The following is a 144179-nucleotide window of genomic DNA, read 5'->3' on the forward strand; positions in this document are numbered from 1 at the left end:
CCGTATCCTGTCTGTAGCCGGGAAAGGATACGCCATAAGAATCCTTTTGGGAATCTGCAGTTTTTTGTCTGGAGATTCCCAAGCCTTTTCAAAGAACTCGTTCAGCTCATGAGATGGGGGAAAGGTTACCTCAGGTTTCTTTTCCTTATACATGCGCACCCTCGTGTCAGGGACAGAGGGGTCATCTGTGATATGCAACACATCCTTTATTGCAATAATCATATAATGAATACTTTTAGCCAATTTTGGCTGCAACTTTGTATCATCGTAGTCGACACTGGAGTCAGAATCCGTGTCGGTATCAGTGTCTACTACTTGGGATAGTGGGCGCTTTTGAGACCCAGAAGGTCCCTGCGACATAGTGAAAGGCAGGGCTTGACTCCCTGTACATTCCCTGGACTCTGCTTTGTCCAACCTTTTGTGTAATAAATTCACATTTGCATTTAAAACATTCCACATATCCAACCAGTCAGGTGTCGGCATTGCCGACGGAGACACCACACTCATTTGCTCCACCTCCTCCCTAGAAGAGCCTTCCGCTTCAGACATGCCCACACACGCGTACCGACACCCCACACACTCAGGGAATTCTCTAACTGGAGACAGTTCCCCCACAAGGCCCTTTGGAGAGACAGAGAGAGAGTATGCCAGCACACACCCAGCGCCAATGACCCTGGACAAAAATGTATCCAGATAGCGCTTTTATTTAACATAAATATATCACTGCGCCAAATTATGTGCCCCCCCCTTCTTTAAAACCCTCTGTCACCGTGTTCAGCAGAGTAGAGTCGGGGAGCCAGCTTCTCAGCGTGTGCTGTGGAGAAAATGGCGCTGGTGAGTGCTGAGGATCAAGCTCCGCCCCCTCAGCGGCGGGCTTCGGTCCCACTTGATTTAGTTTAAAAACTGGCGGGGAATCTCAAATATACAGTGCAGAGCCTATATATGTACTGTTTTTGCCAGACCAGAGGTTTAAATTGCTGCCCAGGGCGCCCCCCGTGCGCCCTGGACCCGTTTAGTGCCTGCCGTGTGTGTGTTATGTGGGAGCAATGGCGCGCAGCGTTACCGCTGCGTGTTACCTCAGTGAAGATCCGAAGTCTTCTGCCGCCTCTGAAGTCTTCTATCTTCTTAAACTCACCCGGCTTCTATCTACCGGCTCTGTGAGGAGGACGGCGGCGCGGCTCCGGGACGAACTGCTAGGAGAGACCTGCGTTCCAACTCCCTCTGGAGCTAATGGTGTCCAGTAGCCTAAGAAACAGAGCCTAGCATTTAAGTAGGGCTGCTTCTTTCCCCTCAGTCCCTCGATGCAGGGAGCCTGTTGCCAGCAGGCTCCCTGAAAATAAAAAACTCAGGAGAGCTCCCTGTAATGCACCCAGTCTCCTCTGGGCACAGTATCAAACTAAGGTCTGGGAGAGGTTCTTTTTAGTGCCCATGTCTCCTGCGGAGCCCGTCTATTCCCCATGGTCCTTACGGAGTCCCCAGCATCCTCTAGGACGTAAGAGAAATAAATAAATCTGTGTACACCTCTGCCTGATTGACAGGCAGAGGTGTTTGCGGGGTGTCGACGTGGCATTGCCTGGGCCTTGACTCGGCATTGGGCGGAAGTGTCGTTGGAAACAGGGGCAGTTTTGGGGAAGCCGTGTAACATCACACGCGGCGGAAAAATGGCTGCCCTGTGACTGCCTTCCAGCCTGGCTGCGGAGGCAGGGGGGAATCAACAAATTAGTGTTGTGGTCACAATTGACTTGCGATCGCATCGCTGCCGATCGCATTTGCATGCTGGGTGGTCTTGCCCTGTGCTGAGCGGCCCCCAGCATGCGATCGCAGCCAGTTGCAGTTTTGCTATTTTAGCAAAACTGCAACTGAAGCTGAATAAGGTCCATGGGGAGCCATTCCGAGTTGATTGCTCGCTAGCAACTTTTTGCAGCGTTGCGATCAGATAGTCGCCGCCTATGGGGGAGTGTATTTTCGCTTTGCAAGTGTGCGAACGTTTTTGCAGCCGACGGCACAAAAAAGTTTGTTGCAGTTTCTGAGTAGCTCTGGACTTACTCAGCCCTTGCAATCACTTCAGTCTTTTTGGTCCCGGAATTGACGTCAGACACCCGCCCTGCAAACGCTTGGACATGCCTGCGTTTTTCCAACCACTCCCAGAAAACGGTCAGTTGACACCCACAAACGCCTTCTTCCTGTCAATCTCCTTGCGATCGGCTGTGCAAATGGATTCTTCGTTAAATCCATCGCACAGCAATGATCCTCTTTGTACCCGTACGACGCGCCTGCACATTGCAGTGCATACGCAGTTTCGCCGAGTTTTAACCTGATCGCAGCGCTGCAAAAAGTTGCTAGCGAGCGATCAACTCGGAATGACCCCCATAGATTGTAAGCTCTACTGTTGCAGGGACTGATAGGAATGACATTCTCTGTAAAGTGCTGCTGTATAGGAGTGCGTTATATAAATTAGTGTTAAGGAAAAAATATGACATTTGACTTTTGCTTAATGGACTGATAATATTGGGGGTCATTCCGAGTTGTTCGCTCGCAAGCGGATTTTAGTAGATTTGCTCATGCTAAGCCGCCGCCTACTGGGAGTGAATCTTAGCATCTTAAAATTGCGAACGATGTATTTGCAATATTGCGATTACACACCTCGTAGCAGTTTCTGAGTAGCTCCAGACTTACTCGGCATCTGCGATCATTTCAGTGCTTGTCGTTCCTGGTTTGACATCACAAACACACCCAGCGTTCGCCCAGACACTCCCCCGTTTCTCCGGCCACTCCTGCGTTTTTTCCGGAAACGAACGGTAGCGTTTTTTCCCACACGCCCATAAAACGGGCTGTTTCCGCCCAGTAACACCCATTTCCTGTCAATCACATTACGATCGCCAGAACGATGAAAAAGCCGTGAGTAAAATTCCTAACTGCATAGCAAATTTACTTGGCGCAGTCGCAGTGCGGACATTGCGCATGCGCATTAAGCGGAAAATCGCTGCGATGCGAAGATTTTTACCGAGCGAACAACTCGGAATGACCCCCATTGTTCCTTAATAAATATTGTTCCAAATAAACCCAAAAATGTAAATGCAATGAAGGTAAAGTATATAAAAGATAATGTTTCCAGTGTTCGCCAGGTATTACACTACAGCTGGTATTAAATCAACAAATGCTGGGAAAACATGAAAAAAAAAATCCAAATGTGTCGACCGTTGCCGTGTCGGCTATATGAACCTGTCGACCTTAAGCACTGTTGACTGTCTACCGAGACACTCTAGATCTATCATCCGGATACCCAAAAAGCTGAGTTTGCAGTCATTTGAGTAACTGTGACATCACCAGCGGCACCCTTGTATATAAATCAACCACACATTTTTTTCTGAACAGTGAGGCCTCCGGGCTGTCAGTCAGTCAGCGCCTGCTGAGGTAGAGATGTCCCTCCCTTGCTAACATGACAGCCAGCTGGAGAGGAGTGAAAGACTATGCCGGATGTATTGAAGGAAATATAAACACCATAGATATTTCATGTATGTTGTTCGCTTCAGTAATACACAGTCTTTGATGTTAAATTGCGTTTTACTTGCTCTTCAAAACCCATCTTTGTACCAAAAACATTGAAATAAATAGAACAAAAACTCTTGTCTAAGAACCTATATGGCATTTAAATCTTCTCTAGAATATATACGTACACTTTATAGAGATACACCATGTTTGGCAAGGCGACATGCTCCAAAAGATCACATGACAACTCTCTACAGCCTATGGAGATTTTATCAGCCGAGAGGGAAACAGTGGTGCCCGACATCTTGTGACATGGACAAAAAATAAAAATACAGCCTATCCATCAACTAGGAACTCGTGACGTCACTGAGGCACCAAATACCTCATGCCTCAGAGAGGTCTCTAGTCAATGGACAGTTTGCGTTAACCAAAATTGGGGCTGAACCAATTCTCATGTGAATGCAGCCTGTTCTATCTGCCCCCATGTATTGCAAATAGGAGCCCCCCTCTTTACCTCTCTGTGCCAGGTAAGAGGAGACGTCCAAGGGGGGACAAATAGAATTGCTTAAGGGTCACTACGTACCTGTGACTTTAATGCACTGAGTCCAAATTAAAAGTTCTAGTGAACATAAAACTAAAATCTTTTTATCCAAAACCCTCTATATTGTCCCGTCACCCCCTTTACTGCGGTGGCTGTGCTGGGCTTCTTCTGGAGAAACTAGATTACCCTATCACACAAATGTTCAGTCAGGCGTACCGGCCTTCCTTAACCGCAAATCTTCACGTCTACCAGCCAGTATGAGCGTCAGCGAGCGGGGAACGAGGGATTTCTGCTGGAGGTCTCCTCTGTACGCTAGGGCAGAAACTACCGTAGGTTTTTTATCAATAGGGCTTTTAAATAAAACTCTGCGCAGAATAACCTTCATTCAGAGTCAGTCAAACGTCGGCTGAGACTTTTTTCTCCGCAAGTTGCGATTTCCCGCACCGCGCATGCGAGTCTTTTCCCAATCCGCGTATTTTTCTCACTCATATCTGGTGTGCGATTCCCGGTGAGTTGGGGGCTGGAATGGGCGTGCAATTGTGGTTAGTGGGCGCCAATGCGACTGCAGTAGAGTCCAGTTGCAAGGTAAGTGCAAGTGTTCTGGGCGTGCAGTCTCAAATTGAGGCAAACATGGCTGCCCGAAAGTCTCAAATGCAACCTCCGGAATGGGAGCGTGACTTGCGCCAGCTCTGACCCTGACGTAAGTGGAAAGCTGATAGTGATGGCTGCGCAACTGCTAATGATGACTGCGTCTGATTGGTCGCAATGGTTAAGAAACACAGTCATTTATTCAAATGCATGGAAACAGCAGGTGCGGCGCTTAATAAGACACAGCGTGGAGGCGCCTTAACTTACGGTTCTGGACAATATTATTGGCACCCTTCAATTATAAGCCCACTATTCAGAAATAAGTGTAAATGTACCAACTTCGTATCATCAGAATATTTTAGTATTCACTTCCTATCATCAGAATATTTTAGTATTCCTAATATTGTTCAAAGTTATAAATATAAAAAACACAAACTTCCTTTTTAACTTACATGTAGCAATGTCAAAGACCAACTAGAATATCTGACCTGGACAGTACTGAAGGTACCCCACCCTTCCTTAATATGTGTCGGCACACCCTCTGGCACCAAACGTTTCCTGTAGCCATCTATAAGCTTCTTGCATCTGTCTGCTGGTAGTTTCTCCGGGTTGGGTTAGAAATGCCGACGGTCGGGAAGCCGGCAGTCAGAATACCGACAGCAGCATCCTGATAGTGAGAATCCCGTCAGGGTAATTGTAAATATACTTACCTTCCCCCTATGGCTTCCTAACCCTCCCTTCCCGCAGCCTAACCCTAACCCTCCCCGGTGGTGCCTAAACCTACCCCTCTCTTCCCACAGCCTAAAACTAACCCCCCCTCAACGCAGCCTAACCCTCACTTTGCAGCCTAACCCTAACCCTCCCCCCCGCAGCCTAACTCTAACCCTCCCTTCCTGCAGCCTAACCCTAACCCCCCCCCCCCCAGCCTAACCCTTCCTTCCCGCAGCCTAACCCTAACCCTCACACGTAGTGCCTAACCCTAACCTTTCCCCCGCAGCCTAACTCTAACCCTCCCTTCCTGCAGCCTAACCCTAACCCCCCCCCCACCCTAACCCTTCCTTCCCGCAGCCTAACCCTAACCCTCCCACGTGGTGCCTAACCCTAACCCTTCCCCCGCAGCCTAAAACTAATCCTTCCCCCGCAGCCTAAAACTAACCTCCCCCCCCCACCGCAGCCTAACCCTCCCTTCCCGCAGCCTAACCCTAACCTCTCCCCTGTGGTGCCTAAACCTAACCCTACCTTCCCGCAGCCTAATCCTAACCCTACACACCCCACAGCATAACCCTACCCGGGGGTGCCTACACCTAACCCCCCCTCCTCGCAGCCCAAGCCTAGCCCCCTCTCACTGCAGCCTAACCCTAGCCCTCCCTTCCGCAGCCTAACCCTAACCCTCCCCGGTGGTGCCTAACCCTAACACTCCCTTCCCGCAGCCTAACCCTTCCCCCGTAGCCTAAAACTAACCCTTCCCCCGCAGCCTAAAACTAACACCCCCCCTCGCTCCAGCCTAACCCTCCCTTCCCGCAGCCTAACCCTAACCCTCCCTTCCCACAGCCTAACCCTAACCCTCCCCCCGGTGGTGCCTAACCCTAACTCTCCCTTCCCGCAGCCTAACCCTAACCTCTCCCCGGTGGTGCCTAAACCCAACCCTCCCTTCCCGCAGCCTAAGCCTCCCTTCCCGCAGCCTAACCCTAACCTCTGACCGGTGGTGCCTAAACCTAACCCTACCTTCCCGCAGCCTAAACCTAACCCTACACACCCAGCAGTATAACCCTGCCCGGGGGTGCCTACTCCTAACCCCCCCCCCCCTCCCCGCAGCCTAACCCTAACCCTCCCCCCGCAGCCTAACCCTAACCCTCCCCCCGCAGCCTAATCCTAACAATAACCTCCCCCCCTCCCCGCGGCTTACCTCTCTGGCGGCCCGGCAGTCTCGTTCGGGATCCCGGGTGTCGGGATTGTGATCCCAGTAGGGATGCCGGCGCCGACATTCCGAGCAGTGTCTGGATTCCGGCATTGATACTGGCATTCGGATCCCGTTCTCCCGCTCTTCCTTTGCAATCTGTTGAAGCTCTTGCTTGTTTGCAGGATTCCTTTCCCCAATGGCAGATGTCAGATCTTTCCACACATTTTCAATTGGATTGAGATCAAGGGGTAAATTTACAAACGGTCGATGTTAATCAATTTGTTTTAATCAATTTAAATTAATGCTGTATTTCAGGGGTTAACAGGCGTTTTCTTATGTTAGTAAATGTACAATTTAGCCCCTGAAACACAACTTCAATTTAGATCGATTTAAAATAGATTAAAATTGATCTTTAGTAAATTTACCCCTAGGGCTTATTGCTGGTCGGTATAAACCAGTCAGTCTTTTGCTGTTCAACCATTGCTTTGTGCTTTTGGATGTGTGTTTGGGTGTTTATCGCGTGGGAGGACGGATGATCTTTGACCTAAACCTAGGGGGTAATTCAGACCTGATCGCTAGGCTGCGTTTTCGCACAGCGGGCGATCAGGTCTAAACTGCGCATGTGTATGCACCGCAATGCGCAGGCGCGTCACACGGGTACAAAGCGGATCGCCGCTCAGCGATGGGTTTGTGCGAAGAATCCATTCGCACAGGCGTTCGCAAGGAGATTGACAGGAAGAAGTTGTTTGTGGGTGGCAACTGACCGTTTTCAGGGAGTGGTTGGAAAAACGCAGGCGTGTCCAAGCGCTTTCAGGGAGGGGTCATTACGTCAATTCCGGTCCCGGACAGGCTGAAGTGATCTCAGCGGCTGAGTAAGTCCCGGCTACTCAGAGACTGCACAAGATCTGTTCGTACAGCTCTGCTACACAGGCGTTTGCACACTTGCAAAGCGAAAATACCCACCCCTATGGGCGGCAACTATGCGAACGCAGGACTGCAAAAAAACCCTAGCAAGCGAGGTCTGAATTAGCCCCCTAGTTACTCACACATGGTAGCACATTTCTTTCCATATGCCAGAGGCAGCAAAGCAGCCCTATAACATTATGGCTCCTCCACCATGTGTGACCGTAGGCAGGTGGTCTTCTCCTAAGAAGCTTCATTTTGCGGCCTATAAACAAATTGTTGGTCTGCATTGCCAAAGAGTATGTTGGTTTCCACTGTCCACAGAAAATATGACGGATTGTGGTTTTTCCACGGACATGATCCAGAGATGTGCGCACACCCGATGGTTTACGTACATCATCGATGGTGTGAGATCTGCCATGCTGCCCCGTTCCGCAGGATTACACGCACTGCCCCCAGAGCCCCTGCACCGTTTGGGGGATTGGATGGGATAGGAAGCATTCTCAAAAAACGGGGGCGTGTCGGGCAAAGCCAGTGTGTGTGTCTTCCAGCGCAGCGTCACTGACTCCGGCCGCGTGAAAACATCCTAAATAACCTGAGATGAATGCTGATCACGCAGAAGGATCCGATGCTGGGTGTTCGGATGCAGCTGCAGATCACAAAAGCTGGTGGTGGGCGTATTTCTAATGAAGACTCCGCCCGCTGCCTTTACGTATCCCAGCCGCTGTTATTGCTTTATCTCGGGCTGTTCTGTGCAAACATGAACCAAACTGCTGCACTACATTCCCTTCTTCCAGCAGATATAAGGGTGCCGATAATGTTGACCAGAATTGTGTAAGTGTTGAAGTGAAAAATTTAATTTCCGTGACTTTCGTGAGATCAATTCCAATGCCACAAGCCACATGGGTACTTTAACAGATCAGGCTGGGTACTAACTTCAATATATTTCCATTGTGTGCTGTGATTTATAGCATTTTCTGTACTGTCCGTGAAGCCACGCCTCCATTCGCAGCCTGATCTCAGCCAGGTGCAACAATGGGAGGAAGTTGCAGCCAGGGTCAGGGAGTCGCAATCAGGGGAAATGGAGTTGCAGGCAGGGAAGAGGAAGTTGCAGTCAGGGGGAAGGGAGTCGCAGTCAGGGGGAAGGAGTTGCAGGCAGGGGGAAGGAGTCACAGGCGGAGGGGAGGGAGACGCAGCCAGGGAGAAAGAGTTGCAGCTAGGGGGAGGGAGTCGCACCTAGGGAGAGGAAGTCGCAGTCAGGGGAAAGGGAGTCGCAGTCAGGGGGAAGGGAGTCGCAGGCAGGGGGAAGGAGTCGCAGGCAGGGGGGAGGGAGTCCCAGCCAATGAGGAGGGAGCCGCAGCCAGGGGGAGGGAGTCGCAGCCAGTGGGGAGGGAGTCGCGGCCAGGGAGAAAGAGTTGCAGCTAGGGGGAGGGAGTCGCACCTAGGGGGAGGGAGTCGCAGTCAGGGGGAGGAAGTTGCATCCAGGGGAAGGAAGTCACAGTCATGGCGAAAGAGTCACAGCCAGGGGAAGGGACCCGCAGCTAGGGCGGAGGGAGTCGCAGCCAGGGAGAAAGAGTCGCAGCCAGGGGGAGGAAGTCACAGCCATGGAGAAAGAGTCGCAGCCAGGGGGAGGGAGCCGTAGTCAGGGAGAAAGAGTCACAGCCAGGTGGAGAAAAGAGATAGAGTCGCAGATCAAAATTTGCATTTGCACTTGCGTCTGACTCTGAATAAAGATTATGCGGGCACGTTAGGTGGTCTGGGTTTAAAACTAATTTTAAGTTTAGCAAACCTTTCATTTATTGCCTTTGTGTTTGCCACATACACGGTTTGGCACCATGTTGTAGATTACTACAAACTAGCCAGTTACTTTAAAACATTCATCCTAGATGTGATAAAATGCTACAGAAAATTATACAGTATGTACAGTGTTTAAATATCACAGGCAACATGGAGACTGGAGACCCCAAGCAAAATCCCAACCACACTTCTACCACTGAGCATCTTCCCGTCACTCTGAAACCACCTCAGTAGGCCGAGCTGTGATGTGAAATAACAAAGCATACACACAGGTGACCCAGAAAAGTTTGTGCAATGCTAATTCACATATACAGGACAGGAGATTAATATGCCCCCTCCCGTCCATGCATCATCCCGCCCCACGTCATACCCACATGACATCCTCTTCCCCCTAATCCATAGCTACGAATACATTGGCACATGTATATCTCCCACACCTCCCACTTGTAAATGAGGAGCACGTGGAAAGGGGAGGTAAATATGAAGACAAATAAGGGGTTGGGCAATGGAGTGTAACAAAATGTGGATATTCTTAGGCCACGAGACAGGAATATGGGTAGAGGTGGAAAGTCGCGGGTCGGTGGTTGTGGAGTGATGGAGGCTGGAGGACATGGGAAGGCTTCCTGGGCAGAGGCCAAATTTGGGCAGATCAGTTCCTGCTCCCATTTCAAGTCCGTATCGTTTTACAGAGATCGAAGGCTGAAGAGAGCAGTTAATTAGGGCCATTCTTCACATCCTATCCCCTAAATAACTGACCTGCTCCATTCCCGGCAAATTATTGTTTTGAATGGAAAGAGAGACTGGAGTTGAGAGAAGAGAGAGAAGACGGTAACCGTGGAGACTTGGCAAGGAGAGAGGTGGAGAGACTAGCGCTTGCCTCACATTAATAAATATAGAATTAAGGCACCCCCCCTCATAAATATCCAAATTGGGTCTTTCATTTTGAAGAATCCCATCCCCCTCCCAGTCATGGAATGTTGTCCAAGTACTTTCCCCGTGTTCCCCTAACATTATTCCAAAATTGGCAACGTTAAATTCCCTTTACGTTAACATAAAATTAATTTTTCCTTGCATTTTTACGTTTGGATTGGTGACATTTTTCCCCTTAATATTCCTAAGCAGTTGTCTCCTGGAGCGAGACAATTACCCATATGGTCTACATCCTGCTCCGTTCCAGAGGACTCTTCTGTGTCTGTACGACTTTATCCTGCATCTCAGCTGGGACGACCAAACATCTGCCCTAACCTCAACCCTTTATTGAAAATCCTCTGTCAATCCTTGTCCTTCTGTCTCTTCTCACAGGGTTGACCTTTCATCCACCCTTTCCGTATCCTACGACATCATTCACCCACTGCATCTTAGGAAGATTCTCTATAAATTCTATATGTGACTGAAATTCGGCACCATTTTTGGTGGGGATGGACTGTCATTTCTCACTATCTCCAATGTCTATTGTTGCTTTGGCCTCAGGTAAACTCCAATTACTGTCAGTAGAGCCTCTCTCCTTGTTCTCTTCTCCTGGTGGTAGCAAATCTCTCACTTATTTTATGGAATGAATCTGTTCCACAGGCATCAGTCCTTGTGTTAAGGGATACTGTTATAGCCATCTTGTTCTCTCCTCTCTCTCAGTGGTATCCTTCCTCTCGATTTCTCCTGCATGGTTGGGGGTTCCCTGGCCAAGGATGATAGTAAAGGATGGTGGAAGGGTGATCAATGTACACCCCCGGGCTCTTTCCCAGGACGTTCAGTTGAGATGTGAGTGAAAGCCTCAAGCATCAACGCCCGGACTTCATCAGCAAGGTCAGGGACGTCGTCCGAGCATAAACCCCTAGTAGGAACCCCTGGAAGGATCTGCACGGTGCACTTTCCTGAAAGGACAAAGAGGTGATCACGAGAAGGTGAAAATCTACTGACATACATTATACTTTCTCCTACAAACCTCCAGCGCCAGTGGCTGACTTATAGCTCATTAAGGTGACAAACTAAAAGTGCGTATTTAAAGAGCAACAGGCAAAAGGGTGATAGACACAGAGTGGACACTTTATCCGATACAGCTAGCCAAAAGCAAAGTGCTGACCACCACCTGCCCCAAAAACAGGCTGAGCCCATCTCACTGGGACATGGACTCCAATGCGCCCCAGAGTCTCTGCAAATTAGCTGGTGGTGGATCTCTAGTTTGAGAACCGTGTAGAACCCTATCCCACAGTAACTCCACTGGATTTATACTGTAGCTAGTGATAGGTAATAAGCTCTGTAACATCGTGAATGTGGCAATGGCTTATGCACACTATTAAAAGTCCCTTGCCCAACACAGGAGAGGGTACAGTTACAGCTAAACATCAATATGCTACACAAAGCACCCGGCTCAGACGGAATCCACCCATCAGCACAAAGCAGGGTCAGGAAAAAAAAATATTTTTAATTTATTTATTTATTTATTTTTCAAACAAACTTTTTTGGGGGTTAAACTGTTTTGTTTTTTTTGTTTAAACCAGTTTTTTTTTTTTTTTTTGCATTAAGGTTTTAATGGAAACATTTTTTAATCCTGCTTATCATATTAATACTTTTTCGCCCGTTTTTAGGTTGAATTTATATTCGAGCTATTCAATGACCGTGCCATTTTTTACCGACTGGTCGAAAAATCCGTCACTGGCGAAAACCACGTGTATCAGCGAATTCACTGCCGATACACGTGTTTTGGCTAATTCGCGGGTGTTGTCGCCCATTTTTGGCGCAATTTTCACCCATGCCGATTTGAAAAAAAAAAAAAAGATTTGACAAAAAAAAAAAAGTGAAACTGCATGGGCGAAAATGGATAAAAAAATGGGCCAAAACGCCCGCGATTGCATACTTTGTATCAAATTAGTGCCGTTTTTTTCGACCAGTCGAAAAAACGGCACTTAAAAGAATATCCCCCTATGAATAAATACATTCGTTTTTTTAGTATAATCAGCCTTTTTTAAGTTCAGTTAATGGTGGATCACTATTACTTATATTTATGGAATTCCTCATCACTAGATCAGGGCCACAAGATATGGTACTAATCTTATATTTGGTAAATTATAGACTAAGGCCTTCAAATGACATGAAGCAAATCTGAGGAACAGCAAGGAGCATTATCTTGCGGTAACTGCCCAATTGCAGAGGCCTATGAGGCTCACAGTGTTCAGATACCCTTGTTTCATTGTTGCCATAACAACTCACCCATCACTATTACCCTTCCACCATCTGCTACCCTTCCTCGTCAGCCTGCTACAATGCACCCAACATGATGTCTCCATACCCTGGACCTCTCATGAGCATAAAGCCCCAAGATCCGAGACCCATCAGACCTCAGTAAGGTCACTGGTTGCCTTATCCTACCCAAGGTAAGATGGTAAGAGAAAAGGTGAGTGTTGATAAGTTTATCTATGTTACTCTACGCAAAACTCTCAGGGACCCATGGGTGGTGAGAGGAAACTGACTGGGCGGTTTACTATATGAGATGTTCTTGACCACCCAACAAAGAGGCCACCGGGACCAAGTCATCATCAGGTCTTCCTGCTGCCTCCAGGTATCAATGTTCCACATCCCGTCACAATACTTATCAAGCCGCGGCTTTTGTCAGTGGTCTGAAGCAGCAGGATCATGCCACAAGAGGCAACGTGTTTTGGAGGGTACATTATGGTGTACATAGGTAACACTGTCATATACACCCATCACAGGATCTCACCTGTAGTGAACTTTTTGTCATTCTTGCTGTAGAAGTCCTTATAGGAAGACATGATGACAGGAATAACCGGCACCTGAGGAACACAGCAACAGTTTAATGTACCAAAAATAAGGTTAAATCGTGTACTTCAAAAACCAGAAGGCTGCAAATAGTATAAACCACTGATCAGGAAGTGAAGTCAAGTGTAATACGAGACGTAAGAAAACAAGCTAGATGCATCATGAGCCTCGTTCAGGTGCGGTCGCACAGCGGCGATTGTACGTACATCGGCTGATGTTTTCTTAATATCCAATAGCGAGTTAATAGCGATGGGAATCCCACCGAGTAATGAGTCGCCGAGGGAGTGAGAGGAAGACAGCTTTTGGGGTTGGTAACGGGGAGTGGTCAGGTAAACGCAGGCGTGTCATGGCCATTCAGACGCTGTTTTTGGGCATGCAAAAATTAGCAGTTGCAATCTTACTTGCTACTAGAGAGCCCTCTGCGTCCTGGAAAAGCAGCTCAGCCTGCACGTCTACAGAGGCGCTCAGACTCTGCGTGATGACCCGATTTGTGACGATGGTACCGATGCATCAGCAGTTACACGCCATCGTACGGAAATGATTCAACACCAGTGGGCATCCCTATGCTCAGGTTAGCTTCTGCCCAAATTAGCATATAATCGCAACTGCGTACGGCAAAATACTGCAACGGCAGCAGCAAGAACAACCACACCTGAATGAGCCTCAGGATGCGAAAGTCATAGTAAAAGAGAGAAGTTGTCTATAGTCACTAAAATAAAATACAAATGATGCACAATGCAAATCACTATTCCCTAAGGTATGTAGAACAGATACAGTATAGCTTGCAGCAGAAGGGGGGGTAGTGAGACTGAAGCTTCAAAATAGGCCACAAGTTTTACCAAAGTATACGAAGCAGGCACTGGGCAGAGGAGAGGTATTAGAACACAGGGAGACCCATGGGCACTGGAGGGTGGTGGTGGGCTTAGAGAAGATCAGAGGAACCTAGAGTCTACCAGACTGAGGGAATTTACACATATGTTACGTATAACTCATAGGCAAACGCAAGGGGGATGGATTTCTGGTTGCATGGAAACCCCCTCCTCTTGGTAAATGGCTCAAATGATGACAACAATAGCAATGGTATATAATACGATTGCTAAAGCTGCCAACACGTCATGCAGTTTAAGAGACAAAAAAGATCTGCTGCACATGCCAAGTGTAGCAGCTTCTGCTACCAAGTTTGCTGTGTGTGTGGATCTGTGTCCTCAATCAGTGCACTGGACCAGAGAGTAGCTGCCAGGAAGAAGAGACAGAAGCCTTACCATGAGGTGGGAGAATGTGTGCTTAGAAGTACAGTACTGGTTCTATTATGCTTGTACACTTATTTATTATGGTTTGTTTAACCTTTTCTGACCACTTATTTATATTATTTAAATGTTTGATACAGCCTATACTATAGACCAACTAAAGTGTTATTCCATACAATATCCAGTGTATAAAAAGACCGTGGTGTACATTAATGTCCAGGGTTGTTACTAGGCTCTTCTACCACTCCCCCAGACTCCCGCACTTGCTCCAATGTTCTGCAGAGTGGGAGATTGTGGACTGCATTTGGAAACCCCCCCCCCTCTAGAAATCCTGCGTTTGCCACTGTAACTATCCCATATCTGAGTCATCTGCGTGATCAGGGATGGGCAGACTAGACGCTCTGCTCACAAATTCTATAGTTCTGGGTTACTTTGCCAAGAAGAGGAGGGCGGAATCAAATAATAACCAACACAGCGCAATGCAGGCAACTACTCCAGATAGGAAGGAGAAGGTAGATAAGGCTTACATCAGTCCAGTACTGGTAGTTATGTGTTTATAGTACATAGCTGAATGATCCATTGACAGGAGACGTGTAATATCCTCTGTAACAGCCAGGGATAGGACTGAAGTGATGATGTCATCCAGCTAACCTACCAGCAATGATGACATCACTGACTGACTGCCCGCTGCTGTGCAGGGAACTCCTATGTGATGCCTCTGCTGACACTCTAACTGCATTCTAAGGCTGGTACCTGAGCTTGCACGGCCAGGTGAAAGGCTCCTCGCTTGAACGGCAGAAGGGAACCGTTGTGGTTCCGAGTGCCCTCTGGAAATACCCACACCCGCACCTGGCAATGAAGAGAACGAGGAAAAGGAGATTAGTGAGAGACAATATAGACAATGCACAGTAACAGTATTCAGTCCTAGGACCAGACCAGACACTGTCTATCATGCTATGCAGGGCCAGAGTAATGGCTACATGGGCCTCAAGCTGAAAATAATCAAGGCCTATACTGAGAAGGGTGTAAGGTGTGACCAGTGTTGTGTGGGTGTGGCCAGTGCAATGTGGGTGTGACCAGAGCTGTGTGGGTGTGGCCAGTGCAGTCAAGGTGTGGTCAGTGCAGTGTAGGTGTAACCACTGCTGTCTGGGTGTGGCCAGAGCCATGTAGGCTTGTCCAGTGCCATATGGGTGTGGCCAGTCCCAAGTAGGTGTGACCAGTGGTGTATGGGTGTGGCCAGAGCCGTGTAGGTGTGACCAGTGTTGTGTGGGTGTGGCCAGTGTAATGTGGGCATGGCCAGTGTCAAGTAGGTGTGACCAGAGCTGAGTGGGTGTGGCCAGAGCCACGTGAATATGTACACCCCCTAAACTATCCATCCCAACGTCTCCCTAATTACACAAAAATATTAAAATTGCAGAATTGTGTGTGGAAAAAAATAGAAATGCAATTTTAATACTTATGATCTATGGCCGCCTGTGTGGCCTATTTTCAATTGGAGGCCTGGAGCTGTAGCTCCATCCGCCCCACTGTTCCTCTGGCCCTGATGCTATGTCACATCCGATATTTCAGAGGTATGATTCCACCATTTGTCACCTCTGACAAATATACACACCTTTAAGAAACAAATGAACTTGAACTGACAGAACTTCTCCCAGGACATGGTACAAGTGAGACACAAACTGCTCATCGGACTGAATCACCCCCCCCCACGATAGCTCCTCCCATCCCCACGCTATCTCCACCCATCCCCCCCCCCACGCTATCTCCACCCATCCCCCATCACGATGCTCCGGCTCCTTACATCCTCCTTCAGCATGGTTTCCGCAGCCTCCGTCATTACACTGATGGCATCGTCTGTTTTTTTCCGATTGATAAAAATGACGCCAGCCAGCCAGCATGCCAGCCCAACGGTGCCGGCGTACATGAGCTCGCGCTTGGCGATCGGCACACAGCGACCAGGTAGGATCTCCATCATCCCTGGGGGCAGAAGAAACGCAAATAGTTATTTTCATTTTTGCATTTTTGATAGACCCATTTTCCATTGTTATTTACCATTATTACAGAATACATTCCGCCACCAGCGTTACCCAAACACATTAGCGCAACACGCGCCATCATCATTTTCATAGTAATTAAAGCCGCACTAATCAGCAACTTCCCTCGCCTTCCAATACATCGGAGCACTTTGGGGTCTATTCATGACGCAGTGAAAAGTGTGGAGAAGTTGCCCACGACAACCAATCAGCTGCTCTGTATTATTTTCTAGTATGCAAATTCTGAATGTTACTTCAATGCTGATTGGTTGCCAAGGGCAACTTCTCCACTAGCTCACTTCTCCATACTTTTCACTGTTTTATGAATAGACCCCAATGTCCTCTTCCCTGTATATTTCACCATACTCTAAATCAGTGGCCCCCAACCTGTTCCCTTAACAGGGACCCCAAGTGTCAGCGTGCCGTACTCCTGAGAACACCAGGGAGACCGGAGAATGTACTGAGTGTCTGACAATTATGGGCCCTCCAAAGATGGATTCCGAGACCCTATTTCGGGTCCTGTCCCACAAGTTGTATACCTCCACTCTATGGGGGTCATTCCGAGTTGTTCGCTCGGTAAAAATCTTCGCATCGCAGCGATTTTCCGCTTAATGCGCATGCGCAATGTTCGCACTGCGACTGCGCCAAGTAAATTTGCTATGCACTTAGGAATTTTACTCACGGCATTTTCATCGTTCTGGCGATCGTAATGTGATTGACAGGAAATGGGTGTTATTGGGCGGAAGCAGGCCCTTTTATGGGCGTGTGGGGAAAAACGCTACCGTTTCCGGAAAAAACGCAGGAGTGGCCGGAGAAACGGGGGAGTGTCTGGGCGAACGCTGGGTGTGTTTGTGACGTCAAACCAGGAACGACAAGCACTGAAATGATCGCAGATGCCGAGTAAGTCTGGAGCTACTCAGAAACTGCTACGAGGTGTGTAATCGCAATATTGCGAATACATCGTTCGCAATTTTAAGATGCTAAGATACACTCCCAGTAGGCGGCGGCTTAGCGTGTGTAACTCTGCTAAAATCCACTTGCGAGCGAACAACTCGGAATGACCCCCTATATCACTGCCTGGGATCATGTCTACCCATCTACCTGCTACACACACTAAATCTGGCCGTGAAACTAAAAGCCCAGCATGCCCTGCCCCATAGGTGGGAGCTAGCAAAGCATGCTGGGACTTGTAGTTTCACAAAACCTGGAGAGGGATCTGGAGTACAGGCCTGACAAAAACATGCCCTCTCTCTGCTAATCTTTTCATCACTGTGCTCAACGTGACTCACACCACAGTCTTCCCACGCGTTTCTCCCAGACTGCCCTGCACAACCAGACCTTACTCCGCAAACCATCTGTAAGAACCCAGCCAGGGGCATGGAGGGTTTATGTCCATGGGGAGGACCATCAAGTCTTGGAGAGAGATAAAGTACCAGCCAATCAGCTTCTGTCATGTTGCAGTCAGAAATTACAATTAGGAGATGATTGGTTAGTACTGTATCTCTCCAAGGTTTGATACATCCCCCCCCTTCAACTCTGTGTGAGACACACAGGGGTAAATGTACTAAGCCTTGGAGAGATCAAAGGGAGAGAGATAAAGTACCAGCCAATCAGCTCCAACCTGTGCTTTTTCAAACACAGCCTGTAACATGGCAGCTAAGAGCTGATTGGCTGGTACTTTATCTCCATCCACTTTAGCCCTCTCTAAAGCTTAGTACATCTCCCTCACAGTATACTGACTCTGACTCAGCATGGAGGATTGTGTACTAGTAGTCCAGGATAATTAAGGTGCACAGCGGTGTGCTGCATGCAGGGCTCTATATGGCTAGAACTTGTGATCCCCTGCAATAATACAGGCCCTGGTATTAGGCCACAGCGAATTCCAAACATACCATTGGATTATAGCACATTCCTGTGTACAAATCGCTGACAACACTGTCCACAGCTCTACACACTCTCCTAGACACACATCAATAATGACAAACAAAACGTAAAAAAATACCTAAATTAAAGGATGACTATAACAAACAAGAGAATATTTTAGGATTGGGGCAGATGTTGGTAGTAGTTACCCATTAGTGTCAATTATCCTAATTCCTGAGGTGGAATTTAGTTTCTTAAAGTGTATAATGTTGAGATTTTATATGATACTGATATGGAATAATATCTCTCCCCCACTTTATTCACAGGAATACTGCCAGCGTTAGTAAAACACATGTAAAAGAGTCAAATACTACAATACACAGACTCTACCGTCCAAACTTGTGGCAACGCCGGTTCCTACGGCATATGGCTGCATTCCTATGCATACTGGGACAGCCCACAAAATGGCTGCCCACACCAAAATGGTTTGGGGATGGTGATGTGGAAAATGGTTATACTGTGGGAAAGTTTACTTCATTTTATTTGCAGCACAAAGCACTGGCAGCTGGGCAACGCCGTAAGATGGTGGCAGTGCGCTCTGTGCCGGCCCCACCCCCTAAACTAGTGACGTTGTTGTGTCACGCCTAGGGGGCAGGGCTGCCAGCTCTGGGGAGTGGAACACTACCCAGAGAACCCTAAGGACGCTCAAGGTGTATGGCCAACATGATGCCATGATAATGGGCCTATTTTATGTGGAGGCCTGATGATGGGTCTATTTTATGTGGAGGCCTGATGATGGGCCTATTTTATGTGAAGGCCTGATGATGGGCCTATTTTATGTGGAGGCCTGATGATGGGACTATTTTATGTGAAGGCCTGATGATGGGCCTATTTTATGTGAAGGCCTGATGATGGGCCTATTTTATGTGGAGGCCTGATGATGGGTCTATTTTATGTGGAGGCCTGATGATGGGCCTATTTTATGTGGAGGCCTGATGATGGGCCTATTTTAGGTGGAGGCCTGATGATGGGACTATTTTATGTGGAGGCCTGATGATGGGCCTATTTTATGTGGAGGCCTGATGATGGGCCTATTTTATGTGGAGGCCTGATGATGGGCCTATTTTATGTGAAGGCCTGATGATGGGCCTATTTTATGTGGAGGCCTGATGATGGGACTATTTTATGTGGAGGCCTGATAATGGGCCTATTTTATGTGAAGGCCTGATGATGGGCCTATTTTATGTGGAGGCCTGATGATGGGACTATTTTATGTGAAGGCCTGATGATGGGCCTATTTTATGTGGAGGCCTGATGATGGGACTATTTTATGTGAAGGCCTGATGATGGGCCTATTTTATGTGAAGGCCTGATGATGGGCCTATTTTATGTGGAGGCCTGATGATGGGCCTATTTTATGTGGAGGCCTGATGATGGGCCTATTTTATGTGAAGGCCTGATGATGGGCCTATTTTATGTGAAGGCCTGATGATGGGCCTATTTTATGTGGAGGCCTGATGATGGGACTATTTTATGTGGAGGCCTGATGATGGGCCTATTTTATGTGAAGGCCTGATGATGGGCCTATTTTATGTGGAGGCCTGATGATGGGCCTATTTTATGTGGAGGCCTGATGATGGGCCTATTTTATGTGAAGGCCTGATGATGGGCCTATTTTATGTGAAGGCCTGATGATGGGCCTATTTTATGTGGAGGCCTGATGATGGGCCTATTTTATGTGGAGGCCTGATGATGGGCCTATTTTATGTGGAGGCCTGATGATGGGCCTATTTTATGTGGAGGCCTAATGATGGGCCTATTTTATGTGGAGGCCTAATGATGGGCCTATTTTATGTGGAGGCCTGATGATGGGCCTATTTTATGTGAAGGCCTGATGATGGGACTATTTTATGTGGAGGCCTGATGATGGGCCTATTTTATGTGGAGGCCTGATGATGGGCCTATTTTATGTGGAGGCCTGATGATGGGCCTATTTTATGTGGAGGCCTAATGATGGGCCTATTTTATGTGGAGGCCTGATGATGGGCCTATTTTATGTGAAGGCCTGATGATGGGCCTATTTTATGTGGAGGCCTGATAATGGGCCTATTTTATGTGGAGGCCTGATGATGGGCCTATTTTATGTGGAGGCCTGATGATGGGCCTATTTTATGTGAAGGCCTGATGATGGGCCTATGTTATGTGAAGGCCTGATGATGAGCCTAATTTATGTGAAGGCCTGATGATGGGCCTATTTTATGTGAAGGCCCGATGATGGGCCTATTTTATGTGGAGGCCGGGAGCTGTAGTCCCAACTGCCCCTTTGTCCCAACCGCCCCATAGTTAATCAGGTCCTGCACCAACATCACTTACCCAGAAGGTCCAGAGAACTCTGGTGATTTGACACAATGACATATGGCTCCTTAATGTTAAAGTTTTCCCAGCCCCGGACCTCGATCTTGATTCCGTAGAGATATTTAATATGTAGGAGCATGAATCGGAGCACCCTGGAACAGAGACAGGGAGTAAAATGCGCCAGTCAGGAACAGTATCAGACAGCGGGAGAAGGACCAGGGAAAAACGCAATGAACACACATGGTAAAATAACTAGAGATGAGCGGGTTCGGTTTTACTCGGACTTACTCGGGTATTTCGGGTTTTGCTTATTGGCTATCCAAAACGCGTGACATCCGTTATCCAATTAGATGCCGTTTCGAGCCCGGAGTAAATCCGAGTAAAACCGAACCTGTACATCTCTAAAAATAACACAATACTGTGGACAATCTTTGGAAAGTGACAGCAGTCTATTTACAGTGTGGCCTAATAAAATCTGTCTTCACATTTATAGCGTGTTGTTTTATAACGTTCTTTGAGTCACAAAATACCAACACGCCGGCACAAAATAGTACCTAGGGGTCGAATTAACTTTTAACGGTGAGATTTGTCATTGCAGAGACAGGTTTTATAGGCCGTTCCGCAAAACAGAAAGTGCTTAGGGATCAAAACTCACAAGGAATGAGAAGAAAATGCGTTAGATAACCCTGATGGCACAGCAAACGTTACATGCTCAGAAAAAAAAAGAATTTAGGTGGAGATAAAAAAAATAAAAAAAATCCATAAAAATAAACTCTATTATTCTTTATGCTGAGAGTACCAATGTCTTGCAAATGTCATCAGTTTCATTAGTGCATGAGTCCTGTCCCTGCTCTACAGCTGCGGGGTATGACTGGGTTAGTCCGGCTGTTCCAGCAGCCACGTGAGGCTTAGTGTCTGGGCCATACCATTATTCTCTGCTAGGGTTGTTCCAGCAGCCACGTGAGGCTTAGTGTATGGGCCATACCATTATTCTCTGCTAGGGTTGTTCCAGCAGCCACGTGAGGCTTAGTGTATGGGCCATACCATTATTCTCTGCTAGGGCTGTTCCAGCAGCCACGTGAAGCTTAGTGTATGGGCCATACCATTATTCTCTGCTAGGGCTGTTCCGGCAGCCACGTGAGGCTTAGTGTATGGGCCATACCATTATTCTCTGCTAGGGCTGTTCCAGCAGCCACGTGAGGCTTAGTGTATGGGCCATACCATTATTCTCTGCTAGGGCTGTTCCAGCAGCCACGTGAGGCTTAGTGTATGGGCCATACCATTATTCTCTGCTAGGGCTGTTCCAGCAGCCACGTGAGGCTTAGTGTATGGGCCATACCATTATTCTCTGCTAGGGCTGTTCCAGCAGCCACGTGAGGCTTAGTGTATGGGCCATACCATTATTCTCTGCTAGGGCTGTTCCAGCAGCCACGTGAGGCTTAGTGTATGGGCCATACCATTATTCTCTGCTAGGGCTGTTCCAGCAACCACGTGAGGCTTAGTGTATGGGCCATACCATTATTCTCTGCTAGGGCTGTTCCAGCAGCCACGTGAGGCTTAGTGTATGGGCCATACCATTATTCTCTGCTAGGGCTGTTCCAGCAGCCACGTGAGGCTTAGTGTATGGGCCATACCATTATTCTCTGCTAGGGCTGTTCCAGCAGCCACGTGAGGCTTAGTGTATGGGCCATACCATTATTCTCTGCTAGGGCTGTTCCGGCAGCCACATGAGGCTTAGTGTATGGGCCATACCATTATTCTCTGCTAGGGCTGTTCCGGCAGCCACATGAGGCTTAGTGTATGGGCCATACCATTATTCTCTGCTACAACACAGTACAGACTGTGTAGCGGACACCTCGTAAACAAAAAACATAGGGCCTAATTCAGACCTGATCGCTGCTGTGCATTTTCGCACAGCAGCCGATCAGGTCTGACCTGTGCATGCGTCGGCGCCGCAGTACGCCGGCGCATGCCAGACAGCCGACGGCCGTCTCAGCCCTGCGATCGCCTCTGCCTGCTGGGCGGGAGGGGACGGGCCGGCGGCGTTTGGCCGCCATTTTAGGGGCGCGGTCCGACCGTGCGGGGGTGGGCCGCGGCAGCTGTGTGACGTCACACGCAGCCACTGCGACCCGGACAGCGACGAGTAGCTCCCTGCCAGCGCGCAAGAGCTACACATCCCAGCATGCCCTGCATCAGTTCTGGCATGGCCAAATAGCAAAACTGTAGCAGGGCATACTGGGATGTGTAGTTCAACAACAGCTGGAGTGTCAAGGTTAGCCATCACTGTTCTAGAAGGTGCTAAATGAATGATAAGCAGAATCTGACTGGTTGCTATGGGCAGCATCCCATCTTAAATAGAACTCCCATCTTAGTAAATTTACCCCACGGATTTAAGACCATGACACAGACTAGTATTGAGTCAGGATTCATAATACAGACTAATAGACTCTTTGCACCCCTGTGGGGGCTCGTTAGCGCAGGTTAGAATGTTAGGCCCGGCGTGTGAATGGACAATGATACAGTTAAGGAGATTTTTAAGCAACCTCTGGGGATGAGAAATTATTATTCTAACACATCTTCTGAGTTGGATCTAATTTTGTTTTAGATATTTTTCTGAAGGAGTAGCTAAAAATCTGTCTAGTGCTTCATAATGTTTCCTAAGGCTGGAATACACTGGAGAGGTGATCAGAATGACCCCAGCGGACCAGGAGAACATCTTAATACTACGTACCGGCTGTGTCAGAGGGTAACTTCGGAGCAATAGAGTAATAGACATTACAGCGGTATCCGGTCTTTAGCACGACCTCACTTAGGTCTACAGTCATTAGGTCGACCACTATTGGTCGCCACGCATTAGGTCGACATGTTCAGTAGGTTGAACATGGCAAAGGTCGACACGTGAAAAGGTCGACATGAGTTTAAAAGAACCAAAAACATTTTTGAAACTTCTCCTACCTTTACTTTCCACGTGGACTACGATTGGGAATAGTAACCTGTGCCGAACGCAGCGGTAGCGGAGCGAGGCACCTTGCCCCAAGCATGGCGAGCGAAGAGAGCCAAGCGAGGAGACGCGGTGCTCTAATTTGGGTTCCCGGTCACTTTACAAAGAAAACAACCCCCAAAAAATTACAAAAACTCATGTCGACCTTTACCGCATCGACCTGTTTCAGGTGTCGACCTAGTCACTGTTGATCAACAGCTGTCGACCTAACGGCTGTCGACCTAGTTAGGGTCGACCCAATGATCCCCACCCATTACAGCAAAGGCAGGCTGAATATGAAAGAACAGGCCAACACTAGGAGCTATACACTACATTTTGGGACAGTTCTGGTTTATCAGGTGTTAAGAATGGAGGGCATCAGGAAGGTTAGGGTCTGGGGAAAGAAGCTCAGGCAGATGAGGGGTTCATTTGGTAGTACAAATACAAAGGGGCAGATGTATTAACATGGAGAAGGCATAAGGAAGTGATGAACCAGTGATATGTGCAAGGTGATAAAGGCACCAGCCAATCAGATCCAATATGTAAATTAACAGTTAGGATCTGATTGGCTGCTGCCTTTATCACCTTGCACATATCACTGGTTTATCACTTCCTTATGCCTTCTCCAGGTTAATACATCTGCCCCAATGATTGTTGGGAAACACGTTTCACTGTAAAGGGTTGCACTGAACAGCAGATTCACTGCAGCCAATCAAGATGAAGTTTGTCAAAAACTAAAGTTTTAACAGTAATTTCCACTCAGTTTAGAGGGAACACCAGTCAGGCAAGCAGGAAAATCTAATGGACACTAGGGGAACCGGGACACCAGATCACTTACTTCATGTTCTCCACATTGCGCCCCCTCACGGCACAAATAGGAATGGCCAGAATGGCCAAGGTCAGGATCCAGCCATTATAAAACGTCATCTTGCAGAAGTACTTGAAGGAGATGCTCCATTCGTAGAGGAGAGGGAAAGCCACCAGACAGACCACGAGAAGCCACTGTGCCACAGACAGCTCCATTGCACCTTCACAGGGAGAGAGAGAGAGGGCTGAGAGACGGGGGCCGAGGTGGGGACGGGAGCGGTGGCAGAGGGGGGAAGAGACATACTGAACAAGTGGCCCCTATATGTAAACTGTCCTAAGTGTGACAGAGATAGTCAGATGGGCAGGATGTCTCAGAGTGTCCTACGAGACTGCCCTACGAGACTGCCCCTAACCCCTGTGCACATTTCCATTCTTTCTTCATCCCACCCCTATATATAAACACCCTTTCACTTCTCTCCCACATATGTTAATGCAGATTCCATCTGTGTACTGTATGTATGTATGTATGTATGTATGTATGTATGTATGTATATAGCACGCTATAGTGTGTAAGTGCCTTGTACGTATTATAAAATAATAAAATAGGTAATGTAAACCATATTCAGGTAAGCAGTAGAACATTATACATGTACAGTATAGAACACACTTACTGGGCAGCGGAGAGTAAAATCTACACTCATTCTCAGCAGTGTAACCACGCCTGGGCACCACACAGATAAGTTCTTATCTCACCATTAAGTTAGAGAACGATATCTCGTCATCTAGGCCAGGCTGCAGCCCAGCGCGGCTGAGTCACCCCCCTCCCTCCCACTATAACAGACATCAGACGACCGATTAGTGCTGTAATAACTCTAATACTTGCTATATTACTGCAGCCAGTCCCCCAGGACTATCCCCCCCCCCCCCCCTCCCTCCCGTGACCTCTGCCACCAAGGCGCTCAGTCTTTCCTTTGTATTCTGGTGCAAGCTCTTTGTCTGGCACCGTTTCATGACCGCTCCTGGTGCCGACTGCCAGACAGCACTGGGGTCACGTGGAAGATAGATTTTCTCGGTGCAACTTTACGCTTGCCTCTGTCCAAAGCTTTGCCCAGGGGGCCAGATGATAGACAGGTGCATGAAATTATTTCTTCATTGGCATTTAGTCTTTGTACAGATGTGCCCTCTACACTCCTGCCGCAAACAGGCGGCAAACATCCCTTCTCGGTGCGACAGGTCTCATGACTCAGCTTGCGCCAAGCGTCTTATTCGCTCGGATGTCGCACAAACAAACAATGGGATGTGACAAACCGTTTAAGGAGACTGACTGATTCACCTGGTATGTGACACTTGTATATCCGTGTGCGAGTGAGTCTGAATCTGCATACGAAGTGCTACGATGCAGCGGCCTCGGCTTTTATCATGCCAAGTTTCCGTGTGCGTCATCTGCGACTTTGTACATATTTAAAATGAATTCCTGTGCGGTTAAAGTCGCAGCCCGGCGTCTCTGGTACAGACGAAGAGGTGTTTCGCAGCATCTGTGGTGCGAATAGGATGCAAATGTGTAGAAAAAGTCGCTATGCTACACAATAGTTGGCGCTGCTCACTCCTAGCGGGCGCCTCGCGCTGCATGTCGCATTGAGGCCTGGTGTATGGGGACACATCTGTACTTGGAACAGGGAGATATGTGCGGTCCTAACGAAAAAATCTTAGCACCACTACTGTAAACCATTTTGATGAATGTATTTTTGAACGCATTTCATGCAAAGTCAGGTTCACACAATGCATGTATACACCATTATCGCTGCATAATATGAGGGACATGATGCAGGCAGGGACCATCCAGCATTACAAACATTTCCTGTTTATTGCAATCCACAATCCAGAAGGTACAAATTTCCAGAGAAGATTTTCTATATTCACCATCGCCCTGGGGCTCAGTGCCCGCCCCTCATCTGCCAACTGCCAGAGGGCAACCTATCACATCACTCCTGCACCTATCGTTTACTGCCTCATATGGGATTACTGTGCTCACAAGTCAACTGTGGGCGGTGCAAATGGTCAGTAGCGCGTAAAGGGGTTACTAATTACCTGAGCCCAGGTTTGTAGATGGGTCCCAACGGGGTCCGTGGCTGCCACCCCCTCTTACCTATCAGGGGCAGCAGCCTATTTCTCCAGGCCTGCACCTAATGTGTGGGGTAAGGGGCAAGGGGGAGTGATCGCACTGATTGCCCCCCTCAGGATCTGTGACTGGAATCACAATGTTTTTCATACATTTTTGTAGAGGGCATGGCCACACCTGCACAATTAGGCCACATTCCCTGCAGTACCCAGGCCCGGCACTGCTCTCTACATCCCGGCTAAAGGCACTAGCTGAGCAGACTGAAGGGCAGGAGGGGGATGGATACATTAAGGCATGTGAGGAGCATGAAACTAGGCAACACCAGCTTCTGCTGTGTAATCGCAGGTGAATATAATCATACATGCTGTGCAAATTATGTTGGTTCCAAAATTAAAAAATATTTTTTTTTTCAAAAACATTCGCTGGCATTGGGTCTACTTTTCTTCATGCAGCTAACTGGAATATTATAAAATTGAGCCTGAAAATCTTGTCACTTCTCTCCAGGACGTGGCCACACAGGGGGTAAGGCGGGTGAGGGTCTCCCTGGCAACATCGAGGGCAATAAGGTTGATCTACGTAGCTTCCTACCTCTATTATTACCCAGTTTTGTTTTATCGCTGTCGTTTTTGAAAAGCACAATGGAGTTTGCTGCGCTATATAAGAAACAGTTAATAATAACAACAGTCTTGTAGGGATTAAATAAGGCAGATATACTATATAAAAGGTGGTTTATTAGTTGCGGCAGTACCAGTGACGGCCTCCTCTGACATAAGTGTACCAGACAGCCTTCACTGCCTCTAATCACGCAGATTGAGACCGGTAGTCATGTTAATTTAACTTTGCTCAATTTTCAACTGCAATGTTCTTTCCTTTTAATAACATAATGGAGGACTATAAATGCAACTGGAATTTAATATTCAAGATAATTCAATCCATGCTGTAATGGCCACAGTTATTAAATGTCACTAAGGGCTGCGATCATAGGGGGGGAAACGAGGCTGTAGAGGAAGCTCCAGTAACGGATAGGAGTTATATCTTGCAGTATAAGGGACAATGGCCCTCATTCCGAGTTGTTCGCTCTCTAGCTGCTTTTAGCAGCATTGCACACGCTAGGCCGCCGCCCTCTGGGAGTGTATCTTAGCATAGCAGAATAGCGAACGAAAGATTAGCAGAATTATTACTAAATAATTCTTAGCAGTTTCTGAGTAGCTCCAGACCTACTCCTAGACTGCGATCAGCTCAGGCCGTTTAGTTCCTGGTTTGAGGTTACAAACACGCCCTGCGTTCGGCCAGCCACTCCCCCGTTTCTCCAGACACTCCCGCGTTTTTCCCTGACACGCCTGCGTTTTTTTGCAAACGCCGGGAAAACGCTGAGTTGCCGCCCAGAAACGCCCCTTTCCTGTCAATCATTTAACAAACAGCAGTGCGACTGAAAAGCGCCGCAGAAGCCACAGCAAAACTGCTAAGTTTTGTGTTAAATAACTAAGCGCATGCGCCCTCCGTGCCTTGCACATGCGCAATTTGCAACTAATCGCAGCATAGCGAAAATCGGCAACGAGCGAACAACTCGGAATGACCCCCATTGGGGGTAATTCTGAGTTGATCGCAGCAAGAATTTTGTTAGCAGTTGGGCAAAACCATGGGGGTGATTCCGAGTTGTTCGCTCGCTAGCTGCTTTAAGCAGCATTGCACACACTAAGCCGTCGCCCTCTGGGAGTGTATCTTAGCTTAGCAGAATTGCGAACGAAAGATTAGCAGAATTGCGAGTAGAAATTTCTTAGCAGTTTCTGAGTAGCTCCGGACCTACTCACAGATTGCGATCAGCTCAGGCCGTTTCGTTCCTGGTTTGAAGTCACACACACGCCCAGAGTTCGGCCAGCCACTCCCCCGTTTCTCCAGACACTCCCGCGTTTTTCCCTGACACGCCTGCGTTTTTCCGCACACTCCCAGAAAACGGCCAGTTTCCGCCCAGAAACACCCACTTCAACGATGAAAATTCTTCAGTCCAGCTACGTACAAAGACATAATGGGATTTGCGTCCACTTTTGAATGAGACTCTGAGGCTCTGCTGGGTTATTATTCATCAGGCTCGACTAATATTCATGAGTCCAGACTAATATTCATGAGTCCTAATATTCATGAGGCCAGTCTAATATTCATGAGTCCTAATATTCATGAGGCCAGACTAATATTCATGAGGCCAGACTAATATTCATAAGCCCTGACTGATATTCATAAGCCCTGACTAATATGCATGAGCCCCAACTAATATTCATGAGCCATGACTAATATTCATGAGCCATGACTAATATTCATGAGCCCTGACTAATAGACTAATATTCATGAGGCCAGACTAATATTTATGAGCCCCGACTAATATTCATGAGCCCTGCTTAATATTCATGAGGCCAGACTAATATTCATGAGCCCTGAAGCATGACCAGCGAAGTGAGTCCGCGAGGGTCTACGTTTGTTATAATTGTGGTCACATATCATGAAACATAGAAAATGGCACAAAAAAAACTTTAAAAAACTTGTGTTAACCATTTCCATGTTGACCTTTTGACCCTATCGACTAATGCATGTGTTGACTGTATGGGGTTGACCTAATGACTGTCTAATTACTGTAGATCTCATCCACACCCACGGGGGTCATTCCGAGTTGATCGCTCGCTAGCAGTTTTTAGGAGCCGTGCAAACGCTATGCCGCCGCCCACTGGGAGGGTATTTTATCTTAGCAGAAGTGCGGACGAAAGGATCGCAGAGCGGCTACAAAATTATTTTGTGCTGTTTCAGAGTAGCTTCAGACCTACTCAGCGCTTGCGATCACTTCAGACTATTCTTTCTGTTTTGACGTCACAAACCCGCCAAGCGTTCGCGCAGCCACGCCTTTGTTTTTCCTGGCACGCCTGCGAACACTCCCTGAAAACGGTCAGTTGACACCCAGAAACACCCACTTCATGTCAATCACTCTGCGGCCAGCAGTGCGACTGAAATGCTTCGCTAGACCCTGTCCAAAACTACATCGCTCATTGTGCCCGTACGACGCGCATTGTGCCGCATACGCAGAACTGCCATTTTTTAGCCTTATCGCTGCGCTGTGAACAAATGCAGCTAGCGAACAACTCGGAATGACCCCCCCCCCCCCCCAGTTTGATAAACCATCCACTGAGCGGTAAGGACAGACATGAGTGTTTGTCGGGCATTACCCAGGTGAAGCCATCATTATATGCTCTGGCAGATGGCTGGAATAACCACAGCTCCCATGGATAGGACACAAAGTGCGTATCCTAGCTATGGAGGCAGGCTTCAATGACCTCAGCATTTATTCCCTGCAGTTTCCCTGTAACAATAATGCACTCTAGTACAAATCCGCCTCCTCTGCAATACAGGCATAAGTTTTTCTCTGTTTGCTGCTTTCAGGCTAACAACCCCTGACCTAAAAGCTATTGTACTTGTGAAATCTGGCGGAAGAAATGTGAGTTTCTGCCATTAGACTGAGGAAACTGGGGATCGTCAGTCAGGAGGCGCGCCCCTTTGAGGCCACCGAAATACAACCAATAAGAGCCGGTAGCTCTGTGTGACTGAGTCATTACACTTTGACATGCAGCCACGGAATTATGAAGTATTTTACAGCAACAAAGATAAAAGGAAATGAAAACTAGTACAGGTTGAGTATCCCATATCCAAATATTCCGAATTACGGAATATTCCGAAATACGGACTTTTTTGAGTGAGAGTGATATAGTGAAACCTTTGTTTTTTGATGGCTCAATGTACACAAACTTTGTTTAATACACAAAGTTATTAAAAATATTGTATTAAATGTCCTTCAGGCTGTGTGTATAAGGTGTATATGAAACATAAATGAATTGTGTGAATGTACACACACTTTGTTTAATGCACAAAGTTATTAAAAATATTGGCTAAAATTACTTTCAGGCTGTGTGTATAAGGTGTATATGAAACATAAATGCATTCTGTGCTTAGATTTAGGTCCCATCACATGTTATCTCATTATGGTATGCAATTATTCCAAAATACGGAAAAATCCCATATCCAAAATACCTCTGGTCCCAAGCATTTTGGATAAGGGAGACTCAACCTGTATTAAGAACTAAAGACAAAGGCAGAGCTTGTCAACCTCCCAGATACAGTAGCGGTCTCTATGAATGCTCCAAGTCACTCAGGGCCTCATTCACAGTTGGATGCAATCCAAATTTATACCCAGGCCCAATAACGAGAATCTCTGACCATTTAAACTAATAATGATACTGGGGATTGGTAATTCACATTGGGGGTCATTCCGAGTTGATCGTAGCTGTGCTAAATTAATTTAGATCATGAACTCATACATGCGGGGGGACGCCCAGCACAGGGCTGTTCCGCCCCGCATGTCAGTGCCGCCCCCCCCCCCCCCGCAGAAGTGCGAAGGCATCACACAGCGGCGATGCCTTTGCACTTCAAGAGTAGCTCCCGACCAGCGCAGCTTTAGCGTGCTGGCCGGGAGCTACTCATCGTTCCCCGGCCCGCAGTGGCTGCGTGTGACGTCACGCAGCCGCTGCGGGCCACTCCCCGCACAGTCCGGCTACGCCTGCGATGGCCGGACCGCGCCCACGAAACGGCGGCCAAACGCCGCCATTTCACCCCTCCCGCCCATCGACCGCCTCTGCCTGTCAATCAGGCAGAGGCGATCGTAGCGCAGCGACGGGCGGCCATGCGCAGTTCTGACCTGAGCGCTACGCTCCGAAAAACTGCAGCGTGCGATCGGGTCAGAATGACCCGCATTAGTAGTTGCCGCGCGTGTAGGAAACACATTTCACATTTAGGGTCAAAATCAGTTATCTGGAAATCAGGTCATTCGACTTTATTCAATTAGAATTCTGCATCAGGGTAACACGTGTTTCAGTTGGAGAAATTGGGGCTTTAAGGTCACACCTCCAATTTACTAAGCTTTCTTTTTACTTGATTTAAGACTAATCTAAAATCAATCACCATCAATGTTTAGTTTCAGAACTTAGGGTCTAATTCAGACCTGATCGCAAAAGCAAAATGTTTTTCTAATGGTCAAAACATGTGCAGAGAAATGTAACATGTGCAGAGAGAGTTAGATTTGGGTGGGTTATATTGTTTCTGTGCAGGGTAAATACTGGCTGCTTTATTTTTACACTGCAATTTAAATTTCAGTTTGAACAATCCCCACCCAAATCTAACTCTCTCTGCACATGTTACATCTGCCCCCCCTGCAGTGTAACATGGTTTTGCCCATTAGAGAAAAATGTTGCTGCTGTGATCAGGTCTGAATTAGGCCCTTAAAACGTACATTTAATATCAGGGACATTTTTCTTATGTTATTTGCCCCTTCTCTGGGCTGCAGGATGACTTCCCTAACTTTCATGCACTGCACCTAGGGGGTCATTCCGAGTTGTTCGCTCGTTATTTTTTTCGCTACGGAGCGATTAGCCGCAAACTGCGCATGCGCAATGTTCGCAGTGCGCCTGCGGCAAGTAAATTAGCTCAAAAGTTTGGTATTTTACTCACGGCGTAACAAAGTTTTTTCATCGTTCTGCTGATCTTATAGGCCCTACACACTGGCCGATTTGTTAGAAAGATATGAACGATCTCGTTCATAAATGAACGAGAACTCGTTCATATCTTTCAGTGTGGAGGCTCCAGCGGTGAACGATGCGCGGCCCCGCGCTCGTTCATCGCTGGTCCCCCGTCGGCTGTGCACGCAGGCCAATATGGACGATCTCGTCCATATTTGCCTGCACTTCAATGGAGCCGCGTGACGGGGGGGAGTGAAGAAACTTCGCTCGTCGGCCGTATCCGCCGTCGGGCAGCTCGGCGGCGGATCGGCATGTCTGTAGGGCCCATTAGTGTGATTGACAGGAAGTGGGTGTTTCTGGGCGGAAACTGACCGTTTTCTGGGAGTGTGCGGAAAAACGCAGGCGTGTCAGGGAAAAACGCGGGAGTGTCTGGAGAAACTGGGGAGTGGCTGGGCGAACGCTGGGCGTGTTTGTGACGTCAAACCAGGAACGAAACTGACTGAACTGATCGCAGTCTAGGAGTAAGTCTCGAGCTACTCAGAAACTGCTAAGAAATTTCTATTCGCAATTCTGCTAATCTTTCGTTCGCAATTCTGCTAAGCTAAGATACACTCCCAGAGGGCGGCGGGTTAGCGTGTGCAATGCTGCTAAAAGCAGCTAGTGAGCGATCAACTCGGAATCACTCCCTTAGTTTACACACTGCAGAATGAATACACAACATCGGCGCAATGCCCAGAGATTTACCCTTTAATTGCTCAAGGTGTTCTGATGTTTTGGGCAAAGAATCTATCAGGACTTCACAGCACAGAACTCACGGCTAATTTAATATGTCCCTTAAATGTATGGGTATTAAGGGTTGCATTATCACAAATCATGGACACCTGGCATATACAATTCCTGAGAATACCTGGAAAACATCACTGCATAACCCGCACCCACTCTGCCCACTTGCCAAGGCTAATAACTGAGCTGCAGTAAAGTAGGAAGCACCAACTAATTCTTCACAAGATACAAGCAAGTTGAAGGGTGATCCAGAACAGAGGCTTTCTCTAAGTGCTGTTCCTCAGCCAAAGTGACGTAGGAAAACGGCAATTCACAAACCGTTTTATGATCAATTTAAGAGTTTATAACATAGAGGAGGAGTTTATTCCCAGTTTAAAGAATAGTCAAGTTTACCCTGCATCCACCGTCACATCCATACTCTGCCTTGTCTCATGCAATATATAAGGCCACCTTTCAGTAGAAAAATAAGCAAATATTAAAGATTTTCCTCGTGACCCGGAGACTTCAGTTGACCTTTACGATCCAGTTAGTTGGACAAGTCATCTTCCTGCAATCCCTACTGTCTATACTGTAACTATGCAGCACTACTATTACTACTGCTACGGCTAGTAATGTTACCTTTTTACATTGTTGTAACAATGTTGTAGTCCTCTGCAAAACTGTTACCCCTTTCAGCTATAAAAAGGAGCAGAAAAGGAAGAGAAATGTTTGCTATTCATCTTCCCATGAACTGAAACATAAGAATTTATACAGAAACATTTGAGACTCCTTTGGATTAGGGGGAGGGATTTATCAAACAGCTGTTACCCATACCAACCAATCAGATTGTATCTATTTTCTGCAATGTACAGAACAGATGATTGCTGGTGTCTGATTGGGTACAATGGGTAACACCTCCACCTTTGATCTCTAGGTTTGATAAATCTCACCCTATATTTAGATACTAAGCGAGTCCAGCATAGGGTCAGTCCTCTCTCCCCAGCCTCAGTATTACCAGGGGTGATTTGTAAGACGCCCACGGTGCTATCACAGCCCTGGAAAGTGGTGCAAACAGAGCATACATAAGGCGGGACTAAATGAGAATGGAAAAAAAAAAAGGTAATGAGGGTCCTGCTCGTGAGAGCTTACAATCTACTGGGAGAATGGCACAGCAGGGGCAAAACTAACTAGTGTGGCTTAGAGAGGAGATGGAGTGAAAAAGTATATAGAGAGATAAAATACCACCAATCAGCTCTTAACTGCCATGTTACAGGATGTGTTTGGCAATTGAGCTGTTCCAGTGCTGGTAGTACATGTAGTGGTAGGGTAAGCGTTTCTAAAGACACGTTGGTTCTGGGTCAGAGAATACTCGTAGGTGAGATTTGTTTATCAGAGGGGGTGAGGAGGAGGTAGAATGTAAGTATAGAACGGTATAAGGAAGAATATTGTTATTTTGAGGTGAGGTTTGACATGTATGGGGGGGGAGGGTGAATAGTTTGGGCTTGATTCTGGAAGGTTTGGAGGCTAGCGTATGCAACTCATGTGGAATGCACATAGCAATGAAGAATGTATGGTTAGGTGAGGAAAATGGCAGATAAGCGGAGGCTGCAGAAGTCAAGGCGAGATGTGATGGGAATGGTTGAGCTTTGGTAAGAACATGGTGTATTTTTATTTTATACATTTTTGCCAGTGAAGGCGTTAGTACGTACATGGAACCAGACTGGGTGTGAGTAAAGCGCAGGGTGGAGTGTAGTGTGACACCATGGCACCTGAGGAGAGGAATGGTGTTACAGACAGGAGGGTAGGTAGCGTTGGGTCATCCACGAGCATACAGCAGAAAGACAGTCGGTCACACAAGAGAGCACAGAAGGGTCAGTATAGCAGAATTGGGTTTCAGTTTAGAGGCAGTTCTGGAGGCCAAAGTAGAGGATCAGTTCATGAAGAGCAGCGTTGTACAGTGAGACAAGCAGGGGGCTGAGAATGGAGCCTTGTGGGACCCCATGAGATAGTGGAAGTGAGGGGGGGGATCAGTGATGTGCCAGAGGAAGACACTGAAAGAGCAGTAGGACAGATAGGAAGGGAACCTGGAAAGAAGAGTGTCATGGAGATCAATGGAGTAAAGATTGTGCTGGACTACAGGAAATCAGGAGAAGCGGAGAGGTCCTAAACGATGACTATGGAGAAGTGACCTGTCAACTTTGCTGTAAATACATCAGGGAACACTTTGTGGGGGCATGCTCGGATGAATGTTGGGGGGCTTATGCCGGATTGCAGATATTCAATAAAAGAGCGAGAGAATGGACAGAGGGTGGATCGGGGAGAGTGTGTGGGGTCGACATAAGAGCCCTGTCAGCCGGTGCAGATCTAGAATTTGACGTAATTTGCTAAATGATGGGATGTGATGCTGATGGCAGAGAAGCGAGCCTTTATGTCACTGACTTACCTGTCACAGCGCTAGCCAATGGAGAAGCAGCTTTGACGACATTTGATGACATCACACGGTGCTCTGCAGAATACCTGTGGAGGACAATAAATAAATAAACCGGTTATAATAAAAGACAAGAGTCCTATATATAGACTGAACCATAAACAGACAGGAAGTAAGACCTGTATTATACATGGTACCAGCAACACTGATGCCATACATGAATACAATTATACATGTATCTGAGCTGTCTTCCGTTGTGAATAGTATACTATAAATGAATGCACCCCATATGCATCGCTGCTCACCAGCAAAGGCTTACCGAAACACAGACAACAAAAGAAATTCATGGGACTTTAAAAAAAATTCTCTGCCACCGGTTACGTCCTTTACACGGTGCTACCGGCGAAATGCCAACACGGTTACTGCAAGCCGGTACAAACCGTGTATAATACATTCAGTGACACAGAGGAATACCTTCACATAGGCCTGACTATTACAACTGGTTATGATTCTATATGGAGTTGGGTAAGAAATTCCAGCAGTCAGATAGCCGACAGTGGGATCCCAACGGGAAGAATCCTGGTGGGACACCCTATTGAGAACGCCGGGATCCCGTGCGGCGGTATCTTAACAGCTTCCCCCTACCCCTCCTGCAGCCTAGCCCTAACCTCCTCCCTCCTGAAGCCTAACCCTAACTGCCCCCTCTGCTACCTAACCCTAACCCCCCCCTCCAGAGCAGCCTAACCCTAACCTACCCCACCCCCACAGCCTAACCCCAATCGTCTCACTGTACTTACCCTGGTATTAATCTGCATCCCTTCAATGTGGTTTACTGCATATGTGCCTCATATTGTAATATTTGGCTGAGCTACCGAAATAAGGACAAGGACAAAATGATGCTGTCAAGGCTGAACTCTGCTAAAAATAATAATTCGTGCCTCTAGTGGGAGTGCATAGGGGGCACCAAAAACCTTTGTAAGAACGCAACTGGGCAGCCCTGACCCACAGGCCTCAGAATCATTAGTTCTATCTATCCCTGAAGACATTAGCCGGAGAGAAATAACATTCTGCACAGAGAGGCTCATTCGGGTGCGGTCGAAAAGCGGCTATTGTGCGCACGTCGGCTGATGTCTTCTTACTGCCCATGCGTCTGAGCCACACTGCGCACACGCAGCGAGTGAATTGCGATGGCGGTCACACCGAGGAATTACTAGCAAAGTCAGTGACAGGAAGACAGCGTTTGGGGGTGGTAACATGGAGTGGTTGGCCTGCGCAGGCGTGTCATGGCCGTTCAGACGCTGCTGTCTGGGCGTGCATAAATTAGCAGTTGCGATCTTACTTGCTACTGGAGAACCCTCTTCGTCCCGGGAGAGAGGCGCGCTATGACCCGATCTGTGACGATGGTACCGATGTATCAGCAATTATACTCTGTTGGATGGAAATGTGCGACTGCAGAGGGCGTCCCTATGATTGGGTTAGCTTCTGCTCATATTGGCAAATAACTGCAATTGCGTATGGCAAAAGATAACAATGGCAGCAGCAAGAACAACCACACCTGACTGCATCTATGACGCCTTGCGGTTTCCTGTCACTACTTACGATCCCTCTAATACCCCTCTGCACGTGAGACTGATAATCTGGCAAAAATCAACAAAAATCATTAATAACAGGCACTGCAGCAGTAACATCCAGTACCGGGCTCTCAGGCGCCCATCCCACCTATACTTGTGACTCCCAGTGGTATGCCCCCACCATGTATCAAACCTAAAGAGCAAAAGCACAAAAAATGCCCATAGCAACCAATCAGATTTAAGCTATCATTTATTGGGGTGGTGGTGTTGAAGGAGAGGCGCCAAAATTAAATTCAAACTTGCCCACCCTGCGTGAAATCATTCTGGCGCCCCTGGATATACTTATGTCTATACCATGCATGTTTAAATTGCTCTACTATCTTAGCCTCTACCACCTCTGATGGGAGGCTATTCCACTTGTCCACTACCCTTTCTGTGAAGTAATTTTTCCTCAAATTTCCCCTGAACCTCCCCCCCTCCAGTCTCAGTGCATGTCCTCGTGTCCTATTGCTTCTCTTCATTTGGAGAATGTTTCCCTCCTGGACTTTGTTAAAACTCTTGATATATTTGAAAGTTTCTATCATGTCCCCCCTTTCCCTTCTCTGCTCCAAACTACACATATTGAGATTTCTTAGTCTTTCTGGGTATGCTTTGTGATGTAGGCCATGCACCATTTTAGTTGCCCTTCTTTGTACAGTCTGTAATGTATTAATATCCTTTTGAAGATATGGCCTCCAGAATTGAACACAGTATTCTAGATGAGGCCGTACCAATGACCTATACAATGGCATTATTACTTCTTTCTGCTGCTGATTCCTCTCCCAATGCAGCCAAGCATCTGACTTGCCTTCCTCATTGCTTTGTTACATTGCTTACCAGCCTTTAAGTCATCTGAAATAGTGACTCCTAGATCCCTTTCCTCCTCAGTAGTTTCCAGTATAGTACCATTAATACTGTATTTAGCTTTAGGATTTTTGAGACCCAAGTGCATGATTTTGCATTTTTTGGCATTAAACTGTAATTGCCAGACTCTTGACCATTCCTCTAGTCTACCTAGATCCTCAGTAATTTGTTTTACCCCACCTGGTGTGTCTACCCTGTTGCATATCTTTGTGTCATCTGCAAAAAGGCATACTTTCCCTTTAATGCCATTTGCAATGTCACCAATAAGGATATTAAAAAGCACTGGTCCAAGTACAGATCCCTGGGGTACTCCACTGGTAACATTTCCCTCCTGTGAATGCACTCCATCTACCACAACTCTCTGTTTTCTATCCTGCAACCAAGATCTTATCCATTCAATAATCCTAGTATCCAATCCCAAACTTCCAAGTTTATTTAGCAGTCTGCGATGTGGAACAGTATCAAAAGCCTTATTAAAGTCTAGATAAGCTACATCCACGGCTCCACCTTTATCCATCACTTTAGTCACACAGTCAAAAAAGTCAATAAGATTTGTTTTACATGATCTCCCCCTCAGTGAATCCATGCTGTTTGGGATCCTGTAAATTGCTGGATTTGAGATAATCTACAACTCTTTCTTTTAAGAGTGTTTCCATCAATTTCACTACTACTGATGTAAGACTCACTGGTCTGTAGTTGTTTGCCTCTTCCTTGCTTCCACTTTTGTGCAGTGGGACTACGTTCGCTCTTTTCCAGTCCTCTGGAATTACTCCTGTAGCTAATGACTGGTTGAATAATTCTGTCAATGGTGCTACCAGCACCTCTTTAAGTTATATTAGTATCCTTGGATGTATCCCATCTGGCCCCATAGATTTGTCCACTTTCAGCTTTGAGAGTTCTGTTAGGACCGTCTCCTCTGTAAATGTACTTGTTTCATTTTCCTGTATATCCCTGCTTCTTAACTGTGGCCCCTTTCCCTCTCTTTCAGTAGTGAATACTGAGCAAAAATAATCATTAAGATGATCTGCTATTACATTGTCTCCCTCAACAAGACTCCCAGTGTCTGTCTTTAGTTTTATAATTCCGTCTTTTGTTTTTCTCCTTTCGCTTATATACCTAAAAAAAAGTGTTGCCTCCTTCATCCACAGACTGGGCCATTTTCTCCTCAGCTTGTGCCTTTGCACATCTGATTACCTTCTTAATGTCCTTCTGTCTAACAAGATATAGCTCTTAGTCTTCATTATTTTGTGTCTGCTTATATTTCCTAAAAGCCATCTTTTTTGCTTTCACAATATTTGCTACTTCTTTCGCAAACCACACTGGCTTCCTTTTCCTTTTGATACAAAGGTCTGTTGCCTTTAATATTGCACTTTTTAATGTTTTCCACCTCTCCTGCACTGCTTCCAAGTTCCTCCACTCTGCCAAAGAATCGCTTAGCTGCCCATACACCAAAGGATTTATCTTCCAATCTGGCTGGTTGGAACAAAAATCTGGTAATGGATGGGGGCAAATGACATGGATGGGAGCAAATGACAGTTGACCATTTCAAATGGTGAACTGTCATTTGCTCTCATCCATTACTAGATTTTCGTTCCAACCAGCCAGATTGTAAGATAAATCTTTAGGTGTATGGGCACCTGAACACATTTTCCCATCCCTACAAAATCAGCCTTCCTAAAATCGAACACCTTTGTTTTTGTATGGGATTAGTCAGTCTCTGTCTTTATGCTGAACCATACTGCTTGATGATCACTGGATCCCAGGTTTTCACCCACTTCTACGTCCGATATTCTGTCTCCATTTGAAAGTATTAAGTCTAATATTGTGTCTTTCCGAGTGGGCTCCCTCACCAATTGGTGGAGGGATGCTCCCTGAAGGGAATTATAAATGTCCCTACTTCTAGCGGAACTAGCAGCAGACACCTCCCAGTTTACATTAGGAAGATTAATGTCTCCCATGATTATTACCTCTCCTTTTAATGCCATTTTAGTTATGTCCTGCAATAGGTTCTTGTCCAGTTCTTCTTCCTGTCCTGGTGGCCTATATATCACTCCAATACAAAGAATCGACTTCTCCCCTGTTTCTATGGTCACCCAAAGGGCCTCAGTTTTTTCTTCAATACTTTGTATTAAGGTAGTATTTATGCTTTTTTTACATACATTGCTACCCCTCCTCCGATTTTTCCCATTCTGTCCTTCCTAAATAAAGTATATCCCTTCTTGTATAGAAAACAAAACCACATAAAGTTCAGATTAAAATAAATAAATAAATTACAGGTTGTAATGTAACAAAATAGGTAAAAAGCCAAGGGGGGGTGAATACTTTAGCAAGGCACTGTACCATGCATTTCCCCTTTTTATCCCCTGAGGGGTACATTTACTAAGCAGTGATAAGAGTGGAGAAGTGAGCCAGTGAAGAGGTTGCCCATGGCAACCAATCAGCACTGAAGTAACATCTATAATTTGCATACTATAAAATGATACAGAGCTGCTGATTGGTTGATTGGGAAATTTCTCCACTGGCTCACTTCTCTGCTCTTATCACTGCTTAGTAAATGCCCCCCTAAGTCTCTTCTATGCACTGCACTTTGCTAAACTTAAACCACAGTAGTTTCTCACCCAAATGCATCATGCCACTCTACAATATACAAGCCTGTGCTCATCACATACCATCCACTTCCCATGAACAGCCTCTGACGATCTCACAACTTGCTACTTTGAGATACAGAATCTGGGATCCCCCTAATATAGTAGATGCTCACTCATGGACCCAGGAGCTCAGGTCATGGAGCGAGTGCGCAAAACAAACTCCCTAGACTGTGCCAATAATCCAACCAATCCCAGGACTCCCCAGCGCCTCTGCCGGAAACGGTGCCTTAACACTGCTTTCTCCCACTGGAGCTGAGGAGAGCCTACTCTGCATTCCCAGGGCATGCTGGGAGTATTAGTTTCACAGTCAGAGATCCTCGGGTTGCCAACCACTGATGTAGGCCAACTGCTTACAAACATATGAGTGCGAGTGATTTCCATGGCTGAACCCAGTGCTGCAGCTTGCGGTCTCCTCAGCTAATAACACATTTCTGAAGAAGAAACAAACAAGGGTTTCCCGTGTTTGGGCCACACCGCGTACAAGTACAGGATGCACTGTGTCCCTGCTGGCAGTATTACTCAATTACTGACGGCACAGAACAGGTGTCACCCCTACTGGACTTTCTCATGGAGACAATGTTCTGCAGGCAGCGTAATGTCGCTCGGAACATTGCATTATGGTCTTACCGTTCTGTCTGTCTGATCATACCAGTCTCGTTACATGACTGTGTTTGTGCTTTATTGCAAAGTGCTACGGACTGCTGTATGCTGGAACTACATAACTAACCGTTAATAAGCAAAAAGGAAAAAGACAATCTCCTGCCTACAACTTCGTTTCAGTCATTTTTACCAGCACAAATTTCTCCTTTTTCCCTCATATTTTTCCTCATCACTGATCTCTTTGTCTTCTCTCAGTTTCACCAGTTATCCCCCCCTCACCCACACACTCAGCCATCGACGGCAGATCCCTTTCTCATCACACCCCCTCTCCCTCCTGACTGTCGCAGCTGCTGACGTCTTTCCCAATCCAGATCATCAACCTATTTACTTCTCCACGACCACAAAGGATGCCAGGCATCCCAACAAGTGTCCGTCACACAGCGTCTGACAGGCGGGCTGGGGCCTTAGTACTGGTTCACAGAGAGTACAGCAGACGGCGTGACAGCTAGGGTTTAAACAGGGACCCCATGAGACAGTGATATGGGAACAGGATTCAGCCATGATTACAGCACGGATCCACCGCACTATGGCTTGTTATCAGCATAGGGAAGAACTGAGAGGATGATTAACCCCTGTCTCTCACTTTTATATCACCATACCCCTCATCGTCCACTTCTCTAGTACCCAACCAGAGCTATGGTGCCCACAGCGACCGGTGGAATCTAGTGCACCAGGGCGGTTGTCTACTCTGCAGAGTCTTTCAGGGGCAACAGCTCTGCACAAATGCAAAACTGTAAGAGGGGCATCTCAGGCCTATCTAGTTCTCTGGCTCCATATTGTAATGCTTTCCGATTTCATCCAAACCTCACCTGTCAAGTGACAAGCTGTGACATCACACACAGCCGTCGCGATGGGAAAAATGGCGACGGGCCTCCTAAGCTGTGCTGGCAGGAGGCTTCCTTAGTTTCTGCTAACAAGCAGAAATTGCGATGCGTTCGCAATTTCTGCTTGTTCAACGGGGGGAGGCTCCGGTCAGCATGCTGGGCGGCATTGCCCAGCGATGGGCGCCCCCCACCATGCGCGCCAAAAGATTGCAAATTCTGCTAATTAGCAGAATTTGCAGTCCTTACTGAATTAGGCCCAATGACCTGTTTCGGCAGTCTACCTCTGACTATCTTGTGTGCACATAACAGTTGTCATTGTATGGAGACACCTGAACCTTTAAATCTGCCAGTAAAAATGTAAAAACACACTTCAAACTTATGGGGCTATTCATGGAGCAGTGAAAACTGTGGAGAAACAGACCAGTGGAGAAGTTGCCCATGGCAACCAATCAGCATCTTCCTTACATTTTATAGAATGTACTTGATAAAGGTTTCCTTCAAACCTGATTGGTTGCCATGGGCAACTTCTTCACTGGTCCTTTTCTTCACTCTTTTCATTGCTTAATGAACTACTATTCCCAAGGAGTATTACTCAAACGAGTATATATTTTTAATCAATTTTTTCAAGCTATGTACAAAAAAACTGCACCGTTTATCCTTTAGGATAGGCTCTTAAGGCAAGTTGTGACACTCTCTCTGGAAGTGGTGAAACCACAGGACATGACGGGGAACTACACCTAAACCACTCTTCAGGCCACAGCGAAACTGACACAAAGTGCAGCCTAAACGCTCTGTACAATATTATGGACTACCATAGACAAGTACATACTAACCTTGGGGTGGGAAAAATGCGTCCCAGCCCCTCCCACCAGCTCGCAATGACAAGCAGCCCGAGGGGCTGAGCTGCTTGTCATTGCTCTGCAGTACCTCCCAGCTTCCGGCGCCCCTGCTGCTGCTGCACGGTGCCTGCCACACTGTCAGCTTGCCGTGTAGACTCCTCCTCCCGCCTTCAGACTGTCCAGAGTCCCCAGTGACAATGGCAGTGTGCAGCCGAAAAGGGGGGGAGCTACGCGGATATGAGGGGATGGGTCTACATGGGACCTTAGGGGGCGGAGCTACACGGGACAAGAGACAGACTGCTACATATCCATCTTTCCGGCCACTGCCAGACACAGACCAGTAAGTTGATGGAAAAAGTGAGTGAAAGAAAGTGTATGTGTGTGTGTATCTGAGAGTGTGTGTGTGTTAGTGTGTGTGGGCAGTGGCATCAGACTGTTTTTAGGTTGGGGGGGGGAGATCTTTAGCGCTCGCTGTACCACCCCCAAACACCCCCCTCCCACTATGTGTTCTGTCACTGACTCCCCCCCCCCGTGTTCTGTCACCTTGTCAACCCCCCGTGTTCAGTCACCGTGTCACCCCCCGTGTACTGTCACTGTGTCACACCCCCCTGTGTTCGGTCACCGTGTCACACACCCCTGTATTCTGTCACTGTGTCACCCCCACCGTGTTCTGTCACCGTGTCACACCCCCTGTGTTCTGTCACCGTGTCACATCCCCGTGTTCTGTCACCGTTTCACACTCCCACCGTGTTCTGTCACCATGTCACCCGCACCGTGTTCTGTCACCATGTCACCCCCCCCGTGTTCTGTCACCTTGTCACCCCCACCGTGTTTTGTCACTGTGTCACCCCCACCGTGTTCTGTCACCGTGTCACACCCCCGTGTTCTGTCACTGTGTCACACCTTTCCCCGAGGGCCATAAGACACAGGTTAACTTGCTTGCTGCGCGATGATTATCCCAAATAAAATGTTAATGTATAAAAGGGGACTCTACCTGCTGTAATATGTAAAAAGGGACTCTACCAGCTGTAATGTGTAAAAGGATGCTCTACCTTCCGTACTGTGTAAAAAGGGGCTCTACCTTCCGTACTGTGTAAAAAGGGGCTCTACCTGCCGTAATGTGTAAAAGGGGGCTCTACCTTCCATACTGTGTAAAAAGAGGACTCTACCTTCCATACTGTGTAAAAAGGAGATCTACCTGCCGTGATGTGTCAAAGGGAGCTCTACCTGCCGTGATGTGTAAAAGGGCGCTTTACCTGCCGCGATGTGTAAAAGGGCGCTCTACCTGCTGTAATGTGTAAAAGGGGACTCTACCTGGCGTAATGTGTGACAGGGACTCTACCTGGCGTAATGTGTGTAAGTGGCACTACTGTGTGGCGTAATTTGAATAATGGAGACTATTGTGCAGCCTAATATGAATCTGTATTATTTTTTGTCCGTGCCCCTTCCACATGAAGCCACGTCCCTATATTTTTGGCACGTGGGGGGATTTACTGTTTTGTGTGCGGCCCTCGAATACTGACAGGAAAGTGTCAAGTGGTCCCTCAGCTGAAATAATTGCCCACCCCTGTACTAACCTGTTTCTGAGTGTACAAGCCCTAAAGCTCAGACCTTGTAACTAATCTGCTCTCTGTATCACTGTATGTACTTCTGGCTAAGGTGACAGATGCAGCCGTGTAGCAGCTAAGGGCTTGCAGAAGCAAAAACAATACGTATGGTGCTTCCTGTGAGGCAGGTAATTGCTGCTACAGTCATTTAGGATTTTTTTTTTCACTGCACTCTATGCACACGGAAAAAGGAGAGAAGCAGAAGGCATTAATAGAGCTCTGATCCCTATGGTAATACCTGCTCCGTGCAAACACACTATAATGCAATGGAAGTCACATAAGGTACGCAACGTCCGTCTACTGAAATTCTCAGGGCATAAAACACACGACTCGCACCAGGAATAAAACATGGCATCTGTAAAGATTATATCGTTCAACTCACTCACCATCGCATGATTTTTCCAGTCTGTGCGTAACCCAGGACCTACTCCTACAGCGCAATACAAACAGGCTGTTCGGATCTGGAGCGGACGTCACACACCCTCCCTGAAAACGCCTGCGTTTTACCTGACCAACCCCAAACGTCCTGTTCCTGTCAATCAACTCAATTCACTAACATGGACACTTAAGATCACATGACCATGCATTATTTCCCAACGACCTCAAACCTCAGGCCTGATCTATTTCCTGCTGTGACCAAAACCTCATCACAAAGCTACAGGTGTATCACTCCACAGGCTAATGGAAAAATGCGGTAAAAACACCATTTTCAGGGTTTTACAGCATTTTCCATATGTACTAAAGCCCCGACACCGGGGCTCCGTTGTTATAGCTGGTGTTACCCTATAGAAGCCTATTGGCTTCTTTCTGCATTGATGCTGTCAGAGGGATCTGATCGGATCCCTCCCAGCACCCCTCAAAGCTGCCACGTCACTGCGCATGCGCCAGATGGGACTCCCGGGTTATAAAACCCAGAACTCCAGGGACTGGCGGCCAACGCAAAGGGCAGCTCTTATCGGGAGAGCTGCCCTTTGCGGTACTAACTGTATATGTTAGTACACATGGGATTAGTATCGGCTGCGATATGTGTCATACACCAGAGGTTGCTACATCCTGCCACACAAGTGTTAACAACACCAGCTGTCACAGAGACACTGCTCACATGGAAGCAGCACATCACTACCTCACTGTGACACAAATGTCTGACTGAAAAAAATCCAAAAATATCAAATCTACCCCATAACTCCAATGATTTCACATCAGACCTCATCACACATAACTCATCAAACATAACTTATACAATGATGATCTATTCAAAGAATGTGACCAGGACTTCCCTGAGCAGCCGCTGCACAATCAGCAAATAGCCAGTGTTTTATTCACTTATGCCAGGGATGGGAACCTTCGGCACTCCAGCTGTATTTTTAATGAATAAATAAATATTTGACTGTATAAGTCAAACTAAACAGCCTATTCTGAGCTATTGTTTCCTCTGATTCTGTATTATTTCCACATGGAACAATTTTCTCACAACGAGGACCATTGTAAAAGATAGATATACCGCTCTTAGGTGTGTGGCGACGCTATGACATGCACACACCTTGGTTGGTTGAATGTATATATATATATATATATATATATATACACATTAAACCAATTATAATATGGCATGGTATTATGACAGAAAACTCACCAGCATGTTTGTGCACCTTACATCACACGACAATGTCTTATTTCCCTATGAAGGGATAGTTCCATCTGTCACATGACCGTCTGTAACCAACAGCATCACTCCCAGCGAGACTACTGACAGCAGTACATCCCCGCCTCACTGACAGCAGCACATCCCCGCCTCACTGACAGCAGCACATCCCTATCTCACTGACTGAAGCACATCCCTATCTCACTGACTGAAGCACATCCCTATCTCACTGACTGCAGCACATCCCTGCCTCAATGACAGCAGCACATCCCCGCCTCACTGACAGCAGCACATCCCCACCTCACTGACAGCAGCACATCCCTATCTCACTGACTGCAGCACATCCCTGCCTCACTGACAGCAGCTCATCCCTGCCTCAATGACAGCAGCACATCCCCATCTCACTGACAGCAGAACACTACCGCCTCATTGACAGCAGAACACTACCGCCTCATTGACAGCAGCACATCCCCGCCTCACTGACAGCAGCACACCCCCACCTGACAGAGCAGCACATCCCCGCCTCACTGACAGCAGCACATCACTCCCTTACTGACAACAGCACATCCCCGCCTCACTAACAGCAGCACATCCCCGCCGACCTGACAGCAGCACATCCCCACCTCACTAAAAGCAGCACATCCCCGCCTCACTGACAGCAGCACATCCCCGCCTCACTGACAGCAGCACATCCCCGCCTCACTGACAGCAGCGCATCACCGCCTCACTGGCAGCAGCGCATCCCCGCCTCACTGACAGCAGTACATCCCCGCCTCACTGACAGCAGCGCATCACCGCCTCACTGACAGCAGCGCATCCCCGCCTCACTGACAGCAGCACATCACCGCCTCAGTGACAGCAGCACATCCCTACCTCAAATCAGACGACAACGTATTTTCTCTTATGTCCTAGAGGATGCTGGGGACTCTGTGAGGACCATGGGGTATAGACGGGCTCCGCAGGAGACATGGGCACTCTAAGACTTTAGATGGGTGTGAACTGGCTCCTCCCTGTATGCCCCTCCTCCAGACCTCAGTTAGATCCTGTTCCCAGAGGAGACTGGTTGCACACTAGGGGAGCTCTACTGAGTTTCTCTAGAAAAGACTTTTGTTAGGTTGTTTATTTTCAGGGAGCACTGCTGGCAACAGGCTCCCTGCATCGTGGGACTGAGGGGAGAGAAGCAGCCCCAATTTCCTGGACTGATGGGCTCTGCTTCTTAGGCTACTGGACACCATTAGCTCCAGAGGGTCGGAACACAGGTGTCGTCCTCGCTGTTCGTCCCGGAGCCGCGCCGCCGTCCTCCTCACAGAGACGGAAGATAGAAGCCGGGTAAGTATATGAAGTAAGAAGACGTCAAAGGCGGCAGAAGACTTCAGTTCTTCAGAGAGGTACCGCGCAGCGGTCGCGCTGCTCGCCATTGCTCCCACACACACACAAGGCACAGCAAGGGTGCAGGGGGGGCGCCCTGGGCAGCAAGAATTACCTCACATAAAACTGGCACCATTATTAGATACTGCAGAGGCAGTATATTATAAAAACCCTGCCAGTATAAACAAATGAGCGGGACCAAAGCCCGCCGTCGAGGGGGCGGGGCTTGATCCTCCAGCACTAACCAGCGCCATTTTCTCCACAGCATGCTGCAGAGAAGCTGCTCCCGGACTCTCCCCTGCTGAACAAGTAACAGGGGACAAAAAACGAGGGGGGGGGCACATTTATTTGATGCAAAATATATATATATAAAAAGCGCTGTATAGGCTGAGACTTTGTTTTCAGTATCCAGTAGCGCTGGGTGTGTGCTGGCATACTCTCTCTCTGTCTCTCCAAAGGGCCTTATTGGAGGGCTGTCCCCATATTCATATATCCCACTGTGTGTGGGGGTGTCAGTACGTATGTGTCGACATGTCTGAAGCGGAAGGCTTGTCAAGGGAGGATGCAGAGCAGATGGTGGTGGTGTCTCCGTCGGCACAGCCGACACCTGATTGGTTGGATATGTGGAATGTTTTAAATGCTAATGTGACCTTATTACATAAGAGATTGGACAAAGCAGAGTCCAAGGGAAAGAGTCAATCCATGGTTTTGGCTGTGTCACAAGACCCCTCAGGGTCCCATAAACGTTCCTTTCCCCAGATTGCAGACACTGATACCGACACGGATTCCGACTCCAGTGTCGACTATGATGATGTAAGGTTACACCCAAGGGTGGCCAAGAGTATTCAATATATGATTATTGCAATAAAAGATGTTTTGCATATCACAGAGGACCCCGCTGTCCCTGACAAGAGGGTCTGCATGTTTAAGGAAAAGAAACCTGAGGTAACGTTTCCCCCATCTCATGAGCTGAACGCTTTATTTGAAAAGGCTTGGGAAACTCCAGACAAGAGACTGCAGGTTCCCAAGAGAATTATTATGGCGTATCCTTTCCCCTCAAAGGATAGGTTATGGTGGGAATCCTCGCCCATGGTAGACAAGGCCTTAACGCGCTTGTCCAAAAAGGTTGCACTACCGTCCCCGGCAGCCCTCAGGGATCCTGTGGACCGCAGGCAGGAATCTACCTTAAAATCAATTTATGCGCATACGGGTGCCCTGCTCAGACCGGCAGTAGCGTCGGCATGGGTGGGTAGCGCAACTGCAGCATGGGCAGATAACTTGTCATCTGACATTGACACCCTAGATAAAGATAGTATTTTGTTGACCTTGAGTCACATTAAGGACGCAGCGTTGTATATGAGAGACGCTGCGAGAGATATTGGGCTGTTGGGTTCAAAAGCCAATGCCATGGCAGTTTCTGCTAGAAGGTCCCTGTGGACCCATCAATGGACAGGTGATGCTGATTCAAAGAGACATATGGAGGCTTTACCTTACAAAGGTGAAGTTTTATTTGGGGAGGGCCTCGCGGACCTGGTTTCCACAGCTACCGCGGGTAAGTCTTCTTTTTTGCCTTATGTTCCCCCACAGCAAAAGAAAACACCTCAATACCAGATGCAGTCCTTTCGGTCGCATAAGTTCAAAAAGGGTCGGGGCTCTTCCATCCTCACCAGGGGTAGAGGTAGAGGGAAAAGAACACCAGCTACGGCTAGTTCCCAGGAACAGAAATCCTCCCCGGCCTCTGCAAAATCCACCGCATGACGCTGGGGCTCCGCTGAGGGAGTCCGCACCGGTGGGGGCACGTCTTCGGCTCTTCAGCCAAGTCTGGGTTTAGTCGGATTTGGATCCTTGGGTGGTCGAAATTGTATCCCAGGGCTACAAACTGGAGTTTGAAGAGGTGCCTCCACGCCGATTTTTCAAATCGGCCTTGCCAGCTTCTCCCCCAGAGAGGGAAATAAGTTCAGCTGCCATACAAAAGCTGTGTCAATAGCAGGTGATTATACCTAGTGCAACAGGGGAAAGGGTTTTATTCAAACCTATTTGTGGTTCCGAAGCCGGATGGCTCAGTCAGGCTAATTCTGAAAAAATCCCTGAACCGATAATTGAAATGGTTCAAATTCAAGATGGAATCTCTCCGGGCAGTGATCTCCAGCCTGGAAGGGGGGGATTTTATGGTGTCACTGGACATAAAGGATGCATACCTTCATGTCCCCATATATCCGCCTCATCAAGCGTACCTGAGATTCGCTGTACAGGATTGTCATTACCAGTTTCAGACGTTGCCGTTTGGGCTTTCCACGGCCCGAGAATTTTCACCAAGGTAATGGCGGAGATGATGGTGCTCCTGCGAAAGCGAGGAGTCACAATTATCCCATACTTGGACGATCTCCTGATAAAGGCAAGATCAAGAGATCAGTTACTGAAAAGCGTGTCTCTCTCCCTGAGAGTACTACAACAACACGGCTGGATTCTAAATCTGCCAAAGTCGCAGTTGGTCCCGACAACTCGGCTGGCGTTTTTGGGCATGGCTCTGGACACGGAAAAAAAGAGGGTTTTCTCCCAATGGAAAAAGCCCAGGAGCTCCAGAACATGGTCAAGGACCTGCTAAAACCAAAAAGAGTGTCAGTTCGTCAATGTACTCGAGTATTGGGGAAGATGGTGGCGGCCTACGAGGCCATTCAGTTCGGCAGGTTCCATGCGAGAACTTTTCAGTGGGACCTTCTGGCCAAGTGGTCAGGGTCCCATCTACAAATGCATCGGAGGATAAGCCTGTCCCCCAGGGCCAGGGTATCTCTCCTGTGGTGGCTTCGGAGTGCTCACCTTCTAGAGGGTCGCAGGTTCGGCATTCAAGATTGGGTTCTTGTGACCACGGACGCGAGCCTCCGAGGATGGGGAGCAGTCACGCAAGGGAAAAATTTTCAGGGAATATGGTCAAGCCAGGAGGCTTGTCTACACATCAATGTGCTGGAATTAAGGGCCATATACAACGGCCTACAACAAGCGGAGACCCTTCTTCGCAACCTACCCGTTCTGATTCAGTCAGACAACGTCACGGCAGTGGCGCATGTAAGGAGCAGAGCAGCAATGGCAGAAGCCACCAGGAATCTTCGCTGGGCGGAAAATCATGTAAGCGCTCTGTCAGCAGTCTTCATTCCAGGAGTAGACAACTGGGAAGCAGGCTTCCTCAGCAGACACGATCTCCATCCAGGAGAGTGGGGACTTCATCAAGAAGTCTTTGCAGAGGTAACAAGTCGTTGGGGACTTCCTCAAATAGACATGATGGCGTCATGCCTCAACAAAAAGCTTTGGACGTATTGTTCCAGGTCGAGGGACCCTCAGGCAGTGGCGGTGGACGCCCTAGTGACACCGTGGGTGTTTCAGTCGGTCTATGTGTTTCCTCCACTGCCACTCATCTCAAAAATATTCAGAATCATAAGACGAACAAGAGTGCAGACAATACTCATTGTTCCAGATTGGCCTCGAATGGCCTGGTATTCAGATCTTCAAGAAATGCTCACAGAAGATCCGTGGCCTCTTCCTCCCAGGGAGGACTTGTTACAACAGGGGCCCTGTGTGTTTCAGGACTTACCGCAGTTATGTTTGACGGCATGGCGGTTGAACACCAAATCCTAGCTAGGAAAGGTATTCAGTGGGAAGTCATCCCTACTCTAATCAGAGCTAGGAGGTAACGGCGAAGCATTATCACCGTATCTGGAGAAAATATGTATCTTGGTGTGAAGCTAAGAATGCTCCTACGGAAGATTTTCAGCTGGGTCGTTTTCTCCACTTTCTACAGACAGGAGTGGATATGGGCCTTAAGTTAGGCTCCGTTAAGGTGCAGATTTCGGCCTTATCTATATTCTTTCAGAAGGAATTGGCTTCTCTCCCAGAGGTCCAGACTTTTGAAAAGGAAGTGCTGCACATCCAACCTCCTTTTGTGCCCCCAGTGACACCGTGGGACTCTTCAAACGGTTGAACTAAAATTTCTCACTTGGAAAGTGGTCATGTTGTTGGCCTTGGCATCTGCGAGGAGGGTGTCCGAATTGTCGGCTTTGTCTCACAAGAGCCCCTATCTGATTTTCCATGAGGATCGAGCAGAGTTGAGGACTCGTCCTCAATTTCTAGCTAAGGTGGTGTCGTCGTTTCATATGAACCAACCTATTGTGGTGCCTGTAGCTACGGGTGACTTGGAGGATTCCAAGTCCCTTGACGTAGTCAGGGCCTTAAAGATTTATGTAGCCAGGACGGCTCGGGTTAGGAAAACAGAGGCACTGTTTGTCCTGTATGCAGCCAACAAAGTTGGTGCTCCTGCTTCTAAGCAGACTATTGCTCGCTGGATCTGTAACACGATTCAGCAGGCTCATTCTACGGCTGGATTGCCGTTACCAGATTCTGTAAAGGCCCATTCCACTAGGAAGGTGGGCTCTTCTTGGGAGGCTGCCTGAGACGTCTCGGCATTACAGCTTTGCCGAGCAGCTACTTGGTCGGGTTCAAACACTTTTGCTAAATTCTACAAGTTTGATACCCTAGCTGATGAGGACCTCCTGTTTGCTCAATCGGTGCTGCAGAGTCATCCGCACTCTCCCGCCCGGTCTGGAGCTTTGGTATAATCCCCATGGTCCTTACGGAGTCCCCAGTATCCTCTAGGACGTAAGAGAAAATAAGATTTTAAACCTACCGGTAAATCTTTTTCTCCTAGTCCGTAGAGGATGCCGGGCGCCCGTCCCAGTGCGGACTTTTTCTGCAAGGCTTGTATAAAGTTGTTGCTTACATAAGGGTTATGTTACAGTTGAGATCAGTCTCTGGCTGATGCTGTTTTGTTCATGCTGTTAACTGGTTTGGTATATACCATATTGTACGGTGTGTATGGTGTGGGCTGGTATGTATCTCGCCCTTAGTTTAACAAATATCCTTTCCTCGTACTGTCCGTCTCCTCTGGGCACAGTTCTCTAACTGAGGTCTGGAGGAGGGGCATAGAGGGAGGAGCCAGTTCACACCCATCTAAAGTCTTAGAGTGCCCATATCTCCTGCGGAGCCCGTCTATACCCCATGGTCCTTACGGAGTCCCCAGCATCCTCTACGGACTAGGAGAAAAAGATTTACCGGTAGGTTAAAAATCTTATTATTTCCCTATGACAGGCCAGTTCAAACTGTCACATGACCATCTTTAACCAACAGCATCACTCCCAGAGAGTCTACTGACAGCAGCACATCCCCGCCTCACTGACAGCAGCACAACCCTGCCTCACTGACAGCAGTTCATCCCTGCCTCACTGACAGCAGCACATCCCTGCCTCACTGACAGCAGTTCATCCCTGCCTCACTGACAGCAGCGCATCACCACCTCACTAACAGCAGCAAATCCCCGCCTCACTGACAGAGCAGCACAACCCCACCTCACTGACAGCAGCACATCCACGCATCACTGACAGCAGCAAAACCCCACATCACTGACAGCAGCACATCCCCACCTCACTGACAGAGCAGAACACCGCCTCACTAACATCAGCACATCACTCCCTTACTGACAGCAGCACATCACCACCTCACTGGCAGCAGCACATCACCGCCTCACTGACAGCAGCACATCACTGCCTCGCTGGCAGCAGCACATTACCGTCTCACTGGCAGCAGCACATCCCGGCTCACTGGCAGCAGCGCAGCCCCGCCTCACTGACAGCAGCACATCCCCGCCTCACTGACAGCAGCACATCCCCGCCTCACTGACTGCAGCACATTCCCACCTCACTGACAGCAGCACATCCCCGCCTCACTGACAGCAGCACATCCCCGCCTCGCTGACAGCAGCGCATCCCCGCCTCGCTGACAGCAGCACATCCCTGCCTCGCTGACAGCAGCACATCCCTACCTCAAATCACACGACAATGTATTATTTCCCTATGGCAGGCCAGTTCAAACTGTCACATGACCATCTTTAACCAACAGCATCACTCCCAGCGAGACTACTGACAGCAGCACATCCTCGCCTCACTGACAGCAGCTCATCCCCGCCTCACTGACAGCAGCTCATCCCCGCCTCACTTACAGCAGCACATCCCTACCTCACTGACGTCAGCACATCCCCGCATCACTGACAGCAGCACATCCCCTGCCTCACTGACAGCAGCACATCACGGCCTCACTGACAGCAACACATCCCTGCCTCACTGACAGTAGCGCATCCCTACCTCAAATCACACAACAATGTATCATTTCCCTATGACAGGACAGTTCCAACTGTCACATGACCATCTTTAACCAACAGCATCACTCCAAGCGAGACTACTGACAGCAGTACATCCCCTGCCTCACTGTCAGCAGCACATCACGGCCTCACAGACAGCAGCGCATCCCCGCCTCACTGACAGCAGCGCATCACCGCCTCACTGACAGCAGCGCATCCCCGCCTCACTGACAGCAGCGCATCCTCGCCTCACTGACAGCAGCACATCCCTACCTCACTGACGTCAGCACAACCCAGCCTCACTGACAGCAGCGCATCTCTGCCTCACTGACAGCAGTACATGCCCGCCCCACTGACAGCAGTACATCCCCACCTCACTGACATCAGCTTATCCCCACCTCACTGACAGCAGCACATCCCTGCCCCACTGACTGCAGCACATCCCCGCCTTACTGACTGCAGCACATCACTGCCTCACTGACAGAAATGCATCCCCGCCTCACTGACAGCAGCACATCCCCACCTCACTACAGCAGCACATCCCCGCCTCACTGACAGCAATGCATCCCCGCCTCACTGACAGCAGCTCATCCCCGCCTCACTGACAGCAGCACATCCCCGCCTCACTGATAGCAGAATATCCCCGCCTCACTGACAGCAGCACATCCCCGCCTCACTGACTGCAGCGCATCCCCGCCTCGCTGACAGCAGCACATCCCTGCCTCGCTGGCAGCAGCACATCCCTACCTCAAATCACACGACAATGTATTATTTCCCTATGGCAGGCCAGTTCAAACTGTCACATGACCATCTTTAACCAACAGCATCACTCCCAGAGAGTCTACTGACAGCAGCACATCCCTGCCTCACTGACAGCAGCACATCCCCGCCTCACTGACAGCAGCACAACCCTGCCTCACTGACACCAGCATATCGCCGCCTCATGAACAGCAGTTCATCCCTGCCTCACTGACAGCAGCGCATCACCGCCTCACTAACAGCAGCACAACACCGCCTCACTGACAGCAGCACATCCCGCCTCACTGACAGCAGCACATCACTGCCTCACTGCAAGAAGCACATCCCCGCCTCACTGACAGCAGCACATCCCTACCTCAAGTCACACGACAATGTATAATTTCCCTATGGCAGGATAGTTCCAATTGTCACATGACCATCTTTAACCAACAGCATCACTCCCAGCAAGACTACTAACAGCAGTACATCCCCGCCTCACTGACAGCAGTACATCTCCGCCTCACTGACAGCAGTACATCCCCGCCTCACTGACAGCAGCACATCCCCGCCTCACTGACAGCAGCACATCCCCGCCTCACTGACAGCAGCGCATCCCCGCCTCACCGACAGCAGCGCATCCCCACCTCACCGACAGTAGCGCATCACTGCCTCACCGACAGCAGCACATCCCTACCTCAAATCGCACGACAATGTATTATTTCCCTATGACAAGACAGTTCCAACTGTCACATGACTATCTTTAACCAACAGCATCACTCCCAGCTAGACTACGGACAGCAGCACATCACGGCCTCACTGACAGCAGCACATCCCCGCCTCACTGACAGCAGCGCATCCCCGCCTCACTGACAGCAGCACATCCCTGCCTCACTGACAGCAGCGCATCCCCGCCTCACTGACAGCAGCGCATCCCTGCCTCACTGACAGCAGCGCATCCCTGCCTCACTGACAGCAGCACATCCCACCTCACTGACAGCAGCACATCCCCGCCTCACTGACAACAGCGCATCCCCGCCTCACTGACAGCAGCGCACCCCGCCTCACTGACAGCAGCGCATCCCCACCTCACTGACAGCAGAACATCCACGCCTCACTGACAGCATCGCATCCCGGCCTCACTGACAGTAGCGCATCCCTACCTCAAATCACACGACAACGTATTATTTCCCTATGACAGGACAGTTCCAACTGTCACATGACCATCTTTAACCAACAGCATCACTCCCAGCGAGACTACTGACAGCAGCACATCCCCGCCTCACTGACAGCAGTACATCCCTGCCTCACTGACAGCAGCACATCCCCGCCTCACTGACAGCAGCACATCCCCGCCTCACTGACAGCAGCGCATCCCTGCCTCACCGACAGCAGCGCATCCCCACCTCACCGACAGTAGCGCATCACTGCCTCACCGACAGCAGCACATCCCTACCTCAAATCGCACGACAATGTATTATTTCCCTATGACAAGACAGTTCCAACTGTCACATGACTATCTTTAACCAACAGCATCACTCCCAGCTAGACTACGGACAGCAGCACATCACGGCCTCACTGACAGCAGCACATCCTGCCTCACTGACAGCATCACATCCCCGCCTCACTGACAGCAGCGCATCCCTGCCTCACTGACAGCAGCGCATCCCTGCCTCACTGACAGCAGCACATCCCACCTCACTGACAGCAGCACATCCCCGCCTCACTGACAACAGCGCATCCCCGCCTCACTGACAGCAGCGCACCCCGCCTCACTGACAGCAGCGCATCCCCACCTCACTGACAGCAGAACATCCACGCCTCACTGACAGCATCGCATCCCCGCCTCACTGACAGTAGCGCATCCCTACCTCAAATCACACGACAACGTATTATTTCCCTATGACAGGACAGTTCCAACTGTCACATGACCATCTTTAACCAACAGCATCACTCCCAGCGAGACTACTGACAGCAGCACATCCTCGCCTCACTGACAGCAGCACATCCCCGCCTCACTGACAGCAGCTCATCCCCGCCTCACTTACAGCAGCACATCCCTACCTCACTGACGTCAGCACATCCCCGCATCACTGACAGCAGCACATCCCCTGCCTCACTGACAGCAGCACATCACGGCCTCACTGACAGCAGCACATCCCTGCCTTACTGACAGTAGCGCATCCCTACCTCAAATCACACGACAATGTATCATTTCCCTATGATAGGACAGTTCCAACTGTCACATGACCATCTTTAACCAACAGCATCACTCCAAGCGAGACTACTGACAGCAGTACATCCCCTGCCTCACTGTCAGCAGCACATCACGGCCTCACAGACAGCAGCGCATCCCCGCCTCACTGACAGCAGCGCATCACCGCCTCACTGACAGCAGCGCATCCCCGCCTGACAGCAGCGCATCCTCGCCTCACTGACAGCAGCACATCCCTACCTCACTGACGTCAGCACATCCCAGCCTCACTGACAGCAGCACATCTCTGCCTCACTGACAGCAGTACATCCCCGCCCCACTGACAGCAGTACATCCCCACCTCACTGACAGCAGCTTATCCCCACCTCACTGACAGCAGCACATCACCGCCCCACTGACTGCAGCACATCCCCGCCTTACTGACTGCAGCACATCCCCGCCTCACTGACAGCAATGCATCCCCGCCTCACTGACAGCAGCACATCCCCGCCTCACATACAGCAGCACATCCCCGCCTCACTGACAGCAGCACATCCCCGCCTCACTGACAGCAGCACATTCCTGACTCACTGACAGCAGCACATCCCTGCCTCACTGACAGCAGCACATCCCCGCCTCACTGACAGCAGCACATCCCCGCCTCACTGACAGCAGCACATTCCTGACTCACTGACAGCAGCACATCCCTGCCTCACTGACAGCAGCACATCCCTGCCTCACTGACAGCAGCACATCTCTGCCTCACTGACAGCAGCACATCCCCGCCCCACTGACAGCAGTACATCCCCACCTCACTGACAGCAGCTTATCCCCACCTCACTGACAGCAGCACATCACCGCCCCACTGACTGCAGCACATCCCCGCCTTACTGACTGCAGCACATCCCCGCCTCACTGACAGCAATGCATCCCCGCCTCACTGACAGCAGCACATCCCCGCCTCACTGACAGCAGCACATCCCCGCCTCACTGACAGCAGCACATCCCCGCCTCACTGACAGCAGCACATTCCTGGCTCACTGACAGCAGCACATCCCTGCCTCACTGACAGCAGCACATCCCCGCCTCACTGACAGACATGCACATTTCTGTCAGAAATTTTTTAGCTGTCTTATTGACTTACACTGTTATCCAGTTACATGTTTATTCTTTAAAAAGAATTCAAATTAAACTGCCTATTTTGAACTATTTCTTCCTCCTATTCTGTATCTGTTCCACCCTATTTCATTACAACAAGGACCATTTTATAAGATACTGTAGATATATCATTTATGGGTGTGCGGTCGTGTTCTGATATACATACGACGTGGGTGGTTGAGCATACACTATGGTGTGCGTATATATAGGGTTAGGGCTAGGGCGAAGCATGGAGAGTATATGCAGATGGACATTTTAGGGTTGGAGTTGGGCTCTTCGTGTCATAAGGCCCTGTGCCCATCATGTCAAAATGTCACCAAGCGTGAGTCAGCGATGAGGGAGGGGCTCAAATGCAGCAAACTGTATCATATTGGCTCCGCCCCCTTCACACGGACCAGCAATTCCCGGTATTATTTCCCCATCCTGCCCACTTGGGATGCAGGCCATCCATCCATTCCTCTAAAGTCCCCCATCCACTAGTGAGACTTATCTGAACTGAAAGTCGGATCCGATTTCCCCCCCGACCTTCCTGGCAGCTTTCCCGGGAGTCCTGCTATTACGATTTGCAACTTGAGTGGTCTTTTTTCATCTGATATATTGCATCTGATATATCGCATGCAGCTAGGTTTGTGGATGGGTGTGTCCAGGTACCAGTCAAGTGACTCCTCCGCGTTATCACCTGCGATAGGATCGCAGGTGTACAAATGCGCGCCTCGGCTCGGAGTCAGAGGAAAATGACATGCGATGTGTCACTTTTCATACGATCCATCAATTCGAAAGCTCGGAATCAGATGAAAAGTGGCCATATAGCACTAGTGGATGGGGGCCTTAAGGGTCCGGGGAACTACAAGAAAAATCTGAAGTCTTATGAACACGTTATATTGATGTAAATATCTAGTAAGCCTGTCATGTGGTAGCAACTGAGGGCCTACTGCAGACCTGACTGCACATCTACGTTCAGTCACACTGACATGCGGGGGGACGCCCAGCACCGGGCTAGTCCGCCCCGCATGTCAGTCCCTGCCCCGTCTTACAAGTACAAAAGCATCGCCGCTTTTGTACTGGAGGAGTAGCTCCCCACCAGCGCAGCTCCTGCGCGCTGGCAGGGAGCTACCCGTCGCTGTGCTGGTCGCAGCGGCTGCGTGTGACGTCATGCAGCTGCCGCGGCCCACCCCACGCACACGGTCCGGGCATGCCTGCGTTGCACGGAGCGCGCCCCTAAAATGGCGGCCAAACGCCGGCGGTCTGTCCCCTCCCGTCCAGCGTACGCCTCTGCCTGTCATTCAGCGATCAGGTCTGAATTAGCCCCAGAATGCACAAAAGCAGGCAGACATGGCAAAGAGGTTCAGCTGTTGCTCAGACCGAAAACACCAGATTGGTTAAAGATTGTGACCAAGGTGATTGGTCTGTGGAATAATTTGATCATGAAAAAACTGCTGATCTCCTGTGATTTTCATGTAAAACATTCTCTAGAGTTTACAGAGAGTTGTGTGCAAAACCATGGGGGTAATTCAGAGTTGATCGCAGCAGCAAATTTGTTAGCAGTTGGGAAAAACCATGTGCACTGCAGGGGAGGCAGATATAACATTTGCAGAGAGAGTTAGATTTGGGTGTGGTGTGTTCAAACTGAAATCTAAGTTGCAGTGTAAAAATAAAGCAGCCAGTATTTACCCTGCACAGAAACAAAATAACCCACCCAAATCTAACTCTCTCTGCACATGTTATATCTGCCTCCCCTGCAGTGCACATGGTTTTACCCAACTGCTAACAAATTTGATGCTGCGATCAACTCGGAATTACCCCCCATGTTCTGTGGGCAGAAAAGCACCTTGCAAATGAGAGAGGTCAGAGGAGAATGGACAGACTGGTTCTAGCTGACAGGAAGGTAACAGTAATAGCCGGCATCACAACAGAGGAATGCAGAGGAGCACACACAGGACCTCCAACCTTGCAGAGTATGGACTACAGCAGCAGAAGTCCACACCAGGTCCCACTCCTGTCAGGGGTCTGAGGCTGCAGTGGGCACAGGCTCACCAACATCGGACAGATGAAGATCGCAAAATGTTTCCTGGTCATAATTTGGAATAAACAAAATGAATCCCTGGATCCATCCTGCCTTGTGTCAACAGTTAAGGCTGGTGGTGGTATAATGGTGTGGGGTGTGGGGAATGGGGTTGGGTATGATATGTCGACAGTCAATGCTGACATTCGTTGTGTCGACATGACAATGTCGACGTGGTTATACTGGCGACTTTTACGTAGACAGCAATGAAATGTTGACATGTTAGAATGTGGTCTAGCAGTCACTTACCTGCTCCTGACGGTCCCAATTTTAACCCCCCCATCCCATTTCAACCCCCCCAGCCCAATTTTAACCCCCCCCCCCCAGCCCATCCTTAGGAGTAAATTGAGTTCTATTTCAGATGGGATGTTATCCATAGCAGCCAATCAGATTCCATTTCTCATTTATCTAGAATATAATCCCATTAATCTGATTGATTGGTTGCTACGGGCAACATCCAATCTTAAAAAGAACTCCCATTTTAGTAAATTTACCCTTAAGGCCTGTTAACATTTGACAATGTCAACACTATTACTGTCGAAATCGCTGTGTTGTCATTTTGCATGTCGATATTGTCATTTTCGACCTTTTGACTACATCCGCTGCCACCAGGGACCAGAGTCTCTTCGAAGGAATGTTTCCAGCAACATGTTGCATCTGTGCCACAAAGAATTCCATCTGCTCAGGGAGGCAAAGGGCTTGTCCTACCCACAGCAAGAAACGTGTGACAGAGATTTTCCTCTGTGAACAAAATACAAACACATCGAACCTGGGGAATTGTGTTTCATCACGCCAGTGACAGAATGGGCTGGTAAGTGCGCAGACACCTAACATAAGGGCAGGACCCATAGGCACGCAATAAAAGTGACATCACTGGATCCTAGCGCTCTCATAGGCCGTATTCTCATGAATATTGATGTCAACAAACAAAATGGCCGCCCACGCTGTGAGCAGGACATGGGTGCACTTGAAATAAACCTTTTGATATTTTAGTCCTAAATTTCTGCATTTAATACATTCATTAAACTCAGACTGGTGTCACATCGCAATAGTAACATGAATGCAGGTATATGTAACAGTTTCCACAGTCCGCCCATTCACATCCATAAATAACAGTGCATGTCTCTTGTATAAACAGAGATGCCTTTTATGAGGTGCATTTACATTAATGCATAGCTCCTCCTAGAAGATACACACAATATACAAACTGGTTTACAATGAAGGCATATCACAGGACGATATTTATTTACGAAACACTAGAATACACACACACACACACACACACACACACACACATATATACACACACACACGCGCGTGCGTGTGTGTGTACATATATAGAAATTATTATAATAAACCAAGCAGTAACCTGTGCTACAGGCTACATTTCTTACATTTCTGTTTTCTTACACCCCTAGGCACCTGTACGCAAACTGCAGGACAGCCTGCCTCATATAGTGAATATGGACTAGGCTCAACAAGTCATAAAGCAAATCACTTTACAGACGTTTAAAACACATAACACCCTGCACAGCACACACACACACACACACACACACACACACACACACACACACACACACACAAACCCTCGAACAATCCTGTACATCCAACATGAATACACTGAGTACACAACAGAAGGATATTGCTAAACATGTGCTTGCAAATGAAAAGAAACAGGAAAAGGTTGGGTGTAAGGTAAATACACAGTTACTGTAGCAAGTAAGGCATTGATGCAAAGCAGAAGACATTTGACAGCTCATTTAGTGCCATGTACGAGATTAAATTCTGAATGAAATCAGGTTTTTGTTACGCCAATTGTGGTTATGTGCTGAAACTACTGACCAGTCTATACAACATACACTGTAATATATAATATGTATGTATGTGTCAATTCACAATGACTAACCTGTATACAGAAGGTTTCAGTCAGGCTCCAGTCTTCCTGTTGTGCTTCAGCAAAGTCTGGGATGGAAGAAGAGAGAGGATTGGAGAGGGAGAACCAGCCCCTGACACATTGTCTACTCTCCTCCTACAGATACAGATGCAGTGATGTGTGATTCTCCTGACTAGGGATGTGCTGAACGTTACCCAGCCACACACGCTCTCTGTAACTGATTATTCCTCTTCCTCTGTATGTCCCTTCACTTCCTCCACTGCCCCTCCTCCAATACACTGTATGCCTTCCTCACTGTGACAGCTTCCTCTTCTGTATATAGGGTCTTCACTCTCTAATCATACAATGTGCCCAGGATCTTCATTCTCTCTGACTGTACAGTGTGCTCAGGGTCTCCATTCTCTCTAATCGTACAGTGTGCCCAGGGTCTCCATTCTCTCTAATCGTACAGTGTGCTCAGGGTCTCCATTCTCTCTAATCGTACAGTGTGCCCAGGGTCTCCATTCACTCTAATCGTACAGTGTGCCCAGGGTCTCCATTCTCTCTAATCGTACAGTGTGCCCAGGGTCTCCATTCTCTCTAATCGTACAGTGTGCCCAGGGTCTCCATTCTCTCTAATCGTACAGTGTGCCCAGGGTCTCCATTCTCTCTAATCGTACAGTGTGCCCAGGATCTTCATTCTCTCTGACTGTACAGTGTGCCCAGGATCTCCATTCTCTCTAATGATACCGTGTGTCAAAGGTCTACACTCTCTCATGGTACCGTGTGTCCATGGTGTTCACTCTCTCTTCAATCTCTAATTGTACTGCATGTCCGGGGTCTTCACTCTCCAATGGTACTTTTCTAGTAATACCGCGTGTCAAAGGTCGTCACTGTCTAATAGTACCGTGTGTCCATGGTCTTCATTCTCTAATGGTACCAAATGTCAAGGGTCTTCATTCTCTAATGGTACCACCTGTCAAAGGTCTTGACTTCCTAATGGTACCACATGTCCAGAGTCTTCCCTCTCTAATGGTACTGTGTGTCCAGGGTCTTCAATCTCTAATAGTACCATGTCCAGGGTCCTCATTCTCTAATGGTACCACGTGTCTACGGTCTTCATTCCCTAATTGTTCCATGTGTCCAGAGTCTTCACTCTCTAATGATACTATGTGTCCATGATTTTCACTCTGTAATGGTACTGTATATCCAGTGTATTCACTCTCTAATGGTATTGTATGTCCAAGGTCTTCACTCTCTAATGCAGTGGTTCTCAAACTCGTTCCTCAGGACCCCACATGGTTCACGTTTTCCATGTCACCCAGCAGCTGCACTGTGTATCACCAACTGTCACATTTTAAAAATCTACAGGTGACCTGCAAAACATGAACCGTGTGGGGTCCTGGGGACCGAGTTTGAGAACCTGTGCTCTAATGGTACCTTGTGTCCAGAGTCTTCACTCTCTAATGGTACCTTGTGTCCAGGGTCTTCACTCTCTAATGGTACCGCGTGTCCAGGGTCTTCACTCTCTAATGGTAATGTGTGTACCGGTCTTCAGTTTCTAATGGTACCGCGTGTCCAGGGTCTTCACTCTCTAATGATACTTTGTGTCCATGATTTTCACTCTGTAATGGTACTGTATGTCCAGGGTCTTCACTCTCTAATGGTAATGTGTGTCCAGGGTCTTCACTCTCTAATGGTACCATGTATCCAGGGTTTTCACTCTCTAATGGTACTGTATGTCCAGGGTCTTCACTCTCTAATAGCACTTTGTGTCCAGGGTCTTCACTCTAATGGTACCATGTGTCTATGGTCTTCACTCTAATGGTACCATGTGTCCATGGTCTCCACTCTGTAATGGTACCGTGTGTCCACGATCTTCGGGCTCTAATGGTACTTTGTATCCAAGGTCTCACTCTCTAATGGAACTTTGTATCCAGGGTCATAGGCTTCATCCACCCCCTGCAGTCTCCTCACTGGTGGTATCATGTGTCCAGGGTCTTCACTTTCTAAAGGTACCACTTTCCTCACTGTCCATCTTATCGGCAGGTAAGTCTGTGGCTGCATCTCCTACCTCCACCATAAAGTTCTACATAGACTTTTCCAAAGTGACTCCCATCTTACTCTCATTAGTGTCTCCTTATATCGCTCTTCATGCACTCCCATTCCCCTCCCGCATGAACCCCCCTCTCACACCCTCCAAGTGATGTAATGCTCAATCCTGTTGCAATTCAAGAGTCATAAATAACCCAGTACTAACTGGTAAAGTGGGGATGACACCCAAAAGGAGCTGGAGGGTATTCCAAGTCCAGCAGCTGCAGGCAGCCCAGGGGGGCCTGGCGAAAAACAGATGGAGGGGGGAGATTTATGAAACAGAGAAGGCGGGGGGGGGGTTACAGCGGAAGGGAGTAGATAAAGAAGAGGAGGAAATCAGGGGATAATAGAGGAGGGGGGTTAGATTTATGAGTGTAAATGTGGGGAGAGGGGGCAATATGCACAGTGTATGTGGGGATGTAGATGAAGAAGAGGAAATGGAGGAGGGGGAGTAACAGAGGGGATGGGGAGAGATCTATAAGTGAGGGGAAATGATGAAAAGGAGGATGCAATAGATGCAGAGTGTATAGAGGGGTGATGCACAGCAGCAGGCACCAGGTGCTATGCCAGGAGATGGAGGTGGCAGAATGACAGCAGGGAGAGGAGGGAAGGGGGTAGGGGAAGGAGGGGGGGGGATACACTGATAACGCTGCGGGAGAGAGATGCAGAAGCTGGCTGGATGGAGACGAGGGTGAGGGTGATCACAGAGGGGGCGACCCCTGCACAGTGGAGGAGATGGGAGCAGTGAGGGAGCCTTAGATGCCCACTTCAGCCTGCAGCAGATGTAGCGGTACAGCAGCCAGGGAGGCGGGGAGGAGCCGGGCACAGCAGCAGCATTGTGGGCAATGTAGTCCTCACCCTCCTCTCCGGGCTCCGGGCTCTGCTGCAAAGCATCATGGTCGCTGCTGCTGCCTGGTATCTGCTGCTGCTCTCCTCCTAACCTAATCCGTCCGCCGGGGCTGTAATCCAGGCAGTCCCGATCTTTACCAGTGCATCTCTAATGCTCTGTCATCTGATCAACCCATCATCCCTCCTGTCGCCGGGGCTGTAATCCTTGCACTGTAATCCTGGCAGTCCCGATCTTTACCTGTGCGTTTTCTTTCCGTCTGTGGTACTCTGGTCCCATTAACCCTTTAACCAGGACTTTAATGTAATCCCTGCAGACTGATCTGTGATCTGACCCATCTCTGCCCAATAACTCAGATCTCAATCTATAATCCACGCATTGTAGCAGTCCCTGTTTTTGGAGATGCATCATTGATTTTCAACAAGATGCACTGTAATCACAATAGTCCAGATTTTTTTTTTTTGGGTGAAATTGCATTGAATTAAATCCAGATTCGTATTTGAGTTTTGCGCAGCTGTGGTTGGGGGTTGCTGTGTTTCATCTGCCTCTGTCCTGGCTCTGGTTGGGGGTTGCTGTGTTTCATCTGCCTCTGTCCTGGCTCTGGTTGGAGGTTGCTGTTTCCCTTCTGCCCCTGTCCTGGTTCCGGATGGGGGTTGCTGTGCTCCATCTGCTCCTGTCCTGGCTCTGGTTGGGGGTTGCTGTTTCCCTTCTGCCCCTGTCCTGGTTTCGGATGGGGGTTGCTGTGCTCCATCTGCTCCTGTCCTGGCTCTGGTTGGGGATTGCTGTGCTCCATCTGCTCCTGTCCTGGCTCTGGTTGAGGTTGCTGTTCCCCTTCTCCTCCTGTCCTGGTTCCGGTTGGGGGTTTCTGAGCTCCCTCTGCTCCTGTCCTGGTTCTTTTTGGGGGTTGCTGTGCTCCTTCTCCTCCTGTCCTGGTTCCGGTTGGGGGTTGCTGAGCTCCTTCTCCTCCTGTCCTGGTTCCGGTTGGGGGTTGCTGAGCTCCCTCTGCTCCTGTCCTGGCTTTGGTTGGGGGTTGCTGTGCTCCATCTGCCCCTGTCCTGGCTTTGGTTGGGGGTAGCTCGGTTCCCTCTGCTCCTGTCCTGATTCCGGTTGGGGGTTGCGGAGTTCCCTCTGCTCCTGTCCTGGCTTTGGTTGGGGGTTGCTGTGCTCCATCTGCCCCTGTCCTGGCTTTGGTTGGGGGTAGCTCGGTTCTCTCTGCCCCTGTCCTGGCTCTGGTTGGAGGTTGCTGTTCCCCTTCTGCTTCTGTCTTGGCTCTGGTTGGGGATTGCTGTGCTCCATCTGCCCCTGTCCTGGCTCTGGTTGGGGGTTGCTGTGCTCCATCTGCCCCTGTCCTGGCTCTGGTTGGGAGTTGCTGAGCTTCATCTGCCCCATCCTGGCCCTGGTTGGGGGTTGCTGTTCCCCTTCTGCTCCTGTCCTGGCTCTGGTTGTTAGAACGCCATTGGGGCGCGGTCCGGATGACGCAAGCGTGTCCGGACCGTTGCGGGGGGCAGGCCGCAGCAGCTGCGTGATGTCACACGCAGCCGCTGAGATTCGAGATCAGTTTCTCAGACATGCGAAGGGACGCCCAGCACAGGAGCTGTGCTGGCAGGGAGCTACTCGCCGGGTGCAAAAGAATTGCCGCCATGCAATGCTTTTGCACCTGTGCAGGGGGGACAGAGCCAGACATGCGGGCGGGCGGACTAGCCCTGTGCTGGGCATCCCTCCGCATGTCTGAGAAACTGATCGTAGATGTGCTAAATTTAGCACATCTACGATCAGATCTGAATTACTCCCTGTGTTCCCTCTGCTCCTGGTGCTGGTTGGGGGTAGCTGTTTTCCCTCTGCTCCTGGTACTGGTTGGGGGCAGCTGTGCTCCCTCTGGTTCTGGTTGGGGATAGTTGTGTTCCCTCTGGTTCTGGTTGGGGTTAGCTGTGTTCCCTCTGGTTCTGGTTGGGGGTAGCGGTGTTCCCTCTGCTCCTGGTTCTGGTTGGTGGTAGCTGTGTTCCCTCTCGTTGGGGGTAGCGGTATTCCCTCTGCTCCTGGTTCTGGTTGGTGGTAGCTGTGTTCCCTCTGGTTCTGGTTGGGGTAGCGGTATTCCCTCTGGTTCTGGTTGGGGGTTGTTGTGTTCCCTCTGGTTCTGGTTGGGAGTTGCTGTGTTCCCTCTGGTTCTGGTTGGGGGTAGCGGTGTTCCCACTGCTCCTGGTTCTGGTTGGGGGTAGCTGTATTCCCTCTGGTTCTGGTTAAGGGTAGCTGTGTTCCCTCTGGTTCTGGTTGGTGGTAGCTGTGTTCCCTCTGGTTCTGGTTGGTGGTAGCGGTATTCCCTCTGGTTCTGGTTGGGGGTTGTTGTGTTCCCTCTGGTTCTGGTTGGGAGTTGCTGTGTTCCCTCTGGTTCTGGTTGGGGGTAGCGGTGTTCCCTCTGCTCCTGGTTCTGGTTGGGGGTAGCTGTATTCCCTCTGGTTCTGGTTGGGGGTAGCTGTGTTCCCTCTGGTTCTGGTTGGGGGTAGCTGTGTTCCCTCTGGTTCTGGTTGGGGGTAGCTGTGTTCCCTCTGGTTCTGGTTAGGGGTAGCTGTGTTCCTTCTGCTTCTGGTTGGGGTAGCTGTGTTCCTTCTGGTTCTGGTTGGGGGTAGTGGTGTTCACTCTGGTTCTGGTTGGGGTTAGCTGTGTTCCCTCTGCTCCTGGTTCGGGGTAGCTGTGTTCTCTCTAGTTCTGGTTGGGGTAGCTGTGTTCCCTCTGGTTCTGGTTGGGGGTAGCTGTGTTCCCTCTGGTTCTGGTTAGGAGTGGTTGTTGTGTTCCCTCTGGTTCTGGTTGGGGGTAGCTGTGTTCCTTCTGGTTGGGGTAGCTGTGTTCCTTCTGGTTCTGGTTGGGGGTAGTGGTGTTCACTCTGGTTCTGGTTGGGGGTAGCGGTGTTCCCTCTGCTCCTGGTTCTGGTTGGTGGTAGCTGTGTTCCCTCTCGTTGGGGGTAGCGGTATTCCCTCTGCTCCTGGTTCTGGTTGGTGGTAGCTGTGTTCCCTCTGGTTCTGGTTGGGGGTAGCGGTATTCCCTCTGGTTCTGGTTGGGGGTTGTTGTGTTCCCTCTGGTTCTGGTTGGGAGTTGCTGTGTTCCCTCTGGTTCTGGTTGGGGGTAGCGGTGTTCCCACTGCTCCTGGTTCTGGTTGGGGGTAGCTGTATTCCCTCTGGTTCTGGTTAAGGGTAGCTGTGTTCCCTCTGGTTCTGGTTGGTGGTAGCTGTGTTCCCTCTGGTTCTGGTTGATGGTAGCGGTATTCCCTCTGGTTCTGGTTGGGGGTTGTTGTGTTCCCTCTGGTTCTGGTTGGAAGTTGCTGTGTTCCCTCTGGTTCTGGTTGGGGGTAGCGGTGTTCCCTCTGCTCCTGGTTCTGGTTGGGGGTAGCTGTATTCCCTCTGGTTCTGGTTGGGGGTAGCTGTGTTCCCTCTGGTTCTGGTTAGCTGTGTTCCCTCTGGTTCTGGTTGGGGGTAGCTGTGTTCCCTCTGGTTCTGGTTAGGGGTAGCTGTGTTCCTTCTGCTTCTGGTTGGGGTAGCTGTGTTCCTTCTGGTTCTGGTTGGGGGTAGTGGTGTTCACTCTGGTTCTGGTTGGGGGTAGCTGTGTTCCCTCTGCTCCTGGTTCGGGGTAGCTGTGTTCTCTCTAGTTCTGGTTGGGGTAGCTGTGTTCCCTCTGGTTCTGGTTGGGGGTAGCTGTTTTCCCTCTGGTTCTGGTTAGGGGTTGTTGTGTTCCCTCTGGTTCTGGTTGGGGGTAGCTGTGTTCCCTCTGGTTCTGGTTGGGGGTAGCTGTGTTCCCTCTGGTTCTGGTTAGGGGTAGCTGTGTTCCTTCTGGTTCTGGTTGGGGGTAGCGGTGTTCCTTCTGGTTCTGGTTGGGGGTAGTGGTGTTCACTCTGGTTCTGGTTGTGGGTAGCTGTGTTCCCTCTGCTCCTGGTTGGGGGTAGCTGTGTTCCCTCTGCTCCTTGTTCTGGTTGGGGGTTGCTGTGCTCCCTCTGCTCCTGGTTTGGGTTGGGGGTAGTTGTGTTCCTTCTGGTTCTGGTTGGGGATTGCTGTGCTCCCTCTGCCCCTGGTTCTGGTTGGGGGTAGTTGTGTTCCTTCTGCTCCTGGTTCTGGTTGGGGGTTGCTGTGTTCCTTCTGCTCCTGGTTCTGGTTGGAGGTTGCTGTGTTTCCTCTGGTTCTGGTTGGGGGTAGCTGTGTTTCCTCTGGTTCTGGTTGGGGGTAGCTGTGTTCCCTCTGCTCCTGGTTCTTGTTGGGGATAGTTGTGTTCTCTCTGGTTCTGGTTGGGGATAGCTGTGTTCCCTCTGCTCCTGGTTCTGGTTGGGGCTAGTTGTGTTCCTTCTGGTTCTGGTTGGGAGTAGCTGTGTTCCCTCTGCTCCTTGTTCTGGTTGGGGGTAGTTGTGTTCCCTTTGCTCCTGGTTCTGGTTGGGGGTAGCTGTGTTCCCTCTGCTCCTGGCTCTAGCTGTGTGAGATATTCTGAGGCAGGTCTCAATGTGATTTGATATTTCTAGCATTACAATGTCATGTGTGAACACATACCAATCAAAGGTCGCCATGCCTAATTAGCACCTGCCACCCTGCTGGCCAATACAAAGTCACAGATACACAGGTAGCTGTCAAGGGGCCTACACACTGGTCGAAGCATCCACACTGAAAGATATGAACGATTTATCATTCATTTATGAACGACATCGTTCATATCTTTCAAATATATCGACCAGTGTGTAGGCCCCTTAAATGTGTAATGGAGCCAGGACCATCCAAGTCATCGTTGTGTGTTGTTATGGGGTGTGGATCATAGGATTGACCACACTTAGGTAGACCACTATTGGTCAACAGTGACTAGGTCGACACGGTCATTAGGTCAACATGAACAAGGTCGACATGGAAAAAGGTTAACCTGAGTTTTTTTTTGTTTTTTGGTGTCGTTTTCTTCGTAAAGTGACCAGGAACCCCAATTAGTGCGCAATGTCCCCTCGCATGGCGAGCGAGCTTCGGGCAAGGTGCCTCTCTATGCTCTGCACAGGTTACTATTCCCAATCGTAATCCACGTGGATCGTAAATTATTAAAAAGTTTAAAAAAAATAAAAAAATGTGAAAAACTCATGTCGACCTTTTTCCATGTTGACCTAGTACATGTCGACCTAGAGACCGGATAACGTTGTTATGCTGTCACATTACTCAGTCCTATAACTATAAGTATCATCTAATAACTGTTACATATCACAGACTCCAATAACTGGTACATATGTACTGTATTATGCAGACTCCAATAACTCGTACATATCACAGAGTCCAATAACTGGTACATATTTACTATATTATACAGATTCCAATAACTGGTACATATGTACTGTATTATACAGAATCCAATAACTGGTACATATTTACTATATTATACAGATTCCAATAACTGGTACATATGTACTGTATTATACAGACTCCAATAACTGGTACATATGTACTGTATTATACAGACTCCAATAACTGGTACATATGTATTGTATTATACAGACTCCAATAACTGGTACATATGTACTGTATTATACAGACTCCAATAACTGGTACATATGTACTGTATTATGCAGACTCCAATAACTGGTATATATGTACTGTATTATGCAGACTCCAATAACTGGTACATATGTACTGTATTATACAGACTCCAATAACTGGTACATATGTACTGTATTATACAGACTCCAATAACTGGTACATATGCACTGTATTATACAGACTCCAATAACTGGTACATATCTACTGTATTATACAGACTCCAATAACTGGTACATATGTACTGTATTATGCAGACTCCAATAACTGGTATATATGTACTGTATTATGCAGACTCCAATAACTGGTACATATGTACTGTATTATACAGACTCCAATAACTGGTACATATGTACTGTATTATACAGACTCCAATAACTGGTACATATGTACTGTATTATACATACTCCAATAACTGGTACAAATGTATTGTATTGGTACATATGTATTGTATTATACAGACTCCAATAACTGGTACATATGTATTGTATTATACAGACTCCAATAACTGGTACATATGTACTGTATTATACAGACTCCAATAACTGGTACATATGTACTGTATTATACAGACTCCAATAACTGGTACATATGTACTGTATTATACAGACTCCAATAACTGGTACATATGTACTGTATTATACAGACTCCAATAACTGGTACATATGTACTGTATTATACATACTCCAATAACTGGTACATATGTATTGTATTGGTACATATGTATTGTATTATACAGACTCCAATAACTGGTACATATGTATTGTATTATACAGACTCCAATAACTGGTACATATGTACTGTATTATACAGACTCCAATAACTGGTACATATGTACTGTATTATACAGACTCCAATAACTGGTACATATGTACTGTATTATACAGACTCCAATATCTGGTACATATGTACTGTATTATACAGACTCCAATAACTGGTACATATGCACTGTATTATACAGACTCCAATAACTGGTACATATGTACTGTATTATGCAGACTCCAATAACTGGTACATATGTACTGTATTATACAGACTCCAGTAACTGGTACATATGTACTGTATTATACAGACTCCAATAACTGGTACATATGTACTGTATTATACAGACTCCAATAACTGGTACATATGTACTGTATTATACAGACTCCAATAACTGGTACATATGTACTGTATTATGCAGACTCCAATAACTGGTACATATGTACTGTATTATACAGACTCCAATAACTTGTACATATGTACTGTATTATACAGACTCCAATAACTGGTACATATGTACTTTATTAACTGTTACATATGTCACGCAGACCCCAATAACTTGTGTATCAGAATCAGCTTTATTGGCCAGGTGTGCTCACATACACTAGGAATTTTTTGCGGTACAGTACATCACCAAGCAGCAACATGAAGGGGGAATACATAGCATAAGAAGGGGGAAAAACGTAGCATACATTACAAACATTACACGTATGAGTTCATACTGCATATTGCAACTGTACGATAGACTCGACATATTAGACATATTATACGTTAGACTTTTTATATATTGTTCAGCTGGTGGACAGCTAGTGGGAAGAAGCTTTTAATGGATCTGGTCGACTTCGCTGGAATGGACCTGTAGCGTCTGCGTGATGGAAGCGGTTCAAACAGTTTGTGACCTGGGTGCTGCATATCTGCCACGATTTTCTCTGCTCGCTTCCTGACCCTTGACTGGTATAATTTCTGGACGGGAGGGAGGTCAGCCCCAACAATCTTTTCAGCTGTCCTCACCACCCTTTGCAGCCTCCGTCTGTCACTCTCATTGGCAGCTCCATACCAGACTGTGATCGAGGAACATAGGACTGATTCTACGATCGATGTGTAGATGATGAGCAGCAGCTTCTGCGGGATGTTGATTTTCCTGAGTTGCCTCAGAAAGAACATCCGCTGCTGGTGCTTATGTTGGGTCCCCATTTGAGGTCTTGGGAAATTTTTGACCCTAGGAATTTGAAGGAGTCGACCCACGAAACTACGCTGTCGGCTATTACGAGTGGTTGCATGGCATTGGGTTTCCTTCTGAAGTCCACCACCATCTCAACTGTTTTGAGGGGATTTAGGTCAAGGTTGTTCCTGCCGCACTACTGCGTTATCCGTTCCACTTCGCGTCTGTATGCAGATTTGTCTTCGTCCTTGATTAAGCCGATGACGGTGGCGTTGTCTGCAAATTTGATATTTTACTGATTGCTCGGCCGAGGTGTAGTCGGCATATAGAGAGAAGAGCAGTGGGGGAGAGGACACTTCCTTGAGGGACCCCCGTGCTGATCGTGCGCACACTAGACGTGAATGACCCGGCTTTCACCACGTGTTTCCTTGCTGTTGTGAAGTCAACGATCCAGAAGCATGTTGATTGTGGGACCCCTAAGAAGGGAAGTTTGGCTTGCAGGATACTGGAGACGATTGTGTTGAATGCCGAATTGAAGTCGACAAATAGGACACTCGCATAAGAGCCCGGTCGGTCTAGGTGCTGTAGGATGTAGTGCAGCCCCAAGTTAACTGCGTCCTCGACACTCCTGTTCGCTCGGTATGCAAACTGCAAGGGGTCTAGGTGGGTCTTAGTCGCTTCTCTCAGGTGGTTCAGCACCAACCGTACTCCAATGTAAAGTACTGCCACATACAGGTCGTGTAGCTTACGCACAGCCATTTTAGACTATGGGCTACTTTCCACACAGTTTACCGGGAGAGTGATCCGTAGGCTTTCTCCCTCGCAATGGCGGCTCGCACATACATTATGTAATGACCACGCGTGGGCAGTGGCATGGCCCCTGTCCCTGGATGTGTTATTTAATGCCTTCTGACAATACATCATTTCTTATTGTGGTGATAATAAATCATAATTATCTGGTCTAACGCCCGTTAATTAGTAAATAAACCTCTGTAAATATCAGACCGACCTCAATAACTGTTATGTTTGTGTCTGGTGGTATGGCTTAGTCTACACAATTAGCACACATTCATTTATCACTGACATATCCCAGTTATGTAACATCATACTGGTCTACTCTCCCAGAAGCTGCAGGAGACTCACAATTGTTCAGGTAGTCTCCCGCACCCCAGAAGAGTAGGTAGAACTCCCACTTCCCGCCCCCATCCTAGTGCAGCGTGCAGGATGGGGAGATAATCACTGGAATCACAGCGCCGAATGGAGTGGGTGGGGCTTAATGACATAAATTGCATCATTTTAGCCCCGCTGATGATGTGAGAGCCTGGCCCTGCCCCCAAAGTTGCCAACAGTGTCTCCTCACACGGGAGCCTGACACGGGAGCTTCCTGGGCGTGACCCTCCTCAGGCCCCTAGGCGCCACTGTTTCCAACCCGGCATATTGCCGAGTTGGTGACGTCAGCGGCATACCCTCCAACTGTACCTTTTTGGGCGGTACAGTACCGTTTTTTTAAGGTCTGTACCGGCCAAAAAGGGCTTTGTACCGATTTTTTACTCACTGCATCTCCATTGAAAGTATAGGAAAGGGGGGCGTGGCCACGCCCCCTTTCCTTGTTTGTACCGGTTTTTACGTGTACAATGTTAGAGGGTATGCAGCGGTGACGGCGCTTGGAAATCACATGATCACCAAGCACCGCCCATCCATACAGTTTGAGCAGGAAATGGGTCACATCGCCCCGGCTTCCCGTTTACGCATCACAGCTTGTCGGGTTGTGTAAATTATTATTATAATTTGGGGGAGTTTTATCACAGTTTGGAAAGAGATAAAGTGGCGAGAGATGAAGTACCAGCCAATCCGGTCCCAACTATCATTCTACAGGCTGTGTTTGAAAAATGACAGCTAGCAGCTGATTGGTTGGTACATTCTCTCTCCGAGATTTGATACATCTCCCCATTTGTTTACTAACAGAACGTGTTCATTGTCATTTTCAACACGTCTTAATAAAGTTGTGTTAAACATATTAAAAAAAAAAGCAAGCTTGCCAGCTCCACGTCTTTATTTATGATTATGTAAACACGAGGCGGAACACTCACTTGACAGGCAGCCGTCCCTCCCACTCGATGCCGGTTTTTGCTTCAGGCCCGCCAATCAGCACCGGCCTGTAGAGATCCACACCTGATTGCATCATGCGGCGAAGGCGGGACTAGCTGGTCCAATGAATAGCGTCAACTGGTGACGGAAAGGCATTGTGCCCAATAGTCTGCCAGGTCGGACTTTCGGCTTGCCCAGTCGACCACCCCCCCCACCCCTTTGACCTCTCCCGTGACGCTCCGCCCATTGGCCTGCTAGGTTCCGGTCTCTCGGTTGCCATGGCGGCGGCTGCTGGCAGCCCCGGTGTGGCCTATGAATGCAATATCTGCCTGGAGACCGCACGGGAGCCGGTGGTCAGTGTGTGCGGCCACTTATACTGGTAGGTGCGCTTGCCTGTAGTATACATGCATACAGCTCTATAGCTAGGTCTCTGCATTTATATAGCGCGCACATATTCCGCAGCGCATGACGGAGAATATTTTTGTACCCGGGGAGAACATACAAACTCCATTTATGATATTGGTGGGAAATTAAACCCAGGACCCCAACGCTCAGAGGCAGCAATGCTCACCACTACCCCGACCATGCCACCCCGTATTGGTCCCAGTTCCATTACCGGTGCATCTCTCACGTCAACAGTACCTGCAGACAGAGGCGCCTAGTTATGGGTGAGGTACAGAAGAGCTTCAGTGTTTAGGTTGACATGAATTAGGCCGGCAGGTACAAAAAGGTCGACGCAAGTTTTTTTCAGGTTTTTGGGTCAAATCTTGTATGTTTAGTAATAAGAAGTGACCGCCATCAGTGAAAAAGTAAACCCTTGCGGCATTTTGTGCTGCGCTCACAGCAGGTTACTGTTCCCAGTCGTACTCCACGTGAATAGTAAATCAAGCAAATAACATATGTTGACTGTGTGTCGACCATCGTCATGTCGAGCTTATTTACCTATCGATCCTTCATCTGTCAGCCTTTTTGTACCTGTGGACCACATGGTGACGCCCTAGTGACTGTTTAGCATCCGGACACCTCTGATTATATAGAGCAATGCACTTTTTTATTAAGTTTTTGGGCCGTACGCACCCCAGCAGGCCGTCCCATACCAGTCATTGTAATATATCTTCCCGCAGACCATTAGGCATCCCTGGCAGATGCGCACGTACGTTTGTAGGTCGGAAAATGCAATGGCGGCCACTGTGAGAGTTTGTCCAAAGAGTTAAAGTGTAACAAATGTTTTAGCGACAGCGCCATCCTGAATCCCGGCAGCGAGTCCCCACACAGGTTCTCTGCGCTTGCCATGCTTCGGCCCAGTGGCGAGTTTAGCTCGCCACAGGTTATATTCCCACTTGGGTGTTGGAATACTGGGCTGCGGTCGGTATTTCGACCGCCGGCATTTTATCGGCTGTTGGGATCCCGACATCCGATATATTAACTGCATCCCTGCCTATGGCATAGTACTGTATTGTATATACTTACAGTGTTCATTCTTGTTTTACAGCTGGCCTTGTCTTCATCAGGTATGTCTGTATATTATATGTTAATTATTACCTATAGTATTTTATTATACACCGCTGTTGGCGAGCGGGGAAGCAGATTTCTAGCATCTGAGTGCTTTCATGGTGTACATGGCGCCTAAATAAAGGGCACAATAGTTTATGGTACCTTTCTCAGTTCCTGCCGGATATTACTGGGTACTGGACACCTTTATTACATTCCATGTGTGTTCCTAGCCTGTTATAATCATCTGCCGTATATATGGTTTTAATTCATATTGCCATCTGTTTTCTTATGTTTTCTCTTGAGTCCTAGTGGATACTGGGGAACTGTACTTAGTACCATGGGGTATAGATCGGGTCCACTGGAGCCTGGTACTTTAAAAACCTTTAATGTATGTGTGTGCTGGCTCCTCCCTTCTATGCCCCTCCTACCAGACTCAGTTTAGAAAAATGTGCCCAAGGAGCCGGGTGCATTTCTCTGGAGCTCCAGAGAGTTTCCTTTTATTTCTCTTACGTCCTAGAGGATAAGGGGGTCCATTTAGTACCATGAGGTATAGACGGGTCCACTAGGAGCCTTCGCCACTTTAAGAAATCAATAGTGTGTGCTGGCTCCTCCCTTTATGCCCCTCCTACCAGACTCAGTTTAGAAAATGTGCCCGGAGGAGCCGGTCACGCTTAGGGTAGCTCCTGAAGAGTTTTTTCTGTATTTATTTTCTGTTTGTTATTTTCAGACAGGGCTGGTTGGCACCAGCCTGTCTGCTTCGTGGCACTTAGGGGGAGGCACGGACCAACCTTTTGAAGGGTTAATGGCCCTGTTCCCTGCTGACAGGACACTGAGCTCCTGAAGGAACCACTTGCAAGCCCCACCACGGCGAGCGTACATTCCCACAGCACGCCGCCACCCTAACAGAGCCAGAAGTGAAAAGAGTGGTGAGTACTATGCCGGCGTCCCGGTTAGCGGATCGCCGGCTATTGTGGCGGCACAAGGGTAGGAGCGCAGCTCTGTGTACAGGCTGTCTCTCCAGGCTCAGATCAGCATTGCTGTATTGCTATGAGGGGCGAGCTGAGCCGTTTTTAAACAAATACCCACACTGGCATAGCGCTTACAGGGGCTCTGACACACTGCTAAGCACCAAAATCACCTCAGCCAGTATAAAAAAACTGGGAAGACCGCGTGCCATTGAGGGGGTGGGGCTTCACTATGAACGGATCCAGCAGCGCCATTTTCCTTCTGCGGCTTACACAGACAGACTGGCAGGGAAGCGCAGCTCCTGCATAATGACTCCAGATTACCTCAGCGGTACCAGGGTGTCATAGCAAGGTGGGGGAGCAATATTAGAATACTTAGCCCCTATTAAGGGTACTTAGTTTGCGACCCAGCTGAGCTTTGCATTAGCTATAAGAGCGCTGTGTGACTGGCTCCATCATACTCTGTGTCTCCCTAGGGGGCTCTGTGTGGGGTAACTGTGCTTTTAACCTTTCTCCTGTGTGGGTGTGTTCTTTCACATTTTACAATGTCAAAGGAGTGTGTCTCCTGCACGGCAGAGTGTTTCTTACCCAGGGGGATCACTGCCATGTACTCAGGATAGTACACATTCTCCGGCTGGTGGGTCTAAACCAGTATGGTTGGATTCATTAAAAGGGATGATCTCAAATATTTCGCATAAATTGTCCCAAAATGAGAAAGAGATGCAATACTTAAGACAGTCTGTGGATGACCTGATGAATAGAGATTCAGTGGCCATTCCGACGTCTCAGACCCCTATCATTTGTCCACAAAAGCGTACACTGGCCCAAATCCTGCAGGCTGACACTGATGATGATGTATCAGACGCAGAGGAGATTGAGGTGGACTCGGTAGGGGGGATGCAGCTCTGTCACAAGGAATACAGGCCCTGATAGAAGCTACTAGAGACGTCCTGCACATTCCTGACACAGTGACAGAGTAAGATGAGGAATCTTATTTTAATGTAAGAGAGAAATCCTCTGCTCCTTTCCTGCATCTAAGGAATTGAGAAGCAGATTTATTAACCTGGAGAAGGCATAAGGAAGTGATAAACCAGTGATATGTGCAAGGTGATAAAGGCACCAGCCAATCAGATCCTAACTGTTAATTTACATAATGGAGCTGATTGGCTGGTGCCTTTATCACCTTGCACATATCACTGGTTTATCACTTCCTTATGCCTTCTCTAGGTTAATACATCTGCCCCCCTGTTTGAAGAAACTTGGGTTAATTCGGACAAGAAGTTTCAGATCCCTAAAATGTTACTCACATCCTTCCCTTTTCCTCAGGATGATAGGAAAAAATGGGAAAACCCACCGATTGTTGACGCATCGGTATCTAGATTGTCACATAAGATAGTCTTGCCTGTCCCAGGGGCAGCCTCCTTAAAGGACACGGCTGACCGCAAGATTGAGACCACTCTCAAATCTCTGTACACAGCGTCGGGGGTGACCCAAAGACCCACTATAGCTTGTGCATGGATCACTAGGGCCATTGCAAAATGGTCAGGCAACCTAATTGAGGGATTAGATTCCTTATCCTGAGGGGAGATAGTTTTACTCCTACAGCATATACAGGACTCTGCAAATTTTATGGTGGAGGCCATAAAAGAGAGAGGCTTGCTCCATGCACGCACCACGGCCATGGCAGTGTCAGCACGCAGGGGCTTATGGCTACGTCGGTGGACTGCGGATACGGATTCCAGAAAGGGTGTGGAAAGCCTACCATTCACAGGTGAGGCCCTGTTTGGAGATTTACTGGATACGTGGTGATAATGCTGATTTATATACAGGGATGAAAGCTATACCTTAAATACACTTTACCATGGAGCCGCTGCGGCCGCTATACTTAATACACCCTCTACGTACTCTTTACGCTATTAGCGTAGAGAGTCCCGTACTGTGTACGGACTTTGCGCACAAACGCCGCGCTGACGGTACAAAGTACACACAGCGCGTACACACCCAGAGATACACCGCAAACCCTTAACAGCTATGCAATGCGATAATAATACACTTTAAACCAAAGCAGGGAAAGGAAGACACGACACCAGATTGTAATTAAACTGCTGGGTTCCGACACCACAGCATATTATTACTGAAAGGGGGTTACAATATATACAATACAATAAAATACAACAATAATGGCTACAGTCAATGGTACATACGTGATTGGATTCGCAGCGCTACCCAGTCTGGTCCTCAGTCATCTGATAGATAACTTTGTGAGTCTTGTGTCTGACCAGGCCTGCAGCAGGCTCTCTTTATACAATTCTTCCAAAACCTACACAATGGATACTGTAATCTCTTTGTCCATTGGACACAGGGATGGTCATTTACAGTACAGGAGAGGTCATAGGTCAGTTTGAATAGGTGGGCGATGTCTGTTCCAACTGCCCTTGTGGGTGGTCTCCTCTGCATTCTGAATATATCGCACCCACAAACGCGCGGTCCAATCGCACAGTGTATAGGTACTTGTTACCTATCTGCCGTACGACCACGGGTCAATGTACAAACTGTGACCCTCAGCCCGGAGCGTAATACAAAAACCTTTTTACTTCTATACTTTGCAATACTTATGCACTATCACGCTCCTTTTCAAATCACCTCACGATTTGCGTATTAAACTTATACTAACGTGAGTCAGCCGCCTCACGCCACCAAGCCTCCACTCACTTGATGTACCACATGACGGGAACCCGATTTCCCGAGGTTCAAATATCCACTCACTCCTACGTTCGCTCACTCAAATACACATTGCTTTTCTGTACAGAAAATTTGGATTCATTCAGGTTGGCAGCTTTACCCCAGAGGCAATTTAAAAAAAAAAATGTTTTTATACTAATCTGCTTTAGAAACCGGGCAGTTTTGTGCTATTGTAGCGTGGCTACTGTCCCACCTTTAAACTAAATGAACTATCGTGTGGTTTTATTATGCGCACACAACCCTACGCAAGCTTGCGTAATTACGCAACCGTGCGTACCTCTATGCCACGTGTGCGGCCTTGCGCCACGTGCACATTTTTGTACGCTGTCCTCACGTTCCGTACCACGTGTACCAATGTGCGTACGCAAAAAAACAAATCACACAACTTCTATAAATGTGAGCAGTACTAACTATAATTGCTCACTTAACACAACAGTTTCTTTCTGTATAAACCTTTACAACCAGGCCAGACTGCGTTTGTGCTTTACACTTACCTCCTTAAACATTTATTTTAGTTTTAACTATATAGCAACAAAATGTAACCGGTTTCACACAGATCTAAATGAATCTAACAATTTGAGTCTTATGGCAACAAGGTGAGAGGGTATACAAATGGTATGGGTGCCTTTTGTTGTGTACGCTTTTGACGCCAAAAAAAATTCACAGATTTTTAAATAGCTCTTTTCCTGTTTACTTTACGGGTTCTACCAGCATCTCTACAAACCATACAGAGCAGACGTCATCTAATCAGCACATAAGTAGGGTTTTTAGTGTATCCACTGACCAAGAAAAGGTTACGTAGGATACTTTCTGTCCACCCTTTTGGTGTTAGATTAAGTCTGCTGTGACCTGTTAGGCTGTGAGTATGTGGAATCCCTGACGGAGCTCCCAATTGATAATGCTGATTTATATACAGGGATGAAAGCTATACCTTAAACACACTTTAAATACACTTTACCATGGAGCCGCTGCGGCCGCTATACTTAATACACCCTCTACGTACTCTTTACACTAGTAGCGTAAAGAGTCCCGTACTGTGTACGGACTTTGCGCACAAACGCTGCGCTGACGGTACAAAGTACACACAGCGCGTACACACACAGAGATACACCGCAAACCATTAACAGCTATGCAATGCGATAATAATACACTTTAAACCTTAGTAGGGAAAGGAAGACACGACACCAGATTGTAATTAAACTGCTGGGTTCCAACACCACAGCATATTATTACTGAAAGGGGGTTACAATATATACAATACAATACAATAGAATAATGGCTACAGTCAATGGTACATACATGATTGGATTCGCCGCGCTACCCAGTCTGGTCCTCAGTCATCTGATAACTTTGTGAGTCTTGTGTCTGACCAGGCCTGCAGCAGGCTCTCTTTATACAATTCTTCCAAAACCTAACACAATGGATACTGTAATCTCTTTGTCCATTGGACACAGGGATGGTCATTTACAGTACAGGAGAGGTCATAGGTCGGTTTGAATAGGTGGGCGATGTCTGTTCCAACTGCTCTTGTGGGTGGTCTCCTCTGCATTCCCGCCGCATACATAATGTACAGTAAATACAGTTTATATCTATATTCTGCTCCTGCACATAACTATCCGCAGGAACATGCGATCTGTTGCAGACCAACACCGGAATGTTACCCTTAAAATACCCTACAGCTGGATACTAAACACCACCTTATAACCTTGTTCTGTCCCCTCCTATCCTGTAAAGGTGAATCCCTTTGTTCTGTTACCATTTAAACTGCTGTAACTTACTGATGTGGTGCAGGGAGACTATGTGTACATTGTGCACTATTTGGATTAAATATGTAATGTGTTTTGATAGCTTTCCATGCGTTCACAAACTCTACCGTAAATACCCATACCACGCGCTAGTGCGCAGGCCCGCGGGAGCGACCATACGCAAATTGCGGATATGTGCACGCACGGCAGAATAAGTACGCGCACGGAGGCCATCTGAGTGTAGTTTGTACTTGATGTATGTGTACTGCAATATTTTTCGACTCTGACAGTGGATATCCAAGGCTACGGCGGGTAAGTCCGCAGCCCCCCCAGCTAGGAAGACCTACTCTGCTCCAACTCTGTAGTCCTTTCAGGCAGCAAAATTTAAAAGTAAAACCAAAGGTTCTTCTACAGCCTTCAAAGGCAATAGAGGTAAACCCAGAAAACCAGCAACTGCAGGTTCACAGGAACAGAACTCTGGTTCTGTTTACTCAAAGCCTACAGCATGACTGTGGACCTCACTGCCTGGAAGCCAGGCAGGTGGGAGCCCGATTGAGAGATTTTAGTCACATATGGGCGACATCATGCAAGGATCCCTGGGTCAAAGAGCTAATCACCCAGGGGTACGGACTGGAGTTTCAGGAACTCCCACCTCACAGATTCTTCAAATCAGGCTTACCAGCTTCTTAGGAGGCAGGTATAATTTTACAGGAAGCAATTCAAAAACTGGTACAGACTCGGGTCGTTGTTCCAGTTCCACCTCAGCTACAGAACAAAGGTTATTATTCCAACCTGTTTATGGTACCGAAACCGGACTGTTCGGTAAGACCCATTTTAAACCTCAAGTCACTGAACCCGTATTTACGGGTGTTCAAATTTAAGATGGAGTCTCTGAGAGCAGTGATCTCAGGTCTGGAGGAGGGGGAATTCTTGGTGTCTCTGGATATCAAGGATGCGTACCTTCATATCCCAATCTGGCGGCCTCATCATGCTTATCTTAAGGTTTGCATTACAGGACTGTCACAACCAGTTCCAGGCCCTGCCATTTGGCCTCTCCACGGCACTGAGGGTGTTCACCAAAGTAATGGCAGAGATGATGTTCCTCCTCCGCAAACAGGGAGTGAACATAATCCCATACCTGGACGATCTGCTGATAAAAGCACCATCCAGGGAGCACTCTCAACTCGACTACTCCTTTTCTCGTAGTCCGTAGAGGATACTGGGCTCACACCCAGTGCTTTGTGTGTTCCTGCACTGTTACTTGGTTAAGTATTGTTGTTGGTTCAGCTGTTCCTGTTCAAGTTTGGTTAGCATGGCTTTCCTCTTGCTTGTGTGTGCTGGTTCGAATCTCACCACTGTCCTTTAGATCCTTCTCTCAAGGTATGTCCATCTCCTCGGGCACAGTTTCTAGACTGAGTCTGGTAGGAGGGGCATAGAGGGAGGAGCCAGCGCACACTATTGATTTCTTAAAATGCCCAAGGCTCCTAGCGGACCTGTCTATACCCCATGGTACTAAATTGACCCCAGTATCCTCTACGGACTACGAGAAAAGGATTTACCGGTAGGTAATTAAAATCCTATGTTTTTATTTTAGTTATTTATTTTCAGGTTGCACTGGTTGGCAACCAGTCTACCTGCTTCATGGGACTTAAAGGGGGGACCGAACCAACCTCCTGAGGGTTAATGGTTCATAATCCTAGCTGAAATGACACTGAGCTGCTGTTTCACACACCAGACTGTGTGCCCGCGCCACTGTGCCAATGCCAGCAGCTAGCCTCCACCCTCTAACAGATGCCGAAGAGTTGCAGGTGCAGTGAGTGTTAACACCGGGGTTCCGGTTAGCGGGTCCCCGGTGCGGTTTGGCGGCATGTCACGCTGCAGTCACCGGCCGCTAGCTGCTGTGCCCGCCGCGGACTATGTCTAAACAAGGCTTTATGCTCCACACTGTCAGTAGGCTTTGTATGTACTTGTGTTTTATCACTTCAGCCAGTATAAAACTATATGTGGGACCGCGCGCCATTACGGGGGCGGGGCTTCCCGGAGAGCGGTAACAGAGGCGGGAAGGTGCCATCTCCTGCTGCTGTGGATCACAAGGCCGCATGCATGCTGCTCCTCCATGGACCCACGCTGATAGTCATTTTGTACTGGTACCAGGTGGTCATAGCAGGGGGGGAGCACATCAGTGGTAGCGCCGCTGCACATAAGTAAGATTATACACATACTTTTACACACTGCGCTGCTGTGTTTTGTGTGCTGCTCTCCATTTCTCTGTGTCATTCCAGGGGCTCCCTAGGGTCTGTGTGGAGGTGTTTTCAGTGGGTTTTTGCTGCATTTTCATTGTGTACAATATGTCTGTGGACATGGTTATGTGTACTGCTTGTAACTTTACCTCTTCTTCTGCGGGGTCCCTCATCTGTGAACAGTGCTCACTATCTCCACAGGGACACAGTTCTCAAGCACCTGACTGGCTAAATACTTTTAAAAGCATGATTCACACTGTGAACTAGCTGCAGCTAGGAAGGAGAGACAGGTGTTAAAACAGTCTGTTGATTGTATGGCTAAACAGCAGATACCAGAAAGGCTTCTCAGCACCCTCTGTTGGTTTCACACAAACGCTCACTACCACAGGTGCGCCAGTCTGATTCTGACCAACCTGATGATGATGATGCTATGGATGAGGATAGCTTTCTCTCCTCCGGGGTGGAGGCCCTCATTTATGCTGGAAGAGAGGTGCTTCACATACCGGATCAGGAGGCAGAACCAAATGAAGAGTTGTACTTTAATGTAAAACCCAAAACCTCAGCCAGCTTTCTCCTCCCAGCTGATGACAGGAAGGTATGGGACAACCCGCCGTCAGTCGATACTTCTGTGTCCAGACTGTCTAAAAAAATTGGTACTGCTGGTACAAGGGGCTATATCCCTAAAAGACCCGGCTGACCATAAGATTGAGACCACTCTCAAGGCGATATATATGGCAACGGGTGTAGCAGAGCGCCCCACTATAGTTTGTGGGTTTTCAATGGAGTAGTCAAGTGGTCTGATAATGTTATTAATGGATTAGACACTCTGCCCCGGGATGAGGTTATTACTCTGTTGCAACACTTACAGGATGCTGCAAATTTTATGAGCGAAGATATAAAAGAATTGTGTAAGATAAATGGCCGCACTACTGCTATGGTGGTTTCGGCCCGCAGAACTCGGTGGTTACGTCAATGGTCAGCGGATGCCGATTCAAAAAAGGGTGTAGAAAATCTTCCCTTTACAGGTGATGCCTTGTTTGGAGCTAAGTTAAATAAATGGATCTCTCAGGCAACGGCGGGTAAGTTTACCTATCTACCATCGGCTGCGCCACCTGCCAGACGTTCTTACTCAGGATCCTCCTTGCAGTCCTTTTGTGTGGCAAGGTTAAGAGGCAGAGGGGTCTCCACTACTCCTAGAGGATCTCGTGGTAAGTCCCGTAAACCTGCAGCTTTCCTGGACCAGACCACCGTATCCCCTGCCACTAAGCCTTCCGCGTGACGGTTGGTCCCAGCAACAAGGCGACTTTCAGGTAGGTGCTCGCCTTCAACACTTCGCCCATGTGTGGGCGAAATCCTGCCAGGATCCTTGGGTGAGGGACCTCATTTCCCAGGGATGCCAGTTGGAATTTCAAGCACTTCCTCCACACAGATTTTTCAAGTCGGGCTTATCGGCTTCACCCACAGCAAAAGTTACCTTGCAAGAGGCTATTCAAAAGCTTTTGCAGACGGGAGTGGTAGTTTAGATGGTTCGGTGCGACCCATCTTGAAGCTGAAGTCTCTAAACCCGTATCTACGGGTGTTCAAATTCAAGATGTAATCCCTGTGGGCAGTGGTGTCCGGTCTGGAGGAGGGGGAATTCCTGGTATCTCTAGATGTCAAGGATGCTTACCTGCACATTCCCATGTGGCCCCTCATCAGACTTACCTCAGGTTCGCAATATTGGACAACCATTTCCAGTTTCAGGCCTTACCCTTTGGCCTCTCCACAGCTCTGAGGGTCTTCACAAAGTTCATGGTGGAGATGATGCTGCAACTATGCATGCTGGGAGTCAACATAGTCCCCTACTTGGACGATCTGATAAAGGCTACGTCCAGGGAACATCTACTGCACAGCATCGATCTGACGACTCGCCTACTTACGGATCATGGGCGGATCTTACATTTATAGAAAACCCACCTGGGACTGGCCCAACGACTTCAGTTCCTGGGAATGATACTGGATACAGTGTCTCAAAAGGTGTCTCTTCCGATGGACGAGGCCTTGACTATCCAGGCTCAGAGCTCCGTCCTCGCAGGCTATCAGTACACCTTTTCATACGCTTGCTCGGCAGGATGGTAGCTGCTTACGAGGCAGTCCAATACGGCAAGTTTCATGCCCACCCATTTCAGCTGGATCTGCTGGACAAATGGTCAGGGTCTCACCTTCACATGCATCAGGAAGTGACCTTGTCTCCAAAAGCCCAGATTTCTCTATTGTGGTGGCTACAAGTCCCTCACCTAGTAGAAGGCATGAGTTTCAATATCCACTCGTGGATTCTACTGACAACAGATGCCAGCCTCCAAGGTTGGGGGGCTGTAACCCAAGGAGCCCAGTTCCAGGGTATATGGCCAAGTCAGGAATCTGCTCTGCCGGTAAACATCCTGGAATTTAGGGCAATTTACAATGCGCTTCTACAGGCTTCCCATCTCCTGAGGGATCAAGCGATCCAGGTTCAATCGGACAACGCCACAGCGGTGGCATACATAAATCGACAAGGAGGAACAAAAAGCAGAGCGGCAATGCGAGAAGTGTCAAAGATACTCCTCTGGGCGGAGGCCAACGCAAAGGCGATCTAAGCCATATTCATTCCAGGAGTGGACAACTGGGGAGCAGACTTCCTCAGCAGGCACGACCTCCATCCGGGGGAATGGAGCCTACATCCTTGGGTGTTTCAACAGTTAATTCACCTTTGGGGCTGTCCGCAGATAGATCTGATGGCTTCTCATCTCAACAAGAAGCTACGCCGTTACTGTTTTCCCGAATGAGGGATCCGTAGGCTGTAGCAGTGTATGCGCTGACTACACCATGGACGTACCAGTTTGTGTATCTGTTCCCTCCATTACCGCTAATCCCAAGAGTTCTAAAAAGACTAAGAAGGGAGGGCGTTCAAGCAGTTCTGATCTTCCCGGATTGGCCTCGACGGGTGTGGTACTCGGACCTCCTAACCATGGCTCTGGAGGATCCCAGGCCTCTGCCGCTTCAAAAGGATCTTTTTCAGCAAGGTCCGTTTGTCTATCCAGACTTACCGTGGCTACGTTTCATGGCTTGGAAGTTGAGAGGGAGATTCTAGCCAGAAAAGGTCTTCCCTCCAGGGTAATTTCCACTATGGTCCAGGCCAGGAAGATGGTTATGTCAAAACATTACTAACAGACCACATTTACCGGCCCTGGTGCTGAAAAGCCGTAACTTGCCAACTTACCCATATTGTCGGATAGGACTGTGATGCTTGGACTGAGAGCAGGATCATACAGTATGACTGCAGTGACTGTGCAGTATTAAGCAATTTGCCCTTGGTATAACATTTCCCAATCAATTTGATGATGTAACACACTGCCACTTTATTCAGGAGAGACCAACATTGTAGCAATATAACACTTTGTTACACTGTGTAATCCGCGAGGACTGAAAGCTCACAGCAGACATCTTGTTTAATAGTATCCAGCAGGCTAAGGTTACATAGTTGTTGAGGTTGAAAAAAGACAGATGTCCATCGGGTTCAACCTGGATAATAAATGTTGTTGAGTTGTTGTGGGGTTTTTTTGTTTGTTTTTTATAATCTTAATTAAATGCTGTATCCTTGCTGTCCTGCACCTGTGGTTATGTATGGGTTTGCATATGCTCATCTATAATGCGTGCTGTGTTTTTCAGTGGTTGGAGACGAGGCCGGAGCGCCAGGAATGTCCAGTGTGTAAGGCCTGCATCAGTCGAGACAATGTGATCCCAATATATGGCAGAGGGGGCACTAACCAGCAAGACCCCAGGTGACACAAACAGGAGGAGCTGTGTGTCTGTCCGTCCCCCTGCAGAGTGACACAGTGATACAGACAGAAGGGAACTGTGTGTCTGTCCCTCCCCCTGCAGGGTGACACAGTGATACAGACAGAAGGGAACTGTGTGTCTGTCCCTCCCCCTGCAGGGTGACACAGTGAAGGGAGCTATGGGTCTGTCCCTCCCCCTGCAGGGTGACACAGTGAAGGGAGCTATGGGTCTGTCCCTCCCCCTGCAGGGTGACACAGTGAAGGGAGCTATGGGTCTGTACCTCCCCCTGCAGGGTGACACAGTGATACAGACAGAAGGGAGCTGTGTCTGTCCCTCCCCCTGCAGGGGGACACAGTGATACAGACAGAAGGGAACTGTGTGTCTGTCCCTCCCCCTGCAGGGTGACACAGTGATACAGACAGAAGGGAGCTGTGTGTCTGTCCCTCCCCCTGCAGGGGGACACAGTGATATAGACAGAAGGGAGCTATGGGTCTGTCCCTCCCCCGCAGGGTGACACAGTGATACAGACAGAAGGGAGCTGTGCGCCTGTCCCTCCCCATGCAGAGTGACATAGTAACACAGAAGGGAACTGTGTGTCTGTCCCTCCCCCTGCAGGGTGACACAGTGATATAGACAGAAGGGAGCTATGGGTCTGTTCCTCCCCCTGCAGGGTGACATAGTGATACAGATAGAAGGGAGCTGTGTGTCTGCCCCTCCGCCTGCAGGGTGATACAGTGATATAGACAGGGCCGGCTCTACCATTAGGCAGCTTTAGGCGGCTGCCTAGGGGCGCCGGCCCTTGGAGGGTGCCACTAAATTAATCTAGCAAAAAACTGAAGGATGTCTCTGTATGCTGCCTCCTCCTTTTACACTGTGGTGGCTGCTGATGTGGGTCTAATCAGGTGCAGCCGCCACTATCAGGCTGTACCACATAATGCCTCAGCGCTTCCTCTGTGCCGATATGAGTAACATCAAGTCATGTGAAGGCACATAGGAGGTGGATGGAAGTATAGCTCCCGAGGGGCGCCCCCACAGCCGCTCCTCATAGCCTTGAGGAGCACCAGGTTGAAGCTTTGCCTAGGGTGCATAGAGACCTTGCACCGGCCCTGGATATAGACAGAAGGGAGCTGTGTGGTTGTCCCTTGTAAATAAGGCTGACAGAACCTGAATTCTTACCCTAGCTACCTATACAGAGAGTCTTAATGTCCTATTTACGTTCCTGTCATCTTTAGTGTACAACTCTTCTTTTCCAGGTTGAAGACCCCACCGCGACCCCAGGGACAGAGGCCTGAACCAGAGAACAGAGCAGGAGGGGTAGGCTTGTGTCACATTACAGGGAATCTTCCTTTTGCTACAAGACCTTTGTTTCTCTTTACTGAACAGTAAGGCTATGTTACATTATGTGCAGAGAGCATGTATTCTCTGCCTGCCCAGTTATACATTGCAGAACCATAAATATTCTATTGTATTGCATTGTAGGTATACAGTATAGGTGTGAATCTGATATATAGTATGTGTACAGTGGCCAATCCCGGGAATCAGGCTTGAAAAATGATCAATTCCGGGATTCATGGGATACCTGGAATTGGTTTCTTTTCAATGTATTCCCCATCCTGCCTTAAGGAACCCAGCCCAGCCCACATAAGGATCGGGTGTGGTATGCAAGGGTCTCTAGGTCGACAGGTCAAAAGGTTGACATGAGTTTTTGAATGGGGGGTTTTGTGTCGTTTTCTCCGTACAGTGATCGGGAAGCCCAATTAGTGCAATCGCATGGCGAGTGAACTTCGGGCAGGGTTACTATTCCCAATCGTAGTCCGCGTGGATCGTTCAGTATGAAAAAGGTCAAAAAAAAGAAAAAAATTGTGAAACACTCGTGTCGACCTGTCAACCTACAACATGTCTACTTAGTTACTGTCAACCTAGAGACCGGTTCCCTATAAAATCAGATCATTCACCCTAATCTGAGAGGGAGGGTGGGTCACATGCTGAGAGGAGGTGAGATGCGGGGCAGTGCGGTCCGGCCAGCGTGACCTCTGACTTCACGCCATGCGCACAGTTGGGGGCAGGGGGAGCCGGGAAAAATCTGAGCCTCCTGAGGAAGCTCAACGCTGTTCAGCATAGAAAAAAGTAAGGTGGCGGCCAATCCCGAAATCCCCGGGATAGGAAGCTCCAATCCCGGGATTGAATCCCAGCCAATTTTAGGCCAAGATACCGCCGATTCCACTCCCGGGATTGGCCACCATAAGTATGTGCCTTTTAAGCTACACATACTATTTAATCTACATGTCCCTAGAAGTGACCCAGTAACCTAGTACCTTGCTGCATTCCCTTGAATGTTGGGTGTAGGGATGAGTACAGATTGACATAGGGATCAGTGATTCTGGCCACAGTTTTCATACACTAAGCTGCTATGTGCAGAAAGAGAGCGGTAAATGTGAAATATACTCTGATATTTAAGCTGTGAAGTGTAGTGCATCCTTGTGGCCTGTAGGTGGTAGTGTTGTATGTAACGCCTATGGCTGGGTAATTTATACCTGTGTGACCGGAGAACATTTCACCTGTAACTGTGTACTGCGCAGAATGTCGCGTATGGGGCTTTCCCCTGTAAAGCATGCTGTCTGGAGCTTGTCACAACACACAAGCCGCAACCAGGCGCTAATATATAACTAGTTTCAATTAATATATTACTAATTGTTAATTTCCAAGCTGCAAAAAGAACTACTGACTTGGGGTCTTCAAGTCAGAATAATTAGCACAGGTGACCCCTGTGCTGATTCCCAAAGCTATTCTAACAATTAACTCTTTGCGCTATATGATATGGTATGGCTGATGTTCAAATCACCAAACAATAAATTCCATATATTTCATATGTTTTAATACACATAAAAAACTAGACCGGTCTAAGATATCTTAACAATATAAGAACATTAATATACTCAGTATTATCAAATACTATTAAAAATAACACAAGGAGGTGGAACCAAGCTGATCTGTGCACAGTTCTCAAACGGACAAATGATTAACTGTGTTTCAGTCCGTATAATACATTTGTTATAATACGCAACAATGTGCTTCTAGAACCCATACAGGAATACACTTTCCTTAAAAGTTTTTGTGAAAGCAATGTTCCGTGTTGTATTGCCCATCAGCAGAGACAGAAAAGTGACATGAGAGTATGCTCCTATTCGGAGCCTTACGTGTGGTTTCCGTCAATGTAGTATAACACAAGGTGGAGTCCCAATGGTAAATACAGCGGTCCCGATTTCAGGGGTTTCAGCGCCTGCAATGACGCCCGCTCGTGACGAGGATGTACAGCCACGGGGAACAACGAGACCGCACCGCTCCAGTGCTGCTTGCAAGCGCTCAGGTCCCGGTCTCTCTCCTCTTAATCGGTGTCCAGCTGATGTTAATGGCAATTGCCAGAAATAAAGATGGGTTCAAAGACACTATGAGGGTCCAATGTCCACACCTCTGACGCGTTTCGCTCCTTTGACAGAAGCTTTATCCAAGAATCTGGATAAAGCTTCTGTCAAAGGAGCGAAACGCGTCATAAGTGTGGACATTGGACCCTCATAGTGTCTTTGAACCCATCTTTATTTCTGGCAATTGCCATTAACATCAGCTGGACACCGATTAAGAGGAGAGAGACCGGGACCTGAGTGGTGCGGTCTCGTTGTTGCCCGTGGCTGGACATCCTCGTCACGAGCGGGCGTCATTGCAGGCGCTGGATCCCCTGAAATCGGGACCGCTGTATTTACCATTGGGAATCCACCTTGTGTTATACTACATTGACGGAAACCACACGTAAGGCTCCGAATAGGAGCATACTCTCATGTCACTTTTCTGTCTCTGCTGATGGGCAATAAAACACGGAACATTGCTTTCACAAAAACTTTTAAGGAAAGTGTATTCCTGTATGGGTTCTAGAAGCACATTGTTGCGCATTATAACAAATGTATTATACGGACTGAAACACAGTTAATCATTTGTCCGTTTGAGAACTGTGCACAGATCAGCTTGGTTCCACCTCCTTGTGTTATTTTTAATAGTATTTGATAATACTGAGTGTCTGTGCGCTGTGACACTGATGTGGATACATTGTCCTCTAACTACTTTATACCTCTTTACTCCTGATTTGTACGCAGGGGGTCCCCGGGTTCACGGACACTGGCTTCCACATGTCTTTTGGCATCGGAGCTTTCCCTTTTGGCTTTTTTACTACAGTCTTTAACACCAATGACTTCCAGTCAGCACCACGAGCAGGTAAGTTTCCCCTTGGCTCAACTAAACGATCCCCCTATAATAACTTAGCCCCCTGATAATAGGCTTATATCCACTGGTTTATTCCCTCATACATGGAAACTACATAAAATGCCCAATAATGGTCTTTAACGGACGCCCGTCCAGTAACTGAGCCCCTCATACATCATTCACTGTATTCTCCAGACAGCCACAGATAACCGGCCGTGTGCTATTGTGCTGTGTACTCTCTGGCGGGCTGTAATCAGGTTGCTCTATGATCCCAGTGTAGAGTGGGGTAACTGAGGATGCAGAACCTCCATGCTCCCTCCACTGTATACCATGTAAATAACATGTCAGGTGACTCGGGGAGATTTATCAACGCTTGGAGAGGGATAAAGTACCAACCAATCAGCTCCTGTCATTTTTGCACACACAGCTTGTAACATGAAAGCTAGGAGCTGATTGGTTGGTACTTTATCTCTCTCTCCAAGCTTTGATACATCTCCCCCCTCACTGTTACATAGGGACCTTATTCCCACTCCCTGCTTATTTATCCCGTGCTGCTGTGTACTGGGATATGGTGTAAGTGCTGTGTAGATTGTTACCATTGATCCGCTCTAGCTGTGGGCATTACTATTACATCATATGAACGGTGTAACCGGCTTGTCACTGCCAGAGGCGACACCGGTATATATGCCTGTGTGTTTCTGTAGTTATGCGACATCAGTGTTACTCGTATAGTGACAGTAGCTGATCCTGCTGTCTGTTCCAGCCACTTGATGGCGCTATTTAGCCATGCTGAGAATAATGTGACAATTAGTTTGATGCTGCATCATCATTTCTTATGTAAGGTAATTAGAGTCTGTTACAGAATACTGCTAGTATCTCATTTATTAAGGGGTATATTCAATAAGACTCTGGTCCATTCCGACATGCAGTTGTCGGAATGGACCCGACAACCCCTATTCAAAAGAGCGGCCAAATCCGACTGCCGGATTTGGCCGTTCCCGGTTTCCTGACGTGCTGCTGCTGTCAGCGCTGCGGGTGCGCTGACAGCGGCAGAGGGAGCTGTCAGCGGTGCCGGGGGTATGGAGATGTCTGCGGCGGTGGGGGGAGCTGTCAGCGGCGCCGGAGGTGAGCAGACATCTGCGGCGGTGGGGGGAGCAGCGGAGGAGATGGAGTGGACGTGGGGAGGAGAGGAGGAGACGGGGGAGCAGCAGCTGCAGCAGCAGAGGCTCACGGCGGCGTCCGCCCGGCTCCAGCAAGCGGGACCTCGCTTGCTGGAGCCGGGTGGACACTGCCGCTGGGTTCCTGCTCTCCTCACTGCTCCCCCTGTCTCCTGGTCTCAGCTGCCTCATCTCAAAGTCGGATTGAGATTGTTGGAAACGGGGCTAAAACCTGTCGGGTTTGGCCCCCGCTTCCGACAATGCACGCTGAGCGGCGGCTGAAGCCGCCGATCAGCGTGCATTCCGACAAGTTGGGTTTCCCAACTTGTCGGAAAAAACGGGGCCGTAATGAATAGGTCGGAACCCCTTCCGACCTAAAACTGACGGAAGCTGCCGTCTTTCCAACAAAACGGCAGCTTCTGACAGTTATTGAATATACCCCAATGTGTACCTGTGGTGCAGGTTTGAAACATTTTCTCTTCACAGACGAGTTTTCTGGGGCACTTTCATTTAATCACACACAGAAGGTTGAGCGCAGCATTTCCTATATCTCTATTGTAACCATAAGGCAGGTCACCTTGAGTGCAGCAGCTCGCCGAAACAACCCACGCTCAGTGCGCAGGAACCAAAACTCCATTGTATAATGTAGCGGAGATGCCTAAAGATGGCAGGTTGATGTCACAGGACGTTTTGTTGGAGTACAGTGAGCATGCTCACTACCAGTACCTGGTCACCTATATTCCTCCTGAATAGCTCTCTCCTCACTAACACATCACTCACATTCTGATATACTCTGTGCTGCTGTGAGCCCTGCTCCTAACACTATATAACTCACAGTCTGTGGCTTCCTGCTGCCTCCTTTCCCCTCCTCACATCATGTCACATGCAGTCCTGTCCTCACTGACACGTCACTCATCTCCTGATATACTCTGTGCTGCTGGGGGACCCTGCTCCTCCCACTATATAACTCTCAGTCTGTAGCTTCCTTCTGCCTCCATTCCTCTCCTCACATCATGTCACTGCCCCTGTCACATGCAGCCCTGTCCTCACTGACACATCACTCATCTCCTGATATACTCTGTGCTGCTGGGGGACCCTGCTCCTCCCACTATATAACCCTCAGTCTGTGGCTTCCTGCTGCCCCCATTCCCCTCCTCGCATCACGTCACTGCCCCTGTCTCATGCAGCCCTGTCCTCACTGACACATCACTCATCTCCTGATATACTCTGTGCTGCTGGGGACCCTGCTCCTCCCACTATATAACCCTCAGTCTGTGGCTTCTTGCTGCCTCCATTCCCCTCCTCACATCATGTCACTGCCCCTGTCTCCTGCAGTCCTGTCCTCACTGACACATCACCCATCTCCTGATATACTCTGTGCTGCTGGGGGGCCCTGCTCCTCCCACTATATAACCCTCAGTCTGTGGCTTCCTGCTGCCTCCATTCCCCTCCTCACATCATGTCACTGCCCCTGTCTCATGCAGCCCTGTCCTCACTGACACATCACTCATCTCCTGATATACTCTGTGCTGCTGGGGACCCTGATCCTCCCAATATATAACCCTCAGTCTGTGGCTTCTTGCTGCCTCCATTCCCCTCCTCACATCATGTCACTGCCCCTGTCTCATGCAGTCCTGTCCTCACTGACACATCACTCATCTCCTGATACACTCTGTGCTGCTGGGGGACCCTGCTTCTGCCACTATATAACCCTCAGTCTGTGGCTTCCTGCTGCCTCCTTTCCCCTCCTCACATCATGTCACTGCCCCTGTCACATGTAATCCTGTTCTCACTAACACATCACTCATATCCTGATATACTCTGTGCTGCTGGGGGACCCTGCTCCTCCCATTATATAACCCTCAGTCTGTGGCTTCTTGCTGCCTCCATTCCCCTCCTCACATCATGTCACTGCCCCTGTCACATGTAATCCTGTTCTCACTAACGCATCACTCATCTCCTGATATACTCTGTGCTGCTGGGGACCCTGCTCCTCCCATTATATAACTCTCAGTCTGTGGCTTCCTGCTGCCTCCATTCCCCTCCTCACATCATGTCACTGCCCCTGTCACATACAGCCCTGACCTCACTGACACATCACTCATCTCCTGATATACTCTGTGCTGCTGGGGACCCTGCTCCTCCCATTATATAACTCTGTCTGTGGCTTCCTTCTGCCTCCATTCCTCTCCTCACATCATGTCACTGCCCCTGTCACATGCAACCCTGTCCTCACTGACACATCACTCATCTCCTGATATACTCTGTGCTGCTGGGGACCCTGCTCCTGCCACTATATAACTCTCAGTCTGTGGCTTCCTGCTGCCCCCATTCCCCTCCTCACATCATGTCACTGCCCCTGTCACATGCAGCCCTGTCCTCACTGACACATCACCCATCTCCTGATATACTCTGTGCTGCTGGGGACCCTGCTCCTGCCACTATATAACTCTCAGTCTGTGGCTTCCTGCTGCCCCCATTCCCCTCCTCACATCATATCACTGCCCCTGTCACATGCAGCCCTGTCCTCACTGACACATCACCCATCTCCTGATATACTCTGTGCTGCTGGGGACCCTGCTCCTCCCACTATATAACCCTCAGTCTGTGGCTTCCTGCTGCCTTCATTCCCCTCCTCACATCATATCACTGCCCCTGTCACATGCAGCCCTGTCCTCACTGGCACATCACTCATCTCCTGATATACTCTGTGCTGCTGGGGACCCTGCTCCTGCCACTATACAACTCTCAGTCTGTGGCTTCCTGCTGCCTCCATTCCCCTCCTCACATCATGTCACTGCCCCTGTCACATGCAGCCCTGTCCTCACTGACACATCACTCATCTCCTGATATACTCTGTGCTGCTGGGGACCCTGCTCCTGCCACTATACAACTCTCAGTCTGTGGCTTCCTGCTGCCTCCATTCCCCTCCTCACATCATGTCACTGCCCCTGTCACATGCAGCCCTGTCCTCACTGACACATCACTCATCTCCTGATATACTCTGTGCTGCTGGGGACCCTGCTCCTGCCACTATATAACTCTCAGTCTGTGGCTTCCTTCTGCCTCCATTCCTCTCCTCACATCATGTCACTGCCCCTGTCACATGCAGCCCTGTCCTCACTGGCACATCACTCATCTCCTGATATACTCTGTGCTGCTGGGGGACCCTGCTTCTGCCACTATATAACCCTCAGTCTGTGGCTTCCTGCTGCCTCCATTCCCCTCCTCACATCATAACACTGCCCCTGTCACATGCAGCCCTGTCCTGACTGACACATCACTCATCTCCTGATATACTCTGTGCTGCTGGGGACCCTGCTCCTGCCACTATACAACTCTAAGTCTGTGGCTTCCTGCTGCCTCCATTCCCCTCCTCACATCATGTCACTGCCCCTGTCACATGCAGCCCTGTCCTCACTGGCACATCACTCATCTCCTGATATACTCTGTGCTGCTGGGGACCCTGCTCCTGCCACTATATAACCCTCAGTCTGTGGCTTCCTGCTGCCTCCATTCCCCTCCTCACATCATAACACTGCCCCTGTCACATGCAGCCCTGTCCTGACTGACACATCACTCATCTCCTGATATACTCTGTGCTGCTGGGGACCCTGCTCCTGCCACTATATAACTCTCAGTCTGTGGCTTCCTTCTGCCTCCATTCCTCTCCTCACATCATGTCACTGCCCCTGTCACATGCACCCCTGTCCTCACTGACACATCACTCATCTCCTGATATACTCTGTGCTGCTGGGGGACCCTGCTTCTGCCACTATATAACCCTCAGTCTGTGGCTTCCTGCTGCCTCCATTCCCCTCCTCACATCATGTCACTGCCCCTGTCACATGCACCCCTGTCCTCACTGACACATCACTCACCTCCTGATATACTCTGTGCTGCTGGGGGACCCTGCTCCTTCCACTATATAACTCTCAGTCTGTGGCTTCCTGCTGCCTCCATTCCCCTCCTCACATCATGTCACTGCCCCTGTCACATGCAGCCCTGTCCTCACTGACACATCACCCATCTCCTGATATACTCTGTGCTGCTGGGGACCCTGCTCCTGCCACTATATAACCCTCAGTCTGTGGCTTCCTGCTGCCTCCATTCCCCTCCTCACATCATGTCACTGCCCCTGTCACATGCACCCCTGTCCTCACTGACACATCACTCACCTCCTGATATACTCTGTGCTGCTGGGGGACCCTGCTCCTTCCACTATATAACTCTGTCTGTGACTTCCTGCTGCCTCCATTCCCCTCCTCACATCATGTCACTGCCCCTTTCACATGCAGCCCTGTCCTCACTGACATATCACTCACCTCCTGATATACTCTGTGCTGCTGGGGACCCTGCTCCTCCCACTATATAACCCTCAGTCTGTGGCTTCCTGCTGCCTTCATTCCCCTCCTCACATCATATCACTGCCCCTGTCACATGCAGCCCTGTCCTCACTGGCACATCACTCATCTCCTGATATACTCTGTGCTGCTGGGGACCCTGCTCCTCCCACTATATAACCCTCAGTCTGTGGCTTCCTGCTGCCTCCATTCCCCTCCTCACATCATGTCACTGCCCCTGTCACATGCAGCCCTGTCCTCATCTCCTGATATACTCTGTGCTGCTGGGGACCCTGCTCCTGCCACTATACAACTCTCAGTCTGTGGCTTCCTGCTGCCTCCATTCCCCTCCTCACATCATGTCACTGCCCCTGTCACATGCAGCCCTGTCCTCACTGACACATCACTCATCTCCTGATATACTCTGTGCTGCTGGGGACCCTGCTCCTGCCACTATATAACTCTCAGTCTGTGGCTTCCTTCTGCCTCCATTCCTCTCCTCACATCATGTCACTGCCCCTGTCACATGCAGCCCTGTCCTCACTGGCACATCACTCATCTCCTGATATACTCTGTGCTGCTGGGGGACCCTGCTTCTGCCACTATATAACCCTCAGTCTGTGGCTTCCTGCTGCCTCCATTCCCCTCCTCACATCATAACACTGCCCCTGTCACATGCAGCCCTGTCCTGACTGACACATCACTCATCTCCTGATATACTCTGTGCTGCTGGGGACCCTGCTCCTGCCACTATACAACTCTCAGTCTGTGGCTTCCTGCTGCCTCCATTCCCCTCCTCACATCATGTCACTGCCCCTGTCACATGCAGCCCTGTCCTCACTGGCACATCACTCATCTCCTGATATACTCTGTGCTGCTGGGGACCCTGCTCCTGCCACTATATAACCCTCAGTCTGTGGCTTCCTGCTGCCTCCATTCCCCTCCTCACATCATAACACTGCCCCTGTCACATGCAGCCCTGTCCTGACTGACACATCACTCATCTCCTGATATACTCTGTGCTGCTGGGGACCCTGCTCCTGCCACTATATAACTCTCAGTCTGTGGCTTCCTTCTGCCTCCATTCCTCTCCTCACATCATGTCACTGCCCCTGTCACATGCACCCCTGTCCTCACTGACACATCACTCATCTCCTGATATACTCTGTGCTGCTGGGGGACCCTGCTTCTGCCACTATATAACCCTCAGTCTGTGGCTACCTGCTGCCTCCATTCCCCTCCTCACATCATGTCACTGCCCCTGTCACATGCACCCCTGTCCTCACTGACACATCACTCACCTCCTGATATACTCTGTGCTGCTGGGGGACCCTGCTCCTTCCACTATATAACTCTCAGTCTGTGGCTTCCTGCTGCCTCCATTCCCCTCCTCACATCATGTCACTGCCCCTGTCACATGCAGCCCTGTCCTCACTGACACATCACCCATCTCCTGATATACTCTGTGCTGCTGGGGACCCTGCTCCTGCCACTATATAACCCTCAGTCTGTGGCTTCCTGCTGCCTCCATTCCCCTCCTCACATCATGTCACTGCCCCTGTCACATGCACCCCTGTCCTCACTGACACATCACTCACCTCCTGATATACTCTGTGCTGCTGGGGGACCCTGCTCCTTCCACTATATAACTCTGTCTGTGACTTCCTGCTGCCTCCATTCCCCTCCTCACATCATGTCACTGCCCCTTTCACATGCAGCCCTGTCCTCACTGACATATCACTCACCTCCTGATATACCCTATGAGATAATAATGAATACAGTAAATGTTCTGACTTGTGTTCGGGGCTAGCACGCTGCATTTGTGTCTGACCTTTTGTACAACTTTCTTGTTTACATTTTTTTTTATTGCATTCTCTTCCTTCCTCTTTATATTTTAGACACTGGGCTCCCCCAAGGCAGGATGTTCGGATTATTTGACTCTCTCTTTCTCATCATTGCTGCCTTCTTCTTCCTCTGGTTAATCAGCGTGTGAGGCTCTGGTGCTGCTCGTCCACTGGGGGTCTTTACTCTTAAAACTTCAGCCACCGGAGAGTCTGCAGTGGGCCGCGCCTCATCCTGTCCTGTCAAACACTCCTCTTTTTTTAATATCATTAATATACATTACTCCAAATTCATTGTCATTTTTTCTACGGGCACTTTATGTAAATCCACTCCGGTGCCGCGTCACGTCTGTAACCGTTAAACTTTTTCTACATTTGTAATTCTCCTCGTTTTCCTTTTGCACACTGTAAAATGCTCCTTGGTGACAGCTGAGGAAATCTGGAACTACCATATATAGAGATGTAACGTTCTAAATCTTGGATATGACCGAATTGGTTTCTCTGTAATCTTTCAGATCTCTTCTATAAAATTTCATTGTACAACGTCTCAGGTCGCTGCAAAATGTCACTCTTCGCTAAGGTCCAAGGCGTCGACTAATGGGAAAATAAAATGGTCATTTAAAGGGAGGCCAGATGGATATATTCTCTGGGAAAAATTGGATATATTCCCCAAAGCTGTCATAGTTTTCCATGGCTTAAGAAAAGAACCAGTGTTCCTGTATGACATACTGTAGACTGTTTTGTGCAGTACCCATTTGTGTTGGCAGGAGGCGCTGCTGGTCCTAGTAAAATACACAAATTGGCGGCAGACCTTTACATAAACGCATCCTTCCTTTTGACGCACAGTGAAGGGTCAACAATGTGGTGGCAGCAAATATTTTATCGGATGATCTTCCTGTGAATACAAGTGATGGTTTGTTAGTAAATGATGTCTGCATGCTGGTTTTTCCAGCAATTCCTGGAGAGACTAACTGTGAGGCATTGCTATAAGCTACTGAATAAAAAGAATACATAGGGGAAGATTTATCAAAGCGTGGAGAGAGATAAAGTGTCAACCAATCGGCTCCAAGTTACAGGCTGTGTTTGAAAAATAACAGGAGCTGATTGGTTGGTGCTTTAGCTCTCTCCATGTTTGATACTTCTCCCCAATATTTTCTTAAACTGTGTCCGGTTCCGCCGAGAGAAGCTGCAACCGCCTCCGGTAGAATGCAGTGTCCCTCAACGCCACTACGAGAGGTCAAAAATATAACTGCTTGGACGTGATCAGGACTGAAAGAAAACTGTGGATCCATTTATATCGGACTTCGTAAGGGCTGTATTCAGTCAGTGACACTCAATATAAACAAAAAAGATAATTATATATAGGCAAAATTTATATTGGTAAGGCATGGTACATTTTCCTTATGAAAACGTGATGTCATCTGGTGACCTGGCTGCTACAGTTACAGTCTCACCGCACATGTGATATAAAAGTGCTGAGCAAAAAGCAGCGGCTTCCTTTCTGCTTAAGGTTTATATTACAGTCACCATCCATTTGCATGTTATCCATCTGGTGCTGTTTGAGAAGCTTGGCGTCGGCAGTGATCTTCTCCGACGATAGGCAGCTAGGTCCATGTGACGATGTCTATTTTCTGCTCTGACGTGAAGCGGCCGAGAGAATGACAGTCTTGTGTCTTAGATCTGGGGTTTCCTCTCCTCTGACCTCACAGGCTCTCAGGAGTGCTCAATTCTAACACTATCCCTCCCCCAAAATAATTGTCCCAGAGGACAGCTCTCTCCACCTTCACTCCTGGATATCACACTGGAGCAGTCTTAATGATTCAAGATCATCAAGCAAAGTATAATTATTGCTGAAGGCTTCGCGTATTGTACAGTCAATAAAATGTAACCGATTCACAAGCTTTTGTGTATTTTTGTAACTTTTTTTTTTTCTACTGTTCAACTTTTGTAGAACTAAAAGTCTCAGAATGTCCTTCCAGCACTTACTATATACCCTCTAAAAAAACAAAAATCCAGAACGGGTTATAGGTCTAGCGGTTTATTTCTTAACATATAGCACCAGTATACTGTCGCTTTACAATTGGGTACAAACACAATACTAAACCAAAACTGCGCATTACCAGTCAGGCAAAGAGGTACCGAAATGTCTGTTCTCTTTTTGAAGGGGAAGCAGTGAAAAGAGTGGAGAAGTGGACCAGTAACTTTTCCATCGGCACACTTCTTCACTCTTTTCACTGTTGGACACCACAACCCCCTTGTTATAAACGTGTAAAGATTAATATATTTCTAATATTATGCAGATTCCTAAATAAATACTACATTAATTAAACAGGGAAATAGGGATTATGTCTACCCTCGCAGTGACGTCAAGGAACAGGAAGGTGAAATGGTCTGATTTTCATATCCTCCATGTTGCCCGGTGCTGCGGGTTAGGACACCAGGGCTGACAGAATGGTACTCCCTCTGCTCTGCTCTGCCAGTTGAAGCAAGGAAGGTTGGCAGATAAAAAAAAAAAAATCCTATGTGGGTGAACATGTCTTTTAAAGTAGATCTGTCACAACTACCAAGTGCAGGCAGCCATTTTGATGGCTTACAGTCCAGGCCTGGCCATCCTGTGGCTCTCCAGCTACACATCCCAGCATGCCCTGCCACCGTTTTAGCATTCCCTAATAGCAAACTGTGGCATGGCATGCTAGGACTTGTAGTTTCACAACAGCTGGAGAGCCACAGGTTGGCCAGGCCTTGTTTACACTATAGCTTCAAGAACTCTTTAGGAACATCATGGAGGCATACAGCCCAGAAAATGGCCGCTAGAGGAATCTGTAGCCTCAGTTGTATTGGTCACAAAGGAGTGTTAATTTTGTCGATTACATTTTTGACTAAAAAAAGTAACCATCGATTAAAATTTGACTAAAATTAAAACAGATTCACTGAGTAAACCTTGACTAAAGCAAAAAAAAAAAAAACGCATCTAAAACTAAATGTCAAAATTAGCACTGGAAGTAGTTTTTTTTTTTTAAAGAACAATTGTGTGTTCTACATATTTGCAAAAAAATAAATATGACCGGCTGTGACGGAAATAGGATTGTGTATTGCACTTGTTTGTTTTAATGAACTTAAGGCATTTTAAGGCATTCATTTGTTTATGATATATGGGAGCACTACGGTAAGTCATACTCAGTATGTAACACATTCTCAGCCTATTGAGACAAGATTACTAAACACATAGTTAAAGGTATGCAAACCTCTCATTGGAATTTTAGAGAAATGTTCTTCAGCACAATGCATTGCAGTGTCATTACACGGTAAGACTAAAACATTGGCTACAATTAGACTAAAATGAAAACAGATCCATTGACTAAATCTAGACTAAAACAAAGCAAAAATAAAAACTAAATGTGACTTTAAACCAGGGAATGGGAAACCTTTGGCCCTCCAGGTGTTGTTGAACTACACATCCCAGCATGCCCTGCAACTGTTTTAGCATGACCAAATTGCAAAACTGTTGCAAGGCATGCTGGTATGTGTAGTTTAGCAACAGCTGGAGGCCCAAAGGTTCCCCATCCCCTGCTTTAAACCAACTACAATTTTAAGTAAGTGACTAAAACTAAATTTAAAATCCTTGTCCAAATTAACACTGTCAAGAAGTGCCTTAGTGATATCACTAGTTCTCGTGTGAATTCATAGGCAATGTTCTCATGCTACATCCCACAAAATTGGCTTTATCTGTGCATAAACAAAAGGTGCACTGATAGTAACTAATGTGAGGTAGCTCTACATTGATGGTGGCCATTTTGTGGAAGACCAGACTATATAATAGTGTAGCCTAGGGCAGGTGACATCCTGGAGGCACAATATGAATTAATGAGTGCCAATGTCATGAGTGTCATTTTGTCACACAAAAAAAAGGTGCACCCTCTGCATTTTGTCAGCTTTGTGATGTTGACTTGGCATAAATAAAAGGGCACCAAATGCCGTCAGTCAGGTCACCTGGCCGTTATCTGTAGTGTAATAATAATGATACTAAAGATTACACTATAAGGCATTCAGCCTGATTCAGAGATATACATTTCTGTATGCAGTGGCTGTGCTAAAATATGCCAGCTTCTGTGATCTGATGGCTGTGTCCAAAGATGCAGCATCGGATCCACTGTACGAACATCGAGCCGCCATTGGATAGCTGAGTAACCCTAAGGTAGGCATGTCCAAACTGCGGCCCTCCAGCTGTTGAGAAACTACACATCCCAGCATGCCCTGACACAGCTTTAGCATTCTCTGACAGCAAATCGGTGTCAGGGCATGCTGGGATAGGTAGTTTCACAACAGCTGGAGGGCCGCAGTTTGGACATGCCTGCAAGGTGAAGGGCCAGTGGAAATGCATCCAAGGCCAGAAAATGGTAGTGACCCAACCCCATTTTCTGCAACGTTCCCCATCGCCAAACGGCTGCAGACTGTCACTCACCCCACGTTTGCAGCCACACTGCGACCGACATCACAGGACCTGACCTGCAGTGCGGTTCCTGAGCTTTGTAAATCTCCAAATCAGACCCGTTATGTGGTTTCTCAAATTGGGGTGGTCATTTACTCAAGTGTTTTACACCACCCTTGTGAAGCAAATCCTCAAAGCTTAAAACAACTTTAGTAAATAACCCCCAGATTGGGCCTTATTTTGAGTCGTGTGGTCCCAGCAAATCCATGTTGTGTTACTGAGGGTATTAATGTGTGAAGACAGATTTAGATTTGTAATGAAGTTGTGCATTTACAAAATACAGTGCAATCGAAAGTATTCACAGCGCTTCACTTTTTCCACATTTTGTTATGTTACAGCCTTATTCCAAAATGGAATAAATTAATTTTTTCCCTCAAAATTCTACACACAATACCCCATAATGACAATGTGAAAAAAGTATTTTTTTTAGATTTTTGCAAATTTATTTAAAATAAAAAAACTAAGATATCACATGTACATAAGTATTCACAGCCTTTGCTATGAAGCTCAGGTGTATCCTCTTTCCACTGATCATCCTTGAGATGTTCCTACAGCTTAATTGGAGTCCACCTGTGGTAAATTCAGTTGATTGGACATGATTTGGAAAGGCACACACGTGTCTATATAAGGTCCCACACTTGACAGTGCATGTCTGCGCACAAACCAAGCATGAAGTCAAAGGAATTGTCTGTAGACCTCTGAGACAGGATTGTCTCGAGGCACAAATCTGGGGAAGGGTACAGAATAATATCTGCTGCTTTGAAGGTCACAATGAGCACAATGGCCTCCATTATCCATAAATGGAAGAAGTTCGGAACCACCAGGACTCTTCCTAGAGCTGGCCGGCCATCTAAACTGAGCGATCAGGGGAGAAGGGCCCTAGTCAGGGGGAGGTGGTCACTCTGTCAGAGCTACAGCATTCCTCTGTGGCGAGAGGAGAACCTTCCAGAAGGACAACCATGTCTGTAGCAAACCACCAATCACGCCTGTATGGTAGAGTGGCCATGCGGAAGCCACTCCTTAGTAAAAAGCACATGGCAGCCCGCCTGGAGTTTGCCAAAATGCACCAGAAGGACTCTCAGACCATGAGAAACAAAATTTTCTGGTCTGACAAGATAACGATTGAACTCTTTGGCATGAATGCCAGGCGTCATGGCTGGAGGAAACCAGGCACTGCTCATCACCAGGCCAATACCATCCCTACAGTGAAGCATGGTGGTGGCAGCATCATACTGTGGGGATGTTTTTCAGTGGCAGGAACTGGGAGACTAGTCAGGATAGAGGGAAAGATGAATGCAGCAATGTACAGAGACATCCTGGATGAAAACCTGCCCCAGAGCGCTCTTGACCTCAGACTGGGGTGACGGCTCATCTTTCAACAGGACAATGACCCTAAGCACATAGCCAAGATATCAAAGGAGTGGCTTCATGACAACTCTGTGAATGTCCTTGAGCAGAGCAGCAACTAGGGGGGGGGGGGGCTAGGGGGGCACGCGACCTGGGCGCGGAAAAGGAGAGGGCGCCGGCGCGAGGCAGTAAGCGGGAACTACCACTGGTAGTGCAGGACGGCGCAGGGTTGAAGAGGTGCCGTCCCGCTCAGCTGCGCTAGGATGCTTCCCGGCGTAGAGGCTAAAGCAGCTTCACGGAAAGTAACAAAGCCGTCGCCTCTACCAGCGCTGTGTGTGTGACTGACAGCACGCTTCGGAAATGGAGAGGAGGGGGCCCTGACGGACACAGCAGATCAGCACTAAAAGTAAGTAGGGAGAGGCGGGCAGCTATATACAGTATTTGCTGGCGTATAAGACTACTTTTTTGCCCTGAAAAACATGCCTCCAAGTGGGGGGGTCGTCTTATACGCCGGGTGCACTTCAGTTGGGATAGACATAGCTGCCATAGTGGCCTTCCGATACTCGCCCGGTGCCCATAGTGGCCTCCCGATGCCCGCCCACCTCATTCTACTCACCATCCAGTATCGCGCGGTATCCAGTGCGGCCGCGGCGGGTCACTAGTGCCAATTACAGGGAGATGCAGGGACTGGCCGGAGGCGCTGCGGTCGCGTTGTGGCCGTACAATGGTGACAATGACAGGTACTGTAATGGCACTAATACTAATGGCACTCATGTGAAACCGGTAACAATAAATGCACACGGGTATACTTTTATACATTTTACAACTTTCTCCTCGCCCCCTCCCCCCTTCCTATGCATACCTTGATAAATACTCCCTATCCAAAACTCTTATCAGGTCATAATATACAGTATGTCACAAATCTGATGTTCTTTTACGTTTTATTTGGTGTGTGGAAGGGGGTAGTCTTATACGGCGAGTATAACTATATTTTGAGTGGAAATGTTGGGGGTCGTCTTATACGCCCAGTCGTCTTATACGCCGGCAAATACGGTATGTACAATATGTGTGTGTGCAGTGTACTTTAACCTAATGTGTGTGAGCAGTGCAGTGTAACCCTGTGTGTATGTGTGCTTGAACAGTTCAGTGTAACCCTGTGTGTATGTGTGTTGGAGCAGTGCAGTGTAACTGTGTGTGTGTGTGTGCTTGAACAGTTCAGTGTAACCCTGTGTGTATGTGTGTTGGAGCAGTGCAGTGTAACCCTGTGTGTGAGTGTGTGCTTGAACAGTTCAGTGTAACCCTGTGTGTATGTGTGTTGGAGCAGTGCAGTGTAACCGTGTGTGTGTGTGTGTGTGTGTGTGTGTGTGTGTGTGTGTGTGTGTGTGTGTTGGAGCAGTGCAGTGTAACCCTATGTGTGTGTGCATGTGTTGGAGCAGTGCAGTGTAACCCTGTGTGTGTATGTTGAAGCAGTGCAGTGTAACCCTGTGTGTGTGTGTGTTGGAGCAGTGAAATGTAACCGTGTGTGTGTGTGTGTGTGTGTGTGTGTGTGTGTGCTGGAGCAGTTCAGTGTAACCCTGTGTGTATGTGTGTTGGAGCAGTGCAGTGTAACCCTGTGTGTATATGTGTGTTGGAGCAGTGCAGTGTAACTGTGTGTGTGTGTGTGTGTGTGTGTGTGTGTGTGTGTGTGTGTGTGTGTGTGTGTTGGAGCAGTGCAGTGTAACCCTGTGTGTGTATGTGTGTTGGAGCAGTGAAGTGTAAGTGTGTGTGTGTGTGTGTGTGTGTGTGTGTGTGTGTGTGTTGGAGCAGTGCAGTGTAACCCTGTGTGTATATGTGTGTTGGAGCAGTGCAGTGTAACTGTGTGTGTGTGTGTGTGTGTGTGTGTGTTGGAGCAGTGCAGTGTAAGTGTGTGTGTGTGTGTGTGTGCGTGTGTGTGTGTGTGTGTGCATGTGTTGGAGCAGTGCAATGTAACCCTGTGTGTATGTGTGTTGGAGCAGTTCAGTGTAACCCTGTGTGTATGTGTGTTGGAGCAGTGCAGTGTAACCCTGTGTGTGTATGTGTGTTGGAGCAGTGCAGTGTAACCGTGTGTGTGTGTGTGTGTGTGTGTGTGCAGTGCAGTGCAGTGTAACCCTGTGTGTATGTGTGTTGGAGCAGTGCAGTGTAACCCTTTGTGTGTGTGCATGTTGTCAAAGTCAGAAAAATATCCCCATACACACTGCCATATTTGCACCGCACACTGGTCCGCGCTGCGCATGCGTACGCTCTCCCGTGAAGGCGCATACCCGCAATAGCGTGCACCCGCGGGCGCACGGTATGCGTATTTACGGTAGAGTTTATGTAATCGTAGCGTGCGACTCATTCGTTACATATTTTCAGTAAAAATGTGGTTTGTAGATCATGGTCCCTTTGATAGATTCTGAAAGTTTGGTTAACATAGAATGTCCCTGAGCTGAGGAATCCCTCTTTGTATCGTAGGAAGGGTCTAACAGGAGTCATGCAGTAGTGTTTGGTACCCATCGGAAGAGTATTTAAATAGCAATATTCCGGTGTTGGTTTGGAGCGTATTAATCGCTCGTGCGGATAGTTATGGACATAAGAAGTTTATGTCCATTTCTACTATTTACTCATACTCAGGTATGCGGCGGGAAACCTAGTTCCCCACCCACCTGAGCTGTTTGAAATCGTCACAGCCCACCTGTATGAATCAACCTATGACCTTTTGTTATGATACAGGGCCGAATTCCGACGTCCAATGGACAATGGGATTGTAGGGACTATGAGATTGCATTGTGTGTGGAGCATAAATAGGCAGGCCGACCACATCCAGCTCTGACTCTTCAACGGTTCTCATTGCTGAAAATCGGGTGCTGGATGTCCAGGCGCATGCGATCGTTTCCCCTTGTGCGTAAGTTTCTCTCCGTAATCATTGTCTTACTGTGAGCCAATTTCTCTCATCTCTCTCCATTTCTCTCTCTCTCTCTCTCCTTTCTCTTTTCTCTCACATCTCCCCTAGACTAGTATTGTATTATATTAGATAGTATTGTATTTTGGTTAGGAAGTCTCTGTTATATTGTAGTGTATCATTTGTACTGTGATTCTCTTTTACAAGTATATTAGATATAATACAGTTAATAGGCTTTGGACCCTAAACCAGTATCCGTGTATTTCCTATAGTGTTAAGTGTTCACTTGAGCGTCGGTGACGCTCAAGCAGCTTTGTAGTTAGTCAGGTTACACAAGGTTGCACTTACACCCTGTATTCACATTAAGGTATTCTGTGTATTTCATTGGTATAAGGTTTAGACATAAAGGTATAGCGTTGTGAGCGTCTGCGCCGCTGGTGATCTCCTCGTGGTCTCGAGCGTCCGCTACGCCATAGCGAATCATTACTCTAGTCATAGCCCTTAACGTGCTGTCCTGTGATCGCTGGGCCGTGAGCGAACATGACGCTTGAGCGTCTCGCCTACGGCGGAGCGATCGTTACGCAACCAGCGTACCATTACGGTACTTCTTAAGTAAACAGCGTACAGTGTTCTTAGCTTCATAAAGGGTTGTTTATACGACAAGGGAATTTAGCATTGTCAATGTGTTGGAGCAGTGCAGTGTAACTGTGTGTGTGTGTGTGTGTGTGTGTGCGTGTGCGTGTGTTGGAGAAGTGCAGTGTAACCCTGTGTGCATGTGTTGGAGCAGTGCAGTGTAACTGTGTGTGTGTGTGTGTGTGTGTGTGCGTGTGCGTGTGTTGGAGAAGTGCAGTGTAACCCTGTGTGCATGTGTTGGAGCAGTGCAGTGTAACCCTGTGTGTGTGTACTGGAGCAGTGCAGCGTAACCCGGTGTTGTGTGTGTATGCTGGAGAACCCAGGGGTGCGTACTTCATTTGTATGTATAGGAGGGGTGTATTTAATCACAGTATATTGGGGTATGTGTATATACAGGGGCACGTATATATGTTAATTTTGGTAGTATGTGTATATTCAAGGTCTGTGTAGATATGTACTGTACTGTGTATTATTGATGGTGTGTACATGTATGGAAGGATGTATTTCTGTATAACGGGGCGGTGGGGAGGGGGGCGGGCGCCAAATGACTGTCTTGCCCCGGGTGACAGAGACCCTAGTTTCGGCCCTGCCTTGAGTGGCCCAGCCAGAACCCAGACTTGAATCCAATTGAACATCTCTGGAGAGATCTGATGGAGCTTGAGAGGTGCTGCAAAGAGGAATGGGCGAAACTGCCCAAAGATAGGTGTGCCAAGCTTGTGGCATCATATTAAAAAAGACTTGAGGCTGTAATTGCTGCCAAAAGTGCATCAACAAAGTATTGAGCAAAGGCTGTGAGTACATAAATAGAATTTCCATGCCTTACGTGGTGACATTGTTTGTCCACGTGAGAATCACTCTTACTGGGTTAACGAGGCCCATAATATGTATCTTGCCCAAATTAAACCTACAAGAGGTGATGTTATGCAGGTTCCTTATTTGTAAAAAAACATTATATATATATATATATATATATATATATATATATATATATATACACATACACACACTGCTCAAAAAGATAAAGGGAACACTGAAATAACACATCCTAGATCTGAATGAATGAAATATTCTTCTTAAATACTTTGTTCTTTACATAGCTGAATGTGCTGACAACAAAATCACACAAAAATTATCAATGGAAATCAAATTTATTAACCCATGGAGGTCTGGATTTGGAGTCACACTCAAAATTAAAGTGGAAAAACACACTACAGGCTGATCCAACTTTGATGTAATGTCCTTAAAACAAGTCAAAATGAGGCTCAGTAGTGTGTGTGGCCTCCACGTGCCTGCATGACCTCCCTACAATGCCTGGGCATGCTCCTGATGAGGTGGCGGATGGTCTACTGAGGGATCTCCTCCCAGACCTGGACTAAAGCATTCGCCAACTCCTGGACAGTCTGTGGTGCAACGTGGCGTTGGTGGATGGAGCGAGACATGTCCCAGATGTGCTCAATTGGATTCAGGTCTGGGGAACGGGCGGGCCAGTCCATAGCATCAATGCCTTCGTCTTGCAGGAACTGCTGACACACTCCAGCCACATGAGGTCTAGCATTGTCTTGCATTAGGAGGAACCCAGGGCCAACCGCGCCAGCATATGGTCTCACAAGGGGTTTGAGGATCTCATCTCGGTACCTAATGGCAGTCAGGCTACAGCACATGTAGGGCTGTGCGGCCCCCCAAAGAAATGCCACCCCACACCATTACTGACCCACTGCCAAACCGGTCATGTTCTCCTTGGCGTCTCCAGACTCTGTCACGTCTGTCACGTGTTCAGTGAGTACCTGCTTTCATCTGTGAAGAGCACAGGGCGCCAGTGGCGAATTTGCCAATCTTGGTGTTCTCTGGCAAATGCCAAACGTCCTGCACGGTGTTGGGCTGTAAGCGCAACCCCCACCTGTGGACGTCGGGCCCTCATGGAGTCTGTTTCTGATCGTTTGAGTAGACACATGCACATTTGTGGCTTGCTGGAGGTCATTTTGCAGGGCTCTGGCAGTGCTCCTCCTGTTCCTCCTTGCACAAAGGCGGAGGTAGCGGTCCTGCTGCTGGGTTGTTGCCCTCCTACGGCCTCCTCCACGTCTCCTGATGTACTGGCCTGTGTCCTGGTAGCGCCTCCATGCTCTGGACACTACTCTGACAGACACAGCAAACCTTCTTGCCACTCACAGCTCGCATTGATGTGCCATCCTGGATGAGCTGCACTACCAGAGCCACTTGTTTGGGTTGTAGACTCCGTCTCATGCTACCACTAGAGTGAAAGCATCGCCAGCTTTCAAAAGTGACCAGAACATCAGCCAGAAACTTAAGCATAGGAGCTGAGAAGTGGTCTGTGGTCACCACCTGCAGAACAACTCCTTTATTGGGGGTGTCTTGCTAATTGCCTATAATTTCCACCTGTTGTCTATTCCATTTGCACAACAGCATGTGAAATTGATTGTCAATCAGTGTTGCTTCCTAAGTGGACAGTTTGATTTCCCAGAAGTGTGATTGACTTGGAGTTACATTGTGTTGTTTAAGTGTTCCCTTTATTTTTTTGAGCAGTGTATATATACACCGAACTCGACTTAAATTTGCCAGTTTACTAATATTTTTGCAGGTTATTATTTAGATGCACATATTTCAGTATGCCACCAGATGGCAGTACTGAGTCTGTCTCCTCTGTGATGAGACAACGTCCTGTTGGGGGAGGGGGGTTGGTGTGCGTCTGACGTGTGTTTTTGTATCTATACTTCCTGTGTGTATGTTCTACTAGTATGTCCTGCCCTATTACATACATCCAAACATGTCAGATATGTAACCTCTAATAATAAATTGTGCTAAAATCCCATCTGATGTATTTTATTTGGGTGGTTAAACTGCTTTATTATGTAGAAAATGTTATTATACCTTTAAGTTATTTTTAGGATACAGACCCTCATTCAGCTTGGATCTCTGTATTTAAAAAACGTGAATCGTATGATTATTGGAAGACTGCGCATGCGCTGCGGGTGCGCAAAAGCCGCATTGCGAACACTGTGCGATCGCAAGCCTCAGTGAAATGCGATTCAGGGTGTGTAACTGACATCAGCTGCGATTGCTTGCGATTTAAAACATGGCGCTGTTGCGACTCATCTGCATTATTCTGAGTATGCATGTGTCAACCGTAACTGTCGATGGTACTCGAGTTGCGATCAGTGGGCGTCTTTTCACACTTATGGGCGGCACGTCACATGCAATTTTTCGCAGTAGCAGTTTTGAAACTATACCAATTTCAATAGGGACCCATGCTGAATCTCCCCCATAGTGCTGACATTGGGTGCCCAGATGATGCCTGAGCAGAAGAGAGAGCTCTATTAAAAGTGGTTTTCCACCATTAACAGACTTTAATTTGTTTTATACACACCCTCCTGCAAGTTTGCTCTCTTTCTGTGCCTTGCAGTAGGGTTGCTATAATATCCCTGTCAAGAACACATGACTGACGCAGGTTCTGTGGCTGATTAAAAACAGTTGACATGGAGACTCGGGGCCGAATGTAATAACGCCCGAGTTCAGTGGGCATACGGGATGCCAGCTGAACGCGAACGTTATTGTAAAGGGGCAATCACATGGCATGGTTCAGGTCTAAGTGCTCCCCAGTGCCTAACACTAATCCCCTTAGTTCCTGACTTCAGACTGTAGGAAAGAAAGTGCCTTCTGCCGGCATCGGATCACCATCGGACACGATAGTCACAGCCATCTGCGTAAGCCAAAGATTACTCAGACTGGCCATCAGAACCCCTCAGCCAGGTCCAGAACGTCTGCCTCTGACAACTCAGACCCCGGCCCCGGCACGCCTATAATATGGGGGAGACCAGGGGTTAAAGTGGTGGGGAACGAGGTGGAACTGAGTTCCACCACCTGTAACGGTAGGGGTAACTAGTTCCACCACCTCCATTTCCCTACACAGTAATTCCAACAGAAAAACCTGCCCCATCACCTACATTAATAGATGATGCAGGTGACGCTAGTGTTACTGATGAGATGCAGCCTCTCCCCCTTCCTCAGGTCCGGATGGTTACATTGTCCTCCATTTACAGCCCACCCCTCCTGGTACTCACACACGCTGGGGTAAATTTACTAAGCTGGGAGTTCTATTTAAGATGGGATGTTGTCCATAGCAACCTATCAGATTCTACTTCTCATTTATCTAGCACCTTCTAGATGATATGTAATACCTGGAATATGATTGGTTGCTATGGACAACATCCCATCTTAAATAGAACTCCCATAGGGTTACCACCTCATCCCTTTAATTCTGGACACATATTAATTACACAGGTTCTGTGGTTGGCTGACTTCAACACTCCATTTCACCTGGTTTTAATCAGCCACAGAACCTGTGTAATTAATATGTGTCCAGAATTAAAGGGATGAGGTGGTAACCCTAAACTCCCATCTTAGTACATTTACTCCGCTGTGTCTGTTGGACAGCATTCACCCCCTCCTCAGGTCCCAGTTGATTAGTTTCCGGCTTATCATATGTGATGTCATTCTGTCACCTCTGTTGCAGTGAAGATGAGCTATGAAAAGGAGCAGGCTCTGTGCATCTTGAAGACAAGATGAGAGGGGGTGGAGAGACAAGAGAGGTGGGGATGCTCTGGAGGGGTACAGGGCATGGAGCTGCTGGAGTGACAGAGGCAGAGATGTGAATAAGGGGCACACTGTGGGCATTATGTGTATACTGTAAGTGGAACTACTGTGGTCATTATGCGTAAGGGGCACTACTATTATGGGCATTGTGTGTAAGGGGCACTACTATTGTGGGCATTGTGTGTAAGGGGCACTACTACTGTGGGCATTGTGTATATAAACGACACTACTACTGTCGGCATTATGTGTATAAGTGGCACTACTGTGGTCATTATGTGTAAGGGGCACTACTATTATGGGCATTGTGTGTAAGGGGCACTACTATTATGGGCATTGTGTGTAAGGGGCACTACTATTGTGGGCATTGTGTGTAAGGGGCACTACTACTGTGGGCATTGTGTATATAAGCGACACTACTACTGTCGGCATTATGTGTATAAGTGGCACTACTGTGGTCATTATGTGTAAGGGGCACTACTATTGTGGGCATTGTGTGTAAGGGGCACTACTGTTGTGGGCATTCTGTATACAAGTGGCGCTACTACTGTGGGCATTATGTGTATAAGTGGCACTACTGTGGTCATTATGTGTACTATTGTGGTCATTGTGTGTAAGGGGCACTACTGCTGTGGGCATTCTGTATACAAGTGGCGCTACTATTGTCGGCATTATGTGTATAAGTGGCACTACTGTGGTCATTATGTGTAAGGGGCACTACTATTGTGGTCATTGTGTGTAAGGGGCACTACTGCTGTGGGCATTCTGTATACAAGTGGCGCTACTACTGTGGGCATTATGTGTATAAGTGGCGCTACTACTGTGGGCATTATGTGTATAAGTGGCACTACTGTGGTCATTATGTGTACTATTGTGGGCATTGTGTGTAAGGGGCACTACTTGTAGGCATTCTGTATATAAGCGACACTACTACTGTCGGCATTATGTGTATAAGTGGCACTACTGTGGTCATTATGTGTCAGGGGCACTACTATTGTGGGCATTGTGTGTAAGGGGCACTACTACTGTGGGCATTCTGTATACAAGCGGCGCTACTACTGTGGGCATTATGTGTATAAGTGGCACTACTGTGGTCATTATGTGTAAGGGGCACAACAACTGTGGGCATTATGTGTAAGGGGCACTACTACTGTGGGAATTGTGTATAAGGGGCACTGCTGTGGGCATTTTAACTAAGGGGCATCACTGTGTGGCATAACATGTATAGAGGGTACCATGTGAATATAGGGCACTACTGAGTGATGTAACCTGAATAAGGGGCATTACTATGTGGTGTAATATGAATCAGGGGGTACTATTATGTGACCATGCTGCTTCTTTGTGAAATCAATGTCCCCTTTTTAAAGTATGGGAAGTAGGGCACTAATTTTTAGTTTGGAGGGGGGTGCCAAAAACATTAGCACTGGGGTAGGTGGCGGGGTAAATGATTTCTTCCACCACCTCTCCAGGTCCACTTTAAGCTCTGGGGGAGACACCCCGTTTTGCAGAATGGTCTCGGTCGCTGCCCCACCACCCAAATGTCACTGCTGCGGCTGAGGTAGGACTGTGAGAAATTGTGCAGGACGGGTCCTACAAATGCGCAGTTCCGCCACCTAAACCATTGCGATTGCGTACAAATTAAGAATCAGACCCATAACTTTCAATAGTTCAAAATTAAAGAGGTAAATTATATAGTACAGGAAGTTTTGTTTAAAAATACTATTGCTGATTTATGCATGTATTCCGTATTTAATTTATACAAATTCAGTATGTAAATATGTGTACCATATTTAGAAATAGGACATATATTTATTAAAATGTAAATGTTCAGCATTACCATGTAGACAAATTGTAATTTATGGTAATAAATGTTATACGCACATAGCTGGATGCATATATTTAGGTTTAATGCACCAATCCACAAAGCTATGCGTTTTTCACTGAGGTGGATGAGTACCTGGGAGGAAGTAATTGTCAGGTCATGTAAGGAATACGAAGAAGGGCCACCTCATGAAGGTCAGGGTGTAATGCGGCTGTATCACTGATGCATTCCCTGACACTGCATATCACTTCCCACTCTCAGATAGAAGTGTCGGTGACACTGCTATTTTCTGCTAATTAGACTAATTAACATGCCTAATTAAAATGCAATTAGAGGGCCAGCGATGACAAACTTGCGGAATAATTAGTATTCATTAGAAAGCTGTTCCGTGCCAGAAAAAGAGGTCCCCTTAGAGCTATAGATAGGAGAGGTCCCAGGTGTGTTATATGGAGAGCAGATTTCCTCCGTCATGTATAGAGAAAGTATTACATATAAGTAGTGCGAGACACTATCATCACAGGAGTAATGGAGACTGGTGTTAAGGCCGACACATTGCCATATACGGTGCAGAGGCCTCACCCGTGGATTACGCTCCCACAGCAGGCGGTCACAGCTGGTCTGACCAAGGAACACTACCTTTGCTAGTGACATTTATTAAAAAAAAAAAAACCTGCCGTAACCTATAGCAACTAATCAGATCCTAATTAGTTTTTATATCAACGTTCCGCAAATGATAACTTGTCTGATTCCTATGGGCTACGTCCAGAGGAGCCAGCTCTGCGGGAGGAACATAGGAGCCTTTAGATGACACCTATGAGTACAGTACCTTTTTCCTATGCACCAGGTGCATCATAAATGTTCCCTGTGGTCTGGCCCGGGTTCAGTATGCTAGTCAAGATAGTCACAATGTCAACATGAGAATGTTGATATAGTTGTAATGTCAACATCGATGTTATGTTGACATTGTTACAGTGCCGACATGCAGGTATTCTTCTTTTTCAGTCCCTAACCCTAACGGCACCCCTAAGCCTCCTGGAAATACTGACCCCATGACACTGTTAGTTACAGTACCTGTGACGCTCCATTTGTTATTTAACCCCTTCGCTGTTAGATCATGGCAGGGCATGCTGGGATGTGTAGTTTTGCAGCATCTGGAGTTTGTCTAACCCTAGACCAGCCAACATCTAAACTGCATGCATATGACCAGCTCCTAGATAAACTGACATTTTCTCTATATACTGTATGCAGAACACCTCACAAAATGGCTGCTGCCCTGTGTCGAACTGATGTCACCATTTCCGAAATAACAAATAGTAGGCTGCATGCCCATTAATATGGACTCAATCTCTAGAATGGCTTCACACCTCATTGAGATCATTAGTTCTTGCTGCATTATATATGCAGTATCACAGTATCACAGAGGATTAGGCTTCCCATACCATCCCTTTAAACCGGGATGCACATGGATTACACAGGTTCTATGTCTGATTAAAACCAGGTGAACCTGTGTAATTCATGAGTGTCCCGATTTAAAGGGATGGTATGGGAAAATGATTTACCTCACAAAATGGCTGCAGCCACTGTTATACATCCATGAGTAGCGCACTTTCATGGAATAGGTAGCCTAGTACAGTTATGCTGTACTGAAAGCAAATTAATCTTTTTTGGCCTATTCACACAACACCAGAGCCAGATTATAGGTGGGAACGCCAGCCCTGGGGTTCAGCACCCTGTGAAAGGTAGCTGCAAAGTGGGCTGGGGGTGAGCACACAGACCGATAGAAGGCTACTTATTGGTCCATGCACCCCTAGCAACCCCTCACGCTACTCACTAATACCCCTTTTCCACTAGCTCCTTAAAACACGGGTAAATGCATGGGGGCGCGCATTTACCTGTGATTTTCCCTAGTGGAAAAGGGTCCCCCTGCAAATTCCCTGATCAAGTAATACGGGAATCCTACCCAGGTAGCTTGCCGGGTTGAACACGTGTTCAACCCGGTAAGCTGTGTAGTGTGAACGGGAGCCGTGTCGAGGCAACACGGCCTCCCGTTCACAGTGTATGGGAGGGCGGCGCTTGGAGATCATGTGATCTCCCAGCACCACCCCTGCCTCATCACTAGCAGCATCACCAACTCGGCAATATGCCGGGTTGGTGAGTGCCGTGGGAAAGGGGGCTGTAGCACGGGTCGCAGCCGTGTCAGGGGACACGGCTGCGGCCCGTGCTACAGTGGAAAAGGGGTATAAGCGGGGCTCCTCCTGCAGCAACTGGGCAAATGGGTATCCGGATGATAGATAATGTCTAGTTAGACAGTCAGTAGCCAGACACCATATGTTAGAGAGACATTAGGTCAGTGATGGCTAACCTTGACACTTCAGCTGTTGTTGAACTACACATCCCAGCATGCCCTGCATCAGTTTTGCTATTTGGCCATGCTAAAACTGAAGCAAGGCATGCTGGGATGTGTAGTTCAACAACAGCTGGAGTGTCAAGGTTATCCATCACTGCATTAGGTCGATGGGGTTCAAATGTCGACATGAAAACGTAAGACAGTACAAAAGGTCGACAGAGTCAATAGGTCTACATGAAAATGGTGAACACAAAAAAAGGTAGTTTTTAAAAATAAATGTACATGTTTCTCTGACGTCCTAGTGGATGCTGGGAACTCCGTAAGGACCATGGGGAATAGCGGGCTCCGCAGGAGACTGGGCACTCTAAAAGAAAGATTAGGTACTATCTGGTGTGCACTGGCTCCTCCCTCTATGCCCCTCCTCCAGACCTCAGTTAGAATCTGTGCCCGGCCCGAGCTGGTTGCACACTAGGGGCTCTCCTGAGCTCCTAGAAAAGAAAGTATTTGTTAGGTTTTTTATTTTCAGTGAGATCTGCTGGCAACAGACTCACTGCTACGAGGGACTAAGGGGAGAAGAAGCGAACCTACCTGCTTGCAGCTAGCTTGGGCTTCTTAGGATACTGGACACCATTAGCTCCAGAGGGATCGAACACAGGCCCAGCCTCGGTCGCCTGGTCCCGGAGCCGCGCCGCCGTCCCCCTTACAGAGCCAGAAGCAAGAAGAACGTCCTGGAAATCGGCGGCTGAAGACTTCGGTCTTCATTAAGGTAGCGCACAGCACTGCAGCTGTGCGCCATTGCTCCCTATGCACACCACATACTCCGGTCACTGATGGGTGCAGGGCGCTGGGGGGGGGGGCGCCCTGGGCTGCAATTAGAGTACCTTAACTTTGGCAAACAACACATAATATAGCCTAATAAGCTATATATGTGTAAAAATCCCCTGCCATAATACAATTATAAGAGCGGGAGAAGTCAGCCGAAAAAGGGGCGGGGCTATCTCCCTCAGCACACTGGCGCCATTTTCTCTTCACAGTGCAGCTGGAAGACAGCTCCCCAGGCTCTCCCCTGCAGTTTCCAGGCTCAAATGGTTAAAAAGAGAGGGGGGGCACTAAATTTAGGCGCAAACTGTATATAAAAAGCAGCTATAGGGATAAATCACTTTCTATTAGTGTAAATCCCTGATTAAATAGCGCTGTGGTGTGTGCTGGTATACTCTCTCTCTGTCTCCCCAAAGGACTTTGTGGGGTCCTGTCCTCAGTCAGAGCATTTCCTGTGTGTGTGCGGTGTGTTGGTACGGCTGTGTCGACTTGTTTGATGAGGAGGCTTATGTGGAGGCGGAGCAGGTGCCGATAAATGTGATGTCACCCCCTGCGGGGCCGACACCAGAGTGGGTGGATATGTGGAAGGTATTAACCGACAGTGTCAACTCCTTACATAAAAGGCTGGATGACGTAACAGCCATGGGACAGCCGGCTTCTCAGCCCGCGCCTGCCCAGGCGTCTCAAAGGCCATCAGGGGCTCAAAAACGTCCGCTACCTCAGATGGCAGACACAGATGTTGACACAGTGTCTGACTCCAGTGTCGACGAGGTTGAGACATATACACAATCCACTAGGGGCATCCGTTGCATGATTTCGGCAATGAAAAATGTGTTACACATTTCTGACATTAACCCAAGTACCACTAAAAAGGGGTTTTATGTTTGGGGAGAAAAAGCAGCCAGTGTTTTGTTCCCCCTTCAGATGAATTGAATGAAGTGTGTGAAGAAGCGTGGGTTTCCCCCGATAAGAAACTGGTAATTTCTAAAAAGTTACTGATGGCGTACCCTTTACCGCCAGAGGATAGGTCACGTTGGGAGATATCCCCTAGGGTGGATAAGGCACTCACACGTTTGTCAAAAAAGGTGGCACTGCCGTCTCAGAATACGGCCACCTTGAAGGAGCCTACTGATAGAAAGCAGGAGGAAATCCTGAAGTCTGTATATACCCACTCAGGTACTATACTGAGACATGCAATTGCCTCAGCATGGAGGTGTAGTGCTGCTGCAGCGTGGTCTGATACCCTGTCAGATAATAGTGTTACCCTCGACAGGGATACTATTTTGCTAACCATAGAGCATATTAAAGACGTCGTCTTATATATGAGGGATGCACAGAGGGATATTTGCCAGCTGGCATCCAGAATTAATGCAATGTCCATTTCTGCCAGGAGGGTATTATGGACCCGGCAGTGGACAGGTGATGCTGATTCTAAAAGGCACAGATTCTGCCTTATAAGGGTGAGGAATTGTTTGGGGATGGTCTCTCGGACCTCGTATCCACAGCAACAGCTGGGAAGTCAAAATTTTTACCTCAGGTTCCCTCACAGCCTAAGAAAGCACCGTATTATCAGGTACAGTCCTTTCGGCCTCAGAAAAGCAAGCGGGTCAAAGGCGCTTCCTTTCTGCCAGAGGCAAGGGAAGAAGGAAAAAGGCTGCACCAGACAGCCAGTTCCCAAGATCAAAAATCTTCCCTCGCTTCCTCTAAGTCCACTGCATGACGCTGGGGCTCCACAGGCTGAGCCAGGTGCGGTGGGGACGCGTCTCCGGAACTTTAGCGACCAGTGGGCTTGCTCACAGATGGATCCCTGGGTTCTGCAAGTAGTATCACAGGGATACAAGCAGGAGTTCGAGGCGACTCCCCCTCGCCGTTACCTCAAATCAGCCTTGCCTGCTGCCCTCAGAGAAAGGGAGGTAGTACTGGCGGCAATTCACAAGCTGTATCTTCAGCAGGTGATAATCAAGGTACCCCTCCTTCAACAGGGACGGGGTTACTATTCCACAATGTTGTGGTACCGAAACCAGACGGTTCGGTGAGACCCATTCTAAATTTAAAATCCTTGAACATTTATATAAAAAAGTTCAAGTTCAAAGTACCTCAAGGGTGTGGTACAGGACTGTCATTACCAATTCCAGACGTTGCCGTCTGGTCTGTCCACGGCACCGTGGGTATTTACCAAGGTAATGGCCGAAATGATGATGCTCCTCCGAAAGAAGGGAGTCATGATTATTCCGTACTTGGACGATCTCCTTATAAAGGCGAGGTCCAAAGAGCAGTTGCTAGTCGGCGTGGCACTATCTCAGGAAGTGCTGCATCAGCACGGCTGGATTCTGAATATCCCAAAGTCGCAGCTGATTCCTGCAACGCGTCTGCTGTTCTTGGGCATGATTCTGGACACAGATCAGAAGAAGATATTTCTCCCGGAGGAGAAGGCCCAGGAATTATCATCTCTGGTCAGGGTTCTCCTGAAACCAAAGCAGGTGTTGGTGCATCACTGCACGCGAGTCCTGGGAAAGATGGTAGCTTCTTACGAAGCAAGTCCCTTCGGCAGATTCCGTGCAAGGATCTTCCAGTGGGATCTGTTGGACTAGTGGTCCGGATCGCATCTCCAGATGCATCGGTTAATCACCCTGTCCCCGAGGGCCAGGGTGTCTCTGCTGTGGTGGCTGCAGAGTGCTCATCTGCTTGAAGGCCGCAGATTCGGCATACAGGACTGTGTCCTGGTGACCACGGATGCAAGCCTCCGAGGTTGGGGGGCAGTCACCCAGGGAAGAAACTTCCAAGGACAATGGTCAAGCCAGGAAACTTCCCTACACTTTAATATTCTGGAACTAAGGGACATTTACAACGCCCTGAGTCAAGCAGAACCCCTGCTTCAAAACCAACCGGTTCTGATTCAGTCAGACAACATCACAGCGGTCGCCCATGTAAACCGCCAGGGCGGCACAAGAAGCAGGGTGGCAATGGCAGAAGCCACAAGGATTCTTTGATGGCGGAGAATCACGTGATAGCACTGTCAGCAGTGTTCATTCCGGGAGTGGACAACTGGGAAGCAGATTTCCTCAGCAGGCATGACCTCCACCCGGGAGAGTGGGGACTTCATCCAGAAGTCTTCCAGCTGATTGTGAACCATTGGGAACGGCCACAGGTGGACATGATGGCGTCCCGCCTCAACAAAAAGGCTTTGCGCCAGGTCAAGGGATCCTCAGGCGATAGCTATGGACGCTCTAGTGACACCGTGGGTGTACCAGTCGGTTTATGTGTTCCCTCCTCTTCCTCTCATACCCAAGGTACTGAGAATAATAAGAAGGAGAGGAGTAAGAACTATACTCATTGTTCCGGATTGGCCAAGAAGAGCTTGGTACCCAGAACTTCAAGAAATGATCTCAGAGGACCCTTGGCCTCTGCCGCTCAGACAGGATCTGCTACTGCAGGGGCCCTGTCTGTTCCAAGACTTACCGCGGCTGCGTTTGATGGCATGGCGGTTGAACACCGGATCCTAAAGGAAAAGGGCATTCCGGAGGAAGTCATTCCTACGCTAATTAAAGCTAGGAAGGATGTGACCGCAAAACATTATCACCGCATATGGCGAAAATATGTTGCTTGGTGTGAGGCCTGGAAGGCCCCAACGGAGGAATTTCAGCTGGGTCGATTTCTGCACTTCCTACAGTCAGGGGTGACTATGGGCCTCAAATTGGGTTCCATTAAGGTCCAGATTTTGGCTCTGTCGATTTTCTTCCAAAACGAACTGGCTTCACTGCCTGAAGTTCAGACTTTTGTTAAAGGAGTGCTGCATATTCAGCCGGGATCCGGACTGAAAGTCGACAGTAACTAGGTCGACAATGTCTAGGTCGACCACTATTGGTCGACAGTAACTAGGTCGACAGGGTGTCTAGGTCGACAGGGTCTTTAGGTCGACATGTTCTAGGTCGACAGGTCAAAAGGTCGACATGAGTTTTTCACAATTTTTTTCTTTTTTTGAACCTTTTCATACTTAACGATCCACGTGGACTACGATTGGAACGGTAATCTGTGCCGAGCGAAGCGGTAGCGGAGCGAAGGCACCATGCCCGAAGCATGGCGAGCGAAGCGGTGCACTAATTGGGGTTCCCGGTCACTCTACGAAGAAAACGACACCAAAATAACATGAAAAACTCATGTCGACCTTTTGACCTATCGACCTAGAACATGTCGACCTAAAGACCCTGTCGACCTAGACACCCTGTTGACCTAGTTACTGTCGACCAATAGTGGTCGACCTAGACATTGTCGACCTAGTTACTGTCGACTTTCAATACCACACCCATTCAGCCCCCTTTTGTGCCTCCAGTGGCACCTTGGGATCTCAACGTGGTGTTGGATTTCCTAAAGTCGCATTGGTTGAGCCACTTAAAACCGTGGAGCAAAAATATTTCACGCGGAAAGTGGTCATGCTATTGGCCTTAGCTTCGGCCAGGCGTGTATCAGAATTGGCGGTTTTGTCATGTAAAATCTGATCTTCCATATGGACAGGGCAGAATTGAGGACTCGTCCCCAATTTCTTCCTAGGGTGGTATCATCGTTTCCTTTGAACCAGCCTATTGTGGTGCCTGCGGCTACTAGGGACTTGGAGGATTCCAAGTTGCTGGACGTAGTCCGGGCTTTGAAAATGTATGTTTCCAGAAAGGCGGGAGTCAGAAAGTCTGACTCGCTGTTTATTCTGTATGCAGCCAACAAGGTTGGCGCTCCTGCTTCGAAGCAGACTATTGTTCGCTGGATCTATAGCACGATTCAGCTGGTTCACTCTGCGGCTGGATTGCCGCATCCAAAATGGTGAAAGCCCATTCCACAAGGAAGATGGGCTCTTCTTGGGCGGCTGCCCGAGGGGTCTCGGTTTTACAGCTTTGCCGAGCTGCTACTTTGTCGGGGTCAAACAAGTTTGCTAAGTTCTACAAGTTTGATACCCTGGCTGAGGAGGACCTTGAGTTTGCTCATGCGGTGCTGCAGAGTCATCCGCACTCTCCCGCCCGTTTGGGAGCTTTGGTATAATCCCCATGGTCCTTACGGAGTTCCCAGCATCCACTAGGACGTCAGAGAAAATAAGAATTTACTCACCGGTAATTCTATTTCTCGTAGTCCGTAATGGATGCTGGGCGCCCGTCCCAAGTGCGGACTCTCTGCAATACATGTATATAGTTATTGCTTAACTAAAGGGTTATTGTTATGAGCCATCTGTTACTGAGGCTCAGTTGTTAACCATACCCAGTTAACAGTATGAACATCACAAGTTGTACGGTGTGATTGGTGTGGCTGGTATGAGTCTTACCCTGGATTCCAAATCCTTTCCTTGTTGTGTCAGCTCTTCCGGGCACAGTTTCCTTAACTGAGGTCTGGAGGAGGGGCATAGAGGGAGGAGCCAGTGCACACCAGATAGTACCTAATCTTTCTTTTAGAGTGCCCAGTCTCCTACGGAGCCCGTCTATTCCCCATGGTCCTTACGGAGTTCCCAGCATCCACTACGGACTACGAGAAATAGAATTACCGGTGAGTAAATTCTTATTATTAGCTCCATCTCCTCCTTAGGGGAGCCTTTTACCTCAGGCATGTCGACACACACGTACCGACACACCACACACACAGGGGATGCTCTATTTAAAGACAGTTCCCCCACAAGGCCCTTTGGAGAGACAGAGAGAGAGTATGCCAGCACACACCCCAGCGCTATATGACCCAGGAATCACACAGTAACTTAGTGTTAACCCAGTAGCTGCTGTATATATTGTTTTTACGCCAAATTTATGTGCCCCCCCTCTCTTTTCACCCTCTTCTATCGTACTTCTGCAGGGGAGAGCCTGGGGAGCTTCCTCTCAGCGGAGCTGTGGAGAGAAAATGGCGCTGGTGAGTGCTGAGGAAGAAGCCCCGCCCCCTCAGCGGCGGGCTTCTGTCCCGCGATTTTCTGTTAAATAATGGTGGGGGCTCATGCATATATACAGTGCCCAGCTGTATATATGCTCTATTATGCCAGGAGGTGCTCAATTGCTGCCCAGGGTGCCCTGCACCCTACAGTGACCGGAGTGTGTGGGTTTAATGTGGGAGCAATGGCGCACAGCTGCAGTGCTGTGCGCTACCTCATATGAAGACAGGAGTCTTCTGCCGCCGATTTTGAAGTCTTCTTGCTACTCTCGCCAACTTCTGTCTTCTGGCTCTGCGAGGGGGACGGTGGCGCGGCTCCGGGATCGGACGACCAAGGGTGAGTTCCTGTGTTCGATCCCTCTGGAGCTAATGGTGTCCAGTAGCCTAAGAAGCGCAACTTAGTTGCAGTTAGTAGGTTTGCTTCTCTCCCCTCAGTCCCACGTAGCAGAGAGTCTGTTGCCAGCAGATCTCTCTGAAAATAAAAAATCCTAATAAAATACTTTCTTATTAGCAAGCTCAGGAGAGCTCACTAAAGTGCACCCAGCTCTGTCCGGGCACAGATTCTAACTGAGGTCTGGAGGAGGGACATAGAGGGAGGAGCCAGTGCACACCAGTAGTCCTAATTCTTTCTTAGAGTGCCCTGTCTCCTGCGGAGCCCGTCTATTCCCCATGGTCCTTACGGAGTCCCCAGCATCCACTAGGACGTTAGAGAAAAGGGCCATACTGCGTCTTACACATGCAGCCCACATTAAGCGCAAAGCAACAAGATTTTCCCCTGATGGTGCTGCGGCATGAAAGTGGATGAAGTGAAAGCCCATTGTAGGCCACTTTGCCCCCAGAACAGCCTTAGTTCTTCGTGGCATGCATACAAGGTGCAGGAAACATTCCTTACAGACTCTGGCGCATGGTGACATAACGGCGTCACGCAGTTCCTGCAGATTTGTCAGCAGGGTGTTATGCTGCGAATCTCCCACCACATCCATTAAGTGCTCTATAGTACTGAGGTCTGGTGACACTGGCGGCCATTGGTGTACACTGACCTCATTGTCACGCTCCAGCCTGAGATGGCATGTGAAAGGGTGAAAAGAGAGGTGGGGGCACATAAATTTAGGCGCAGAATTTGTATATACATCAGCTACTGGGTAAACACTGAGTTGTAGTGTAATCCCTGGGTTATATAGCGCTGGGGTGTGTGCTGGCATACGCTCTCTCTGTCTCTCCAAAGGGCCTTGTGGGGGAACTGTCCTCAAATAGAGCATCCCCTGTGTGTGTGGTGTGTCGGTACGCGTGTGTCGACATGTCTGAGGTAAAAGGCTCCTCTAAGGAGGTGATAGAGCGGATATGTGTGTGAGAGGGTGTCTCCGTCTACAACGCCGACACCTGTTTGGATATGTGTAAGTGCTAAGGTGAATTTATTGCACAAAAGATTAGAGAACAGACAGGAAATCTACCCATGTCTGTCCCTATGGCGCAGAGACCTTCAGAGTCTCACAATGCTCACTATCCAAAATAATAGACACTGATATCGACACGGAGTTTGACTCCAGTGTCGACTACGATAATGCAAAGTTACAGCCAAAATGGCAGAAAAGTATTCAATATATGATTATTGTAATAAAGATGATTTGCATATCACCGATGACTCATCTGTCCCTGACACAAGGGTACACATTTTAAGGGGAAGAAAGCTGAGGTAAATTTCCCTCCTCTCATGAGGAAAAAGAGCGGGAATCTCCAGACAAGAGACTGCAGCTTCCCACAAAGAATTCTCAGGCAGTATCCTTTCCCCACTAGGGCCAGGATGTGATGGGAATCTTCCCCTAGGGTGTCACGTTTGCCCAAAAGGTAGCCCTAGCTATTCTCAGGGATCCTGCAGATAGCGTGCACATTTTGGTACACTATTCAGACCGGCGATTGTGTCGGCATGGGTTTATAGCGCTGTGGCGGCGTGGACAGGTACCTTAGCATAAATTGAGACCCTAGTATGTATATGTGTATATATATATATATATATATATATATATATATATACACACACACACACACACACACACACACACACACACACACAGGTTGAGTATCCCATATCCAAATATTCCGAAATACGGAATATTCCGAAATTCAGACTTTTTTGAGTGAGAGTGAAATAGTGAAACCTTTGTTTTCTGTTGGCTCAATGTACACAAACTTTCTTTAACACACAAAGTTATTAAAAATATTGTAATAAATGACCTTCAGGCTGTGTGTATAAGGTATATATGACACATAAATGAATTGTGTGAATGTAGACACACTTTGTTTATTGTACAAAGTTATAAAAAATATTGGCTAAAATGACCTTCAGGCTGTGTGTATTAGGTGTATATGAAACATAAATGCATTCTGTGCTTAGACTTAGGTCCCATCACCATGATATCTCATTATGGTATGCAATTATTCCAAAATATGGAAAAATCTCATATCCAAAATACCTCTGGTCCCAAGCATTTTGGATAAGGGATACTCAACCTGTATATATATGTATATATAGAGATATATTAAAGATGCTGTCTTAAGAGATATATATCATTAAACATGCCCAAAGAGACATGAGTATACTGGGTCCCAGAGGCAAAGCTATGTCGATTTCTGCTTGACGTATCCTGTAAAATATGCAATGGACAGATGATGCCAACTTAAGTGGCATATGGAAGGCTGAGGATTGTGTGGAGAAAGGTTCTCGGACCTGGTCTCCACAGCTATAGCTGGTAATTCTGATATTTTGCCTTGTATTCCTGCACAGCCTAGGAAAGCATGTCATTATCAAATGCAGCCTTTCGAACAAAGAAACAAAGTCCGAGGTACGTCCTTTCTTGCCAGAGGCGGGGGCAGAGGAAACCAGCTGCACAACACAGCTAGTTCCCAGGAACAGAAGTCCTCCCCGGCCTCTACGAAAATCCACCGCAGGTCGCTGGGGCTCCACATGCGGAGCTAGGCCCGGTGGGGGCACGCTTTCGTAAGTTCAGCCACAAGTGGGTTCACTCCCTGTTAGATCCCTGGGCAATAGATATTGTGTCTCAGGGATACAAGTTGGACTTTGAGAAGATGCCTCCTCACTGACGGCCCTGCTGGCTTCCCCCCCCCGGGAGGGAAACAGGGTTAACTGCAATTCACAAATTGTATCTTCAACAGGTGGTGGTCAAGGTTCCCCTCCAACAAGGAGGGGGTTATTATTCGACCATGTTGTAGTCCCAAAACCAGATGATTCGGTCAGACCCATATTGAATTAAAATCCCTGAACATATACTTGAAAAGTTCAAGTTCAAGATGGAATCGCTCAGAGCGGTCATCGCAAGGGAGGGGGATTTTATGGTGTCTCTGGACATAAAGGATGCATACCTTTCATGTACCCATTTATCCACCTCATCAGGAGTACCTCAGATTTGTGGTACAGGATTGTCATTACCAATTCCAGACGTTGCCGTTTTGTCTATCCACGGCACCGAGAGTATTTACCAAGGTAATGGCAGTAATGATGGTGCTCCTGCGAAAGCAAGGAGTCACAATTATCCCATACTTGGACGATCTCCTCATAAAGGCGAGGTCCAGAGAGCAGTTGCTGATTAGTGTAGCACGCTCTCGGGAAGTGTTACAACAGCACGGCTGGATTCTGAATATTCCAAAGTCGTAGCTGATTCCTACGACGCGTCTGCCCTTCCTGGGCATGATTCTGGACGCAGACCAGAAGAAGGTTTTTCTCCCGACGGAGAAGGTTCAGGAACTCATAACACTGGTCAGTGACCTCTTAAAACCAAAACAGGTGTCGGTGCATCACTGCACGAGAGTCCTGGGAAAGATGGTGGCGTCATACGAGGCCATTCCCTTCGGCAGGTTCCATGCGAGGACCTTTTCAATGGGATCTGTTGGACAAGTGGTCCGGATCGCATCTACAGATGCATCGGCTGATCACCATATCCCCCAGGGCCAGGGTGTCTCTTCTGTGGTGGCTGCAGAGTACTCACCTTCTCGAGGGCCGCAGGTTCGGCATTCAGGACTGGGTCCTGGTGACCATGGATGCAAGCCTTCGAGGGTGGGGGGCAGTCACTCAGGGAAGAAGTTTCCAAGGGCTGTGGTCAAGTCAGGAGACTTGCCTTCACATCAATATCCTGGAACTAAGGGCCATATACAACACCCTAAGTCAAGTGGAGACCCTGCTTCGCAACCAATCAGTGCTGATTCAATCAGACAACATCACCGAGTGGCTCATGTACTCCGCCAAGGCGGAACAAGGAGCAGGGTGGCGATGGCGGAAGCCACCAGAATTCTTCGATGGGCGGAGAATCACGTACGAGCACTGTCAACAGTGTTCATTCCGGGAGTGGACAACTGGGAAGCAGACTTCCTCAGCAGGCACGACCTCCACCCGGGAGAGTGGGGACTTCATCAAGAAGTCTTCGCGCAGATTGTAGGTCGGTGGGAACTGCCACAGGTGGATATGATGGCATCCCGACTCAACAAAAAGCTACAGAGGTATTGCGCCAGGTCAAGAGACCCTCAGGCGATAGCTGTAGACGCACTGGTGACACCGTGGATGTTCCAGTCGGTTTATGTGTTTCCTCCTCTTCCTCTCATACCCAAGGTGCTGAGAATCATAAGAAAAAGAGGAGTGAGAACAATACTCATTGTTCCGGATTGGCCAAGAAGGACTTGGTATCCAGAGCTGCAAGAAATGCTCACAGAGGACCCATGGCCTCTGCCTCTAAGGCAGGATCTGTTGCAGCAGGGACCTTGTCTGTTCCAAGACTTACCGCGGCTGCGTTTGACGGCATGGCGGTTGAACGCCGGATCCTAGTAGAAAAAGGGATTCCGGATGAGGTTATTCCTACGCTAATAAAGGCTAGGAAGGACGTGACGGCTAAACATTATCACCGTATACGGCGAAAATATGTTGCTTGGTGTGAGGCCAGGAATGCCCCTACAGAGGAATTCCAGCTGGGCCGTTTCCTTCACTTCCTACAGTCGGGAGTGACTTTGGGCCTAAAATTGGGGTCCATTAAGGTCCAGATTTTGGCCCTATCCATTTTCTTTCAAAAAGATCTAGCTTCTCTAACTGAAGTTCAGACGTCTGTAAAGGGAGGGCTGCATATTCAGCCCCCGTTTGTGCCTCCAGTGGCACCTTGGGATCTTTACGTGGTGTTGAGTTTCCTGAAATCACACTGGTTTGAGCCACTTAAAACCGTGGAGTTAAAATATCTCACGTGGACGGTGGTCACGCTATTAGCCTTGGCTTCGGCTAGGCGTGTGTCAGAATTGGCGGCTTTGTCACATAAAAGCCCCTATTTGATTTTCCATATGGACAGGGCAGAATTGCGGACTCGTCCGCAATTTCTGCCAAATGTGGTGTCATCTTTTCATATGAACCAACCTATTGTGGTGCCTGTGGCTACTCGTGACTTGGAGGATTCCGAGTTACTGGATATAGTCAGGGCTTTGAAGGTTTATGTAGCCAGAACGGCTAGAATCAGGAAAACTGAGTCGCTGTTTATCCTGTATGCATCCAACAAGCTGGGTGCTCCTGCTTCAAAGCAAACTATTGCTCGCTGGATCTGTAACACGATTCAGCAGGCTCATTCTACGGCTGGATTGCCGTTTCCAAAATCAGTAAAAGCCCACTCCACAAGGAAGGTGGGCTCTTCTTGGGCGGCTGCCCGAGGGGTCTCGGCATTACAGCTTTGCCGAGCGGCTACTTGGTCAGGTTCAAACACTTTTGCAAAGTTCTACAAGTTTGATACCCTGGCTGAGGAGGACCTTGTGTTTGCTCATTCGGTGCTGCAGAGTCATCCGCACTCTCCCACCCGTTTGGGAGCTTTGGTATAATCCCCATGGTCCTTACGGAGTCCCCAGCATCCACTAGAACATTAGAGAAAATAAGATTTTACTTACCGATAAATCTATTTCTCGTAGTCCGTAGTGGATGCTGGGCGCCCGTCCCAAGTGCGGACTTCTTCTGCAATACTTGTATATAGTTATTGCTTAAAATAAGATTTTACTTACCGATAAATCTATTTCTCGTAGTCCGTAGTGGATGCTGGGACTCCGTCAGGACCATGGGGAATAGCGGCTCCGCAGGAGACAGGGCACAAAATTTAAAAGTTTGACCACTAGGTGGTGTGTACTGGCTCCTCCCCCTATGACCCTCCTCCAAGCCTCAGTTAGGATACTGTGCCCGGACGAGCGTACACAATAAGGAAGGATTTTGAATCCCGGGTAAGACTCATACCAGCCACACCAATCACACCGTACAACTTGTGATCTGAACCCAGTTAACAGTATGACAAACGTAGGAGCCTCTGAACAGACGGCTCACAACAATAACAACCCGATTTATTTGTAACAATAACTATGTACAAGTATTGCAGACAATCCGCACTTGGGATGGGCGCCCAGCATCCACTACGGACTACGAGAAATAGATTTATCGGTAAGTAAAATCTTATTTTCTCTGACGTCCTAGTGGATGCTGGGACTCCGTCAGGACCATGGGGATTATACCAAAGCTCCCAAACGGGCGGGAGAGTGCGGATGACTCTGCAGCACCGAATGAGAGAACTCCAGGTCCTCCTCAGTCAGGGTGTGCCCCTGACCAAGTAGCAGCTCGGCAAAGTTGTAAAGCCGAGACCCCTCGGGCAGCCGCCCAAGATGAGCCCACCTTCCTTGTGGAATGGGCCTTGACAGATTTAGGCTGTGGCAGGCCTGCCACAGAATGTGCAAGTTGAATTGTGCTACAAATCCAACGAGCAATCGTCTGCTTAGAAGCAGGAGCACCCAGCTTGTTGGGTGCATACAGTATAAACAGCGAGTCAGATTTTCTGACTCCAGCCGTCCTTGAAATATATATTTTCAATGCTCTGACAACGTCCAGCAACTTGGAATCCTCCAAATCGCTAGTAGCCGCAGGCACCACAATAGGCTGGTTCAGGTGAAACGCTGAAACCACCTTAGGCAGAAAGTGAGGACGAGTCCGCAGTTCTGCCCTGTCCGAATGGAAAATCAGATATGGGCTTTTATACGATAAAGCCGCCAATTCTGACACTCTCCTGGCTGAAGCCAGGGCCAGTAGCATGGTTACTTTCCATGTAAGATATTTCAAATCCACCGATTTGAGTGGCTCAAACCAATGGGATTTGAGAAAATCCAAAACTACATTAAGATCCCACGGTGCCACTGGGGGCACAATCGGGGGCTGTATATGTAGTACTCCTTTTACAAAAGTCTGGACTTCAGGAACTGAAGCCAATTCTTTCTGGAAGAAAATTGACAGGGCCGAAATTTGAACCTTAATGGACCCTAATTTGAGGCCCATAGACAATCCTGTTTGCAGGAAATGTAGGAATCGACCCAGTTGAAATTCCTCCGTCGGGGCCTTCCTGGCCTCACACCACGCAACATATTTTCTCCCAATGCGGTGATAATGTTGTGCAGTCACCTCCTTCCTGGCTTTTACCATGGTAGGGATGACCTCTTCCGGAATGCCTTTTTCCCTTAGGATTCGGCGTTCAACCGCCATGCCGTCAAACGCAGCCGCGGTAAGTCTTGGAATAGACACGGTCCCTGCTGAAGCAGGTCCCGTCTTAGAGGTAGAGGCCACGGGTCTTTCGTGAGCATCTCCTGAAGTTCCGGGTACCAAGTTCTTCTTGGCCAATCCGGAGCCACGAGTATCGTTCTTACTCCCCTTTGCCGTATAATTCTCAGTACTTTTGGTATGAGAGGCAGAGGAGGAAACACATACACTGACTGGTACACCCATGGTGTTACCAGAGCGTCTACAGCTATTGCCTGAGGGTCTCTTGACCTGGCGCAATACCTGTCCAGTTTTTTGTTGAGGCGGGACGCCATCATGTCCACCATTGGTCTTTCCCAATGGACCACAATCATGTGGAAGACTTCTGGATGAAGTCCCCACTCTCCCGGGTGCAGATCGTGTCTGCTGAGGAAGTCTGCTTCCCAGTTGTCCACTCCCGGGATGAACACAGCTGACAGTGCTAACACATGATTTTCTGCCCAGCGGAGAATCCTTGCAGCTTCTGCCATTGCCCTCCTGCTTCTTGTGCCGCCCTGTCTGTTTACGTCGGCGACTGCCGTGATGTTGTCCGACTGAATCAACACCGGCTGACCCTGAAGCAGAGGTTTTGCCAGGCTTAGAGCATTGTAGATTGTTCTTAGCTCCAGTATATTTATGTGAAGAGACGTCTCCAGGCTTGACCACACGCCCTGGAAGTTTCTTCCCTGTGTGACCGCTCCCCAGCCTCTCAGGCTGGCATCCGTGGTCACTAGGACCCAGTTCTGTATGCCGAATCTGCGGCCCTCTAACAGATGAGCGCTCTGCAACCACCATAGCAGAGACACTCTTGTCCTTGTGGACAATTTTATCCACTGATGCATCTGCAGATGCGATCCGGACCATTTGTCCAGCAGATCCCACTGAAAAGTTTGTGCATGGAATCTGCCGAATGGAATCGCTTCGTAAGAAGCTACCATTTTTCCCAGGACTCTTGTGCATTGATGCACAGATACTTTTCCTGGTTTTAGGAGGTTCCTGACTAGATCGGATAACTCTCTGGCTTTCTCCTCCGGAAGAAATACCTTTTTCTGAACAGTGTCCAGAATCATCCCTAGGAACAACAGACGTGTCGTCGGGATCAGTTGGGATTTTGGAAAATTCAGAATCCACCCGTGTTGTTGGAGCACTACTTGGGTTAGTGCTACTCCGACCTCCAGCTGTTCTCTGGATCTTGCCCTTATCAGGAGATCGTCCAAGTAAGGGATAATTAAGACGCCTTCTCTTCGAAGAAGGATCATCATTTCGGCCATTACCTTGGTAAAGACCCTGGGTGCCGTGGACAATCCAAACGGCAGCGTCTGAAACTGATAATGACAGTTTTGGACCACGAACCTGAGGTAACCTCGGTGTAGGAGGGGTACCTTGACTATCACCTGCTGAGAATACAGCTTGTGAATGGCCTCCAATACCGTCGCCCTGTCGGAGGGAGACGTTGGCAAAGCAGACTTTAGGAAACGGCGAGGAGGGGACTTCTCGAATTCCAACCTGTAACCCTGAGATACTACCTGCAGGATCCAGGGGTCCACCTGCGAGTGAGCCCACTGTGCGCTGAAATGTTTGAGGCGACCCCCCACCGCCCCTGAGTCTGCTTGTAAGGTCCCAGCGTCATTCTGACGCCTTTGTAGAAGCCGGGGAGGGCTTCTGCTCCTGGGAAGGAGCTGCTTGTTGCAGTCTCTTACCCTTTCCTTTGCCTCGGGGCAAATAGGAATGTCCTTTTGCTCGTTTGTTCTTATAGGAACGAAAGGACTGCGGCTGAAAAACCTGCGTCTTTTTCTGCTGGGAGGTGACCTGGGGTAAAAAGGTGGATTTTCCGGCCGTTGCCGTGGCCACCAGATCCGATAGACCGACCCCAAATAATTCCTCCCCCTTAAACGGCAATACTTCCATATGTCGCTTGGAATCCGCATCACCTGACCACTGGCGCGTCCATAAACTTCTTCTGGCAGATATGGACATCGCACTTACTCTTGATGCCAGAGTGCAAATATCTCTCTGTGCATCTCGCATATAAAGAAATGCATCCTTTAACTGCTCTATAGTCAGTAAAATACTGTCCCTATCCAGGGTATCAATATTTTCAGACAGTGACTCCGACCAAGCCACGCCAGCACTGCACATCCAGGCTGAGGCGATTGCTGGTCTCAGTATAACACCCGTATGTGTGTATATACTTTTTAATGTATTCTCCAGCCTCCTATCAGCTGGATCCTTGAGGGCAGCCGTATCAGGAGACGGTAACGCCACTTGCTTTGATAAGCGTGTGAGCGCCTTATCCACCCTAGGAGGTGTTTCCCAGCGCGCCCTGACCTCTGGCGGGAAAGGGTATAATGCCAATAACTTCTTTGAAATTAGCAGTTTTCTATCTGGGGTAACCCACGCTTCATCACACACTTCATTCAGTTCCTCTGATTCAGGAAAAACTATCAGTAGTTTTTTCACACCCCACATAATACCCCTTTTTGTGGTACTTGCAGTATCAGAGATATGCAAAGCCTCCTTCATTGCCGTGATCATATAACGTGTGGCCCTACTGGAAAATACGTTTGTTTCTTCACCGTCGACACTGGATTCAGTGTCAGTGTCTGGGTCTGTGTCGACCGACTGAGGTAAAGGGCGTTTTACAGCCCCTGACGGTGTCTGAGACGCCTGGACAGGTACTAACTGGTTTGCCGGCTGTCTCATGTCGTCAACCGACTTTTGTAGCGTGCTGACACTATCCCGTAATTCCATAAACAAAGCCATCCATTCTGGTGTCGACTCCCTAGGGGGTGACATCACCATTACAGGCAATTGCTCCGCCTCCACGCCAACATCGTCCTCATACATGTCGACACACACGTACCGACACACAGCAGACACACAGGGAATGCTCTGATAGAAGACAGGACCCCACTAGCCCTTTGGGGAGACAGAGGGAGAGTTTGCCAGCACACACCCAAGCGCTATAAATATATATAGGGACAACCTTAATAAGTGTGTTCCCTTTATAGCAGCTCAAATATTATAAATATCGCCAATAAGTGCCCCCCCTCTCTGTTTTTACCCTGTTTCTGTAGTGCAGTGCAGGGGAGAGTCCTGGGAGCCCTCCTCGCAGCGGAGCTGGGCAGGAAAATGGCGCTGTGTGCTGAGGAGAATAGGCCCCGCCCCCTTTTCGGCGGGCTTCTTCTCCCGTTTTTTTTGGAACCTGGCAGGGGTTAAATACATCCATATAGCCCCAGGGGCTATATGTGATATATTTTAGCCAGAATAGGTATATTACATTGCTGCCCAGGGCGCCCCCCCCAGCGCCCTGCACCCTCAGTGACCGCTGGTGTGAAGTGTGCGGAGAGCAATGGCGTACAGCTGCAGTGCTGTGCGCTACCTCATGAAGATTGAGACGTCTTCTGCCGCCGGTTTCTGGACCTCTTCTCTATTCTGCATCTGCAAGGGGGTCGGCGGCGCGGCTCCGGTGACCCATCCAGGCTGTACCTGTGATCGTCCCTCTGGAGCTAGTGTCCAGTAGCCTAAGAAGCAAATCCATCCTGCACGCAGGTGAGTTCACTTCTTCTCCCCTAAGTCCCTCGTTGCAGTGAGCCTGTTGCCAGCAGGACTCACTGAAAATAAAAAACCTAACAAACTTTTTCTAAGCAGCTCTTTAGGAGAGCCACCTAGATTGCACCCTGCTCGGACGGGCACAAAAACCTAACTGAGGCTTGGAGGAGGGTCATAGGGGGAGGAGCCAGTACACACCACCTAGTGGTCAAACTTTAAAATTTTGTGCCCTGTCTCCTGCGGAGCCGCTATTCCCCATGGTCCTGACGGAGTCCCAGCATCCACTAGGACGTCAGAGAAATAAGGGTTATGTTATGGTTGCATCAGGTTGTCTGATGCTCTGTTGTTGTTCATACTGTTTACTGGGTAAGTTATCACAAGTTATACGGTGTGATTGGTGTGGCTGGTATGAGTCTTACCCTGGATTCCAAAATCCTTTCCTTGTACTGTCGGCATGGTTTCCTTAACTGAGGTCTGGAGGAGGGACATAGAGGGAGGAGCCAGTGCACACCAGTAGTCCTAATTCTTTCTTAGAGTGCCCTGTCTCCTGCGGAGCCTGTCTATTCCCCATGGTCCTTACGGAGTCCCCAGCATCCACTACGGACTACGAGAAATAGATTTACCGGTAAGTAAAATCTTATTTTTACTGCCTGTTGGACCAGAGCGGCGACTGCACCACCAAGGTAACTAATTCTCAGCGCTGGGACCAGCGAAACAATGGTTCTGAAAATAACTGTTGAGAAATGCTTTAATGCATTTTAACTCGCTATATTTGACACGCTGTGCGCCAAAACGTGTGTGTAAATGTATGGACTGCGCACTTGTAGATATGTATTTTTGTATATTTGTCAGTAAGGCTTTGCCATTTGGGCAGTTTGACCTTGGCACAGTCTCACATAGTACATCCAATGCTAATGACAGTATCCCGAGAGCAGCCTCAGCCTACTGTTCCGTCAAAGCACTTTCTTTGATTTGCACACCAGGGGGTCTCCTGTGTGCTTCTGTGGAATATGTAGTCAGTACTGGGCAGCAGGTCATTTGGGGAACAACAGGTTATTTTTATTATTTTGTAGAATTTCTTGTATATTTGATGACTTAATATGGTAATTATTGTTAACCCACATAGATAATTTGATTCTGCGGGGCAAATATAAAGAAGGAACGTAAGTAACAGATTCAACATATATTCCATTTTGGGAAACTGTTTCCTCATATGTGTGGACTTGCTCCTTGCTGTATTATGTCCTCTTACTATATAAAGGGCTGATGTTGTTCTGTAATGTATTGATCCTCTGACTATGTGTGGAGTGTATTCCTGCATCATCTTGTATACTGTGAAGTAACTGTCTTTGTAAAGACTTAGGGGTCTATTTACTAAGCTTTGGATGGAGATAAAGTTCCAGCCAATCAGCTCCTAACTACCATGTTACTGTTACAGGCTGTGTTTGAAAAATGACAGGTAAGAGCTGGTACTTTACCTCCGTCTTCTTTACCTCCTTCCAAGCCTTAGTAAATAGAACCCTGATTCTTTGAGCAATAAACATCTACTTGTATCCTGTGACCACAAGAACAGCATAAAACGCTATTCCAATCTCTGGAGGCTCCGAGTTGAGCCCAGTATCTCTAAACTCAAGCCCTAGCCCATCTACCCAGTGCAGACTGGTCTGTAGGGTTCCAGCCGTGTGACCATAAACCCCCAAAAGTAAGCAGAGCCAGGGTTAGAAACCCGAGAGAAGCAAGAAGTTCCAAGGGAATAGCATATGAGTGTCAGTAAGGTACCTGTCCCCGCCGCAGTAGGAGGAGTCAATACCGGTGCAGAGAGGAAATCCATAGAAGTGGAAAAGCAAGCCCACTCAGGTTACTCAAGGATAAATAACAACATGGTCTACATACAACAAACCTGAGATCACGTGGCCATGTGAAGTCACCCGGTCACACAAGGCTTCTAAAATACATATAACACAGACAGCAGTCACCACATTATACAGATCTGCAACCGATTTGACAACACAGGGTCAGAACGATAGGGCAGATCTGGAAGCTTGGCTATTGGACCAAAGAAATCTATCCCAAGTGGATCTTAACCAAGAATCCTGGGCCAATATGGACAACCTTTAGAAGATCTCATGTTGGGGACCGCTCAGCTACACATGACGTAAGACCACATATTCCGATGCAGCGCACCCATCATCAGCCTAACATTGAGCATTTCCCTGTGCACCCGTATGGAGAAAGTGCACAATGTAGGGCATCGTTGGCATTTAATTAATTCGTCCCCTACGTATGGTCCGTTTAAGGGCACAAGCTGGAAAGCAGCCAATTATCTGCACATAACGAAGACAATAGCCTGACCCTCCACTTTTATTTTACCCCAAGCCTAATGCCCCAGCATCCCTCCAGCCAGAGACCGCTCATTCCAGCCGCAACATAAGAGGCCGTGTAACTACCAAGAACGGACTTATCCCTTTATCACCTAAATTAGTAGGAACTCATAATACACATCACTCATAGCTGCACAGAACACAGTCACATATGCTGCATCCGCAGTGGTGAGGGGGTTAATGGAAGGGGAGGGGGGGGGGGGGGCTCTTATACAAAGGAAACTAAAGACAGTGACAGTTGCCATGGAAACCAGGGAGGCAATTTCTAAAATCATTAGAAGACAGTGAGGTGGGGGTTGGGGGGGTTGCGGGAAGAGGGATAAACAGATTGGAGACAGGGATTACAGGAGCTGGGATGGGAGTTTGCAAAATAGGCTGAGAATGGGGTTGTGGGGTGAGGTGTGTTTTATATTGTGACAGAAAGTTAAGAGGTAAGATGGCGGCTTGGGGGACGGAGGGGAAGCCACTGCGGAGGATCCAGGGAATAAAAGAGGCAACAAAGATACTGTTTCTTAGTGATTCCTTTTTAATAAATGTGAAAGAAAAAAGAAAAGAAAAACCTGATTCTAACCCCCCCCCCCCCCTCCAAAAAAAAAAAAAGTTCAATGAAATCAAAAATACCACCCCAACAAAAATAGGAGGAGCACAAAGTAATAATGGTAATACAGGTAACAAATATTCTTCTCTACACATAGCTTTCTATTGCCCAGAAGCCAGGCCGGAGCCGGTAGTACAGGGGAGAGGGGACTTTGTGTACATAAGATAATCGCTCTACGCAGACACGCACATACCTGTATATTATATACATACACTCACTACATTATATACACTGGCCAGAGCTGCTTATTTATCAGGACTATATGTTGGCCTAAATGGATTATGCCATCTGATCAAAACGGGATAATCCAGCGCTTGTGGCCAAACCGGCCCATGTGGACGGCCTTTGGTAGCCTGTTACTGTAGCAGCCAAACTATACACACATCGGGACGATATACGTTAGGTCGCTTGGCAACGCACGATGTATATATAGATGTGTGGCTTTTCTTACCAAATTTCAGTATTCAATAAATCACTTTATTTACCTGGGAGCTGAATGTAAACTGATAATCCAGCTTCTCCCTGACTGTAATAGATTTCAACAATAATAGTATATTTGTCTGTTTTTCAGACCAAGGCTACTGATCAAATAAAGGTGTGTATATATTGGTTGCTATGGGTTTCAGCGCATTTTACTATCTCTCCTGTTCATATAACTGCTCCAAATGTTTTGATTTCAGAAACTTAGTTTAAAAAAAAAAAAAAAGACGTTTTTATTGAACGTATTACAATTATTTGTCAATCATTGTAGTTTGGCTTGAAGAAATATTACCAAATACTAGAATACATTAAGTTTTGCAGCATTCGGGATCTATGTATATCTGACTGGTAACATATATACAAATGTGCCTTTACAAGTACTACATCCGCTCCTAAACATCCATTCACACATCCAGTCCTACAAACATTCCCCCTCTCCTAGTCTGTAACTTTTCCTCCAACTGCAAAGTGAAAAATAAACTGCACCCTCCCCACCCCCATAAACGCAAAAATCCTAAAACCAACCGTATTCATAACCCAGCACCCCAAAAAAAAAAAAAAAAAGAATTTGGGGAGTGAAAGGGACAGAGGGAGACAAAATTCTCACGCACCTCACTGCCACCCCCCGTGCAGAAGTGAGAGATAATATATATATATATATATAATTTTATTTTTTTTTCCCTTCGGAGGTAGTCAAACTTGCGAACACGTGAACAAAAAGAAAACTCAGAAAAGAAAAAGAAAAAAAGTCTTCTCTATTGGTTATGTGAGCCGCTATGAGGTAATAATGCTGTTCTTTGATTGGCTGAGCCTCAAAGGATTCTGGGTAGACTCTGGAGGGAAGGAGTGAGGAGATTTAAAGTCTTATTTACTTTGTTTATCTCCCCCTTGTAGCTCTTTTGTGTTCTTGTTTTTATTTTTTTATTCCTGTATCCGTTTCGCTCCTCCTCATTTTGCTTCTCCGCACCCCTTTAACTTCCCCCGAGTTCAAGGTAATCCTTTTAGTCTCTTAGGTTTGCTGCCTTATGTAACCGTCTCTTTGCCTCTTTAATACACTCTTGTCTTCCATTTCTAGCGGCAACTCCCCCACTTCCTGGGCTGGATCCACCCCTCTCCCCCCTTTCTCATACATTTTATTACAAATTTTTTTTACAGCCCATAAAAGATATGATTGCGGATTTAATACATTCATTAAGCTCCACCGGAACAGTCTGGAAAGTAAGCAGAATAATAGTCAAAGGTCTCATTCCTTTCAGATCCAGGAAGTGATCTACTTTCCGCATAACCATTTTAAGTGTTCCACACTGACGTGGGTTCCGTTGGAAGGGTGGATGGGATGAGTAGTTGTTATTCTTTGGGTTTCTGTGCCAAGACAATGGGGTTTTAACCAGCTAGGTTATATTTCCAGTGTCAGCACTCCATTTAAGAGGCTTATAACCTCACTTGGTTTTCATAAACCTTTTTATGGAAGAATTGTGGAAGTGAGGGCCATGTTGGACAGAGTGGTAAGGAGAGGCAGGGGTAAGAGTAGAGAGAGCTCTCACACTCTCTCCCATCTAGAACCAGGTTACGGAGTTCAGTTCACGAAGAGACTGTTGTTTGCTGGAGGGGTGTTTGGGGAGAAGCTCAGAGAGGAGGAGAGTGCTCAGTTAGACGTGTCTGAGTGTACACTGCCTGGTCCTTCTGTTGGAGAAGTGACAGACGAGGGGGTAACGGCTTCTTGCCACCCTCCATTGGCCTGGAAAACATGAACAGATCATTAGATTAGAAGGAGAGCAGAGACTTATTGTTTTACCCTCATTTATCTCCTATGATACAAGTCTAGGAAATGAACTATGGTGGCACAGACCAACTGTTCACTGCATCCGATTTAGAGGACCTGCGATTTCTTGTGCTCCATAAAAGGTACCTTCATTCAAGTATGCCCCAAGCAATTAACAAAATTTGGTCAATATGGCTAGATAACCCCTTGAAAAACGTATCATGAATTATGTTGAGTGAATTGGGAAGGAATAAGTATGTAAGGTGGAATATATGGGATGGGTTGGATTAGGTAAGGTGATTGTTCAGGCGGGTTGGGGAAGGGCCAGCTGAGGCAGGATGAGGAAGGGCCAGCTGAGGTGGGGCAGGGAAACTTACATTGTGACAGCAGATAAGAGCCACTTGGCCCATCTAGTCTGCCCATGTACACACACACTTACACATTAGGATACGTTTTTTGTTGTGAGCCAATTAACCTACCAGTATATTTTTGGATTGTGGAAGGAAACCCGAGTACCCAGAGGAAACCCACGCAAGCACAGGGAGAATATACAAACTCCACACAGTTAGGGCCATGATGTGAATCAAACCCATGACCTCAGTGCTTTGAGGCAGTAATGCTAACCATTACACCAGCTGGAAAGTGCCGGGTGCGGCACTGAAGGGGGCCTGCTTAGGCGGGCAGGCAAGGGTTGTCCAAGGCAAAATCAATAAGGTGGGATGGAAGAAAGGTGTTAGTGGAGGTTGGTTGGGACAGGGCAATGTAAGTAAAGGCTGGGTAGGATGGAGTTAGGTACATTACAAATAAGTTTTCACCTTTGTTTCCCATGTTTTTCCCTCTTCTTTGTTCCCTACTCCCTTCCCCATCTGACCTGTTTTCTGATTGTTCTGTATTTAAAATTTTCAATAAAATACATATAAAAAAAACATTAATCACACACACATGCTATTTATACATTAATAACATTTTAAACCCTTGAATTCATTTTACCCGGATCTCCCGAGGGCTGTACATCTGATTTGCTCCTAATGTGTCACTGTAACCAGGACCCATTGTGTGACGTAAGGACTCCACCTTGGAGAGAATAAACATCATAGGGTGAGGACAATTTGATCGTTAACTAAGCATAAAGAAAAAGGAGGCGGAAGAAAAGGAAAATATAAAACGTGGAGTAGGTAAAATAAAAAGGACTGATGGAGGAAGTACACCTGGACAACACTCAAACAGGAGAGGAAATCTCAAACACAATAGGTGGAATGGAGCCGAGGAGCAAGGAAAGCACAACAGAAAATTATAATAGCACTGGAGGGGACCTAAAACTGACCTGTGAGGGGGGATAAGAATCCCCGTTTAAGCCCTGCATCGCCATGAACATGTCATTAGATCCAGACAAGTTGAATGAGCCACCAGAACCTGAGAGAAGAACGAGATAGAGGAGAAAAATAGAGGATTGAGGAAGCAAAGTGGTGGAGCTCAAGATTAAGGATTGCAAAGGCAAAGATGTGGATGTCAAGTAGCAGATGAAGTTTTAAAGAACGTGGAGTGCAAGGTTCACAGGGTGACAGGAAGTATAGCGGTAGAGTGCAAGGGTCAGAAAGTAACGGGGGGGGGGGGGGGGGGGCACAGGAGGTAAAGCAGCACAGTGCAAGGTTCAGGGGGTGACAGGAGGTAAAGCAGCACAGTGCAAGGTTCAGAGGGCAACAGGAGATAGAGCAGCACAGAGCAAGGTTCAGAGGGCATCAGGAGGTAAAGCAGCACAGTGCAAGGTTAAGGGGGCAACAGGAGGTAAAGCAGCACAATGCAAGGTTTAGAGGGCAACAGGAGGTAAAGCAGTGGAGTGCAAGGTTCACGGGGTCATGGAGGTAAAATGGCAGAGTGAAATGTTCAGAGGGTCAAAGTTGTATGGTTGTAAGGCGCAAAGTTTGCAGAGATAAAGCGTTTCATAGAGATAAAGTGTTTGGGAGTTTAAGGTTCAGAAGGCAACAGGCAGTAAAGCAGCAGAGTGCAAGGTTCATGGGGTTCACAGGAGGTAAAATGGCAGAATACAAGGTTCAGAGGGTAACAGGAGATAAAGAGGTGGAGTGAAAGGTTCATGGGGTCACATGACGTAAAGCGGTGGATTGCAGGGATCAGAGGATCACAGGAGGTAAAGCGGTGGAGTGCAAGAATCAGAGGGTCACAGGAGGTAAAGCAGTGGAGTGCGGGGATCAGAGGGTCACAGGAGGTAAAGCAGTGGAGTGCGGGGATCAGAGGGTCACAGGAGGTAAAGCAGTGGAGTATGAGTTTCAGAGGGTCACAGGAGGTAAAGCAGAAGAGTAGGGAGGGTCACAGGAGGTAAAGCAGTGGAGTAGGGAGGGTCACAGGAGGTAAAGCAGTGGAGTAGGGAGGGTCACAGGAGGTAAAGCAGTGGAGTAGGGAGGGTCACAGGAGGTAAAGCAGTGGAGTAGGGAGGGTCACAGGAGGTAAAGCAGTGGAGTAGGGTCACAGGAGGTAAAGCAGTGGAAAGTAGAGTTCAGAGGGTCACAGAAGGTAAAGCGGTGGATTGCAATGTTCAGAGGGTCACAGAAGGTAAAGCAGTGGAGTACGAGTTTCAGGGTGTCACAGGAGGTAAAGCAGTGGAGTAGGGAAGGTCACAGGAGGTAAAGCAGTGGAGTAGGGAGGGTCACAGGAGGTAAAAGCAGTACAGTACGGATGTTCACCGGGTTACAGGAGGTAAAGAAGTTGCATACGGAGGTTTACAGAGATAAAGTGTTGGAGTTGAAGGGTCACAAAAGTGAAGCGGTTGAGTGCAAGATTCAGAGGTATAAAGAATGTAGATTTGGTGAGGATTGTGTTGCATTTGGAAGGTAGACCATTGGAGATGGGTGAGGGGTTTTTGTTAGAATTACAGGCGCATATATGTCAATGGAATGGTTGGAGAAGAAGCACACAGCAAGGGTGAAGGAAGGAGTTTTGGCATGTAAATGGCAGAATGAGAGCAGAGAATTGAGAAGGAACAAAGAACAGTAGTTAGATGGGACAACAGCCTAAAGTTACGGGTAAGTTACTTAGCTGCCCAGGTGCAGGGTGACTTTACATAGGGGTTTTTTATCTATATAGTGTAAAGTGGCAGCTCTAGAGCTCATTTTCATGGAGTAGTCATCCCTTCTTGCCAAAAGCGTAGATGATAACCTACCTGCAGAAGTTGGGGTTGTTGGAGAATTGGCTCCACTATGTCCTCCCTGCGTCACAGTAACGGCTGTCTTCACCGCATAGATATTGGCTTCCTCTTGGAATTTTCCAATGTTTTTCTTGTACCTAATTCTTTTATTCCCAAACCAGTTTGACACCTGTGTGAAGGAAATGGGGCACATAATGCACACATTTTATGTTGACGTAGACACCACTGCATATATTCTATAATGACTACAGTAAGGGCACGGTGATGCAATGCTGACAACAGTTACCCTATGTAATGACATCATTTTACCTGTGATACGGTTATCCCACATTTCTTTGCCAACTCCTCTTTTGCTTCTTCGCTAGGGTAAGGGTTACTTAGGTGCGAGTAGAAGTACTCATTCAGGACTTCTGTGGCCTGCTTGCTGAAGTTCCTCCTCTTCCGCCTAAGAAAAGCACAGGTAATCATATATATCCGGAGGAAGTCAAACGTTCTTCTCAAAGCCACTAAGAAGTCTACACTGCTCCAAAATAACCTAGCAGTAAGTTTACATGAATAAAGATCTAGCACACTGTCCACATACCGCGCATCTAAGAACCGAGAGCGAAGGATCATGACGGCTTCACACGTGCTTTGCTTCAGCTGCATTTGGATTGAACTGAATTTTCGGTGGATGATCCCCACCATCCTCTCAATCTCTTTGGGGGAGATGGGTCGGGTCCGGCTCTGTTCCCTCAACAGATTCATGACGTGTGTTGTGAATTCGTTACACGCCTGAGATAAGAAGTGCAAAGAAGGGGACAAGCATTGAAAATATAGTCTAAATAACGTAGACTAATTGGGGTTACACTACATGGCCAAATGTATGTGGACTTCCCTTGTATTTGGCCATTTTAGCCAAACCCATTGCCAGATAATGCATAAAATCAAGAATAGAGCCATGCAATCTCTACAGTCCTACATTGGCAGTAGAGTCATACTGAAGAGCTCAGTGACTTTCATCATGGCACAGTCGTAGGATGCCACCTTTCCAACCTATGAGACTGGCAAATTGCTGCCGTGCTAGAGCTGTGGAGTGGAAACATCTAGGAGGAAAACAGCTCAGCCTTGTATATTACACATAGTCACAACGAATGGAACTTCCAGGTGCTGGAACGCGTAGAATTCATGTACCCACAGTTGCAACACTCTATACTACCGTCAGCTCATAAACTGGTCATCGTCAGGTTGATAGCTTGAAGCTAGGCTTGGAAGATGCCAAGACAACGCCTCTTGCCAAAATGCTGTAAACTTTGGTGGAGGAGGAAGAACGGTCTGGGACTGTTCTTCCCTGTTTGGCCGGGGCCAC

The 144179-nt window shown here is 48.1% G+C and overlaps 4 protein-coding genes across 17 annotated transcripts in view; 1 reads left to right on the forward strand and 3 right to left on the reverse strand.

Annotated features, from left to right (window-relative positions):
- Nucleotides 1-9176: 9176 nt before the first annotated feature.
- AGPAT1 (1-acylglycerol-3-phosphate O-acyltransferase 1) lies at nucleotides 9177-74087 on the reverse strand. 7 transcript variants are annotated; one of them, XM_063938164.1, is made up of 10 exons: nucleotides 64262-64348; nucleotides 63661-63736; nucleotides 61434-61489; nucleotides 35148-35221; nucleotides 24306-24495; nucleotides 20506-20639; nucleotides 16038-16213; nucleotides 14990-15085; nucleotides 12931-13003; nucleotides 9177-11086 (listed from the first exon to the last, which is right to left on the reverse strand). In XM_063938164.1, exons 4-10 carry the CDS (start codon nucleotides 35197-35199, stop codon nucleotides 10929-10931), a joined length of 879 nt encoding a protein of 292 aa, XP_063794234.1. In that variant the 5' UTR covers nucleotides 35200-35221; nucleotides 61434-61489; nucleotides 63661-63736; nucleotides 64262-64348; the 3' UTR covers nucleotides 9177-10928. The 7 variants fall into 7 exon arrangements, with proteins under 7 accessions (XP_063794234.1, XP_063794238.1, XP_063794235.1 ...); XM_063938168.1 differs by adding an exon at nucleotides 33344-33400 and having other exon boundaries at nucleotides 63661-64327; XM_063938165.1 differs by lacking the exons at nucleotides 63661-63736; nucleotides 64262-64348 and adding an exon at nucleotides 73893-74087.
- LOC134949944 (proline-rich protein 2-like) lies at nucleotides 64921-65730 on the reverse strand. The gene has a single exon (XM_063938628.1). The coding sequence runs from the start codon at nucleotides 65728-65730 to the stop codon at nucleotides 64921-64923; it is 810 nt and encodes a 269-aa protein (XP_063794698.1).
- RNF5 (ring finger protein 5) lies at nucleotides 74087-100365 on the forward strand. 2 transcript variants are annotated; one of them, XM_063938170.1, is made up of 6 exons: nucleotides 74087-74269; nucleotides 75383-75401; nucleotides 86764-86876; nucleotides 88128-88188; nucleotides 91020-91137; nucleotides 98524-100365. In XM_063938170.1, the coding sequence occupies exons 1-6, from the start codon at nucleotides 74169-74171 to the stop codon at nucleotides 98616-98618; spliced, it is 507 nt and encodes a 168-aa protein (XP_063794240.1). In that variant the 5' UTR covers nucleotides 74087-74168; the 3' UTR covers nucleotides 98619-100365. The 2 variants fall into 2 exon arrangements, with proteins under 2 accessions (XP_063794240.1, XP_063794239.1); XM_063938169.1 differs by lacking the exon at nucleotides 75383-75401 and having other exon boundaries at nucleotides 74181-74269.
- Nucleotides 100366-138561: 38196 nt separating this feature from the next.
- Nucleotides 138562-144179, reverse strand: part of PBX2 (PBX homeobox 2) — a 45685-nt gene continuing 40067 nt past the window's right edge. For 4 of the 7 annotated variants that reach the window (XM_063938171.1, XM_063938172.1, XM_063938175.1 and 1 more), the window contains exons 4-10: nucleotides 143415-143605; nucleotides 143141-143276; nucleotides 142847-143000; nucleotides 140996-141084; nucleotides 140662-140745; nucleotides 140487-140558; nucleotides 138562-139647 (exon numbers count right to left, since the gene is read on the reverse strand). In XM_063938171.1, the coding sequence (XP_063794241.1) occupies nucleotides 139555-139647; nucleotides 140487-140558; nucleotides 140662-140745; nucleotides 140996-141084; nucleotides 142847-143000; nucleotides 143141-143276; nucleotides 143415-143605 (819 nt within the window). In that variant the 3' untranslated portion in view covers nucleotides 138562-139554. The remainder of the gene's footprint in view (nucleotides 139648-140486; nucleotides 140559-140661; nucleotides 140746-140995; nucleotides 141085-142846; nucleotides 143001-143140; nucleotides 143277-143414; nucleotides 143606-144179) is intronic. The other 3 variants (XM_063938173.1, XM_063938174.1, XM_063938177.1) reach the window with 2 other exon arrangements.

Source organism: Pseudophryne corroboree, chromosome 8, assembly GCF_028390025.1.
Source record: "Pseudophryne corroboree isolate aPseCor3 chromosome 8, aPseCor3.hap2, whole genome shotgun sequence".
NCBI lineage: Eukaryota > Metazoa > Chordata > Amphibia > Anura > Myobatrachidae > Pseudophryne > Pseudophryne corroboree.

Excerpts from the sequence above, each read along its gene's own strand:
- LOC134949944 (XM_063938628.1), bottom strand. The coding sequence starts at position 65,730 with ATGGGGCAGATGAAGCTCAGCAACTCCCAACCAGAGCCAGGACAGGGG.
- RNF5 (XM_063938170.1), top strand. The coding sequence starts at position 74,169 with ATGGCGGCGGCTGCTGGCAGCCCCGGTGTGGCCTATGAATGCAATATC. Across the intron at positions 88,189-91,019 it reads CAGAGAACAGAGCAGGAGGG|GGGGTCCCCGGGTTCACGGA; the intron begins GTAGGCTTGTGT and ends ATTTGTACGCAG. Across the intron at positions 91,138-98,523 it reads CCAGTCAGCACCACGAGCAG|ACACTGGGCTCCCCCAAGGC; the intron begins GTAAGTTTCCCC and ends TTTATATTTTAG.
- AGPAT1 (XM_063938162.1), bottom strand. Across the intron at positions 13,004-14,989 it reads ACCTGGCCGTGCAAGCTCAG|GTGCCGGTTATTCCTGTCAT; the intron begins GTACCAGCCTTA and ends TGTGTTCCTCAG. Across the intron at positions 11,087-12,930 it reads TGACAAAAAGTTCACTACAG|GAAAGTGCACCGTGCAGATC; the intron begins GTGAGATCCTGT and ends TTGTCCTTTCAG.